Below are 144,179 nucleotides of genomic sequence, written 5' to 3'. Positions count from 1 at the left end.
ATATCCCCCTTTAAATTTTGAGCCGAACAAGTGAGGTAAATCAGAGAAAATTGGAGTTTACTACTAGCGCCAATGCATGTTACTCCAGCGGTTGTAATATAGTGCGACCAAAGATACTAAATGCATTGAGTATCTTTGGTGCGACTCTCTGATGTGTATGTCCCGTACGCTGTGTACATACTGTGTTATGTATTATGAACATCGCATACGTATTTTCCATCATAATAATAAAACGACGGTTCCTGCGTTTTATTCAAAATCTCGATTTTTGCAGAGTATCTTTGTTTACTATTACAATCGTATAAAAAAACCAGAATTTAAAATTTTTGAGGGCGTTCTCCTTAGCAAATGTTATAATATGGCTTTATGGGATGATAAAAGACAAGGGCATAAATCTGGTGGGGGACGGGGACACGTCCCCCGGGGGGAGGGGGCAATATCAAATGTTCCCTCCTCCCTCACATTTTGGTCCATTATAAAGTCACAAGCATATGTTGTTTTGTAGAATTGTGAAAAAGTACAAAATGATTGGCAGAGTTGTCTTTAATCACCAGATTTCCTCAAATTTTGCTTGAATTCATGTTAATTTTTGGACATGTTGGATGTGCAAAATGCGCTTTCTACTTTTCAAGTTTTGGTATTACAATAATAGAGTAAATGGTGCACCGAATGGGTTCAATGGGGGCTTCATTTTGACAATTTTCCCCCTCAGACACCCCTACTTTACGCAGGCGCGAAGTGCGACGCTCTCGGGCAGAAGTATATCAATGACTAATAATGGTCATTGTGCCCCCTTAACATAAAAGGATTTACGCCCTGTTGAGTGTCGTGAGGGTGCGGTATTCAGTACCTGCCGACCATGTCGCTATGTGTGGTAGTTTGAATTCTGCGTTAACACAATGCGCCAAAAATGCTTAATAGATTGTTTTTTACGGCACCATGATGCAAGGTCACGTGAGGTATCAGATATTTTTGTGACTTCAAATACTCGCTTGCATTCATTATTTTATATACCTGTCATGCATTTCTTTCGTATGTTTGATAGTAAGTTATAATTTCGACATTACTATAGCAAAAAGACATTCGCTTATCAAATTAGAAGACCTTCGTGGAAAAACAAATCACTGCTGCCTGATGGGATCATAGTAGTTGACCCCACTTCCGCCCGGTCTGACCGCGATTGAGGGCGTTTTTACTCTCTTTAACAGGTTCGATTCACTAGACTTACTCTTTTAGTGGTAACCTCAGGCACATGGGCCGAGTAAGAGTTGATGTGAATTATTCATAACCGATCAATACCTTGCCTCACTTTGTTAAGGGCTGGGGTATGAACGTTTGGACAGTATTTATTTTGGAACATTATAGCACATCAGACATATCGAATTGCATTCTGAATATGAAGAATGTCATTCCGATATCAAATAATTTTGATTTTTTGTTATTTTTTTTATTTAATACACATTTTATGGCAAATCATTAAAAATTGATATTTTTAATATTTAACAGTACTTGAAGTAAACTTTATAAATCTGATGATTTATACTTAAAGTGTATGTAGATGGGATGAAAAGCCGACGATCAATTGAAAATTTTGACCTTTCGTATTGAAAGATATGGATTTTTTTCCCAAAACACAAAAAAAAAATTAGGTCTTTTTGGGAAAAATCCATATCTTCAATATGAAAGGTCAAAATTTTCAAATGACCGTCGGCTTTTCCTCCCTGCTACATACACTTTAAGAATATATCATTAGATTTATATAATTTACTTCGAGGACTGTTATATATCAAAAATTTGAAAAATATCAATTTTTTATAATTTGTCATAAAATTTGTATTATATTGTGATTTTTAAAAATGAAAATTATTTGATATCAGAAAGACATGCTTCGTATTCAGAATGCAATTCGATAGGTCTGAGGTGCTCTCATGTCCCACAAAAAATACTGTCGAAACGCAATAAACGCTCATTTTGGATCCCTTAAGAGCAAGCCAACAAAATTCGTCATAAGTTTGCATTGCTAATACAAAAACCGTGAATTTAGTGTACCCCCTTGCTCATAACATCGCGGAATGATTTAGAATGACGTGCATGGTGATTGTGAACCACCTACGCAAAGTAGGTTTTACGTAATGCGTGACTGACGCATACGGCAAGCCATTGGGGTCATAACGTGCAGATGGCTACGCGCAGCTTATTTAAAGCTACGTGCAGCTGTTTGACCAATCAAAATAGTCAATTCAATCACGTGGTGGGGTCGTTAGCTGCCCGTGGTATAGTGCAAGCTATCCTCTTTCACAATTATTATCTTGTAATTAATTTACGGAATTAGCATAGATAACGAACGGGTAAGGAGGCCAAATCACAGCACGTGTCAAGAGAACATGTTGCTAATGCCTGGCTAAAATGACACAGCATATTTATTTAGTGTTTCCAAGTTTACACCGTGTTTAATAGCATGGTTTAATAAGTAACTTTATACAGGGGATATGAAGGTCAAACAACAACAACTACTACTGATGTAAAGCGCTGTGTAAAGATATTGTAGGGAAAGCGAGGTCACATGCCACTGTAGCTAGTGTAATATGGAGAGAGTAATGGGCTATCATTTTCTGCGGAAGGTGTGGGGGTGGGGGGGGTTTCCTAAATGTACAAAAAGTCGGCGTCAATAAAAGTGCGACCCTCACTATTTTGGCATCAAAAATGTTATGACCCCGGCTCCCACCACCGATACACCTTACCCCCTAAACAGGCTAAAATTGTATTGAAATCGGTCTTTTTGAATACAATAAACACATTATCTGTGGTCATCTTGTGACTCCCTACATTTTGTCATCACCAATTTATGACCCCCTCCCCCTTATTTTTCTTTCCAAAAAAGTATGACCCCCGTATATTTGGGACCCCTTCCGAAGAAAAAGATAGCCCCCTAAATATAGAACAATCATCATTCTGTTCAGATATTACTTGCTGATATACTATAGATATTTTCATTTACAAAAATTGACAACGTAATATTTGTGAGAGAGGGAAATTACGAAACAATGATGATTTTCAGCTCGTATGTAATATTATTGGACGAGGATGTTTACATCAGCTCCACGTGTTTAAAACCGCGAATCTGCATGGTTAATAAGCTGCACGTAACGAGAAAAAAGCTACGCGTAGCAGGCTCCACGTAATGAGCCGCTTAGCTTGCCATAGACGCACGCTTGTGTAACCTATTATTATGCATTGTCGTATATTTTGAAGTCGTAAAATTGAAACGGTATTATCTTATATGTATTTTATTTTATCTATTTGGATTTGTATTTTGATTATATATTTGTATTTGGTTGTATGTGTATGTATGTATATATAATGACTGTATGGTTGATTATATTCTCTCATACCTTTTTGAAGGTAGTTATAGAGTTTAATAAAACTTGTAAACTTGTAAACTTGTGTATTTACGGGAACTTGAGTTGGGAACTTGGTTTATTGACGCGAGCAGTCAAAACCGAATTTCAGGAATTCCACGTATGTCGCCAATTAACAGGGCGCTCGAGTCAATCTGTGCATGGGACTGTCGTTCTTCTCCGAAACCACGGTTGTTTGATGTATATAGAATTGGCTTCATTATTAAGTAAATGCAAACTATAGGTGGCGCTATTTATCATAAATCATATTTCTTCATTTGCAAGGGGTAGGTAATCAATACTGCCATTAATACAGATGGAATAGGTGAAAAAAGCAACAAAGAAATTTTATAAACATATTTCATCACAATATAAAAGTAATTATTTGTATTAAGAGCCTGAAAGAGTAATTTCCAATATCTAAATAGCGCCACCAATCTTGTCATAAAAATATACATTTTATATCCAAAAAGCTTTAAAATATGCTGTGAAAGTGAAAAATGTTGCAAATAAGGAAAAATTAAAGTTGAAAATTATTAACTGTTGCGAGCAAGGACCATATATTTTATTCTTCACAATTTAGTCAGGTAGTTCACTCTTTAGTAAGATCCAAAACACAGTCAACGGGTCTCACCTTTATGTAAACATCACGAAATGTTTATATCGCTGACCCTAATCCTTACCCTAATCCTAAACTCTAAACCCTAACACTAAACTCTAACTCTCAACCTAAAACCAAACCTTACAATTCGTGATAATGCTTACATAAAGTCAAGGGCTGTGTAAATAGAACAATAAGTGTTTTAGATGACATTGAGACGATGTATTATCGTTTGAAAACAAATAATGCCACTTACAATTGCACTCACAAATTGAGTATTAAAAAACAATCATATTATAGGCCCTTCCACAAAACAAATATGAATTGTTAAAAATACCACAAAATCGGTAAATACAATTGGAATTTAAAAATTTACAGCCACTCGCCCACCTAGACTGTTGACTTTGGTAAGAATGTTCGTTCCAAAAAATCGTACAACTATCGTACGTTGAACTGTTCGTACGTTGAGTACGATTTGAAATTACAAGTTGGTACTCTAGGTCGGTAAACATGAGTAAGATTTGATCTTCCCCTAGAGAAGTCCTTTTGTGAGGGCTAAAAAGGACTTCTCTAGGGAAATATCAAATCTTACTCATATCGTACGTTGACTTTAGTGTTATTATGATAACCCCACCCAATTGTCAATTTCTATATGTTAGCACAAAACCTACTTCTATTCGCCAGCTAAGTGTCACCGATTATCACTATTGTCAACTGGATCACGCTTTTGAGTTCTGCACCACGATCGAAATGATCGTAACACAAAGTTTATGGCATATACTACCAATTCCAAAAGGTGCGTGATCCAGTTACCGGGGAGTTATGTAACCCCTTCGCTGGCAAATTTTTACTTTGCGCGTGCGGTTGGCATATCAAATTGTAAAAATTATGTAATTGGCTGTATTGTAAGTTGGAATAATACTACACATATTTTTTTCAGGTTATCCAGAAAAACCTTTTGAAATATCGCCGCAATGCTGATAGCTGCATTGATTGGTCTGGGTCGCTTACACAAACAAATCAAACCAGTTTGAGCACGGAAGTGATATGGAAACTCGCCTGACCCATGATCGGCAAAAAATACTTTCCATGAATTAAGGGGTGGGGTATGAACGTTTGGGCAGTATTTTATGTGGGACATGGGAGCACATCAGACATATCGCGATATAATACACATTTTATGGCAAATGATTAAAAATTGATATTTTTGATATTTAACAGTCCTCGAAGTAAACTTTATAAATTTTGACCTTTCGTATTGAAGATATTGATTTTTTTTCCAAAAACACTAAAAAAAATTAGGTCTTTTGGGGAAAAAAATGTATATCTTCAATATTAAAGGTCAAAATGTTCAATTGATCGTCGGCTTTTCATCCCAGCTACATACACTTTAAGTACATATCATTAGATTGATAAAGTTTACTTCAAGGACTGTTAAATATCAAAAATGTAAAAAATATCAAATTTTAATAATTTGTCATAAAATTTGTATTATATCGCGAATTTCAAAAAATGAAAAATATTTGATATCAGAAGGACATCCCTCGTATTCAGAATGCAATTCGATATATCTGGTGTACTCTCAGCTTCCACAAAAAATACGTGAAAACGTCGCTAAACGTTAATATCAGATCTCTTAAGGGAAAGTGCATTTTAATACAAACGTTGCTCTCCGATCACCTAAAGATGATCGGATAGTAACATTTGTACCGTATTTGTTGTGGGACATGACTGCACATCAAATTGCATTATGAATACGAAGAATATCCTTCTTATATCAAGTGATTTGGATTTTTTGAAATTACATAATTTTATTATTTTTATTATAATACAAATTTCACGGCAAATTATTAAAAATTGTGCCTTGATAGATGAGCATGTTGTGGATCCTAGTGATTACCATATTTATTTATGCAACTAAAGTAGTCTATGTTGATATAATCACCAGCTACATGACTGAAGTACTCTTTGGAAAAAAATATAGATAGTGAGTGGGACTAAAACGATCCGATAAGCCATTTCCATTGATACTTTATTCCGCAAAGAGTGAACTTCACTCAAAAGGAGGGCATTCTGTGTAGGAAGACTCTTAAGAATATTTTTACTGTCAAATAATATGCTTGCACTGACTTGCTTAGCGATCGATGCATATCATACCTTTTATTATAATCGAGTGATAATGGTCTCATATCAGGGGGCGCAGTTCGTTAGTTTCATTCAATACTGAAAGCATAAAACTTGACCTTACGTGTAATGGAATAAGTGTTTTAACCAAAACGTTCAAAAAATCTTTCCATGTATCATGTACACCAACACATTCAAAAATCTTTCTATGTATGTGCAAATATATTGGCGTCGAAGAGCACGTATTGTTTCCTATCTGGGTCACTAATTCTTTAGCCTATAAGCAACCAAGGTATAGGAACCTCATAGTCAAAGGCAAGGCTCATTATTGACTGGAAATTACATGACGTATTCATTACAGTCATGAAGTGTGTGTGTGCGCTTTATTTTGTTATCAATAAGTAAACAAGCTCCTTTCGGGCAGAACGACTCGTGTGTAATTGAACTACGGAATGAGAAATTGTGGGTTCGAACCCTGGTAGAATCTTCATAATTTTCTTTACTCGTTTGTTAAATAAGAGGAAATAATATCAAGCGGGAGGAAGCGTCAGCGACGAAACCGGAGGTTTCTCATACCTGAGTCCAATGTTAGAGAAAAATGTATGTGGTTACATTAAAAAAATATCAGCATATTCTATTATCTACTCCAGAGATACCTTTATTAATTTGCCTGGACCTTTGGATGCATTGAATCAGGTGTTAGCATTTACTTTGAAAAATCAATATAACAGGGCTGCAGTACTATAGGGTCCACAACTTATACGTTCCCCCTAATACTTCTTAAAATAAGTCAAAAAATATTTTACGAAATGTAAAAATGTAAAAAACTTTTGTATAGCCATATTTTGTTTTACACATGTGGACCAATTTGTAGAGTCACACATCATTGCCTTCAATCACAATGGTTAATTGTGTGAAAAAAGGCCGTTTATAAAGATGCACCTGAGTGCATAGCAGTCAGGTTTTCTTTAACAAACACATGAATAGACCTGGTTGACTGTATTGATTGAGAGTTGAATCCTATGGACTCAAATGCAACTTTTAGCACTGTTTAAAACGGTTTCTTTTTTTACATAATGAACCATTGTGACTGAACGCAATGACGTGTGACGCTATAATTTGGTCCGTATGTGTAAAACAAATAAGGCTACCCATACCTTTTTACATGTTTGCATTTCATCAAATATTTTTCGATTTATTCTAAAAAGTATTTAGGGGGGAACTTAAAACTTGTGGACCCTATAGTTTTCATTCCGCTCCAGCATCTCCAGTGAACATGAACATTTCAATTTCATACCCAGTAAAATATGCATGAGGTGTCACGGGACTTGGAACAGATAATAATGCACATGGATAAGTACGATTTCTCAAACATTATCCCACTTTATTTTCATATGCTTAGTCTACTGGTCTAGATCCTATAAGTAAAATAAGATCTCACCATAAAAAGACTAAATCACATCTGACGTCAGGACAAACGCCCGCCGTGATTGGTTGCCGACCTGCGCAGTACGGCATATTCTGTCTAGTTGTCAGAATTTCAGACGCGAACTAATCTTTTTATCAAATTTGACCTGATTCCACTCACGATTTAGGGTCAAATATGACTAGAAATATCCAGTGAGATCCTATTCTACTTGGCATATTTTCAATGCGACTACTAGACCTTTTTAAGAGTGAACGAACAGTATAATTTTCATGATAAAACCTATTAAATACGTAATACATTATATAGATCACTCTATACTCACAATAATTTACGAGGTAATACTAATTTCCTTTCCTTTTATCTCGTAAACGTCCCGGGTTAAACGTTCACTTAATTTTAAAGAATGTATATTATTTTTGCATAATTTCCCTATATATATTTAAAGAGTACAAATACAAAGACAAATTAGTTCTTTTAACTATTAAAATATTAAAACTCATTTTGAAACCCACACAAACCACTTTTTTTTCGCATTTCATTTTTAATGTAAAACACGGAATGGTATTGTTTAACTTTCCGATAGCTCTCATCAAAGGTAAATCTAACGTCAACTCAGTGATTACACCCTACGGCCAACATCGGCCGGCCAGTCACTGGGGAATGGCAAAATCTCACGTACAACACGGAGATGATAATCATCTGTAAAGAGGCAATGCATCGGTTAACCCTTTTCATCTATATCAGTTTGCAATAGCTTTAAACTGTATTAAGTTTTTGAAAATTTTGGGAATATACTATATACTTGAAATTTATTCATATGATTGCAAATACGTTTTCTTCTTAAAGTATAGCGCTAATAGCACAACCAAGGATCAGTGGCGGCGAAACGGGGGGGGGGGGGTTGTGGCCATGGGAAAACCCGGTGGGAAAATACCCCTAGTTATCAATCTTCCCCCTAGTCCCCCCACCAAGAATTACGAAAATGTCCACTTTTGCGCTTAATTTGTTGATTTTGCCTCCCCTGAAATTCTGTTCCCCCCCTCACAAGCCCCCTCACCCTCCCGCGAAAAATTCTTGGCGCCGGCACTGCTAGGAATAACCCTACACAGATTTTGCTTAGTATGACAAAGTGGTAAAAAAGTTACTACTGCATGCGGCGTTTGAATCAACGATTAATACAATTTTGTCACTTCGCGTTAAACATGTATGAGGTGAAATTCCTGGGGGAAGCTTAATGCAAATAAATGATCAATTTGGGGCAATCAAACATAATTAGATACTTCAGTCGGTTGTCAGATTTAAATGTTTGTATAATGGTTAATTGAATTGCCTTTTAAACATTCGGGGATTTTAAAGTTCGGGCTTTTTAATATGACTTGGGATTTGTGAATTATGTTACGATTATAAATCAATCACACTTTTTTTAAAACAATGTGGGTGATTAATTGATTATAGAAACCATAAGTAAATGTTACTCTTCACTTTAAAAGTTTACCGTTTAATTTTTAAATCATCTTGCTCGGGTTTCCGTGTGGGTTTTAATTCTATTGACGCGGGTGTCGACTGCAGCTGCACGCGACAAGTTTCTTTCTTTTTAAAATTAAAAAAAATCAGAATCGTACATTATAATGGCCATAATTTGGAATCAGGATGAAAAAAGCATAAAAATGAGTGCAAACAAACCCGGTATTCGTTCGGTGGTTCTTAAGATAGCTCTTGATATTCCGAGAAAATATCTCAAAACTTGGACTTTTTTATGTTGAAGCCCATGGCGAGCACGCAGAGCTTTAATATGATAAAAATAAAAGTAGCTTCGTTCTATCGTAAATATGTATGGTATTATTGTCAGGATTTTATTATGTAATCGAAAATATCGGAATACAAATATTACGAATCGTATTTGACTCAAGGCCAAAATCACCTTTTACCCGAAGTCACAAGAATGCACAACACATATACACTGTTTGATTAAGGGCTGGGGTATGAGCGACCTTGAAGTTCCGGTATCTGGAGAGGGGAAGCAATGAGTTACCCCAAATCACAGCGGCAGGTAGTGACTGGGCCGCCGAGTGCTAATATATATTTATTTTGGAAGGTTCGTGTTTGTTTTAAATTTTGGGGTGTTTTTCCAAAATTTGATATTTTTGTTCATATTTCAAAAAGCGACATGCCAAAGACAACTCTTTGGGCACATAGTTTGTTATTGTTATTGCAGTTCTTTTCCACATACCTACGTTAACATTCGATTTCGTGATTTACTAATATTATATATTTTATGACTGCAATTTGGCGTTTTCAGTGCGTTTTACACGTATCATGAAATTAACGCAAATATCTAGTCACGCTGCTTTTAGAATTTTTACCTGATCGTCGGCTTTTGCAGGCAACAGAATGCAGATTGGCTCACGATAGATGTCGTATTCCTCTATGTGGTTCACTCATTGATAAAATGAGTTTGCATTCCTTGTAACAACACACACATTGCCGTCTGGAAACCGGGTCTGGTACTGATTTTGGGACAGCCAATAGACTTCAGCGCCGTATCAAATCTCATAAAAACCACACGACTGACGACTATGTGTTTATGTTTCCCGCACGAAAGCTTGTGTCTACATCTATTATTATACTTCTTTGGAAACGTTGACCTTTGACCATTCTTTGTATAACGCCCTGATATGACCTTGATATGTTCGCTTGATTGGGTACGTTATAGCATCCATTTCATTGAGGTGTTAGGACTTGGTCAGTATAATACTTGCAGGGATACAATAGTTTAACATGGTGTGTGAGCATGGTGAAAGACTCATTATTGATTAGGCGCGGACATATTAAAGGCACAGGTCCTTTGCGTGTATAGCAGAAAATTATAATAGAATGTGTGAATAGAATGTTTGGAATTTTGCAACTAAAATACTAACTGCCTTCTGCATTATGTATTTATTTATTTATTTAGGCCTATGCCTATTTATTTATTTATTTATATTTATTTGGAATATTAGTTAGTAGGCCTAGTTAGTAATATTCCATGATAGGCCTACGTCGGTTTATTATTGATTGTTGATAACTTGACAACTTGATTGATTGATCGATTGATAGTCATTTCACATTATATTCCTAGTTTATAGGCCAATTTGAATAGCATCGTACATTAGATAAATAGACCTATCAGTATTGATTTATTCTATTCAGCAATATCAAGGATTACTATCAAACTTCTCATAGCTGATTGTCAGTTGGCTCAGTGGTAACGCAGTAGGTTTTACAACACCGAGGTCCCGGGTTCGATTCCCACCTCTGCCTATTTTTTTGCAAGGCTGAGAAAAAAATGAAATTTCTGGACTGCAAACTTATTTGGCGCGCGGTCTGAGCTGGTCCTTTTCTGGTGGCTGTGTCTGTTACAGGCACACTCCCTCTGCATCCAAACCAGGTTCACGCTCATTACACCTCCCTTAAGCTAACAAAATCTAAGACTTTAAGGCGCGGGGTATGGGCGAACTTGAAGTACAGGTATATGAAGCAACGAGTTACCCCAAATCACAGCGGCAGGTAGTCACTGGGCCGCCGAGTGCGAATATGTATTTATTTTGGAAGGCTTAAATTTTGGGACGTGTTTCCAAAATTTGATATTTTTGGTGATATTTCCAAAAAGCGACATGCCAAAGACAACTCTTTGGCCACATAGTTTGTTATAGTTATTGCAATTCTTTTCCACATACCTACGTTACCATTTGCTTTGGTGATTTACTAATATTATATATTTTGTGACTGCAATTTAGCGTTTTCAATGCGTTTTAAGCTTATCATTAATTTAACGCAAATATCTAGTCACACTGCTTTTAGAATTTTTACCTGATCGTCGGCTTTTGCAGGCAACAGAATGCAGATTGGCTCACGATAGATGTCGTATTCCTCTATGTAGGTCACTTGATGATAATTACTTTGAATTCCTTGTAACAACATACAAATTTGCGTCTGGAAACCGGGTCTGGAACTGATTTTGGGACAGCCATATTCAGTGCCGTATCAAATCTCATAAAAAGGCCACGACTGGCGAGTATGTTTTTATGTTTCCCGCACGAAAGCTTGCGTCAACATCTATACTATACTTCTTTGGAAACGTTGACCTTTGACCATTCTTTGTAAATGCCCTGCTATGACCTTGACATGTAGACTTTATTGGGTACATGATGCAGTCATGGTCCATGGCAAAGGCGATTCGACCTTTGTGGCATTAAACCCAGTTAACAGGAAATTAATCCAGTAAATCGATTCAGTAAAGCAAATAAGCTCATGCATTCGATCACTAACGGCAACAAGCTTCGGTCGATTACCCCAGCTGCAGCGTGTGTAAACTCTAATTTGCATAGAGGCTGTACGTGAAATTATTGATTGGCTCCAAACAAAGGATTTGAACCGGTGCACGTAATCATGGCGCAGTGCAGTCCATTCAATCAAATGTTGTCATCAACCTATTTGATCGCAGTGCATTGTTATGTGTGTGAGACGAACTGTCGCGGTTGATTGCAATCAAACAAACAATGTCTTATGTATTACTTTGTTCCGTGATGAAAATCGTGATGTTTTATTCAATCACTCTTGAAAAATGTATTTCCTTTGTAGGCCTATTACTTTGTTTTGTGATGAAAATCGTGATGTTTTATTTCATCACGCTCTAAACAATAATTATAGTTACATGCATTTCAAGAAAAAAATCTTATTAAAACGGTAGGCCCTATGTTGTTTAGAAAAAAAGTAGAAAGTGATGATGATGATGATGTCGATGATGATGATGATGATGATGATGATGATGATGATGATGATGTCTCCAAAAGTATCCCGGTTTGTTTTTCTTGCCCTAAATCGTGCGTATCTATTAATAAGGCACTTCAATAATCAATAATCAGTCACGTGACGGCCTCCACTAACTAGCTACTAACTTGGGTTTATGGGCGCTGATATTTCATGTTCACTGTCACTTATTTATCAGAAAAGTGCGACCATTTGTCAATCACCTACAGTACCCAATTTCGGCATACTATATCAGAAACTCATCATGATGATTGCCAGAGAATAGTTAAAATGTAGCTTGTACCGTTTTTTGTGGCATCCTTCAGAAGTGAGCGGTCCGATACCAATATTTTCGGTCAAATCTCCATTCAATTAACACGGGGAGTTGGCTAGCTATGCCTTGCCCTCACTCATATTTTACAAAAGTGCGACTATTTCTGAACATCTAACCTAGCTGTATTTTTTAGGTCATGTTAGAGAAATATATTTGCTAGAAGTTTGGAGAATACCTAACATATTGACTGGTTATTTTTCACACAGTGATGTTAACTAGCCAAGTGCCCATTCTTCCAACGTAGATCATTTGTAGGGGTCACGCGTCAATGGTGAGAGCACTGTGTATTGTGTATAGGAAAACGGACAGTAACTGCAGTATGACAATAAAAGCATCCACTTTACTGAGTTGTTTAGCACCTGGTCAGTAGATAATCCTACAGGGATACAGTCAGCATGGTCAGCATTGGTCAGTAGTTTAACATGATGTGATCATGGTGAAAGACCCATTATTGATTAGGCGCGGATATTAAAAGCACATAGGTCCTTTGCGTGCATAGCAGAAATTTATAATGGAATGTTTGGAATTATCTAACTAAAATACTAACTGCATTCTGCATTATGTATTTATCTATTTATTTAGGCCTATGCCTATTTTATCTATTTACTGACTTACTTATTTATTTATTTGGTAGATAAGTAAGAAATTAGGAATATTCCTTGATTCATCGGTTTATTATTGATTGTTGACAATTTAAAACTTGATTGATCGATTGATAATCATTCCCCCCTACGGTCGGGGGAGCAGATACATGCTAAGATAAAGGCACTGAAAATTCTCTATCGCACCCTCCAAGATCAGATGAAAATGAAAAGTTCAGGCGCAGAAGCAATTGACAATCCTTATTGGGATAACCTACATGAGGCTGTTTCGTTGCTGTTAAATACCAAGGACTTCATTACTATTTACAACAACTGTACATTGTTAAAGTTTATTTGAGTTTTCACCACCGTCGGGTGAAATTTTCATGATGACCTTGTGTTCACTTCTGGTAGTACCTGTGAATTCATGGAGGTAGGCTTCCTCTGAAGAGTTTCCTGCCCAAATACAGTGATGCAAAAATCTAATATCTTTGCAGTAATGTTTTGAAGGAACAAGCTTTCAAATGAGACCAAATTCAATACCGAGCGACAAAGTAGCATACCGAGTTCTACGACCTTTTTGACCGGCCCTCGTACCATTAGGAATAGGGTTAGGCTAGGGTTAGGGTCAGACCTATGATTAGATTCTGGGTTAGGTTTAGCTTAGGGTTAGGTTATATTTAGAATTAGCATTAGGGTTTAAGTTATAGGTTAGGATTTTACAGTTTTAGAGGTTAGATGAAGGACCAGGGTTCATATTACTTATCAGATTTTCGGACAAATAACACTTCGAGCTAGCGACATTTAACCATATTTTATATTAATTTTATATTACTAATTTGATTGCAGTTGCTTGGCATCCGAGAATTATCTTTTTGCTAGTCCCAACGGAGGTAAACGGTCATCGTGGCTGTAAGGAGAAAAATGATATTTTTGGACGTGTCCAAACAATGATTTCGGTCTTATTACCAAAGAGAATTAATATTTGCCAATATCTTCCCCAGGGGTTTACGTTTGTCAGATCACTCATACGAAAGAAGCTGCGAAATATACACTCGAAATATTGCAGATATTTTCAGACACATTTAACGTGTACCTGGACATATTTTATTATTTTTATTGTTCAGTTCAAATAATTATGTCATTTAAAATCTACAAAAAATAATACTTTTAAAATAAATTGTACATTTTTAAAAGCTCGCTGCGCGCGGAAATGGCTAATAATTTGTCACTATTGTAAGAGTTCGTTCGTGATAAGCTGAGAGTACGACAACAATGGCGGTCTTGTAGCGTTGTACTAAAAAGTCTGTCCTATCCCCAGGGTCACATCAGGGGATGTACTAAAATAACCCTGGGAGATAGTGACCTATCCACGACCCTATACAATGTGACGGTCACTAGTAATAGCCATCTATGTATTGTTCAGGTATTATTAGCTTAGATTATTCCTGTCATATCGTCTTTTATTTTTATTCTGCATAACCCCTTCAATCCAATCAGTCGTTTTATGAAATAGTAAGTCAGCCTTATTAAAGGAGGATTTCGTGATCCTAGCATCCTCTTTTTATGACATTTTCAGTAGATATCCACGAAAAAGCTCATTTCCAAAATTTCAGTTGATTCCGATTTTGCGTTTGCGAGTTATGCATGATTATGTGTATTACACTGCTCCATAGACAATGTGTTGTAATTTCGTTCTGGTGCACCAGAACGAAATTCAAATTTGGCGATATTTTTGCTAAACGAATTAATCTGCAAGAAATATTTGGTACATAAACATTATGTAGCCAGAGGTATCCAGTGGTGTAAAAATCTCAACTTTTTTTGGGAAAAGTGGGGGGATGAGGCTGTGGATCACGAAATGCCCCTTTAAGGGTATACGATGTATTGTTGGTCGAAGCAGCAGAAGAAACAAAGTAGTTCACAGCATCTTGCGAATGGTAGTGAGCTTTAGCCAAAATTGCATTGTTCAATTCATAGCGAGCGTGTAGAAGAATTCAAATATTACAGATATACTTTTGTAGGTCATGTGGTTCTTGAGTTATGTTGTAAAGAGGGCTGAAACAACAACACTTTTGTAAAACGTACATAACTCATTCACAACAATAAATTAAGCTTGTTTTCGAAGTATATGATTTGTAGAATGAACTTTTGCAAAACACCAAAGTGTTATTTTTCAATAATATATTGATTCAGATAATGAAAATCGATTTTTTTTTTTTGGCTGCTTCGACCAACAATACCTCGTATACCCTTAAATTTGTTTGAGCATCTCATTTATTCCAAAAATATTTGACTATACTAGTAGTAGTTTTATCTTCTCTTAAGAATTTTGAAAACCCGGACGAGAAACATGTTTTTATTTTTACTTGGCCTAATGTGCCACCGGAATGTGCCAGTGCTCTTTTTTTTTAAATATTTTGATATACGAGTAGTAGTTTCATCTTCTCATAAGAATTTTGAAAACCCGGACGAGAAACATGTTTTTATTTTTACTTGGCCTATTTTGAATATACTAGTAGTAGGTTTATCTTCTCTTAAAGGAGTATTTCGTGATCCTAGCATCCTCTTTTTATGACATTTCGTCGGCTGTATTCCATAGTGGCGTATAGTGATTTTTGGTCATTTTTTGAAAATTGGCACATATGTTTTTAATGATGTTCTCTTTCATTTTTCTAAGTCTCATCAGTCATAATTAGCTAATTAATTAGTAATTAATTAATTAAATGTGGCGTATAGTTACAAAGTGACATTTTTGTATTCCATAGTGGCGTATCGACCATACGCCACTTTTTATACACATTTTATAATTATGAAATATCGGCAAAAATGAAAAACATCGTATGTCATAGTGGCGTACACGTATCGGACCTATACGCCACTATGGAATACGAACGACGAAAAGTAACGCCATAGGGATTACACGGCGACCGAGGTGGCGTACGGTTAACGTTAGGTTAGGGTATTGCGTTTTGTTCGTTTTCCATAGTGACGTATAGTTTTATTTTCAGTTTGCCAGCAATAGTATGTATTTATTTCTTTTGAAAAATATATAACAATAAAATATAATTAGTTTACTACAGAAATTTCACATCATTTACAAAATATAATGAATGTCTGATTTACACAACTCGAATTTAAATTGGCATTTCTTCAAACCCGATTTTCTCGAAAAGTTGTTTATTCGCGGCGCCACACTATACGCCACTATGGAATACGGACGACGATTTTTCAGTACATATCCACGAAAAAAGCATATTCCCAAAATTTCAGTTGATTCCGATATTGCGTTTGCGAGTTATGCATGATTATGTGTATTACACTGCTCCATAGACAATACGTTGTAATTTCGTTCTGGTGCACCAGAACGAAATTCAAATTTCACGATATCTTTGCTAAACGAATTAATCTGCAAGAAATATTTTGTACATAAACATTATGTAGCCAAAGGTTTCCAGTGATATAAAAATCTCAACTTTTTTTGAGAAAAGTGGGGGGATGAGGCTGTGGATCACGAAATGCCCCTTTAAAGGGCATATTGCTCGGACAACATCATATCATTGGCAAGCTAATATTATGAGGACAATAAAAATGACTCCTTTTTTTTGAGAAAATAAGTCGTTTAAAATTAATATGCCTCAAAAACCAACTGTAAGCGGTGAGTTCCTTCAAACGAGACAGATTTGACCTAGAAACATGATGTCATGATATGAATATTTCCAGCTTTCAGAGAATGGACTGTCAATAACGTATACTGTTGTTTTTATCAGCTACGAGCAGAGGACATGCTAAAAAAACTCACTTTTATTTTGATGGTGTCCTAAAACATAAAATACTATAAAGCCTAATTGATTATGATAAGTAACTACTGGTCCGACAAGGCCCGCAGAGCTGGCACAGTGATTGCTCGCGGGCAACTCAACCCAAACCTCCACGTGGTGTCGGATGGGTAACGCTAACTTGGGCAATGGGGAACAGGCGTGGAAGCGAAGATGTCGGCGTATCCGGAGGACCATGTTTAGTTTTGGCCACGGTTTAGTCACTTCTTCTGCTGATTCGGCCTGTGTGGCTCTGAGAGGACACCGTTTGGTTTTTGAATTGAGTGCAAGAAGAAGATAGGAAATTTACGCACAAGCATCCGAGAGGAATTAACGCACAGGCATTCGTATGGAAACACGTACAGCATAGCATGACCAAGGTGCAGTGAAGCATAAAAGTATTCACGGTTTTGTATGGAAACAAAGGTATTGTTCAGAGAGAATTGTACAGCTGGTGGTGCACATAGCCGTAGCAGCTGAAAGCACCAACCCTCTTAAAAAAAAGCAAAACAAAAAAGTAAGTAACTACTGTGCTAAGGTTTATCTTCCTATACCTTGAGGGCACGGTGGCTCAGTGGTTACGGCCTTGGACTCATAATCTGAGAGCTTGCTCGACGGGCGTGAGTTCCCCGTCCCACCACCGTGTTGCGCCCTTGCGCAAGGCGCTTTGTCTCGCTTGCCTCACCCCACCCAGGTGCAATGGGAAGCTGTTAGGGGTAGTCACAGTCGTTGTACTGATGGACCCTGCGCCACTTGTAGGCTGCAAACGTGGTTCCGACATATTCTAATGAATAAAAGTAAAGCGCTTTGAGGCTGTTTACGGCATAAAGCGCTATATAAATATCTACATTTATTTATTTTTATTTTTACCTCAAAGAGTTGTCCTACATAGTTTTACATTTGCTTGCAAAAAACATGGTAACTAGTGCTACGGTAACGCGTGCTACAGTTTGTCCGCCCAAAAAGATGTAAACGAATTAAGTAATAAATACATTAACAAGATGTAAAAATACATAAAAAAGACCATAGAATTATGTAAATTTCAATATTCCTTGAGCAATTCAAAAAATTTGAAATAAAACCTTAGTGAAGATATGCAATAAAGATCCAACGATGTATCATGATCTATTCTATGATCAATGGTACGATGCGTTTCAAGTATTGAGTTTCAGTATTGGTTTTGGTTTTGGTCACGTGGTTTCCTATTATCATGCCTAAGCTCTTGACTGACATCATTTGCGATATCTTTGTTTGTACCCTTTGTTAGAAACTTAAAACTTGTAGCAAGAAGTTTCGGTTTTCATTTCAGTTTGTTACATAATCGTGTGAACGCTTGGTTTGAAGTTACCTGATCTAAGTATACAAAAGAAATGTTTGAATTTCGCAGTGCAATATTCACGAGCAGAGAAATCGAACATGTCCATCTACATTTAAATGCGTGGTTTAGAAAATCCAATAAGCCCCAAGCTTATTTCCCTGTGAAAAAGTATAGACCATCGAAATATTTGCTCTCGAGATCACAAAAGAATAGACACTGGAGTGATATAAACAACATCTATTCATGTGCTAATCGCATGTAGGAGGATCGATAGAAAGCTATTTGACTTCCATGCATCGTTTATGTAAACAAACAAACAAAAGTTTTTATTATTTACAGAATTTGGTGATTTTTGGGGTCATTTTCAAAACAAACAAAAAAGCCGACCGACCGACCCTACTTGAAACTGCCATATCATCACTGCAGGGACGGATTTAAGCAGTGGCCCGGTGGCCCGGGGCCAGTTGATTTTGCCTCGGGCCAGTAAACTTCCAACAATACTGGCCCGGCGGGCCACTAGATTTTTGATCCTGTTATAACTCATATATGAGGCAAGATATAATCAGCGATGGACACAATTGGACACAGTTTCTGCCCCACTTGTCACCTTGTGTAATTTATATTTTTATTTAATGATTTTTTGTCCATTTCAAGTTTTTATCCTTGCGTTGCAAGCAAGTTGGAAATATACGCCCGTTTTTTTCGGCGATGTACAAGCTGTATCAAAATGATTGGTACCCATCAGTTTTCATTGATAATGGATGAATCTGACCATGGAAGTACATGATCTGACACATAAAAATTCAACATAAGATCCACATAATCTGTAGAGTAATTGTATAACAAGTCCATAAACTATACATTCTGCACATTTCAAGAGTACCCAATGTTGCATTTGCAAGAGGCAGGTTTTAGATAAACATCAAAATTGATGGGTACCAATTATTTTGAAACAGCCTGTACCTACATACTATTTCCAAGCTCTTTCATGCTCTATCTGATGGTGGTAGCGATATCGCAAATACCGCATACTTGAACCTTTTCTTTTGTGAACTTTTGGAACTGTAGATTTATTAATTAAGGAAGGACTGACTGAACTTGTGTTAGTGACTACCCAGCAAACACAAAAACGTTTTTAAAACGTTTTAAATAAGTTATATTTTGGGTTTTGGTTTTGGTAAAAACGTTTTAATAACATTAAAATGTCGGGTTATATAAAGTTCATGCGTTTTGTATGAAAACACACTATTTTTGCAAACATTTTTGGCCAAATATTTTGTCAACACTTATATAACATTATGTTAAAATATTTGCACCCAGCAAACACAGAAATGTTCTTAAAATGTACCAAGTTTTCAAAAATCTTTTTGGAATGTTATTAAAACGTTTTTATACCCTTTATATAACCCGACATTTAAATGTTTTCTGTAAAACATTTGTGTTTGCTGTGCAGTAAATTACCATCAAATGTTATTTAATGTTATGAAAACATTTTATACCATTAATGTACCCTTTATATAACCCGACATTTAAACGTTTTCTGGCAACCTTTTATAACCTTTTGCGAATGATGTCGAAAACGTTTTGTGTTTGCTGGGTAGTCTCTCTATAATTGAGTACGCTCAGTACAAAACAATTAAAAATGTTCAGGTTTGCTTGAATTAAAGTGGCATCCTGGAAAAAGATTTTTAGGGTCCATGGTGGCATAGAATAAAATAATGTTAACACACAAGTAACATGTGTCAAGTTTGGTAACTGGTAGTCTCTAACTTTAAAAATCGCATTGGAACGTGCAGGTACGTCCGTAACCAGGATTTTTAAAAAGTGGACTTTTGTTCAAAATTTGGACCTTTTTTTGACCGACAAGGACTGAAAACCTCTATTTTTTGCTTGCTACGCTCGTGAATGGGACTTTTTGGGTCAAAATAGGGGACTTTTTTTTGGCATTTGGCGAGGGGGTGTTCACCACCTGCCCCCTGGTTACGGGAATGGGAACATGCTTCTTTATTATTTTGCACTTTTTGCAGTAGAACATATTGAAAAAGTTGGGCCAGTAAATTTATTGCAGGGCCAGTAGATTTGTCGTTTCACTGGCCCGGAGGGCCAGTAGAAAACTGAAACCTAAGTCTGTCCCCGGGGTCTGTCCCTGCTTGAAAGGTCCGTCCGCCCGTAGAACAGGGTTCCATTTTTTTCGTCGCTTAATATACTATAATTTCGTGCTTCCATGCTCTGATCAAACAATACGTGCTTGTGAGTTTATGATTGAAGTTGCCAAAATGTGGGGTTTTTTTTGGGGGGGCGAGACTATTTGATATTGTTTCCCAATCTAAAAAATGGGTTATAGAGGCACGTCTTCCCTCCCGGATGTACCAACTATAGTATAAAAAAACATTAACCGTCGTTAGTTTTGCACCTCTACACTGTGAAATATTACCGTTGTTTTACGGTTATTTACCGTGAAACTGAATTAATATTTCACTGAAAATAGCCATGTTAGTACCGTCTTTAGTTGGTTATTTTTTTGTGTGTAAAATGTTGCATCTTCCAATTTTTTAAATAGTAAATAGCCGTATTGTCCTGACAGATTGTGTTTAAATGCTATTTCGTATGATGTACAGTGTATAGATACAACTGTATTTTTTTAAAGGTACAATGTCGGCAACCCAGTTGCCAGATATTTTACCGTAAAACATACAGAATTATGACCATTCTACCGTACTTTTATGGCATTATACCGTATATATGCTAATTATACGGTGGAATACGTGCGAAACCGTCGTTTTTACGATAGAATGCTGGCAACTTAGTTGCCAGGTACTCTACCGTAAAAGTTACGGTCAAATTTTTACAGTGTAGCTCTATAAAACATAACACGAAGTTAGGTTTTAAAACTTTTAATAACAGGAAAATTATTTTGTTCTGATGACCCCATGTCAATAACGCATAGAAATGCTGTTGTTGTTTTTTGTAGGGGAAAGGTCGATCTATTTGGGACATTATAAACGTGACTGGGTGATGTGTGGGTTAAACATAAATACACTCATAGTGACATTAGATATGAGTTAATTGAAGGGTTGGGTGTAATATAGTTCTAACCCTCACCTATTTTTTAACCGACTTGTTACTGGTTTCAAAACAGTTGCGTTTAAAACATATTTGTAAAGCTGGTGTTTAGTTTATTCTCAACAAAATTCATCTGATCATTGCACTTATCAACACTACGTGTTATATAATCAGGAATATCAATGATTATCTCAGATATAGCATGTACAATCAGGTTTAAACGAGTCACTTCTATTTTGATGGTTAACACTATATTGCACCAACATTTCAGTGCAGTTTCTCAGATCATCTAGAAACACTGAAAGCTGAATCTCTATTTGAAAACACTGAGAACATGTTTTTTACATCCCAAACTTTTAGATTTGTCATATTTTTATAAGAAATATTCAATTTATTTTATTTAGCGTTTCCAGGGTCTAGAAAGAAGGTACAAAAACAACAATATTAGTACATGATCTATTGTGCAACATAGTGCTAGCCTTCAAATTGCAAGTGACTGGTTTCAAATTAATAATTACACACATAATTCCAGCAACTCACATTATCTGTTGCAAAACCCATGTACTTTGTGCTTATGTACTTAATGCATTCTATGTGGTCAAAAGATGGTTTCTCTTAAAACCAGTAACATGTGTTTTTGGAGGGTTAGGACTATATTACACCCACCCCTTCAATTAGGCGATTTTAAATCATTTTACAACAATAACTTAATGTCAAGTGTATGCCTATTCTTTGCGATATATATTATCATATCAATTTGTAAGCGCTCTTTTTAGCAAAGTCATAGTTCATTGAATTTACAACCGTATGACAAAACAGGCGAAAATAGTAACTTTATGCACAAGATTTGCAATTTAAAGAGAATTGGCCAATGCTCATTCTAGTGACGCTAGTATATGAACAATATAAGTGTGCTTTTTCATTTAATGACATATAAATTTGAAAAATATTGTAAGGAACACTTGAGGGTTTGACTTTTAAAACCTACATTTTGGTCACAAAATGTGCTTGGATAGGTAGTTTTCAACACCTTACTATAACATTGAATTGCGTTATCTGTTGACCTAATGACGAAAAGTGTTTTTAGGGAGAAGTGTTAGCTTTCGTTTGATATTTAAAAAAATCTGATTGGATGAAGGGAACACTTGAGGTTTCGACAAAAACCAATCAAAGAGGCCCATTTTTCAGCTAGAAGCTCAACAGCTCTTCGATGCTATGCACTCAACCGTATAGTGTAATCAAAGACAATCACTGCTTGCTTGAGAGCTCTTGGATGAAAATGTGTGCTCATGTGTATCGAGGTGGAAACTGTGCGCATGGTGGTTTTGAGAGAATCTTATAAGTTTCAGTTGGGTGAACGATTATAAAGCGACTCGTATTACCAGAACATCTGCAACTATTATTACGAATAATTGTTGTGCCAATCACCAATCTGGAATCTTTGTAGTAGATATCAGTGATCATTTTCCCATTTTTACTAACACTAATATAAAAATAGATGGAAATAATGCTACACCTAGTAAAACTCAAACTGAATATAAAAGACAAGTTACGGATGATAATATAAAGAGGTGGATACAATGTATACTAATTTCATATCTAAATTCAATGACTTGTATGATGAATGCGTACCTAATAAAAAAATTAATCGTAAAAATAATCAAGAACCACATTCTCCATGGATAACAAAAGGACTCTTAAAATCAATTAACCATAAAAATAAATTGTATAAATCTTTTCTGAAACATCGTACGACTGCCAAGCAAGAAATTTGGACTGTTCCATTCAACGAGGCTTTGCCGAGTTGAATGGAACAGTTCATATTTCACCGAATGGAAATATTCTTTCCATTGAATGGATAAAAACATTCAATATTTGTTTTACATAAGTTCATTTCTTCCAATTGTTGAATGAATCCGTATATGGGTAATAATATTGTCCGGGGGTACTACTTAAAGTTTTTGACAATTAATTGCCATTGGTAGGGACACTTCATTGCACAATGTTATGTATTATGCTGTATTCGTAAGTAACATTTCAGTATTTGTAGGTAATAATTAGACTTTTGGTAAATATCACAATCAAATCTACATTTTATCAAGCACTTTGAATGTATTCTTTTCTTTATGTGCGTTTATTGATACTAGAGAACCTATCATGTATTAATAATGTCAGTTCACAGCGGTTGAATGATGATTGAAGTAAAAAAAAAGGCACTAAAGTGACTTTAATTTGCTTGATTGCACACAAATCGCTTACAATCGTTATTACAGACCTGTGACGTCCATCTTGGAGTAAGTTACGTCTTGTGGCCTTTCGTTTGAGGGCAACAACAAATAGATTTATACCAGGGTCCATCACGGTAATATCTAGATCGTGAGACAATGAGAACAGTCGTTTTTGTCCATGGTATTCGTAGGTAACCTTAGCGAAAACGTTAAAAGTTGCATTCGAAGGTCGGTAAACGTTTAGAATGAAGCACACATCCAAGTATTAATCCCTTCTAATCTTCCTCGAATCTGATTTTTCTTCCAAATAAACAGACCGTCATGACAGGCATGTATGTGAATTTGCAACTTTTATTGACATATGATTTGATAGCGAACGTATGGGCCTTTATTATGTACCGATATGGGCATTGGCATGAATGGCAGTGTTTCACAATACTGTCATGATGTCAAATTGTATTTGTAGGTAACATTCGGCTACCGAAAGCTACCTACGAATACTTACTTATTTTGTTAATATCTCATAAATAGTTAAATGCAGGTTTTTTAAACTTGGTAGTATTAACTAGTGAATTACCCTACACCTATTGCTTTTAAGCAATAGGTGTAGTAAATATTAGTTACTATTCTCTCAGTTTGTGGAAATTACACAGTTTTAAACATGTATTTGGAGGTAATGCATATTTTTTACCAAACCTACTTTTGTGCCAGTTAGAATTTCTGGCAGCTAAAACCAATGAGAAAGATGTCTGAATACAATGTATTTCAGTATTGGACATATCAAAGCTTCTATCAATCGTGCATTAATTTTTTTAAACAGATAATTGTATTCGTAGGTAACGTAAAAAAATACCACTCAAAAAATTATCACAAAAAAATCATAATTATGTACATGTGTGAAAAATTGAACAGGCAATTTTTGAATACGTACCTATGTTTTGGGGTCCCTGTGTCTAAGTTTTTCACAGAAGGGGGTCTTATTATATATGGCGCGAAGCGTATGATCAAGGCAAATAAACACAATACAAAAACGAAAGCCAATTGTTTAACACTTTTAAATTACGGCCCTGAACAAGCCTTGTACACCTTGTATACTTTCGTTGGATTCGCCGACCTACAGACTTGACATTTAATATGGAATATTGTTTGCAAAATTCCAAGACTGGTCTGGACGGAGTCTGCATAGACCGCACGGGCTAAATATTAACCAGGGTGTGTCGGGAGATGGTGTAAAATAAATGTTTGATAGAAAATGTGCTTTCAATATGTTTACATTATGGTGCTCATAATGTAGCGAATCTGCCTAAAATGGCGGATTTAGGGAGTCTGAATTTGAGCTTTGTGTATGACACAATTTCGGACTTTATGCAACATGGTTCTGTTATTATCAAATTTATAGGGGTTTGAGGTGATATTTCTTAAACTTCGTCAGCAACTGGCATTCATCACAGCCGAAATACGCTTACAATGTACCAAGTTTTTGTACAGGGGAGGAGCTTAAGAATAGGGTTCTTAAAAGCTGTATGTACTCAAAAAGTTTGAATGGCCCCTGGGGTCAAATGTTATACACTTACGGTACAAAAATAACTGTTCGGATTCCTGGTTGTCCAATGAACTCACACTGTTTCTTTGTGTACAGTAAGTTTATAATATCTGGCCCCAGGGGACCAATCAAACTTTCTGAGTGCGTACCACTTTTAAGAGCCATATTTTTCAAAGCTCCTCCCACTTTCAAAACTGGTAAATCACAGGTGCATTTCTGTTCTGACGAACACCTATTGGTATTTAGGTTCAGTAAAATCGCCTCAAACCTCCATAAATTTGATAATATCCGAATAATGTTGCTCAAATTCAGAAATTTTACCCCAACAAAAATCAAATTCAGTCTCCTTAAATCCGCCATTTTAGGCTAATTCACTACATTATGAGCGCCATAATGTAAACTAATGGAAAACACATTTTCTGTCCAACAATTATTTTACACCATCTCAAGACACACCCTAATTAATATTTAGCCCGTGTCGCTTATGCAGACCTCTACCAGATCAGTCTTGGAATTTGCGAAAAAGTATTCCATATTAAATGTCAAGTCTGTATTAATACCAGCATTCTGATCCGGATGTTTTTCTGTTTGCCCCAGAGAAGCTGTTTTTTGATACTTTTTTCCACCATAACATATTCCTGATTTCCGGCACGTTTCTCCAACATTAATAGGTTCACACCCTTGACAATTTGGGTGATTTTGGGATCACTTGCAAAAAAAAAAAGAAGAAAAAAACAGAAAAGACCCGACCGACCGACCCTATACTTGAAAGCTACTAGTAAGGTCCGTCCGCTCGTAAAACAGGGTTTTCTTTTTAGTCGTCTAAATATATAATAAGTGGATGGGACTAACTAGCATTGTTTTCCAATTACAGCTTTATAACTATAACTATAACAACAGCAACAATGGTGGATAAAAAAAATCCATATACTACTCATCTGTACACTCTGGTTTCTTTAACGATTCTTAATGAATGGGAAAGTATACCATTAACGTCACATTAGCTTAAAGTCAAACTTGTAACCTATATTTCAAAACGCCTGCGGGTATAGACTAACTTGATGGACGCGACGAACGGAAGGAAGGATAATTTTGATTTATGCTCATTTAATGGTTCGATGTTCTCAGCGACTGACGACCAAGGATTATCCAATGTGCTAACGACTGGTAAACGTAATTTGATTAATACGCATGCGTAAAAGTCAAAACACTTGCGATATGAACTTTAAACATATGTACATGTGTGGATCCCAAATGATGAGATGACAAAGAGAAATCAAAGCATCAACTCTCTCCACGCGAGTGTCGACTGCAGACGACAAGTTTTTTAAAAAATCAAAATTTAAAAATTTCAGAATTGTACATTTTCATGACCATATTTGGAATCAGCATAAAAATGCATCAAAATGAGTACAAACAAGCCCAGTATAATACTGGTTGGTTCAGTGGTTTTTGAGATAGCTCTTGATATTTTGAGAAAATATCCCAAAAATGGGACATTTTATGTTGAAGCCTATGGATAGCATGCAGAGCATTAAGGCTTTGATACACGATGATGTAAATATACGTTTAATGTCAATAAATTGTTGTGTTATGTAAGAAATTGGTAGAAGAAATTGACAGGAAATGTCTCTAAAGATGAAAGGCACTTCCGATGAAGAATTACAATGCAAAGGGATATAAACATTCATTGAATCATTGTATTGCTGGCTTTTATAGAGTCTTTATTCTTAAGCTGAATTTATACTACATCGCTGAGCGATAGCGATTGGGTTTTAACCAATGAGGTAGAGCGCTTTTTGTTGCGATGGGAAGAGCGAGTCACCTCATTGGTCAAAATACAAATCGCTCGTCGCTCAGCGATGAAGTGTAAATTCAGCTTTAGAGTGAAAGTTTCAAGAGAACAATTATCATTTTACACAACGAAACGAAACTTAATTAAAAAAAATAAAGCTCTTATGCTTTTTTAAAGTTTATTATTTTCGGCAATTTAAACCCTAAAGTAAAATAAAAGACAACACACTTACTATCTCAGCTGCTAAACTGCACCAGCTCTTTGGGGGATTTAATGGGATAAATAAGACTTTAATTCAAACTTGCTCCCTTTTCATGCTTTTCCTAAAAACACAATGAATTTCGCTGAATCTACACTGCTGGCAATAAGTGTTGTGGCGGTTTCGATAGGGTAATGTAAATAAGCCCCCGCTCCACCCGATCAATGTTGAATCCTACTTTTTTGGTCACACGCGCCTGGTGGCACCCAACATTGATTGGTGAGGAAGGGGGAGGGCTGGGTGTAAGAAAGGGTTTAGGCTTCACAACAAACAAACCCCCACTTTATCGCGTAAAAAATAATGGAAATAAGGCCATAATATAGTGTACGTTTTCCATAAGTGTCCCAACACATTTTGGCCATGGTTGTAGTTAGGTGTATGTTTGAACTTGTGTACAAACAATCTTTACGCCAAAACATCAGGTTTGAAAAAAAAATGACAAGATCGTACATTATAGCTTTAAGCATTGTATTTTAATATTTTATAATTGACCTTTTCGGTAAATCCCATAAGCCTTTGTGAGTACACCTGTGAACTCGTCATTTGACGTCACGTCGACTTGCAATTCGCAGTAACGGTGTTCGAATAAACGATGTTCGCATCGGCGTGACGTCAAATGATGAGTTCTCAGGTGTACTCGCAAAAGCTTGTGGGATTTACCGAAAAGGTCAATTAAGGAATGTGTAATGGGCTGGAACCTGGTTTGGATTCCAGAGGGAGTGTGCCTACAAGAGACACAGTCATCAGAAAAGGAATAGCTCAGATCGCGCGCCAAATAAGTTAGCAGTTCAGAAATTGATATTTTTCCCAGCCTTGAAAAAAAAGGTAGCCAGAGCTGGGAATCGAACCCGGGACCTCGCGGTTCTAAAACTCAATGCATTACCACTAAGCCAACTACCTATTTGCTGTGAGAAGTTTGATAGTAGTCCTTGATATTGCTGAATATAATAAATCTATACTGATATTTATCTAATGTACGATGTTATTCAAATCTGGACGTTCCACATGCACTTGGAAAATGTGAAATGGCTAGCAATCGATCAATCAATCAAGTTTTCAGTTTTCAAGTTATCAACAATCAATAATAAACCGATGAATCATGGAATATTACATGGTTATGAAGTTGAGCTACAGGGTGGGTGAACATGCAGATGTGGTTGCCCGCTTCAATCCTGACCTCTACGTCAGTACTAGAGGCCTTCCGGGGAGCAGTCTCAAATGCCATGTAAAGGCATGTTCATTTTTACTCGCACGACGACTGTCAACTTGTAAATAAAGCACCTAGCACATTGGACTTTGCACCGTGCATGAGCATGACCAGTTTCCTTGACACTACATCCTTACTTATGGATCCTGTCGAGTATCGTCGTAGAAGTAGAAGTAGAAGTATTACTAATTACTTATACTAATCTTCCAAATAAATAAATAAGTCAGTAAATAAACAAATAAATAAATAGGCAAAGGACCCGAAAATAAATAAATAAATACATAATGCAGAATGCAGTTAGTATTTTATTTCCTAAAACATTCTATTATTTATAATGTTCTCAATCTGCTATACACGCAAAGGAGCTGTGCTTTTAATATCCGCGCCTAATCAATAATGGGTATTTCACTGCATAGTCAAACTGCTGTGTGCCCTGACGGATTATGTACTGACCAGCTGCTAAACCAATCAGTCTTTTATCTGTATGCTTTATAACCATGATAACAGATTAAGTAACAAGGTCGGTCATTGGCGGCTTGCTGATAGGTTCTGGAATTATACAAAGAGATATCTCAAGCAGCGCCAATCACAGCTCATGTTTGATAATGGGCAACCTACGTATCCATATTAGTATAATATAGGCGACAGTTGTGCCCTTTTTTGAGATATTGATACGGCGCTAAAGGCTACAACTTTTCCAGACACAGCGACGAACCAATTATACGGAGGTATTAAGTTATCATCTTGTTACAAGGAATTCAAAGTACTTTTATTATCAATAGGCCCACATAGAAGAATACGACATCTATCGTGAGCCAATCTGCATTCTATTGCCTGTAAAAGCCGACGATCAGGTAAAAATTCTGAAAGCAGCGTAACTAGATATTCGCGTTAATTTCATGATCAGCTTAACACGCATTGAAAACGCCAAATTGCAGTCACAAAATATAAAATATTACTAAATCACCAAAGCGAATGGTAACGTAGGTATGTATGTGGAAAAGAACTGCAATAAGAATAACAAACTATGTGCCCAAGGAGTTGTCTTAGGCATGTCGCCTTTTTGAAATATCACCAAAAATATCAAATTTTGGGAAAAACGCCCCAAAATTAAAAACAAACACGAACCTTCCAAAATAAATACATTGGCACTCGGCGGCCCAGTAAACTACCTGCCGCTGTGATTTTGGGTAACTCGTTGCTTCCCCTCTCCAGATACCTGTACTTCAAATTCGCCCATACCCCACGCCTTACCAGATGATATAAATTAGGGTATTCCAGTTCAATACACCCCTGTGGAATTCATGGCATTAATCTTCCACACATGGAGTGCGAATTTCAAATGGGGTTATCTGAATGGTTGGTTCCATTTTATATCTACACCCCCTGTGTGGAAGATTAAGGTCACTTGTTCCATACGAGGTGTATGAATTTCAACAGGAATAACCCATTTAAAAAAGCTCGAGTTAAACTCAGTTCACAGACCTGTACTAATTATTTTAGAACACCTCATGTACTGGATCCAAATTCCAAGGTGGGTTGGCAGGGGTACGTAGAAAGATCTTAGTGTAGATTGCTATCTTCAGTAGATAGCAAATATCTGCATAAATAGGCATAATGATGTTAAGATAAACGATATCTTCAGTAGATAGCAAATCTGCAGCATAGATAACAAGATTTCTTTAAACAGTCCGGTCCGACTGCCTGATCAGGAAGTACTGCCGAATCAGGCAGCATGTTGCCGAGTTAGGCAACACAGGCTTGAGTAAACCTTCCGAATTCGACAGACTAAGGACTAAATTGTTCATGGTGATTTTATAAAAGATCGGGGGAAATTTTACACACATGAGCTACATGTAAGTTGACAATTTTTCACCAGGCGAAAAAATATTCCACCGGGAGAAAAATATTTTAAATAACAAAACAATTTCTAACGGTTTTTAAAAATTTGATTTAAATATGCAAATTAACTTTATTTTAACTAAAATTGATGAAAAATTACTACTAATTGTACATTCATTGATAATTTTATATATTTTACCTACTTCTTTACTCTAAACCAAGAAATAACGGTAGGCTATATTAAAAGATGCTCTATTTGAAATAGAGCATTGCATTGTGGGATACCATACTGCCTGACTCGGCAACATACTGCCTGATTCGGCAGTACTTCCTGATCAGGCAGTCGAACCGGACTGTTAAACTTTTTTCCTATAATAAGATCAATGTATTGATATTAAGGAGAACATGTCTCATGTCTTATCTCACTCGCCTTAATGCTCTGCATGCTAGCCATGTGCTTCAATGGAAAAAGTTCAAGTTTTGAAATATTTTCTCAAAATATCAAGAGCTATCTTAAGAACTACTGAACCAATGCTAGGCTTGTTTGTACTCATTTTAAGGCATTTTTCATGCTGATTCCAATAATGGTCATGAAAATTTACATTTCTGAATTTTTTGAATTTTTAAAATTTTTTGAAACTTGTCGTCTGCAGTCGACACCCGCGTGAAGAGATTTAACCTAGTTATAAGTTGAAAGGGCTTTTGTGGACTGACTAGCATCTGCAAGCCCTGAACTTTAAAAAAACTAAAGCCAAAACAATATAAAAAAAAGAAATTAGAATGCAAAAATCTAGACTGAATAAAAAAGGGTTTCCGGATTTTCAGAAATTAGGGTCGGTATTCATTTGTATAGTAAAAACTTTGTTCCCATTTTTCAAAATTAGGGTCGGTCGGTAGAGGCCAAACCAGGGAGGTAAATAACATGTTAACTGGGTGGGCATTTGCCCACCCAGTAAATTATTTTGCCCACCCACTCTCTAAATTCCAGGGACTTATTAGAAGGACAAAACCTTGAAAAGACTTAAAATTCAAATCTAATGGATTTAAATTTTACTCTAATAAAGATTTGAATTTTAAGTCTCTGAAAGGTTTTGTCATTCTAACAAGTCTCTTAGACTTATTTTTAAATCTTAGGAATTTAGAGAGCAGTAAATTCAACCTGCCCATTGCCCAAAAGTGCCCACCCAGTAAATTATTTTGCCCACAAAAATTGGGCACCATTTAATAATTACCATTGAATTTTACTGGTTTTTTCCTACGTAGGAGTAATGGTGAGTGATAATTAATATAAGATTTCTAAACACCCAAAGTGAAATATAATATGGTATACAATTTTTCTTGAAAGTTGATATATATATGCTAAAAATCAGCAGAAGATGCATTTAGGGGGGAGGGTTATGTCCACTTTTTACATCAAAGCCAAATTGTACGCAAAAACGGGTCTATATTTCCGAAAATCCAAACGCCTGGATGCCATTATATGTGGCTGCCCACCCAGTAAATTATTTTCCATTATTTGAGGGCAAAAATAAATTAAATTGCCCACCCAGTAAATTATCCTTATTTACCTCCCTGAGCCAAGCATAAACTTATTTTTGCCTAATGTATGGCATAATTTCAGGGGGTTAACTGTCACTTTTTTGTCTTCAACAACCTCCTTGTTTAAACCATCTACTATTTGCATGCTTTTTGGTGATACGTGACGTGATAATTACATGCATGTAAATGAATGCAAATAAGCATTTGTTTAAGTCAATATCGATATTATATATACATGTATACCAAGTAAAATAAAATGAACGTTTAAATAATCAAATAACCCTCTTAAACTATGATAGGTAAACACTCGTAATGTGTGTGGGTGAAGGATAAATGGGACGTGTCATGTCAAAAGGAGACACTTTTGGGCAGGTTATGAATTTTGAGGTTTTTACATATCTTAAATATAGAGATATTTTGCTTCACAACCATGACAACGCCGTTTTCCCCAATGAAATCGGACTTTCCTAAGCGAAGATATTGAGTTCGGAAGTTATGGTATTATAAAATTGGAAATTGAGATATCTGCCTCTAAAAATATTATTGACAATGTTGAGAGTAGGAATTAACTTGAAAAATGTCTCAAAAAATACAAGATGCCAGTTATATTCCGGTCTGAAACTATCAGACAATATTTTAAACAATAATAACATCACAAATTCGCAACAAACCTAAATTGTGAAAAAATCACCCCGGGCAGAATTTTGGCTATTTCTCCATTTACGATCCTGCCCAAAAGTGTCTCCTTCGACATGACACGTCACAAATATGTGGGTCACTTAAGGGGTTGGGTATGAACGTTTGGACAGTATTTATTGTGGGACATTAGAGCACATCAGACATATCGAATTGCATTCTGAATACGAAGAATGTCCTATATCAAATAATTTTGATTTATTGAAATTCGCAATGTAATACACATTTTATGGCAAATTATTAAAAATTGACATTTTTGATATTTAACAGTACTCGAAATAAACTTTATAAATCTGATGATTTATACTTAAAGTGTATGTAGGTGGGATGAAAAGCCGATGATCAATTGAAAATTTTGACCTTTCGTATTGAAGATATGGATTTTTTTTCCCAAAAAACCAAAAAAAAATTAGGTCTTTTTTGGAAAAAATCCATATCTTCAATATGAAAGGTCAAAATTTTCAATTGATCGTCGGCTTTTCCTCCCAGCTACATACACTTTAAGAATATGTCATTAGATTTATAAAATTTACTTCGAGGACTGTTATATATCAAAATGTGAAAAATATCAAATTTTAATCATTTGTCATAAAATTTGTATTATATCGTAATTTCAAAAATGAAAATTATTTGATATCAGAAAGACATTCTTCGTATTCAGAATGCAATTCGATATGTCTGATGTGCTCTCATGTCCCACAAAAATACTGTCGAAACGCTCAAAACGCTCATTCCAGATCCCTTAACCAATTAATAAAGGGCATGGAATTTTTTATCAAACTCTGTCCTCAAATTTGATGCAGGTAGTCACAAGGTTCACAAGGTTTCTGAAACTAAATATGGTAAGAAGATAATTCATAGTGCATCTAAAAGTAATCGTTTTATTCAAAGCCAAACCGAAACTTTTGTTGCAAGCTTTTGATTTTTTTTAGCACTCGGTCTTTTGGAAAGCTTATTATCAACGGACTTTGTATAAATTTGGATACCAGTCGACAAAACAGTGCCTCTGCCAAAATGAAATTTTCCTCCAGAGGTGCACTGTCCTTTAACCTTCTTCCTACCAGAGCCAAAAATCCGTTGCCAGCTTCGATCGATTATTTTAAATATGCTTGCAAGTAAATTTCACCTTATGATGTCCTATAGTGCAATATCACTGTTTTTATATATCATTGTTGTTTGTACGTAAATTTTATGCCTAGCTGGTCTAGTTTTTATTGTATTCCTAATTTTGTTAAATTGTGCAATCTGATATATACTTATTGTAATGTATTTTAATATCTATTGGTTATTTTTTGATGTTTTAAGTTTGAAAAACAGTGTTTACACTGAGTTTTGTTACCCAGGCAAAAGAAGTTTTAATAAATAAATAAATAAATAAATAAATAAATAAATAAATAAATAAATAAATAAATAAATAAATAAATAAATAAATAAATAAATAAATAAATAAATAAATAAATAAATAATAAAATAAACATTATATATACATGTATACCAAGTAAATAAACTTATGACCGTTTAAATGTATCAAATAATCCTCTCAAATGTTATGATAAGTAACACTCATAGTTTGTGTAGGTGAGAAATAAATATGTGGGTCACTTAACCATTTTATAAAGGGCACGGAATCTTTTATCAAACTCTAAATATGGTAAGAGGAAAATTCATAGTGCATCTAAAAAGTTATTCTGAGCCAAACTTTTGTTGCAAGCTTTTGATTTTTTTTACCACATTCAAGCACTCGGTCTTTTTTCTAATTCACCTCATTTTGGAAAGCTTATTATAAACGGATTTTGTATAAATTTTGGATACCAGTCGGAAACACATTAGTGAAATAGTGTTAGTATGCACCATGGTGATTGGCTTTAGTTTTGGTCACGTGGTTTCTTAAGCTCGAAGAATGTTATTTTAGAAGCCTGTATCTGTACCCTTTGTTGCAAACTGAAAACTTGTAGAAAGAAGTTTCGGTTTTTGATCGAATTAGACAAATGGAGTCTTAAATTTCACAGTACAATCGGGAAATAGACCAGGATAATCTGCATTTAAAAGAGAGGTTTCAAATTCAGAATTGATTGACAGCGTTGACTTCCAGAATATCGAGGGTTGAGAGCCAGAAAGCCTTATCTCAAAATGAGCTACTCCCCTAAGATGAGCATAAAGTCGCCAGCGCACAATAGAAGAAGATACAGTCCATAAAATTGACAAGTTTCAATAAAAAATAAAAAAACACTGAAGGAAATATTTTTGAAGACCAAAACAAGAAGCTATCCTAACATTTTTGGTATGTTTTTAAAGGACATAAAATAAGGATTCCAAAACTGATTATATGAGAAAGATATTTTGTCAACTTTATGCTCAGTCAAGTTAGCTCAATCGATAAGGCGTTTGACTATGGTGGGCGAGGTTGCGGGTTCGAACCCTGGTAGTGCCTAGTACGCTCTTGTGGAAAAATTGAGTTAGCTTGAAATCCCCTTGGACAAGGAACTTACTGCTTATTGTCTCGTTGTAACCCGTACAAATCTCGGGGAGCTGATCCTGGTTGTGAAGGTTATTTGTTGAATGTCTAGGGTGTGCGCTCTTGAAGCAGCAAAGTCACCCGGTACGCCACTGTGCTTAGTACAATAGGCTAATACACTTAAATGGTACTATGCTGGGGTGTGTGTACGTGTGTACTTCCAAAACAAAAGTGTCGACAAGTTTCGTCTCAACTTTTAATTCCCTAATTTTTGGTTTCTGAATAAAAGAGAAACAAAAACTCACAACTTGAAACGAGGGATTGAATATAATGCATTTTCTTTTATACGTTCGTCTGAACCTATTACATCTAACGCATAGTGTGATGGCATGCACAGGTAAGAATGAAGCCCGGGGAATGAAGAATAACTTGGCAGAAATACATTACTCATGTTACACACAAATTAATACCATTCATTTGTAGCATCTCTACATAGAGATATAAGTAGTTGTGTACATAACCTTTTAACAATTTTCACTTTGTGAAATATGTCCCTTTAAGTTTGTATTATGTTGAGAACAAAGACAGATATAATATTGATTATATTCTTTGATAATAATCAACATATTTTACTTTGGGGCTCTCCAGTGGGTCTTCAAAAATTGGAAAAACTTAAAATACGATTTTCTAAAAACTGCATTTATCGTCATAGGACAGTTTGTCAAAACAGCGACGAATTGCAAGTTTGACCCTGAAAAGATTGCTATTCAAATCAAAATTGTGTTTACCGGTTGACTTTGACATATCAATTTCCAATTTATTTAAATTTAAAATCAAGATTTGCAAATTACAGTCATGCCAACAAGTTCTTTGATTTACGTAGCAGAAAAAAAGAAAGATGTAAGTAGGTAGAGGTTTATTTTGTCAAAATACTACTAGATTTAATCTGTTTAAGGGATGGGGTATGAACCTTTGGACAGTATTTATTATGGGACATTGGAGCACATCAGACATATCGAATTGCATTCTGAATACGAAGAATGTCCTTCAAATAATTTTGATTTTTTGAAATTCGCAATGTAGTACACATTTTATGGCAAATTATTAAAAAATTATATTTTTGATATTTAACAGTACTCGAAGTAAACTTTATAAATCTGATGATTTATACTTAAAGTGTATGTAGGTGGGATGAAAAGCCGACGATCAATTGAAAATTTTGACCTTAACACCAAAAAAAAAAAAAACTTTTGGGGGAAAATCCATATCTTCAATATGAAAGGTTACAATTTTCAATTGATCGTCGGCTTTTCTTCCCAGCTACATGTACTTTAAGTATATATCATTAGATTCATAAAATTTACTTCGAGGACTGTTATATATCAAAAATGTGAAAAATATCAGATTTTAATAAGTTGTCATAAAATTTGTATTATCGTGAATTTCAAAAAATTAAAATTATTTGATATCAGAAAGACATTCTTCGTATTCAGAATGCAATTCGATATGTCTGATGTGCTCTCATGACCCACAAAAAATACTGTCGAAACGCTCAAACGCTCATTCCAAATCCCTTAAGATACTGATACCCGCATATCATTAGTTGGTTAAAGCCATAATGTGTAATTTGCTCTACAGTGACGCCCTCAATATTTCTTGAATTTCTAGTATTTGCATGATTGTAATACCCAGTGGTGTACGAAAATACACGTGACAGACAAGGCCTGAAGTGCTTTGATTACAGTAAAATTTAAGTTTTAATATTAAATCTGGAGATCTCCGGTTTATTTCCGAGTTCACCGATCGAGTTAAGCTCCACCAATAATCATGATACTAATAGTAATACGATCGGCGAGCTAATACATGCATTGTAGGCGCTGGAGTGAAATAGCAATTTTCTTTAATTTACCTCATTTGTTTGGCGCGAAATTATGAAGGGACAATGTGATCAGTGAAAACTAACATAAAAATAGGAATCTATTCTTTATGCAAATCATAGGCCTACATTATTGCTTAATAAAAGTCATATTTTTTCAAACTTTTTATAAAATGCAAATGGTTAGAAACTACTTTGTTCCATTTTAGGACATTTATTATCCATAACATAATTATTAAAAGGGTATTTTACATATTTTGCCTGACATGTATAACAAAAGAAACATAGCGCAAAACTGGTCGCCATGCACAAATTCTAATCGATAGACCTTTCCAAAACTTAAGTTTACTGAATGGTTTAAATATCTGATGAAAATTCGTTAAAATCACGTTTCCATTACCAAAATGCTATATTTCAAATCGTTGAATTGTCATGAACAATATGCTGAAAATTCAGCAAATTTACTATAAACACGCTTTGGCTCAGTAATTGATGTTTAGATTCGAGAGCTAAAGCTAAATATATACTGCGCCAAAAAAGTATCCTTACACTTGGAAAAATAATCACAATTGCAAAACTGAACCACATTGGGGTAAATTTATTTTTATAATAGATGCACTATCTAGTCCTGCACATTATGATACCACATTGAATCCAATGTGACCTCAAGAAGTAAAGTTACAAGCAATTGAATAGACGAAGGTCCAGTTTTAAAAGTGACAAATTGGCCTATACAAGGCGCAAAACGATTCCAACAAGCGCAACAAAGAGACAACACAGTTTCTTTACTGAAACTTTATTTAAAGCAGTATTTATTTCAGTTTTTACTTCTCTGTACTTTTCATAACTTCCATTTTATTTGTCAGTTTTCTTTTGTTCCTTTTGTTTTAAATTAAAGGCAAGCACAAATTAGCCATTTACCACTCTCAAACCAAAATAGTTTAGTCGTGGAGTTTTGAATAGGCCAGTTGTCACTTTTAAAACTGGACATTCGTCTAATCAAATTCTTGTAATTTGCTTCTTGAAGTCACATTGGATTCAATGTTGTGTCATAATGTGCCGGATTAAATGGTCCATCTATAATTTACCCCAATGTGGTTCAGTTTTGAAATTGTGATTATTTTTCCAAGTGGAGCAGTATATTTTCGTTTGTATATTTGTTTACTCCAGCGTGAATACCATTTAACCAAGCTGAGTCCTTTTAACTGCAATCTACGTTCGATACTTAAAAGTCCATTCATAATAATTGATAAGTGCTTTCACGACAAGATACCCCAAAGCTTTTTGCTATTAATAGCGTCTTACCATGGCAAAGTGTACCCTTAACACGTAAAGAGGGTATTTATTGTTAAATATATTCTAGTGCCCATCTCTATTCACCTTAATGTATTCTTCTCCCATGCTTGCATTATATTATTTTTACGAACTACCCGTCATAAATATAATATCTCAAACCTGCACGCTTAACAATAGATTATCCGAAACATGTACGCTAAACAATAGATTATCTGAAACCTGTACGCTAAACAATAGATTATCTGAAACATGTACGCTAAACAATAGATTATCTGAAACATGTACGCTAAACAATAGATGATCTGAAACCTGCACGCTAAACAATAGATGATCTGAAACATGTACGTTAAACAATAGATTATCTGAAACATGTACGCTAAACAATTGAATACCTGAAACATGAGTGCTAAACAATAGATGATCTGAAACATGCACGCTAAACAATAGATTATCTGAAACCTGCACGCTAAACAATAGATTATCCCAAACATGTTCGCTAAACAATAGATTATCTGAAACATGTACGCTAAACAATTGAATACCTGAAACATGAGTGCTAAACAACAGATGATCTGAAACCCTTAACACGTAAAGAGGATATTTATTGTTAAATATATTCTACACATACTTATATTCTTCTCCCGTGCATGCATTATATTAAGTACATGGTATTAGATTTACCTAGTTTACTTAGGAGACTGTTAAATGTCAAAAATGTCTTTAATAAGCTTATATTTTCAGGTGATCCGGTGTGGTACTTTATGTATACAGCTTTCAGTATTCTTTAAAAAAAAAGTTTTATAGAAAATTAATTTTCTTTTCAACTAGACATTATAACAAATGGTGCCGCCAGGAAAACAGTCGGTCTGATGATACTGTACATTCCATAAATGCACTTTGCCACTCATAAAAAAGTACGTCCAGTAGCTCAGATTATATCATTAGAGAATGAATTTGGAGAAAACCTGATGATAATTACAAACACTCGCTGAGCAGCAAGACCTTCCCTCTAAGCTTTTAATCCGATAAGCTGATTATCTATTTGTTTTCATGAATTGGAAGACATTCTTTGATGTATTACTGAGCTCACTCATCTGAAATTACTGGAGCGTGAGCCACCCAGGCTGGTGGCTCAGCATAGTATTTTATTAACAGAAGGTTTTCTCCAAATTCATTTCCTAATGACTATATCGATTGATTGATGTGAGACGCTGATAACAAAGTAAAAATGAATTTGCTTACTATTCTACTAAAAACAACCTACACAGCGTGGCTGACCAGGACACAAAAAACTATTGTCATCAATAAATGTGAGAATTGGACCCACTTTCGAAACAAACTACAAAATTCACCTTTTCGGCAAATCTCATAATGACATGGGGAAAAACAGTGGCATGATCGACGGGAATTATATAAATAAACATAATTTTTCACCAGGTTCGCCGTCGCAAATAATAAATAGGACAAGCAGAATAAGTGATGCCACCCGGGAATCGAACCCAGGACCTCAGGTTGGGCAAGTGAATCTCATATGCCTTTGACATTTGATCCATGATGACGTCATGCCGGTGTGCACATCCTTACTGTGCTCTTCATGGCATTGATATGACCAATGATAAACAATGTCATGAGAAGATCCTAATACACATGCGCATAACTACGAAATAAGTTTGAACTTTGAACCTGGGCCTCATGGAAGAACAGAGGATACCTTAAAACATCCACTGAATGATTAACCCAGGCAAAAGAAGAAATAAAACAAACAACACAAACAAACAAACTTCTGTAAATTTAAAGGACAGATAATTAATTGTGTTTTCAACTGATTGAGTGTCCCAGGTTAAAGACAAAACAAAACAAACAAATGTGTATTCTCATGATACTACCAGTTGTGGGTTTGTATTTGGCCGGTGTATTGCTCTGGTGGGATAAAATTGGTAAAACTTTTCAATTTATGTACTTGATCATTAATAGTATGTATGAGAAGATCTTAATACTCATGCGCATGACTACGAAATAATTTTGAACTTATAAATTTATTTTCTATGATTAAGCAGACTCTCGAAAAACGATACTAAAATACAGAATTTTCATGTGTGTGTACATAATATACAGCTAAATGGAGCCTTTTGCTTACCTTTTGACATTATTTGCTTAATGAAAAACACCCAATGACGAGTTTTATAATGCTTCTCTTTTAAGCCATTCCTAAAACAAATCGGGTTTTTTTCTTAATGTCTTAATGGGAATCACTGAATGTTCCTTTAGTTAGGGGAAATGAAAGATAAAGAACATTCTATTATCAATATAATGTTAGGAGTATTGGTCCAAAGCCTAGTGTTTTAAGGATAGACTATATGTGACGTGTCATGTCAAAAGGAGACACTTTTGGGCAGGTTATGAATTTTGAGGTTTTTACATCATCTTAAATATAGAGATAGTTTGCTCCACAACGCCGTTTTCCCCAATTAAATCGGACATTCCTAAGCGAAGATATTGAGTTCGGAAGTTATGGTATTATAAAATTGGAAATTGAGATATCGGCCTTTAAAAATATTATTGACAATGTTGAGAGTAGGAATTCACTTGAAAAATGTCTAAAAAAATACAAGATGCCAGTTATATTCCGGTCTGAAACTATCAGACAATATTTTTAACATTAATAACATCACAAATTCGCAACAAACCCAAATTGTGAAAAAATCACCCACCGGCAGATTTTTGGCTATTTCTCCATTTACGATCCTGCCCAAAAGTGTCTCCTTTTGACATGACACGTCACATAATTATATTGTTTTTCGAAGCGACCAAAAATCGATTCTAATTATCGAAATCAATATAATAACACTTTGATGTTTTGCAAAAGTTCATTCTACAAATTATATACTTTAAAAACTTGCTTAATTTATTGTTGTTAATGAGTTATGTACGTTTTACAAAAGTGTTGCTGTTTCAGCCCTCTTTACAACATAACTCTAGAACCATAGGACCTAAGTATATCTGTGATATTTGAATTCTTCTACACACTCGCTATGAAATGATCAATGCAATTTTTGCCAAAGCTTACTACTATTCGCAAGATGCTGCGAACTACCAGATCGCAACAATTTAAAATTTTGCAAGACTATTGAGAAAAATTTAAGCTTCCGTGTATTTTCTTTTTAATTTTACGTCATAAAATTGCAATTTTCACTGCAGTGCGCAGAGGGAAGGTTTTTTCTTCTACGCTATACCATCCACAATGAACCAAAACACAAGAGAAGATATTATCCTCTTTAGCATCCAGCCGTATAACAAGTCACCGTTGAGGGCAGCCTCACTCTTAAACAAACGTCATCATTTGGCCATTACGATACATTACATTACGTGCAATAACCCATTGTACTAAATCATATAATTTCATATTTTCACACAAAACATGCCATTTATATCATACAAATGTCACCATATACCTGTGATACGATATGAGTACATTGAATTGAAAACATATCAATAACAAAATGACTTTTCAATCATAGCAGAAATAGAATCAAATCGAATTACTTACATTTTATGACGTTCTAGAAGATCCACCAAACGAGTCCAAATGCGCACCACTCGTTTCGCGCGTAGAATAATTCCCTACAAAAAAAATCGTTAAGCAGACGTTATTTTGTCGTCACTTAAGTCACACCAACAAGACAGCTGTTATCTATCGCTCTCATCCAGCGAAATCACGTACTGCTTTCAGTATCAGCTGAAGATGCTGTTCCTAAACAACGGGGATGCTGTGGTTGACTTACGACCAATTTCCTAAAGCTTAGTTGAACGTGGATAAAACAACCTAAACGTTATTGATCACCACAAAAAAAATCTCTCGCGGTGTTTAGCGTTCAATAAATGGTGAATATCCGTATGAAGTAGGAGAAGTGACAACGCTTGCAATTCAAAAAAAAGCTGACAAATCTTGTAAAGAAGCAACGGTGTGATATCTACGTACACCCCCACTATTTCTTTGGCGTAATTTCTCCACGACGTGATGGTACACAATTGTCTATTTTACATCAGCTGAATAACCAAGAAAACGGGGTGTAAGGAACAGAGTCCGACTAATTGAATTTGATAGGTAAATGTGTACTGGATGAGTCGATGGCAAAACTTGTATAAGGGCAATGTTCTGTGGGCATTAACCCTTTCTATACGGACAAGCTTCCAAAAAAAATTTTAAATCAGAATTACTTTATAACATTGCTTTATAACATTGCTATGTATTGTATGAATATAAAACTTAAAATAAGTACGAACAAACATGCTTTGTCAATGGTGCATTTGAGATACCCATTTTAAGATCATTTTTAAAAGGATTTAGTAGGATAATACGCGCAAGTTAGAGTTAATTTGGAGGTATGAAAACAGAGATAAAACCAAGTGGAAATAATGTGTCATCTGAGATGAATAATGATTTAATTGAAGGCTAATACTATTTAATGCATGATGGTCATCATAAACAATCCTTCACATAGATACTTTAGCACAGTTAGTTCTAACTGCATAAGGCCAAATAAAAAATAAACATGTTTCACGTCCCCTCCCGCTTCCTTTTTTGAGGTTTCCTCAAATATATTTGTATTTTTTGAAATTCAGTTATAACTTTTCAAAAAATATGTCTAGAAGTTGGGATGCATTCTATAGCCTTGTTAAGATACAAGAAACACTTTAGGAAGGTTTTGTGATCATTAGAAGGGGTGTAACTCTCAGAACAACAAATAAAAAAGGGCCTCCTCCTTTTTCCAGGCATTATTGTATACGCTAAAATAGCTTTAAGTATGGGTATTTACATCAATTTTGCGAAAAAAAATAGAAAATAAAAAGCCCCTCTTCCTCCTTTTTTTCGAAAACCCGGACGTGAAACATGTTTTATTTTTTACTTGGCCTAAAACATTCTGCTGCCAAACGGTGTTTGCGAAAGATTGAGAAAGTGGCGTATGTATAGGTTTGCCATTTTGAGGGTGATCGCAATATCACTTCAAGGTTGTCACCAGGCCCGTACGCACGCCCCCCCCCAAAAAAAAAAGTTTGGAATAGTATACAAAAAGTCCCAAAATTTCAGAATTTGCGAGCGTAACGAGCAAAACAATCAGGTTTTTTACGCTTTTTTTGGACAAAAAAGGTCCAAATTTTGCCCACTTTTCACTAAATCGCCCCCACCTGGAAAAGTCCACTTTTCAAAATCAGCACACTCCCCCTCCAAAGTGAAATCCTGCGTACGGGCCTGGTTGTCACATTGTCCGTAAGGAGAATATCCTCTGCGTGCTGGCTATAAACTTCAACATAAAAAGTTCATGTTTTGAGATGCTTTTTCAAAATTCCAAGAGCTATCTTAAGAACCACCATTACTAGGCTTGCTTGTACTCATTTAAATGTATTTGTCTTGTTGGGCATGGTCATGAACATTTATAATTCTGACATTTTTGAATTTTGTCATCGAAACCCACGTGGAGAGAGTTAAATAAATGAAATATTTTAACTTACATAGACTTTAGCAAAGTTATACGGTGACTAAAGAATTACAAGTTTGAAATGATGATGGTTACGGTAATCAACGGATGACTACAAGTAAACCTCAATTAAGTTTGTATCCAACGTTTGTGGTCATTATACTTAGTGACTAAAACAAAAAAAGAACTTCAAAGTTAAAGGTTTATCATGCGTAGGTGTTGAGCCTTAGGGTGCGAACGAAGTGCTTTAATGCTCTGCATGCTAGCCATAGGCTTCAACATAAAAAGTCCAAATTTTGAGATATTTTCTGAAAATATCAAGAGCTGTCTTAAGAACTACTGAACCAATACTAGGCTTGTTTGTACTCATTTAAATGCATTTTTCATGCTGATTCCAAATATGGGCATGAAAATTTACAATTCTGAAATTTTGAATTTTGAATTTTATTTTTAAACTAGTCGTCTGCAATCGACACCCACGTGGAGAGAGTTAACCAAGACATTATAGCTTACTTAGACAGTCGGATACAACTCTATGGAATGACCAGATGAGAAGAGAAGAATCTTTTCTGATGTGACTAATTAAATTCGTTTCATGAGTTCTTTACCCGGGTCTTTACTTTATACCCCCAAAACGGAACTCGGTATAGTCCGGTGATTTAAACACTCTTAGACAAAAGGATTCGACTTTTTTTTCCGTCCTGCGGATACACATTCATTTTGAAGGCATGTTCAAAAAGATATTCCTGATAATATCTGTGAAATTTCAAGTCTGATAAACGGTTTTTAATGATTGGTTTAAACATCTTTATTATCCACAAAGAAGAAAAACATAAAAAAAACAAGAACAACTGGGATCCATACCGGTCTTAGGCAAGGGAAAACACACTTACGAATAGCACATACAAAAAACAATGAGGAATGACAATATAGCGAAAACAGTTAAATAACTAAACAGTTTAATAAATGTGACACAATTTGATCTAGTAATAATGCAATTGAGATGTAAGCAAAAACAATACAAAACGTAAGAAATTTTAAATCTTTAAAACCAAGTATACCACGGATAAGGTATCAGTTATTTTACCCCTGTATATCCTAAACAGAGACAGATACGTCATAATTAGAATCAGCATCCAATAGCGGCATCTTTTAGCTCGGATTTAAGACCTCATTCGTTGAAATCGTTCAAGAAATAAAGACACGATGATCCAAAAACCCGAGGAAGATGCAAATTCAAAACTTGCAGTTTGCTCCATTGCATGCCCTATTGATTTGTACACAAAGCGTTCTCGAACAAGGGAACTAGCGCCGTGCTTCCATTGATTAGTACATTAAAACCAACGTCGTGCTTTCATTGATTAGAAAATAAAAGTGCAACTTTTGATTTCGTTCCTTCTTCAGGTTTTAGATCACCGTTTCTTTTATTCTCAACCAATTTCATCAAATTTTGACATATGTGATGCGATCAAGCAAAATCAGTCGGAACTCGCAAATATTGATTTTGAGATATAGCCAAACAAAGGCAACATTTCCTTTTGTTTCCTCTTGTTTTCGAAACTCTTTAATTGCTCATATCTTTGGAACTGGTTGTTCGATTGCAATGGGGTTTTCTGCAAAATACAGCTGTGTAAATGCGTTTTACTATCATGTAAGAAACTGAAAATTTATTATTGCCGAGTTCCGACTGATTTTGCTTGATCGCATCACATATTTGTCTTTGTTTAGAATGTACAGGGTTGAACATAACTGGTATCTAATTCTTATATTGCACTCTATATTTCAACATCAGTACCCTTTGGTACCGAGTAAGTAAGAAATGTTACTAATAACTCAAAATATTCGACATTGGATCATGTCTCAAATGAACATGCGCAAACTGAAAAAAAATGACATTTTTTAACAAGGTATAGCTCATTCTTTTTCCAAGAATGTAGTGTTTTGGAATGAATCATTAAATTTAGTTTTACCTAAGCCAGGTATCATCCCCTAATTTGTGCGTCAGCGCATGAACGAAATGCCGAAAGGGTAACAGCATAATTGCGCGTAGTTTACTTGTGGTCATATTGCTGGAACTGATTAAGTTCAGTTCAGTACGGAGGATTTAAATCATCACAAGAACTGGACGACCAATCACAACGCAGATCCATTTACATCATGGCTAATTTTAGTAGTCCAGTTTTCTGGACGGCTTTTCCATAGACACGACGCTTGTGTTAAGGTTAGCCGAGAGTTTTTCATGCGCTTGATTTCAGAGGGGCGTAAGTTCATAACAGAAACAGCCATACAGAAAATGAACAAGCGTACTGGGACGTAGGCCTACCACCGGAGTCCTACTTACAATAGAATATTGATCCACGGTCAAGACATGAAACTTGGCTTAGCTCGTGCCCGGAGCTCGTGAGTCGGGGGCGGGCGGGGGGTTACATGAGGGGCGACATGCCGGGTCGGATGCCGGGGGAGGGGTACAAGCCATTTTCGGCAATTTTCATAAGGATTTTATACATTTTAAAATTGATTGGGGCACTTCGTCAAGCTACGCCCTGGAAAATGTGTTGATTTTGAATTTATAGCCTTCTTCTTCTTCTTCAAGTTACGGCTCAACACTCCAGGTGGAGAAAGGCGAGCCTTGATATCTTTGATGAAATAAATCAATGCTGCTATTCCCCTGATTACAATGTAACAGGGTACAACAATAACATCAACAACAATATCAAAAAGCAATTATTTGCAAATCTAATTTGGGAAGAATATTCAAAAAGACAGACTTAGCAGGCCTACAAATTTCTGAATTATATAAAGTGAAAAACAATCAATCACGATTCACTGCAGTCAGCGAATCAATCAAATAAAACTAAAAAGAAAGGAGCAAGAAAGAATAAAGAAATAGAGAAAAGAGAAAGAAAGAGAGAGAGAAAGAAAAAGAACGAAAAGAAAGTAAGAAAGAAAAGAAAGGAAGAAAGAAATGAAAAAAAATGAAAAAAGAAAAGAGGAAAGAAAGGAAGTAAAAATGAGAAAAGAGAGAAAAAAGGAAAGAAAATTCAGCCACATGGGGACTCGAACCCACAAAATTGTTCATAACAGATTCCCAGTCCAACGCTCTATCCACTGGACCATACATCAGCTTACGCAATTTCTTATTCTCGAAGCGGATATGTAACTATAATTTGATGTAATTACTTGATTACAATCGCGTCCGCACAATGGCTCTTAGAATAAACACGCATGTCGGCGCTGAAATTTTGAACGAACTAATGGAGGAAAAACCTCGTTTTTTGTAATACTAGCTTCAATTTGGAGTGAAAATCAAATGGGATAGCAATTGGCAGAATGTTGAGAACTAATGTAGGTATTCAGATGTCTAAATTAACGCCCCGTTATCAAGATATCGATAATTTCACAAAACAGTTTTTTCTCAGACAAGATTCTCGAAAATGTTCCCCAAAAACGGTCTTTTTAAATTTGATCGGTACTGTATTTGGTTCTTCCCCATGGCAACATTATTTCTTTAATCGATTTGTAGTACAATACAAAAAGGAGAAAACAATCACTCGGCGTGGTTTTATACGGAGCGAACATTTAAAAAAACTGCATGGAACGTGTTTTTGATCTTGTGAACATGGTGCGTAAAAATGATTTAAACGAAGGATTTTCAAACGGATTCTAAAATTTTTTATAAACACACAAAATAATGTAAAGATACATCCATGCACCAACATTTGACTCACTGCGATATTTGATTGCTGAGAAAACGCGGTTTTAGAGAACAACTTTATACGTCTTTTATACGTTTTTTATACGTTTCTTCGTGTAACCTTAAGACCACTTGGTGCACTACCAAATAGAATGGAGTATACGCTGGCGAAGTTACGTAATTAATCGGATTAATTGCCATAGCAATAGGTGAAAACAATTTTGAACATATCGCGTTGAACTATTAGCAGGTTACACTCATCACCTGTGTATGTCTGCAATCATAGATTGAATACAATACTGGTCTTTTCAAAGATGCTAATCTTACAGGTGCAAGTGATCAGCATGATTATGGTTCAATGCAGAGGTACCGCGTGAACGTATCAGTGCAGCGCGGTATATTCAAAAATTGTAAATCGATTTTTATTATATATTTTTGAATTCCAAGAACTGCTACACGATAGAGTCAAAAGAGACCAATGGAATGCTAGACATAATTTTTATGTAGTTACAAAAAATCAAAATGTGAAAATATTTGGTTAAATCTTGGGAAAAAACCTGTTGAATTCTGCACCTTGATGATGAATTTTTAGCAATAGATAAAATCAAGCATTAGGAATGAAGTAAAACAGTCAATTTTAAGAATGAAATTAACTTAATTGTATCAAAACTGTTAAAAAATAAAAAGGTGATTTAAATCAGTGATTTGAAAAAAAATCATTTGCTTTAAATCGTGTTTTAACTTCTAAAATGGAAAATTTAAAACAACACACAATCACTAAAGCGCAATGTAACTTCTATTCAGATGTTCAGGGTGTCCACAATTCCAGAAAAATATTAATAAAGCTGGAAATATATCATTTTAAATCGCCCTGTATGCATACAGTCATGGACAAAAGTTTGGAATATTTTTTTTTGCATAGCCCTGTTTTTAAGTGCAGATTTCTTACCATCAATGACCCGTCAGCCATGCAAAATGGATCACGTGTGTCTGGCATGGTCTTAGGTATCATTCCATATCACACAATACGTAATGTAAGACAATGGCTTCTCATGCCTGACCAATGAACCTCCTTTTCGCAGTTATTTTAGCGATGTGATTCGTAAGGTTACATTAGCTTTTGCGTTACCGTGTGAAGAAACCAACTTTACTTTGTTGCATCTGTCTGTTGTATACGACATTTCTGATCATGGGGTGCAAGTTGAGCGCAGATTTGTACGCCCGCGTCATTGACTTACGTAATCGCGTCTACAAACAGATGGATATTTGAGCCGCTTTAGGAATTCCATAAGGTGCAGTTCCTAAAATTTTGAAGAGACGTCGAGAGACCGGAACTACTACATCTAGACCACGTTCAGGTCGCCCCCGAAAGACAACCGCCAGGGAAGACCGATTTCTCCTGAGACTTTGTCACAATGGCCGCTTGAAGCCTGCATCTCGGCTACGAACAGAATGGCTGAGGGCCATAAACGCGCCTGTTACCAGGAAACTTGTGAAAATAGACTGGTTAGTGCTGGTTTTCGCGCAAGCCGACCAATAAGAAAGCCGATACTTCTGCAAAGACATCGGCATGCGCGCTTGCTTTGGTCACAGAGACATAAGAATTTGACAGTAGGCCACTGGCGTAATGTGATCTTCAGTGATGAGGCCCGATTCCTCCACTACAGACAAGATGGCCGATTCAAGGTCCGAAGACAGGTTGGTCAAGCCCTGCTCGAGGATTGTTTCCTGCCTAGAGTCCAGGGAGATGGTGGTGGAATCACAGTATGGGGAGCATTTCACAGTAGGTCGAAATTGCATATCTACCTGATAAAAGGATACGTGAACCAGGACCATTACCTGCATATTCGTGATACAGTTATGCTTCCGTTTGAAAGAAGAGACTTCGGGAACAATTTCAAGATGCAAGATAACAACACCACGGCGCACAGATATGGGCGGCCGTGAGGGCCAAAAGGGTCTCAAAACTACACAAGGGTCTCAAAAGTACAATAAGGTCTCAAAAACACACAAAGGTCTCAGAAATAAACACACAACAAGGTCTCAAAAGTATAATAAGGTCTCAAAAACACACAAAGGTCTCAGAAATAAACACACAGTGATGTCTCATTAGCACAATACGGTCTCAAAAACAGAGAAAGGTCTCAGAAACAAACACACAACAATGTCTCAATAGTATAATATGGTCTCAGAAACAGGGAAAGGTCTCAAATACAGAGAAAGGTATCAAATACAGAGAAAGGTCTCAAAAACAGAGAAAGGTCTCAAATACAGAGAAAGGTATCAAAAACAGAGAAAGGTCTCAAAAACAGAGAAAGGTCTCAAAAACAGAGAAAGGTCTCAAACACAGAGAAAGGTCTCAAAAAAAGAGAAAGGTCTCAAAAACAGAGAAAGGTCTCAAATACAGAGAAAGGTCTCAAAAACAGAGAAAGGTCTCAAAAACAGAGAAAGGTCTCAAAAACAGAGAAAGGTCTCAAAAACAGAGAAAGGTCTCAAAAACAGAAAAAGGTCTCAAAAACACGTTAAGGTCTCAAAACACGTTATGGTCTCAAAAACACGTTATGGTCTCAAAAACCTTTATGGTCTCAAAAACACGTTATGGTCTCAAAACACGTTATGGTCTCAAAAACACGTTATGGTCTCAAAAACACATTATGGTCTCAAAAACACGTTATGGTCTCAAAAACACGTTATGGTCTCAAAAACACGTTATGGTCTCAAAAACACGTTATGGTCTCAAAACACGTTATGGTCTCAAAAACACGTTATGGTCTTAAAAACACATTATGGTCTCAAAAACACGTTATGGTCTCAAAAACACGTTATGGTCTCAAAAACACGTTATAGTCTCAAAAACGCATTATGGTCTCAAAAACACGTTATGGTCTCAAAAACACGTTATGGTCTCAAAAACACATTATGGTCTCAAAAACACGTTATGGTCTCAAAAACACGTTATGGTCTCAAAAATACGTCAAGGTCTCAAACCAGGTATTACAAACGACCGTTATATGTGCAGTACCGCATGCAGTACTATACTGCACACATCAGCAGGCGAAACTATACACATTCCGTCACGCACTTCCGCATGAGGAACTACATATCCCAACTTGCATTTCCGCATGCGGTGATGCAGGTCGGAATGTGCAGTTCCGCATGGGGAACTGCAATATTTTTGGTGTATTTCCGCATGGGGAATTTCGGTATATAGGCCTATGGATGGGTCATTTTGTTTTCAAAATTTTCTTAATTTCTTTTGGAAAATAGACCAACTGTGCATCACTGCAGCCAAAATGTTTCTCAAATTGCTTGCGGTTGTAAGTTGTAAAAACTAAGACAATTTGTGTTAGACAATTTGTGTTAGATTTGGCCCCCCCGGGATTTGGCCAAAACTTTTGTCCAAATTTCTTACAAAATTACAAGTTGGACTTAAAAAGTCTTATCATATAATGCGATTGAAAAGAAATTTTGCATATTTGAACACGTTCCTAACGTTTTCCTATACACCTTTTAGGGTGTAATATAGAAACGTTGCCCAAAATGTATGTGCCAAAAATTGCTTGCTCCCCCCTCCCCCACCCTTTCGACCTGCCAAAAATTACTTGACCCGCCCTTTCGACTTGCCAAAAAATGCTTCCCCCTTTGACATGCCAAAACATCTTTGCGTCCCCCCTATAATTCACCACCCCGGCCCTGGGGTACAATTTATTGCACCACCCCTGACAAGTTCAGGCGCCTTGAGGTGTAAATGAATTGAATAGAAATTTAGTATGAAATGGGTCTATTGAGAAGATTTATCAATTTTGTCCAGGTATTTGGAACATGGGATCACTCAGGGTCCACCCCATATCCATGTTGGTATATCACTGTGGAGGATGAATCTTATTCAAAAATTGAGTTTTATTGGAATTCAGCAGCAGGCATTGCATTCACTAATTTGGACATTTTCAAAACAACTTGCACCTCCCCTCATCAAAACAAAACTTCACTGAAACCCTCAGTTTTTGGCAAAAATCAATGCCTGTTTTACACCACAGAAAAAAAGTCTTCTTTGTGCAAGGGGTAAATGTGAAAGATAAAAAGCATCACAAAGAGAATTTTTTTTTTTTTTTTTTTTTTTTTTAAATATACTTATTCATATGCATTTTCTTTAATTGTTTAATTACTTATTTACTTGATTTATTTCTTGTCATTTACTTTAACTTGTTTTAAATTTAACTGTCCATGACATTTTCTGAATCATTGTGTTCATTGGCGGGTGATTGAACCTGTTTATCTTTCCATTATCTTCGCCATTTGCTTACTTGCCTGCTATTTACACCTTGATTGCTGGAATGTCGTGATCAATTTTCCCCTTTTTGTTTGTGTATTTTCAAGTCATTTAGTACTAGGTTTCCAATCGTTGTGATCTTTTTTTTTTCTTTTTAAATAAAAATCCCTTATATTATTATTTCTGTATCTATTATTGATTTGTATTTGTTTATGCATTAGCCTTTCTTTATGGTATATTTATCAGTTACCTGGTGGTTTTCCGTGCTCGTATGATTCTGTCCTATATGCTTTTTGGCCCCTAATTTGTTTTCATCACCTACTTTAAACTTCAGTGTTTAGTGTAACCTTTTTTGTGTGTGGGGTGTGTGTGTGTGTTTTTTGTTGTTGTTGTTGTTGTGTGTGTTTGACGTTGGATCTTCATGGCAAATTGTAAAAAATGTTTGAAGAACATTGCACATGATCGTATAATGTTAACTTGTAAATACTGTAATAATTTATATCATAAAAATGTGTTTATGGCAATATTGATGATGATAACTGGATGTGTTTTAGTTGTACTGGTACTTTATTTCCATTCAATCACATCCTTGATGATAATGAATTTAAATTTAATCTTTTTTATTTCAATAACTCCATTGAATATAATAAGCTGCTGAGTCTAAAATTGAATCCTTTCTTGTATGATGATATTGTTGATAATGCTATGCCAAAGAATCTGTTTAAACCCAATTGTGTTAACTCCTGTAACTACTACTTTGATAATTTACTTGATATTGATGTATCGTTCAGTGACAATTTTTCAATTTTACATTTAAATTCTCGTAGTTTTAACAAAAACCGTGACAACATTGAAATTTTCTTATCAAATTTGAAACACACTTTTTCTGTAATTGCAATGTCAGAAACTTGGTTTAAGGAGGATCAATCTAATTTAATCGATATTACCAATTATAATTTAATTAGTGTACCACGGAAGAACAGGAAAAGTGGTGGTGCTGCTTTGTACATTCATAATTCGCTTTCTTTTAAATTAAGAAAGGATCTTGATCTAATTCAGCATGACTCTTCTGTTAATGTTATTGATCATTCTGAGTCTATCTTCGTTGAAATTATGAATTCAAAGTGTAAGAATATAATTATTGGTAATGTTTATCGTGCTCACAAAACTGACGTTGATTCATTTAATTCTGATTTAAACCGTTGTCTTGATGTTATTGCAAATGAAAACAAGCATTGCTATATTTCAGGTGATTTTAACTTAGACCTTTTACAGCACGAGAATGATTTAAAAATTCAGAATTTCCTTACAAATTTCTTTGATCATAATATGTTTCCACTTATAGATCGCCCCACCAGGATAACGTCACATTCTGCCACACTTCTTGATAATATTTTCACTAATGTTTTTGATAAGAAAATTAAGTCTGGTATATGTGTGTCTGACATCACGGATCATTACCCTATTTTTCAATTTACTGATTCTATTTCATTGAAATATAATTTTGTTGGATCCACACATGGTCGTTCATTTACTCAACGGAACATTCATTCATTTACAAATCACCTTCAATTAACTAATTGGAATCATGTTCTTAATGAGGAATCTGTTAGCCAAGCGTATAAGTTATTTATTGATAAACTGTCTGTATTATATAATCGTTGTTTTCCCGTTAAGGCTAAACGTGTGAATTTAAGTTATAAGCGTATTCCTCATAAACCATGGATTACAACTGCTATTTTAACATCCATCAATCGTAAGGATAAGCTGTACCGTAAATTTAAATCTTCTCCAACAGATGCCAATAAGCGTTTACTTGTAAATTATAGAAATACTCTTACCAGTCTGATTCGTAATTCTAAAAAATGTATTATTGTAATTTGCTCAGTGAACAAAAGCACAATCTCAAACAAACCTGGAAAATCCTTAATGATCTTTTAGGTAGGAAGCGTAAGCAACCTCTTCCAGATTGTTTTGATATAAATGGCACACCAACAACTAATCCTGAAATGATTGCAAATGGTTTTAATGATTTCTTCATCAACATTGGTCCTAAATTAGCTAAACATATTCCTCCTACACATGTTTCTTTTGATCAGTTTTTGAATAATATTCCTTCTCCCCAGAATTCACTTTTTCTTACACCAACGGACACGAATGAAGTTATCAAAACATGTGCTTCTCTTAGATCTGGTGCAAGTCCTGGATATGATGAAATTAGACCTGATATTGTAAAACATGTTAAACATCTGATTGCTTCTCCGTTGGTTCACATATTTAATTTGTCTATTTCTAATGGAATTTTTCCAGATGAGCTTAAGCACGCTAAAGTTGTTCCTATTTTTAAAGCTGGCGACTCCCATTTATGTAACAATTATCGCCCAATTTCAATCCTTCCTGTGTTTTCAAAAATATTTGAGCGTATTATTCACAAGAGACTTTATAATTTTCTTACATTTTATTCATTACTTCATCAAAGTCAATTTGGTTTTAGGACAAATTATTCATCCTACATGGCTGTTTTAGAGGCCTACAATATGATAGTTTCTAACCTTGATAAAGGTCACCATACTTTGGTATATTCCTGGACCTCTCCAAGGCTTTCGATACGATCAATCATGATATTCTCATTGAGAAACTTCACCATTATGGAGTACGTGGAAAGGCTTTGGAGTGGTTCAGGAGCTATCTTACCAACAGAAAACAATTTGTTGTGTTTAATAATTGTAAATCTTCTTTAAGTACAGTCCAATGTGGTGTTCCCCAAGGTTCTGTATTGGGTCCCCTTCTTTTTATTATTTTTCTTAATGATATTGTTTATTCTTCGAAAGATTTGTCCTTTTTTATTTATGCAGATGATACAAATGCTATTATGTCCAATCCGAACCTTGATGAACTTATTTGTTCTGTTAATAATCAATTAACTAATATTTCTGTATGGTTCAAAGCCAATAAATTGTCCCTTAATGTTCAAAAAACGAATTATATTATGTTTAAAAACCGTCATAGCAATCGCACATACCACAATACTCATATATTTATAGATGGCAATGAACTTATTAAAGTAACTCGTACTAAATTTTTGGGTGTTATTCTTGATGAATCTCTGACATGGTATGATCATACCTCTTATGTTACCAATATTGTTTCAAGATATAGTGGAATATTATTTCGTCTAAAGCACATTCTTTCGTGTGATACGTTATTTACCTTGTACAATACATTAGTTCTACCTCATCTACACTACTGTAATATAATTTGGGCAGATCCTAACAATTGTAATTTGAATTCTATCTATGTGAAACAAAAGAGAATTATCAGGTTATGTACCAATTCTAGCTGGCTGGCCCATACATCACCTTTATTTGGACAGTTAAATACTTTGAATATTTTTGATATTCATAAACTTATCAAAGCTTTATTTATGTATAATTTCAGTATTAACAACATGCCTTGTAATTTTGCCAATTATTTTGTTAAAAATATGGCCATCCACACTTATTCAACACGCTCATCCAATTTGTTTCGCCCTACAATATTCAATTATGATTTGGCCAGAAATACCATTAGAAGGCAGGGCCCATTGCTCTGGAATTCTATCCCCGATGATATCAAAATCGCCTTGTCTCCCAATTCATTCAAACGCAGCTATAAAGATTATCTGATTTCTTTATACTCATAAATTTATTGCTTCATAAATGCCCTGTATCATAACATTCTATTTTGTACTGTATAAAGTTAATGCATTTTTTTTATCAATCGACTTTTGTTTATATGCTATTGCCATTGCCAACGTCATTGTCTGTCTGCACTAGTCCTGTCAGTCTGCCGTTTTTCACCCCGTCCTTGTCTGTTGTCTGTAGGCGTCTTTTGTTTTTGCACCGAGGGCAATCATGTCTTACGAGCTTTGCTCTTGTGATTGTCCTACCATCCTTTTCTTGAATATTTTGTTATTGTATATAATATGATGGTGAAATAAACTTGAACTTGAACTTGAACTTGAACTTGAATATTTTGAGGCAATTTATGAATTGTTTTCAGCTCAAAAACATTGACATATTTTGCTTAAAATTGTTTTCCTTATAAATTTGTTTTTTTTTCTTGTTTCACCCCTTGCCATTAAAAAAGCGCAACAATTAACTTGTCTAATATTGATCAGCCCTTACACCAGTCACCATGAAAACAAACACATATAGATACATGTTAAATTGTATTCTTATTTATAGTCACTTTATTTTTCCAAACACACAAGTATTCCAACATGTGGTCAGTATACATGTATGATTCAAACAAAAATACACAAAGTTGTCAAACCTAAAGCATGTGTTACATTTTTAGAATTATTAATAAATTTGTTGTTTAAAATTATCAAATTTTACTAGCAGTGCCCGTATTATTTTGAATATGCATAATTAACATTAAAAGTTGGGTTGTTTGTCTGTCTATTTTTTATTGATTTAAGAATATCAACAAGGAATTACAAGAATCATAACAAAGCAGCCATGAAAGTGAAAATTTTAGCTCTTTTGACCTTAGGAACTCAGGCCTGTACATGGGGAGTGGGGAGGGTGCGACCACACCTTCACCCCCAAATTTGCACAAGTATACACAAAGTACCAAAATATCACATTTTTGTGAGCATAGCAAGCAAAAAAATCAGGTTTTTTACGCTTTTTTTGGTCAAAAAAGGTGAAAATTCCACTTTTCACAATATCACCCCCCCCCCCCACCTGAAAAAAGTGCACTTTCTCAAAATCAGCACCTCCAAAAAAATCCTGCGTACTTCGGGCCTGAGGGAACTGTGACAAGCCCTCTAAACTTACAGCTAAAGAGCATTACTTCTTGTCATTTAGGCCTATATAAAGCACTTATGATTTAGAGCTAATAATTCTGTTTGTACTGAATGTATTCCTACAAATCAAAGATTCTGACACAGCACCCCAAAATTGACTAAGAACACTTCTCAAACATTGTATAGACCACTTGACATCACTGTTTATCAACAAAGGCGAGGGACTCGTCTATCGATATGCTCGAACGAGCCGCTACACTGTTCAATGTACTATATGAAATGTGGCGGGCGATTTAATATGCACGTGCCCTTAGCAGACTGCGATGCGTACGCACACTGCAGGGCAAAGAACAATTGAAATTGCCATAATGCGCGCGCATACTGCCGGGCAATGACGTCAGATGCCAAGTGGTCTATTCAGCATCGAAGTGGTTACGTAATTCTCTTGGTTACCAGATCACGCTATTTTGATATGCCTTCAAGTGCCATATACTTTGTGTGGTGATTGTTTCGATCGTGGTTCATAACTCAAGCGCGTGATCCCGTTGACATAGTAACATTACGTAACTTCGATACTGAATAGCTCTCCCAGTCCGAAACCCCGTCAGCAGTCCGACACCAGCGCTTTAGACCGCTCGGCTATCAAGGCTTGATGGTGTCATGATGAAAATTTAAAAATATAATCGCAACTTCATTACTTCAACATACCACGTGACAAGGACCATATTTTGGAATTTTATTTGTTTAAAAACATTAATGTGTATTAATAGCGCTTTGTTGATAACTGCGTGTTTTATATACAGAAATAGGAATGAGGCTATACACGCACAATAGTATAATCGATTTTGATTCACACGTGCGCTACGAACTCGCCGTATACTAAAAGCATAGATTATCAATGTGGCGTGGCCTACCATTTTTCTTGTAGCTTCTTTTATACACGTCGATGTTTTCATCAATTACACAATTAATCCACATTAGACCCCTAATTTTATTTCAGGAAAGATTAGATTACCATAAAAACGAAACAGTAATCATTGGTTGGGTCTGATGTAATTTATACATGGAATTTTCAACGTTTTCTCTATCGCCATTCTCGCTAAATTAAAAAAATATTTTGGCGTATATAAAATTGAAATAAAATTCTCTGCCTCATAAAACGACATCAAATGTGCCACAATTGGGTATCACGAATCGTTATATATGATATGCAGTTAATATTCATATTTTCTTTCATACAGAGGATGCTTCAGTTTTGACAGGAAAAATATTTTCTTGAAAACCCTCTCACTCGGTTATTTTAAAAGGTAACCACGCTTCCCTAGAATGTGCAATAATTACAATTAAAATTTTTCTTATTCTAACAGCAAGCGTTTCTAAAATGCAGTATGGCGAAATGTGGTGTAGATATTAACAAACCATCTAACCCAATAAGTACGATAGGGCCTATATTGTGACGAGCTTAGTAACTTAATTTAGCATGTGATCCTAGCATCCTTTTTTATGACATTTTTCAGTAGATATCCACGAAAAAAGCTTATTCACACAATTTCAATCCGATTTTGCGTTTGCGAGTTATGCATGATTATGTGTATTACACTGCTCCATAGGCCACTGTTGTAATTTCGATCTGGTATACCGGTACCAGAACAAAATTCAAATTTTTCATGTCACGATATTTTTGCTAAATGAATTAATCTGCAAGAAATATTTAGTACATAAACATTATGTAGCCAAAAGTTTCCAATGGTATAAAAATCTCACCTTTTTTTTGAAAAAGTTGGGGGATGAGGCTTTGGATCACGAAATGCATGTCAAAACACGTAGCCATTTGACTTAAACTTTTGATTAATACATCCAATTCGGAAATGTACCAAACATTGCATTTCCCCATGCGGAAATACACCAAACATATTGCAGTTCCCCATACGGAAATACACCAAAAATATTGCAGTGCCCCATGCGGGACTGCAAGCGGATGTTGCAGTACTGTATGCGGTACTGCATATATACGGTCGGTTGTAATACCTGATTTGAGACCTAGACGTGTTTTTGAGACCAAGATGTAGTTTTGAGACCAAGACGTACTTTTGAGACCCTTTTGGCACTCACGGCGCGGCCGCCGGGGTCAAAAGGGTCAACGCCGAGGAATACTATTGGGCGGCCGTGTGTGCCAAAAAGGGTGTCAAAACACGTTCATGTCTCAAAAACACGTCTGTCTCAAATCAGGTATTACAAAGTCAACCGACCGTTATGTGCAGTCTATGTCTCTGAGGTATATGTCTCTGAGACCTTTCTCTATTTTTGAGACTTTTCTCTGTTTTTGAGACCATTCTGTGTTTGAGATCTTTCTCTGTATTTGAGACCTTTCCCTGTTTTTGAGACCTTTCTCTGTTTTTGAGACCTTTCTCTGTATTTGAGACCTTTCTCTGTTTTGGACCTTTCTCTGTTTTTGAGACCTTTTTCTGTTTTTGAGATCTTTCTCTGTTTTTGAAACCTTTCTCTGTTTTTGAGACCTTTCTCTGTTTTTGAGACCTTTCTCTGTTTTTGAGACCTTTCTCTATTTTTGAGACCTTATTGTACTATTGAGACCTTGTTGTGTGTTTGTTTCTGAGACCTTTCTCTGTTTTTGAGACCTTATTATACTTTTGAGACCTTATTGAGACCTTTCCCTGTTTTTGAGACCTTTCTCTGTTTTTGAGACCTTTCTCTGTATTTGAGACCTTTCTCTGTTTTTGATACCTTTCTCTGTTTTTGAGACCTTTCTCTGTTTTTGAGACCTTTCTCTGTTTTTGAGACCTTCCTCTGTTTTTGAAACCTTTTTCTGTTTTTGAGACCTTTCTCTGTTTTTGAGACCTTTCTCTGTATTTGAGACCTTTCTCTATTTTTGAGACCTGATTGTACTATTGAGACCTTGTTGTGTGTTTGTTTCTGAGACCTTTCTCTGTTTTTGAGACCTTATTATACTTTTGAGACCTTATTGTGTGTTTATTTCTGAGACCTTTATGTGTTTTTGAGACCTTACTATACGTTTGAGACCTTATTGTGTGTTTATTTCTGAGACCTTTGTGTGTTTTTGAGACCTTATTGTACTTTTGAGACCCGTGTGTGATTTTGAGACCCTTTTGGCCCTCATGGCCGCCCATACGTTCTAATAGCGTTGTTGCGGCTCCCGTATGCATATGTACCCAGTTAGCAGCCTGGACAACCGATTCTTTAGAAATGCTTAGTCGCGCTGAAAGTCGATCGATACATGTTAAAATCAGCACAATTCAGAGATACACCTTTTTGCTATGAAATTAATTTTCTCGGTCAAATATAAAGCAATATATTTTTTTCTTCAGTAATGTCAGTTAAAAACTTGGTGCTTGGATATACATTTTTTTTTACAAATCCTGGTGTTAAAATTAAGCATCAAATTGTGTCTTTTAGTGTGATATTTTTGATTTTTATAGGCCTTCAGTTCGCACGCGAGCTTTTTACGGAATTCATTTTTAGCGTCTCAAACTAATATAGTTTGCTAAAGAAAGATATTTCCCACCTCTGTAAAGCACATCGTGTGGGTCTATATATTATAGTTTTGTTAGAATTTCCGTTTTATTTTACCCTTTTTCCCTTCATACTCGGAAATGTCTAACTCAGTACTTTTATCTCGAGAGCAACCAACAGAAATAGTCGATATTTCCTTTGTTGTTTATCCAGGTCAATTTTCCATTGAAAGCAAATTGCCCGACCAGCGATTTGGTAGCCCAAATCCCCAATTGAGTGTTCTGGTTAAACATGATCAGTAGGAGCGCTATAGGCCTGGGAATTTCTTTGCTATATTGAAGTTCTAGCAACACTGTAGCCATGCCGGTATTCCTATTAAACCCAGGGAGATCGATCCACAATGCTAGTATTAGCCTTAGATTTCACTCGTTGATTTTGAAATATGGTCAGCCGGCAGTTAAAATAGTGAAATGAAAACGCAAATTCTGACAAAACTATGATATATCGCTCACGGTGATGTGCGTTAGAAAGTTGGGAAAAATCCTTCATTAGCGAACTATCTTACTTTGAAAAGCTAAAAGGTTGATCCAAAAAAGGCTCGCGGACAGAGTTTAAGCCTATCAAAATCGAAAATCTTACACTAAATGACTAAATTTCATGCCTAAGTTTAACACTAGAATTTGAAAAAAAAATACAGTATCAAGCACTACAATTTTTCCTGACATTTACTGAAAAAATGAAAATGATTGCTTTTCATTTGGCCATTTTGTCTTCGACATGATTTTATTCACGTGTCCTTATATTTTAGTACACAAATATATAAGTTAACAGGTTTACTATTTTAAAATTATATTTTGAGTAGGCCTATATTCTGTAGTAAATAGATCAAGTGACGATGATTGTTTAGGTATTATATGCTTGATAGAATTAAACTGTTTGACCAGCTAGTATTCTCCTCCGCCGTCAGTGTGATTCCAGTCACTCCACGTACCGTGTTGCGAAGGTGGAGGAGTCTAAAGCTGTATTGACGAACACGCATGCGTTAAAAAATATGTAGCCTAGGTCGAACAATAGCGTGACGTAGTTTCCGGCATTGTTCCTATGCACTTTCACCCTCCTGGTCCTCATTGCTCATAATAATTATTTTATTGATGGAATCGGGGCAAGTTGTTTTTTAATATAAAAAGGGTCTTTTGATGATAGTGATGAAATTGGGAACATCATCTAAATCTAATTCCACCCTTTTCCCTTCTCTCATCTCCGGCCGGGGCTTTCCCTCCCCCGCTCGCGATTATTTTTTTCGTACATCATATTTGAAAATTATTTCCGTTTTTGATAATCAAACACGGAATAAAGCAAAACTCTGAAAAATCAACTGATTTTACCACATGCGTTACAAATATATAGGCCTAATTATGATGTACGAAAAATAATCGCCCTGCTCCTATCCTGTCCTCGATTTCTTTTCTTCGCCTTTCCTCTCCTCTCCTCTCATCTCCACAGATGTGCGCATTTTTCTCAAATGTTCCTCAAAGCTTAAGTTTTTGGGTAGGCCTACACACCGTCAGTCCAACCCACTGTCAGTCCGAATTTTTAGGGTTTCTAACCCTAACCCTAACACTAACGCTAAACCTAACCCTAAACCTAACTCTAACCCGGACCATAAAAATTCGGACTGACGGTGGTTTGGTCAGCCCCCCCCCAAATGGGTTGATCCCCCTCCTGAAATTCACTTTGCCCATCTGCGGACTCTGCCATTGTAGTTGGTAACTTCAGTCAAAGGCGGTCAGCCTCCCCCCTCAGTCTAGAGGAAAAGAGGGTGTATGTGTGTGTTTCATGGAGTTGTGTGTGGAGAGAGAAGAAAGGGAGGGGGGGGTGAGAAAGGGACCGGGAGATGAGGGACAGGCGAAGAGGGAAGGAAAAATTGGATCAAGTTCCCAATAGCGGCACCACTTTCACCAAAAGACCCTTGAAGTTTTATTAACTGAACTAATAATATCGAGTTGGTTCAAATAGTGATAATAATTATTATTATTATGAGAGAGGGGGCGCCTGACCACTTCCAATGACAGTATAATAAGCCCTCTGCTGAATTCTATTTAAAAAAGATAAATTAATGAGCAAATCTTTGTTAAAGAAGCCAAGTTATAAATCAACTCACATAATCTCTTCGGTTTTCGTTTGGTAAAATACACAAACAGAAATTGAGTTAAAATAGTGATTATAATATTACATGTATTATGATGAGCGTTTGATCACTTAACGGGTTATGCCATTTTAAATCGACTTTCGAAAAGTTTTTTGATACATTCATTGATTTCTCAAAAAGTAAAAATCGCAGTTTAACAAATAACGGTTCAAATGAAAGCCATTATTGGGGACTAATTGTTGTATCACTATGATAGGCCTGACACCAATATAAACACTTGTTTCGGTGACCCAAGTTCATGGTCATTTCTGCTCACGCACTTTTTTACAGATGGCCTGGAATTTCATATTTCGGTTTCAGCGATTGCCCGAAAAAGGTGGTATATTTTTGAAAAGCGTTTCCGCTTGGAATGTAGATAGTTATTGTTGCTATTACTCTTCGCGATTTTAATTTATGCCCTCTTTAGCCGACAATTTTCAATGCATTTTACACAATAGATACGTCGCTTGCATAAATACCGCTATTTTTAACAGTATCGTTTTTGTTAACCAACATAACATCAAAAAGAGTTCTCAAGACTTTGATGAGACCATAGATACCAAGTCGGACTACATGTGATGAACAGATTTTACACTAGAATCAAAAGAACCAGCGTAGGCCCTCTGAAAATGTACTTTTTTTAAATATCGCGTTGTGATAAAAATGACTGCCTTTTCCTTGTTTTTTATAACAAGGAAAAGCTTTACTTAACTCAAACTTCAAACGTAGTGCTGTCTCAGTGTCCGTTACTGGTTAGTATTATTCCGATTAAGCGATTTTCATGATTTAGGCCTACTTAGCCTACATTTGAGCAACTATTTGCCCACACCGTGTACGAATATATTCCAAATATGGCGCTGCATTCAGTATCACACTAAACGACAAGGTTATACTAAGATGTGTAAGACTTTCTGACACTATATTCACGGTTGTTCTAATGGCTATTCAAACTTGGCTGCTTTGCGTTGTTCAATACCATTTCACCTAGTCTTGGTACCAGCCGGTTTGTGCTCCTCCGTCACTAACGGTGACGGAGGAGCACAAACCGGCTGGTACCGAGACTACATTTCACCCTGATGTGACAGTGACGTCACATCCGGGGTCACGTCAGTATAAAAGTTTTAAAGCTGGTTTCCACAGAGGAGTAAGATATCTTACTCCTCTGTGCTGGTTTCATACTACCATGCCGGTTGCAATGAGCGGCGTGGCGCACGCGCATTGCAGACAAACGGACACAATCAAGACTTGTCATTGGTTGAAACGCTCTGCCGCTTGCCGGGTGTTCGTGATCGCGCGCCATTATCGTGATGATCGGGGATTCCTTTTTGTGATGAAGGCACCAGCCGAAATGTCCGTTTTCCAGAATGCAATGAGCATAACTCTGTACTCCCCCGGGGAGATGATGTATTTTGCGATACTCATGGCGGGAAAGAGATATGAAACGAATTTTATTAGGCGCAGCATCACTCGCTGGAGTTCGATGGCGCTGGTGTAGGCCTACATACGCACGCGCTTAAAGACACCGCATAGATGCGCGAGCGAAACAGCTCTTCACAACGCGTTGACATCACTGCCACATCGGGGTGAAAAATGGTATAGGTAATAGATGACTATATCATGTCCTCTAGGCCATATAATTTATTTTTGGAAAGGAATGTCTAATCTCGGAGCCTATTCAATTGAGAAGGGACTGGATTTTGTCATAATAATATAAAAATTAATCCTTAATGCCTCGCGATTTTTTTGATATCCAGCCATAGTATTTTAATTGATTAAACTGAACATAAAGCTATATCTTTACTAGCTTCATGCACTAATTTGCAGACCCGCCCGGCCTTCTACATGTAGTGAGTACCACATTAGATTGTGTTTACAAGAAATAATAAGCGCTGCCTCCTCGAAATTTCTTATGCCATCAGCTTTGATGATTAAATATTATCTACAACTCGGCACCTGTGTTCAAGGCCTTTCTTTTATCTATTGACCTCAAAAGAAAGGATTAGAATGATCAGAATGCCGTCCCTGACCCCTTTCCACACATTAATAATGAGACGGTAAGGGAACGTGCTACCGTTATACTTCAATGAGTACGTATGGCTACTACGCAGTTCAATGGCCTTATTGTGATCTGGCGGGAGTTTTAAAAGCACGGTCCCTGACTGCGTGGGCATATTTCCGGACAAGGAACAATAGAGACCAATTGCCTGGCAATGACGTCACATGTAATCCCAGTCTATAGTGTGATTAGAACATTATAGGCTGGTGGTCACTTATAGTACGATCAGTACGAAAAGTCCAATGCGATTATTAATGTATTTTCTAAAATTAAAAGAACCACTTTTTAGCGGGAATTTTTGTAAGTTACACAGCTGAAGTTGTGAAAGGGTTGAAAGACTACAATATTACGGCTTAAACAAGAATTTCTTTGTTTGGTCGTTATTCCTATAGACTCATCCCTTAAAAGATAACTAACCTTACATAGTATATCTATCGGTATTTGGCAGCATGCTTAAGGGATCTAAAATGAGCGTTTATTGCGTTTCGACAGTATTTTTTGTGGGACATGAGAGCACCTCGGACCTATCGAATTGCATTTTGAATACGAAGCATGTCTTTCTGATATCAAATAATTTTCATTTTTGAAAATCACAATATAATACAAATTTTATGACAAATTATAAAAATTTGATATTTTTCAAATTTTGATATATAACAGTCCTCGAAGTAAATTATATAAATCTAATGATATATTCTTAAAGTGTATGTAGCAGGGGAAAAGCCGACGGTCAATTGAAAATTTTGACCTTTCATATTGAAGATATGGATTTTTTCCTCAAAAGACCTAATTTTTTTGGTGTTTTGGGGAAAAATCCATATCTTCAATACGAAAGGTCAAAATTTTCAATTGATCGTCGGCTTTTCATCCCACCTACATACACTTTAAGTATAAATCATCAGATTTATAAAGTTTACTTCAAGTACTGTTAAATATCAAAAATATCAATTTTAATGATTTGCCATAAAATGTGTATTAAATTGCGAATTTCAAAAATCAAAATTATTTGATATCAGAATGACATTCTTCGTATTCAGAATGCAATTCGATATGTCTGATGTGCTCTGATGTCCCAAAATAAATACTGTCCAAACGTTCATACCCCAGCCCTTAATTGTATTTAAAAAGATAAATTGATGTACAAATCTTGTTTAAAGAAGCCAAGTTATAAATCAACTCACATAAACCCACAATAAAGAACCAGAAATTGAGATAAAAAAGACCTTTTGCTCCAATTTTGCGCAAAATGGGTTGATTCACCACCCTGAAATTCACTTCGCCCCTCCCCACCCTTGTACCCCCGAAAAATGCCTGCCGCCGCCACTGCCCCCCCCATCCACCACCTCCCCACCACACCATGGTTGTTTGCGTAAGGGATTAGAGAGACTGCTCAACTGCACAAGCCCGCTCAGTGTTATGCTAATTCTCTTCATTGTTTTACCCGCACTTTAGGTAAAGGTTTACACCCAGTCGCCTTTGGAACAGCGGTTTTATTCAATAAAAGTCAATCAATCGTCGCGATAACGTAGCGACTGAGTTTAAACCTTTACCTAAGGTGAGTAACCTCTTCCGTAACAAACAATGAAGATAATTAGCATAACAAGCGGCCTTGCGGCGCTCTCTAATCCCTTAACAATGAAGGAACGGAGTAGTCATGGTTCCGGTCATATCCTTTATCCAGAACAATCAAATGTACGGTATCTAACAAAGGAGAATTAGCATATTAACAAAGGATGTACCTAGTAGCCATGGTACCCGTGATGCATAACAATGAAGGTACCGAGTAGTCATGGTTCCGGTCACATCCTTTATCCAGAACAATCAAACGTACGGTAACTAACAAAGGAGAATTAGCATACTAACAAAGGAGGCATATAGTAGCCATGGTACCCGTGATACATAACAATGAAGGCACGGAGTAGCCATGGTTCCGGTCATATCCTTTATCCAGAACAATCAAACGTACGGTAGAAGAATTAGCATACCAACAAAGGAGGCACCTTAGCGGTCATTCACCTAATCCCAGAGAAGTGGGTGTGTTTACGTAGGCCTACTTGTAAGTTCACTCCCGGGAGAGGAGCGAGTGGAGGTGAGAGGGAATGAGAGAAACGGGGTGGGTGGATTGGGGCCATATGTGGGAGAGAGAAGAAAGGGAGAGAGAGCAGATAAGGAAAGGGGATGGACTGGGAGAGGAGGAAGAATTAATGTTACAGGAGGGAAGCGGACTCTGCCATTGTAGTTGGTAACTTCAATCAAAGGCGGTCAGCCCCCCCCGCCCCCCCGCCTAGAGTGAAAGAGGGTGTGTGTGTGTGTATTTCATGGAGTTGTGTGTGAGAGACTGAGAAGAAAGGGAGGGTGGGGTGAGAAAGGGACCGGGAGATGAGGGACAGATGAAGAGGGGAAGGGAAAATTGGATTAAGTTCCCAATTGCGGCACCACTTTCACTAAAATACCTTTGAAGTTTTGTTAACTGAACTCATAATATCGAATTGGTTCAAATAGTGATACCCCGGTAATAATAATTATTATTATCAGGAGAGAGAGAGAGAGAGAGATCAGTGGCGTACCGTGGCCGCCCCTACCCCGGGGGCTGAAGAAAATTAAATTTTGGCGTCCCTTCCTCAAACAGCCCGAAAAGGAGGTCTGAAAAAGTGAAGAGCAAAAAAAAAAAAAAAAAAAAAGAAAAAGCGTTAGCTTTTAGCGCCCTAAAACAAATGTATAGTACCATTTTTTCCAAGTTTTTTATACTATTTAAAATTTGTTCGCCCTTTGTTTCTTTACTAATTCTTTTTGCCGCCCCTTCTTCTTTTTGTCGCCCCTTCTTCCGCCGGCCCCTTCTTTTTGGCCGCCCCTACCTTGACCCCGGGGGCTGGCGCCCCAAAAGCCGCCCCCCAATACTCGCATGGAGAGAGGAAAGAGAGGGGCGCCTGACCACTTCCAATGACAGTATAATAAGCCCTATATATCAGTATTTGGTAGCATGCTGAATTCTATTTAAAAAGATAAATTGATGTGCAAATCAATCTTGTTTAAAGAAGCCAAATTATAAATCAACTCACATAACCCCGTTTGTTTTCGTTCGGTACAATAAACAACCAGAAAGTGAGATAAGAAAAACTTTTGGCTCCAATTTTGCGCAAAATGGGTTAATTCTACCCACCCCCTGAAATTTACTTTGCCCCCTCCCCACCCTTGTACCCCCGAAAAATGCCTGTCGCCGCCACTGCCCCCCCCAACATTCCCCACCTCCCCACCCCACCACTTATATGGTTAATTTGCGTAAGAGATTAGATAGACTGCTCAGCTGCGCAAGCCCGCTCAGTGTTATGCTAATTCTCTTCATTGTTTTACCCTACAGGTTAGACACCTTAGGTAAAGGTTTACACCCAGTCGCCTTTGGAACAGCGATTTTATTCAATAAAAGTCAATCAATCGTCGCGATAGCGTAGCGACTGAGTTTAAACCTTTACCTAAGGTGAGTAACCTGTTTCGTAACAAACAATGAAGAGAATTAGCATAACAAGCGGCTTGCGCTCTCTAATCCTTTACGGAAACTAACAATGAAGGCACGGAGTAGCCATGGTTCCGGTGTTATCCTTTATCCAGAACAATCAAATGTACAGTATCTAACAAGGAGAATTAGCATATTAACAAAGGATGTACCTAGTAGCCATGGTACCCGTGATACATAACAATGAAGGTACCGAGTAGTCATGGTTCCGGTCATATCCTTTATCCAGAACAATCAAACGTACGGTAACTAATAAAGGAGAATTAGCATACTAACAAAGGAGGCACATAGTAGCCATGGTACCCGTGATACATAACAATGAAGGCACGGAGTAGTCATGGTTCCGGTCATATCCTTTATCCAGAACAATCAAACGTACGGTAACTAACAAAGGAGAATTAGCATACTAACAAAGGAGGTGTTTTAATTATGACAAGTGACTGCCTGGCAAATGGTTATTTTATAGCTGCAATTATCAAGGGATCATTGTGTGATAATGGGAGCATCACTTGATCTAAATAATTACAGAAGACGAAAAAATATAATGTTCTATATAATATGTTAAAATGGACTGCCTACGCAAATGACTATATTATTACAACAGAGGACAAAGGGATCTATTTATGACAAAGGCAAATGGCTATTTCATAGCTGCAATTATGACAATTGCGGAAATATCAAGTAAAAAAGACTAGTTCTGAAAGTATGCATGGGTGGTATTTATATATGATAATTGGAGGATCACTAACTAAATTACAGCAGAGGTAAAAAGGAATTTGTATGGCAAATGGCTATTTTATAGCTGCAATTATGACAATTGCGGAAATATCAAGTGAACAAGACTAGTTCTGAAAGTATGCATGGGTGGTAATTATATATGATAATTGGAGGATCACTAACTAAATTACAGCAGAGGTAAAAAGGAATTTGTATGGCAAATGGCTATTTTATAGCTGCAATTATGTTTTAACATAACATATTAAAATATTACAGATATCATTTTTTGCTCTTTGATGATTTTTGATATAATGTGCAATATTATAGAATGTTTTATTTTGTTTTTATTCTGGATACAGAACGATTTATACCGGTACCGGGAAAGTTGAATTTTTCTAGGTATGAAAAGCATTACTATTGGTAATATTGTTGTAATTTCTAATATCTACATTATATTTAGCTTTCTTAGGAATTTTAGATTTTAGAAATTGGGCGTTTCTAATAGAAGTTACAGGATATTGCGTAAAATTGGTGAATTCCAAGTTTTGACAAAACAGCCTATTTTGAATACCTGTAAAATTACTAACCGTTCAGCACAAAGTTATTTCGAAAATGTAATCCAGGAATATTTGTTGCGTCCTCATCTTCTACTAAAAAGTCGATATCTATCGATTATTTATGATGTTACGAAGCAATTCATAATTCATTCTGAAATTGCCGTGTGAACTTCGTTCCGTTGATTATCACTTTTGGCAAAAAGTGATAATCAACGGAATGGGCTCACTGCACCCGTTAGGAGTGAGTGATAATTTTGAAATTGGTATCAAAACATCCGCTGTGAGTCGCTGCATAATTTGCAATCACAATAAATTCATAATTCATTCAGAAATTGATGTGAAACTTCATTCCGTTGATTATCACGTTTGGCAAAAAGTGATAATCAACGGAACGGGCTCACTGCACCCGTTAGGAATGAGTGATAACTTTGAAATTGGTATCAAAACATCCGCTGATCTGCATAATTTGCAATCAAAATAAATTCATAATTCATTCAGAAATTGCCGTTAGAAATGTGTTTCTTAATCAACAATGCCTGCCAACACCTGATTGGAGTGAGTAACAACCTTGAAATTGGTATCAAAAGATGCGCTGTGACAATCTGCATAATGTCCAATAGCCGTGAAAACTTCATTTCGTTCCGTTCCGTTCCGTTCCGTTCCGCTGAATATAATAAGCTACGAATATCAATGATACAAATGCGAAATATACTGATACACTCAATGATCAAATAATGAAATTAGTTTTGAGCTTGTAGTTTGCGACTTCGATTTTTTAGGACAAATTTAAACTTTCTATTTCATGAATATGAATAACACAAGTGCGAGATACTCTGGGAAAACCTATTCGCTACTTGCACGGTTCCGCCATTATGCACTATGTGCGGGGAGAGCCTCGAACTGGCAGCATACATGAATGGGAATTGAACTAGTCATAACGTTCTGTGTAAGGTTACATAATTCTTCCTTTCATGTATGCTGCCAGTTCGAGGCTCTCCCCGCACATAGTGCATAATGGCGGAACCGTGCAAGTAGCGAATAGGGCCTATAAGAGAGTGGAAAACATAAAAAGTGCCGAATCTGAAAAAGCTAATTCTAATGTGCATGATGTATGACGGTAGTATATGTAGACCCGTTCCGACAAAACCAGGAACAAGTCGCATTTTTTTGACATTTCATGATTTGAATAAAAATGTAAGCACGGGACAAGCTTCAAAATGATACCAAAATTATATACATAGCATCAATACTTTTCAAGATATGGATAATTTTGTAAATAACACCTTGATATTTTTAGCAAATTGCTAGTCTGAGTAAAGTGCTAATTAGTTTCCTGCCTTACACAGGATTGAATAGGGATTATCATAGTTCAACTGTCAATTATTGATTAAATAAACCTTTTTTTTAATAAGTACTTTCAAGGATTTGAAAGTTCACTCAGTCCCAAGGTCAAATACCATGAAATTAAGAATTCCAAAATTTGATTTTTTTATGGGAATGTCATCTTTAAAGGCCTGTAACTCAAAAACATGCCTGGCGACTTGTTCCGGGTTTTGTTGGAGCTGGTCACATGTGTTGAAAAGTTCAAAAAGTGTCGTTTTTGAAATTGTGTAATAATTGACGAAGTAGTATATTCAGATTGTTGAAAACATCAAAAAGTCGATTTGAGTGAGCAAATTGTACTTTGTTAAATAGTATTAGTTAGAGTAAAAGTGTGGAATTTGAAAGAGATTTTGAAAGAGAAAATTGAAATTCGTCGAACTATCGTTAAGATGGGTTTTTCGCAAGCATGCAAATGAGGTCATTCTTTGTTGTACAGTTGTAGAAGGAATAAAGTGCTTATTTCATGCATGACAATATGATGACAATAATACCCCTTATTTGCATAATTTTATGACAAACCTATCAAACCGTAGCGGCTTTGGGCTTTATCTTGGTCAACCCTGGCCTGGCCTGGCAAGTCTCCCGCAGTAGCCAACTCAACATCGAACCAGCAACACCAAAGACTCAGAGAGCGAGAGCAAGCGAATTATTTTTAAATTCGAAGAATTTCCAGCCAATGTGAGTTGAAAATGCTTTTAATTATTTTGTTCCTTAATTACTTCACTTTAAAATTTAAATCTTAAAACATATATTTTCTAATGTATTTTGCTGTTGTTATTTTTGTATTTGTTTGTAAAACGCAATGTTCATATTTTTGATATAGCGCTATATTAAGGTTGGTCTGAACCATGGCATGTTTTAAAAATGCCGAATTCCAGTTTTCTTGAATTCTATATTCATTAGTCTGTGTACTTAAAGTTTGAACTGAACAATTGTAGGTTTTTAATTTTTGTCACCAAATTTCTATCATTTTTGAATAAAAATAATATAAGGCAGGTTGTTGGGGCTTTATACTCGAGAACTCTAGCCTCGAATTTGCACACGATAGTGACGCATTCGATGCTAGAGTGCTTTGCTATGGTTTTTCGGTCTGACAGCGGTGCAATTTTTCACACCGGAGGTTATTTATTCTGTTAATGTTGAAATTTGGATTAAAGTTATTTCGATGTCAGAGTCAACTGTATCTTTTGAGCACGATTTGCGTATTTTGGACAGTCTAAAATTTTGCTGATAAAAAAGGGTGATTTTAGCAACATTTTTGATGCAATCGCCTGTCGTGATCGGCTGTATTTACTTGAACTTCCATTGCTTTACACGGTGTTATGCTTCAGCGAATCCGACTAGATTTTGAATGCAATGGTCTCTAGCCTAGAATGTGAAGCTATCGGTGAGTAAATTCTTGGCTAGAGTTCTCAAGCAAGTTGGGGCTTGACTGGGTTACCGATATTTATTAATTAATTTGCAAGGTGATAAATAACCCGCTTATAAAACCCGCTTATAAAACCCGCTTATATAGCGCTTTCAGTCCAATACCTCAAAGCGCTTTACAAAACAACAAAATATTAAAAAACATCTACAGATCTCCAACATTAGAAACAGAACGAAGCAACCGGAGTCTCGGAGAGCTGGTTGATGAAGATCTGTAGACGACAACAAAACCATCTTAAACTACAACAAAGGTAACGCGAAACGAAAAGTATTTTCTGTTAGTTCGCCAATCTTCGTTTAATATGTAGCTCTTATGAGATTCGGCAGGTCTATTCAAGTACGTTTCTCTCGTTTATTTTTATATTCATAAACCAAGAATGAATATATTCATGAACCCTTTTCGGGTCGTTATGCACCCGGGGGGGCACATCAAAAATTTTTGGTGGGTATGCTCCCCCGGAATTTTGAGGTGGTGGGTCTTTGGGAGCTGACGGCGTACCGGTAAAAGGGGTCTTTCGGAGCTGCGAACCGGGCTGTGAACAAGTAAAATGGGGTCTTTTGGAGCTGCGAAAAGTCAAAATCAAGGGTCTTTCTTGACTTTTTGGTTGAAAATTGCCTGAAAAAACAAGAAATATGAGGAATGAGCAATTTTTGGGTCTTTTAGAGCTGAAATTATCAAAATCAAGGGTCTTTCGGAGCTTTATTTTGGTCAAATATAGGGGTCTTTCGGAGCTGCGAAACCCAAAAAGGGGGGTCTTTCCGGGGGAGCATACCCGTATGGTCATTTGTGTTGAGTGCCCCCCCCCCCCGGGGTTATGCATAGTCGTGCTAAAAGTCGAGCGATTATGTCAATTAAAAAACATAGTACTTGGATATACCTTCTTTAAAAAATCCTGGTGTTAATATTATAGGCATGAAATTGTGTCTTTTACGGTAAGATTTTTTTTTTTTTTACGCACCTGAACTTTGTCCATGAGCTTTTTCTGGGTTTAAATTTTTAGCGTTTCAAACTCATATTATATTAGTTCGCTAAAGAAAGATTTTTCCCAACTCTACAATGCACATCGTGTGGGTGTGTATATTATAGTTTTGTCAGAATATCCGTTTTGATTTCACCATTTTTCACTTGCAATTGCCAAAATGTCCAACTCACTATAGCACTTCATTTCGATTTCGAATACAACCAACAGAAACAACCTATATTTCTATTGTTGCATGCCAAATCATCCATCCATGGGTATATTCACGTGCTGATTTTGAAACAAAATAGCAGGGGGAACTGAACAATGGTGTAATGAAAACGGAAATTCTGACAAAACTATGATATATAGCCCGGTATGATGATCTTTAGAAAGTTGGGAAAAATCTTTCATAAGCCAACTATATTACTTTGAAAAGGTAACAAGAAATGTCTTTAAAAAAGACGGCGCAGTGAATGAAGAAAAAATGTTGGATTTCACATTCACTGAGAGGACCTTTGGCTTAAAAATGAGCTTTTAGAAACGACACTGTAAAAGGAGAACGATGTTTGTTTCCTTTATTTTATTTTGTCTTAAAAACCCACAATGAGGGCACAAATTAATTTATATGCTGAGTACTTAGTTCATTTCTTGGTATACTTAATAACATATGATGACATGAACATATTCTCAAGTTTGTACTTAACATAAATGAGTTAAAAATTTGTATGCATCTGAGCCTTTAATAAGGCCTAGGAATGATTATAAACATAATACTGTGGTATGGGGTAATAGCAATTCCTCATTGATAGCATGGATAGTGTCTAAGTCTGATGACGAGTCTTCAGGTTCATATTGTGGTTTGGATATACCATTGACTGACATCGGTATGGCCATTGTTTTCAATTTTGCGATGAATAGTTATATCATTTTATGAACCAATTACAGGTAGGCCTATTTCTGGAAAGCATTAAGAACAGAGATTAAACTGACCAAAATTCGAAATCAATATTCAGGGTGTACTAGACGATATACAGTGTGTAAAAATGAACTTTTTAAGGAACATGTGGTTTATTTTTCTTTTCAGGAATATTTTCTCAATCTGAGGACCACAAAATCAAACAGAGCTTGAATTGAAAAAGCCAACCAGAAATATACTTTATTTTGGGTGCGATGTTTGCTTCTATGTATACAGGGTGATCAAAATTTACTTCATTAACAGACCTAATTATTTATTCAAAAGGTTTAATTAGTGCTAATTAGCTGCTTAAACTGCTTTCAGTCATAAATACTCATTCCAAACCAGAGAATACAATATCTCTTTGTCACTTTTAGACTACACTTGCAATTCTGATAATTGACTGTTTTACATAGACCCCTATGAGGGGTGTAAGTATTCATTTTGAAAATATCATTATCATTTCATTTGTTCAAGAAAAATGTCACGCCGTCAGTCTTTTGGGAGTCTCAACTTATAACCGCATGGTCCTTTACACTGCGCCATTAGGCCTATCAATTTAATACCCAGACCGAATAGGCTATTTAGTAATAAATAAAGCAACTTGAAACAAAATGATGGAGAAATTATCACTTTCGTAAAAACAAAATAGTATGGTCCACAACACAGAAGTCCTAAACAAACTGTAGGCCGAAACAACGGCCGAAAATTGCATAAAAATAACTGACATGTACCGCAATATCAAAAACTGCATTTGGTACATTTTACAGGTTCACTTTACCATGCTTCCCGCCATGCTTACAGCACGGTGTGTCAATTGCGGGAAAATCCGTCAAGGTGTCCCGAAGAATAACCATTTACAGTTGAGTCACGGTCACCGGCCATCTCGTTTGCATATCCATATTAAACTACAGCGCCTCTAATGACGTGCATGCACTGTTACTGTGCGACTGAACATGGACTGAACAACCTTTTATTACTTTAGACAGATCAGCACGCTGTGATTGGATGTACTATGTAAATAAGTAAGTTGTTGTTGTAATGGTAACACACCATACTTTGGTAACACGAAACTTCACCCATCCCATCCACATGTAATGACACGTGATACAGTTTTTGAAAGCTAACTCCCCAGGCTAAATCCATATTCCTCCGCCGGCAAAAATATAGCCCATGATAAAATTAATCATAGTTATAATTATTTTCTTCAAATGTGGTTGTCGGGTTCAGTATACCACAATTAATACAACAATAAAACAATTCCCACCAGATAATTACTTGATATGTAGGCCTATACTTTCTCAATCTAAACCTGAGGTATAATATGGTTTCAGATCTAAACCAAAATCAGTACCACTGACGTCATCTCTGTCTACCAACCAAGTTATCAAAATTTGTCTATGGCATATGCAAGGTATTCTACCGGAGCAATATCACACTAGGATAAATTATTACTTGTGCTGTGATAGTTGCCATCTGCGACGTGATTGGAAATTATGCACATTTACAAAAACATAGGCCTACGTTTAAACTGTTAGAATACATCACGCATTTTGACTATAAACTCATCTATACCATTTTACTAGAAATGTACTATCTCCAAGGACGCTACGACCAACTCAACGAACTCATGCATATGCAAACGAGCCCAATCCCTATGCTAAATCAGGGGTGTGAGAGTAGAAATTGACAGGACGCATGCTCAGCTAATGCTTGTAGCTAATATTCCTCATGCAAGGAGCCCAGGTTGAGTGTGTTGTTGAAAATCATTGCATTAAAAAACACTTCTTTCAATGAAATCGCATATAAAATCAATGGATACACAACCAAAATTCTACAAAAGTCAATCTTTATATTAATAAAGCTATCGATGTGTACGAAAAACTTCAGTGGTACAAAATGCCTTTCACATTCGAAAATTTCAGTATAGTAACACCCAGCCAATTCAGAATTAATGCAGCACTGCTGCAAAAAGTTGACACCAAAAAAGCTCACGGGTGAAGTTAAGGCCTGTCAAAATCTAAAATCTTACACTAGAAGACTAATGCCACGCCTAAGTTTTACACCAGAATTTGTTTTTTTAAATACAGTAATATGCATTGTGATTTTCTGCTAATATTGACTGAAAAAATGAAAATTAATTATTGCTTTTCATTAAGTCGAGAAAATTTTAACGTGAAAAGGTGTAGCTCATAATTTTGCCCATTTCAACATCGAATTCAATCGGTTCCAGAGCCAAATTAAATGACTGAGTGAGTCTTGTATAACAATAGCAATCGAGTGACTGGCGTACTAAGTGTTAAGACCAACGGTTTGACTCACTTTTGGTGCCTGCCACGTCAGCAGGAAATATCAGATGAAACTTGTTTACCAATTCGTGAACATTCGTAGTTCCAAGCAAGTTATAAAAATCACAATTCATATTACTTAGAGATTATCTTATTTAAATTGCATATGCCATAATCCTTTCAGAAAATCTCATTATCCGATTCAACAAGACAGTCCATTGCGAGTTGATTTTGACAAAATTGGTAGTCGGAATTGAAAAATGGTGCAGTCAAAACTGAAATTCTGACAAAACTATAGCCCTATATCATGTATAAGTGATGCGATCAAGCAAAATCAGTCGGAACTCGGAAATATTAAATTTTCAGTATGTTGTTACAGGATATTAGTAAATTATTACTTTGAAAAGCAAAAACGTTAACCCTAGAGTTGAAGCCTGTGAAAATCGAAAATCTTACACTAAGCCTAAATTTCACACCTAATTTTAACACCAGGGTTTGAAAAACAGTACCAAGCATTATAGTTTTCTTCTGACATTTACCGAAGAAATGAAAATTACTGCTTTTCATTTGACCGAGAAAATTCATTATGACGTGAAAAGGTGTAACAAAAAATGTTGCTAATTTCAACACCAAATTCGATCGTTTCAAGCGCTAAGTGGGTCTTGTTAAGGGATGGGTATGAACGTTTGGACAGTATTTATTGTGGGACATTAGAGCACATCAGACATATCGAATTGCATTCTGAATATGAAGAATGTCCTTCTGATATCAAATAATTTTGATTTTTTGAAATTCGCAATGTAATACACATTTTATGGCAAATCATTAAAATTGATATTTTTGATATTTAACAGTACTCGAAGTAAACTTTATAAATCTGACGATTTATACTTGAAGTGTATGTAGGTGGGATGAAAAGCCGACGTTCACTTGAAAATGTTGACCTTTCGTATTGAAGATACGGATTTTTTTCCAAAAACACCAAAGAAAAATGTGAAAAATATCAAATTTTAATAATTTGTCATAAAATTTGTATTATATCGTGAATTTCAAAAAATGAAAATTATTTGATATCAGAAAGACATTCTGCGTATTCAGCATGCAATTCGATATGCCTGATGTGCTCGCATGTCCCACAAAAAATATTGTCGAAACGCTTAAAACGCTCATTCCAGATCCCTTAATAGCCATCGACTGACTAGCGTTCTACGTGATTGTGGGGAAATTTCAGATTTCACCGGCTGACCAAAAAAGTGGATTTGTTAAAGCGAAGCGTCTGACGACGTGGGCGGGAAGTTTTAAAGGCCCATTCATAAGGGAACAACCCAAAAGTTCGATGAAGCCCTATAAACGAAAGTCCTTTCGTTAGAAGGCTAACCCCCTCCCCCCTCCCTTCTAACGTAAGTTTTCAAATATCGAAAATTCCAACCCGGATTCATAGGATACAGGACCGTCGCTATGGTGGATGGGGATGTGGAGGAGTGCAACAATGCAATGATATTGATCACGTTTATGGAAGAAACCAATATTCTATTTTATTTTAAAATATTTTCTTCATACCTTTCTGGGCACAAAAAAATTATGACTTGCTGGATCTTCAAATAAAAAAGAATCAAGGTGCGGTACAGCTGATTAAAAATGAACTTACAAATTGCAGGTTGCGAGTACTGCACTCTAGTATATTGATTTGAAATTATTTCGAAGCAACCACTGTAAAATGTCAATATCGTACTTCAGAAAATACTAAAATTTATATATTAAATCCTTAAAAAGATCAACTTTGACCGATGTTATAACTACTTTTTTACAAACGTAATCGGACTTTTTGACCCCTTCCCTCATATGCCTCCCTAACGAAAGGACGTTCGTTTATTATACTTTATAGGGCTTCATCGAACGTTTGGGTTGTTCCCTTAAGGATGAAACTTTTCAGCCATGAAGGTTTATGTTTCCCGGTAATGTTTTTTTCAAATGCTGACGTGGGAGTCAATAATTGGGATAATCAGCTTAATCTAAATCTCCTCTCTTTTCATCTTCTCTGATTGAATGTAGGAATTGCTTGAATCTGTGGGATTATCTCACCTAACAATGACAGATATAAAATCATCAATCTGATCGCTTTCTTTATGTTAAACGTCGTCTTTCATGTAGCATTCTGACACAGATTTAGCATTATTATTATATATTGCAATTGTCATTATAATTTTGTTATCGCTGAGTCGACATTTAATGCCGCATAATAATAGAAGTTGGTAATAAAGAATATCTGAAGGCCAGTTTGCATTACCATGGACTCACTCAAAACGCTACTGACCTGCAGCTGCACTTTTTTATTGTTATGCGTAGTCGTGGTGGAAGCAGTCGTTCGATACTCCATTTTTCAGTAATGTCAGATAAAACCACATCTTTTAAACATAATTCTGGTGTTAAAATTAGAATTGTACGGAAGCATATTAGTGCCAAAAAAAATAGAAATATTATTGCGAATATTCGCAATAATATTGCGAATATTCGCAATGTTATTGCGAATATTCGCAATAATTATTGCGAATATTCGCAATAATTATTGAGTATAAAACTATCGACAGTAGATATTTTCGCTTTCAAACTGATATAATTTCGCCGATTATTTATTTTGGCACATCGTACCATGGAAATAACAGATAGTCTATTTCCATGATCGTACACAGGGGTCGCGCATCCAGGCCCTCCATTAAAAAAAATCCACTTTGCGCGTGTTACGGGTAAAAAACACAGGTTTTTATGCTTTTTCGATCAAATTTTCACTAGTGGCAAATGGTGGTCATAGACCACAAAACTAGCTGGGGCATGTTGGTGTTTTGGAGGTATCTGGCCCCTGCAAAATGTTCCAAAAATGTTCCCCTGGTCATGAAGTTTGTTGTCACCACACCGAGTTTGAGTACCATACTCCTTATAGATGCCCAGAAAATTAAATTATATGATTTGACCCAGATAACCTTTGACCTGACCCCTGAATAGCGTTCCAAAATGTTCCCCTGTTCAGTAAGCATAGGGCCTGCACTTTGGCTCGACATTTGAAAGGGGCGTGAATTCATTTTGGATACGCCCCTATTATAATTAGGTAATACTCGCACACATTTCTATTATGTATATACATGTACCAGATGTAGTAAATCTGTCTGCTTTGTCTGCATTGTGCCGTTCTTAAGCAAATAGTTAAACACGATTTCATCAAACATAACAAAAGCTCTTTTACAGTGTGCAATCATCCCGGGCAATAATTGGGCAATAATAGAGGATGTGCGTGAAATTATTGATTGGCTCCATACAAAGGATTTGAACCGGTGTCCTTCACCGTAATCATGGCGCAATGCAGTGCATTCAATCATGGAAGAAAGAGATGAGAAGGAACCACAACGACTTCAATCGGCCAAGTTTTAATCCGCTTATCTATTGACGCATGAAAAGAAAAGCTATCAATGGTACTTCCTTTCATGTATGATCCATTTACCGCGATCGATGCTTGGCGAAATCATTAATGGAAAAAATTTATAACAAACTCATCCACGAACAAACAAACGCTACCCAGAAGTAAGATTATGGAATTTCACTGATGCTCTGAACATGTATAGTAGCTTTGTTTTGGGATCTACAGTCAAACTGTTTTCTTGATCGTGTTGTGTAGAAAATGTCCTATAAAACATCGAAAAGGTCATCAAATTCGGCCGTTTTTTTGCTGAGTTTCATCTTTAGCAAATAAGGTAAGATTTTGGTGACTTTTTCGATGAAAAATAGATGTAAAATGTTCTTAAATAATGCACAATGTTCCGGTTGAGTCCGGTACATGAAACCTGTTTAATTTAATAGTTTATATGTGTATACTAGTAATCGTAACTAGCTAACTCGTTTCAGTGCCAAAGACTGCCAACTCTGAGAAAAAAGTCATCAAAGTTCGGGAAAATTGGGCAAAATGGAAGAAAAAGATGTAGGCCATCAATGACCGATGATCACGTCACCAGAGAAAATCCTATAGGGTGCTTGCACGGAAGGTCATTAGTTCAAATCATCCTTCAAATACGCTCCAGAAGACATGCAAATACATGGAATACAATACCAATCACCTATTTAACGCGGGGTATTGATCAAAGTAAATCCTCATGAATAACAATGTGAATTAGATGTCGGTAAAGGGAGTGTACAAAGTGAATGCGTTCGTTGTGGTTCCTTCTTATCTCTTTCTTCCATGATTCAATCAAACGTTGTCGTCAACCTATTTGATCGTATGGTGCATTTGTTATGTGTGTGAGACGAGCTGTCGCGGTAGATTGCAATAGCTTGTAATCATGGTTTTGTTGAATGAATTTGAGTACTCCGCCATATTTACAGAATGATACGTCATAATCTAGGTGATTATTTGCATTGGATGTCTTGAATACGCTGGCGAAGTTGTGTAATAATCGGATTAATGCTATAACAGTAGGTGAATACAAGTTTTGAATATATCGCGTTGCAAAGCCCCATTCAGTGATCCCAGCGAAAGTGGGAAAAAAATCAAATTGTTACTTTCATAAATTTTTTAATGAAAAAATTGGCAAAAACCCAAGAAAACGGCAGTATCGACGAAGTTGAAGCCCCATTCAAATACATGTAGCTAATTTATATATACTGTCAGTATATAAATTACAGATTCACGTAAATGCATTATTTTTGTCTTAAATAGGCCTACTCGGCTTTCGGCTGAACCACTAGCAGAAGATACCAAATTGATGTTTTATGACCTTTAAAATTCGTTTGTGGCGAGTGACATGGTCAGTTCAATTCACGCCGAGTGTCCTTGACAGGTTTGACTCTGCTTCAGTGGTCATGAAAGAATTCAAAAGATAACCTCTGCCCCAACAATCCCAAGCAATTATCTGAAACTGCTCTTCGGATGATGTATCATAAGAACTCAGTCGTCAAATGATAATAGTCATATAATGACCAAAAGATTATTACCGACTATATCATTGAAGACTGAGTTCCGCAGTCTAGTACAAAATCTGAATTTTGATGATTTTTACGATCGTCCGGATGAAAAAACCACTGAATGGGCCATTAGTACCCTCCTCTCCTTACCCTGGCAATATGAATAAAAGAAAAATAAAGAAAAAAAATTAAATAAAACAAGAAGAAAAAAGTCAAAGAAAAGAAACAATAAAAGAAAAACAAATATGAAAAGTTCAAACAATATTTGGTTTATAAAATTAATGTGACCGTGATGAGGCTCGAACTCACCACCTTCCGATTTAAAATTCGAAGCGCTCGTGTACCAAATTCTGATGCCTTTCCAAGTGAGCTAGATGCTCCTGAGATACGAAATAAAAATAAAATAATACACTGTATACCTGCTTGTGTCGGTAATTGATTTGCTCTAATTCCATAATGATACAGTGCAACAGAGCAAAAATGCCCAAAATTTAAAAGCTATATAATTTATGAACAATATACACTACACATAAAAGAACTAATACAAGGGAATTTCAACATAAGAATCCAAACAATTAAGTACCAACATGCACAGCTTTGTCCTTATATCACATTTGGGTTTTAACAAAATGTTATCAAACCTCTACTGTGATTGGCAGCTGCACAAGGCATCTCTTTGATAGCTGATAATGGCCATCCATTCAGCAAGTGGCTACTAACTGATCTTGACAGGCTTGAATGAGCACTGTCATCTGCTACAAAACCATCAGACTCTAGGACCTGGTCACTCCATAATGCTACAGAGAGCACAGTACTTTGACAATGGAGTGAAATTATTGATTAGGTGCGGATTTTAAAAGTACAGCTTCTATGCGTGTATAGCACCGGGTCTGATTGGGGGCACAAGCCATTTTTTGGCAATTTTCCTATGGGATTTTTAAAATTTTGCAATCGATTGGGGGTGCGGGCCGTGCCCCCCCCCATGCCCCTATGACTACGTCAATGCCCAGAACAAAATATAAATTTCTGACATGATCGTGCTCTGGGTCTGAACTGTTTCCGTTTGAAATCTTGATGGCAAATTGGACAAAAGAAGCACATGGTTCTACTTGACCTCCTGAAACTTCCGGGCATTCTGGGGAGGGGTCAATCAAGGTCACATGGGGTCAAATTTTCAGAGTGCTCCAACTATGCCAAGTAATATATCAAAATACTCGTATGGTCATGAGGATTCCAAAAATGTATAGTTTGTTATGCGTCAGACCTTTCTACAGTACGACAGCAACTTTGTGACCTCTTTTGTTCGACAGAAAATTTATATACGGGTTGGTGAACACGGGTTACGTAACACAATGTTGAAATTTTAGCCGGCAAACGCTTTTTATCAAAATAGCTCCAGAAATGGAAGACACGGGTCGTATATTGCTCCATTTATGTACTCTGACCACAGATAAGATATTAACATTTGTGTAAAGCAACAAATAACGTGTAAAAGTTGAATTAAATGGGAAAAAAGAAGCTTGAACATGTCCAAAGTAGCTCGGAAAATGAGAAAAATTGCATGTCACGAACACAAAAATGTTCATATCACCCAGCAAGAAAAAGCGCCGGAATCAAAAATGGGTGTCATGTTATAGACAGAGGATGATTTAAGGAAGCCCCATCATGCACTGTAAAAGTGTTATCACTAGAGTTTCAACTGCCACTTTACTTTTCAAATCCCATTGAACTCTGTGCAAAAGATGTTGTTTTAGAATTGCCCGTGTGTCATTATTACTTGGTCGATTTCAGATCTAAAGTGATGTATGCATGAAGGATAATTCACACCTTCTGTAGATAACATAAAATGTGAAATCGACCAACTTTTTGAAGGTGTTTTTATTGTAAATATATTTGAAGAGCTTTGTTTCAAAACCCCTTACATCCACTTGCCCATTTTTGAGAACACATTAAAAATCATCAAAAAAATCACTGATATATGGGGGTTTGCAACAAAAGCAGTTTTTGGCGCGATGCTTGGGTAGGATGAGCATCCCGCCAAAAACTGCTTTTGTTGAAAACACCTTATATCAGTGATTATTTCGATGATTTTTTGATGTGATCTCAAAATTGGGCAAGTGGATGTATTCTAAAGGGGTTTTGAAACAAAGCTCTTCATTTGTCCAAATTCAAATTTAACCATGCACGTGTGTATGCAGTGTGCGGGCAGTGGTGTCATGTTCACTCACACAGCTGTGCTAACCGCAAGACTTGCTGGGAAGTGCTTAAATCATCCTCTGTGTTATAGAATAACTAAAGTTAGCTTGCCTGAAAATTTCATCACTTTAGGTTGGGGTATGCCTATATTTCTAGTCGCATATTGAACATGTTGAAATGTTTATCTTTGTGCGTGACTACTGTCACGCCATATATGGTACGGGCGATGTTTTTCCTGCAAAGAAACTTTCATTGTCAATTGTCCATTGTTGGTTATTTAACTTGAAAATAATACTCCCAACGTTCAAACAATTTTAAAAGTCAGCATAAAGGTTTGTGTTACATTATTTGGACAGTGTTAATTCATTCCAGAAATAGAATACACGAGTGAGCCACTGAGTGGGAATAACATTGCTATTATTGTCACCGAATTAATCATATCTCTGGTATGGCTTAGTGGTAAATACATGTATTTGGAAGTTGGATCTTGGTTCGAACCCCGCAAGCACCTCTCTTTGATTTTCGATTTGATTTTAACTCATATTTTTAAATCCTAGTTTTCATATTTTTATTAAAGCCATAATATACGATTTCGGGCAAATTTGAAGTTTTGTTATTCCAAAATTATAACAATATTTATAATATTAGTAAATAACTGTCAGGAAGGTTTTCACGTTACATTTGAAGCAGAAGTAGCGAGATAAAAATGAAAAGAAAACACTTAATATCTTGACCGCTTAACTGTGGTGTTCTATGGGGGATTAGTCTTAATAAGACATCAAAGTTAGTTGCTCTACTACCTAGAAAACGAACTTGGCTGATTCCAATTAGGTGTAATCCGAGGTGTAAGTTGGACATTGTGTAAAAATTACAAATATGCCAACATATTAGGTTTGAAATTCGTGCATCTCATGATTTAATATGTATGCATAAAAGCTCATAAAATATGTTGCCGATAGGGGAGGTCTAGTCCAATAAAAAAATCGTGAAAATCTGTGTTGACGTTCCTTTATTTGATAGGCCTATATATATTCTTGAACTTTTAAAAATTACTTAAGTTTGACATGCTTTATTTGATTATTTCATATTGAAAGCTACTGAACTAAAATGCATTTTTTGTAAAAAAGATATGAACTCGAATGTAGGATTAGGCTTAAACATGCGTTTCTGTGGCATCCACATCTCTCATACCACATTATTAAAATATTATTTTGTAATATTAATATTGGTATCTCAATTGTAAATTATTTGGCTTTGCATTGTTACTAATTTATTACAAAATGTTTTTTTCTATATCATGCTATTTATAGGCCTATGTATGTGTGTTGAGATGAAAATAAAACTGAACTGAACTGAACTGAAATAAATCATGAAAAAAAGTGGGCCTTCAAGCTGACATTCATTAGGCCTATATTATTAAAGACAAAAGGGAAGGAAAAAAGAAAAGAAAAACGAACTGAAAAATTCCACATAATCGATAAAATAACACGGGAATCGAACTCACAACCTTCCGCACTGCACACCTTCGCTCTGTCCACAAGCCATCGCAACTTGTTCGGGCAAAGGGTATTCTTTTGCTATCTTATTTCTCGTTCAACATGTTCAAGAATCTCACTCAACAACAATCTTTTCAAAACTGCTTGTACTTCAGTTAAATGAGATGATACTACCTTCTTTGACGACTACAATATTTTGTTACACAATAGAGTATTTTGCATTTATAAAATATATAACAATAGACGTTTTTAATTGCTATATTAATCAATATAACATGTATAATAGACAGCGCCGGCTGGGATCCATTTCGTGAAGCATCGTGACACTTGCAACGTGCGCTTACGACACGAGGACTCAAAGAACGCAACTTTTCAACCTACGACTAGGTTATTCCACCGCTCATTTTCGCTGAAATTTTAATACAAGCTGTGGTTAATTAATGTTTATCATAACAGAAAAGCATTAGACCGGCGTTTCCTCAAAGCTGTAGATATAACCATTTTTGTTATCGTGACATGCATTTTCTCACATTTTTTAGGCTACTTCGCGCACCAAAAGCATTCATTTTTTTTCCACAATAATTCAACTTTTACACGTTATTCTTTGCCTTATACTCATGTTTCATATCTTATCTATGGGCTCAATATGGAAATGAAGGGAGAAACGACTCGTGTATTCCATTTTTTTTATGTTTTCTGAAAAACCGTATTTGCCACCTGATTTTCAACATTGCGTTACGTAACAGCAGAGGTCACGCCGGTAAAAATTACCGGAAGTGAGCGAAGTTGCTGTCGTACTGAATAGGGTGCTTGCACGGAAGATCATAAGTTCAAATCATCCTCCAGATACGCTCCAGAAGACATATGCAAATGCATGGAGTACAATATCAATCACCTGTAAACTGGTATAGATCAAAGTAAATCTTTGTACTCCATGCATTAGCATATCTTATGGAGCTTGTCTGGAGGATGATTTGAACTAATGACCATTCGTGCAAGCACTCTATTTGACATAACTTTAGAAATATTTGAATAGGGCAACATGAGTAAATAATAAGAAAACAAACATCACGCCCTCGATGCAACTCGCATGTAATCGAAGGCCATAAGGCTGAGTTCACATAGAAGTATACGGTATACGGTATTCGCTATACGAAATACGCTCATTCGTTCAGGCTGAGTTCATATAGGAGTATACTATGTGAACTCAGCCTGATCGAATGAGCGTATTTCGTATAGCGATAGCGAGTATGTCAGTTTACCCATTTTCTTCGTCTTATCAAATGCTTGTAACTTTACTTCTTGAGGTCACATTGCATTCAATGAGGTGTCATAATGTGCAGAATTAGATAGTGCATCTATTAAAAAATGAATTTGCCCACATATGGTTTAGGTTTTTAAAATTTGGACGGTATACGCTGCACTAAAATCGAACACGCGCGATTCCCACTATACTATACTATACGCAGGTATACGGCCTTTTCGAATAGCTCTTATGTGACCCGGTACTATGAAATTACCTTGCTCGATTTAATCTATACGCGTGCACCTGCAAAACGTGCATCGTATACCCGAATAGTATACTTCTATGCGATCGTAGCCTTATGTGACCCGGTATTATGAAATTGTCTTGCTCGATTGAACTATATACGTGTGCACCTGTAAAACGTGCACCGTATACCCGAATAGTATACTTCTATGTGAACGCAGCCTAAAAGATAACCTGATAACAATAGCTTGACAATAGCTATCTATAATCCGTTTCGAGTCCCTTCATACACAGTCCCTGGTCCAATGCATATACTGTGTGTATTGTTCCCGGGTATTATCAGAGAGTAGTTATTCTTGAGAGGGCACTCACCTCATTTGCATGGCAAAATTACCCGTCTCCTCTGCAGCCAATTTGGTTTCGCCTCATCGAAATCAAGCTGGTCACGGAGGAGACTACTTTCCTTTGTGTTTGTTCATTTGTGTATGGAGAGCTCTTCTTGGAGTCCGTTTGGACTCAGGCTACGCTCTCAGCTAGAGTCCGACGCTGCATTGTACTAGAAACACCTTCTCTGTGAACTCGCTAGAGCAAGGAAAATAAAAACTGGTTTCATTACTATCTGTTTTTGAGCTTTTTTGCAGGTCTGCGACCATGGTGTTACCACAACTGTCTTTGCGTCATTAACATGTGCTGGAGTCTAGCACAGGTCAACCAAAGTCCCGGATTTTAATAAGAAAATAATGATTGACACACACACCAGGAAGTTTCTCATCCAAAAGAATGAGAAAATTTAAATTCTCACCATTTTGGCCGTTTCTCATCAAAATGTCCGTTTTCTCATCCAAAACTTCCTTTAGTGTATTAAGTTAGCTTAGGCCTATTGATCCTAAATTTGCTGGTAGGGTAAAACTCTTTTTAGGGGGGTGTTCAAAAGTTGGCCACACATGCGTATAGGCCTACATTATCATACTTGAGTGCCCCTCCCCGGTGAAATTTGAGACTCATTTGGTCACCGTCCTAAGCGTCCATGCCCACACGAGTCGCCCAGGAGTAGGCCCTACCCGGCATTATTAATTATTAGTGGTTAGCCTCCCTAAATACAGTCGCGTATCATGTTGTCAATTATCGTTACTTGTGTCCATGGATATGACCCCATGTATAAGTAGGCCCCTAGTCTTCATAGAATTCACACAGTCTATGCCGTCATTTACGGATACAAAGAGGATAATAATGTTGAGGGCGCCCACAAAATCTTACACCGTCTTACACAATGTTCCAAGGCAAAGTTCAGTTTAATATTTACTCATCGTAAAAATACAGACGTTTTATTATGTGATGATGTTGTCTGGATGGGTGGACAGTTGTCACACTGTGGAAAAACAACAACCGGGAATCCGCATTCATTTACAAATAGCATTAAATTGGTATCACATAGTGGCCTCCGTGCAGTGGAAAACCTTAATTCTTTCATCAAAAAGAAATGAAAATGACAAAAAAAACCGGATCCACCTGTACGTCTATAAAATGGGCACAGAAATTTGTCTCAAATATGAATGAATTTTAAGAAACATACGGGATATGATGAACCAATGACCTGACGCCATGATAGTTGGATCTATTAGTCGTTTTATATACAATGTATATACCGTGTTGTCATAATACCAATATTTGACATAATATATAACGAGTAATATTTAGTATTGTAAATATGCAGTTCATATGCACAAACGAACACTGATCTTTATGATATTCAGGTTGTTGTACATCTCATATAACATGTCATATAGGAGGTCATATGTGTTGACCTTCTCCTATTGTATTTGTTCATCTGTGTATGGAGAGGATTAGCGCCATTAAAACTCCATCAGTATTTGGGCGTAGTTCAGTGAACTCACCAGATTGCTATTCCAAGTACTTTGATAAAATACAGATTATGTATTAATGGGTCGAGGCGATTGCATTGAAAAACTAATAAATTATTCATAACAGTTACGTAATCAATCGATAGTGCGGACACTTTTCATTTACAAACCACCAAAATTCGTAATCTTTTAGCGTTGGAAAAGAAACCACGTGAATAGAGTGTCATCCCCCTGGTATTATAATAGTCAATGCAGTCAAGCAAACATGTATTACATTTTGAAAAGGCTATAGTGTATCACCAGAGAAGATGTAATAAAGAGGAGGTTGATCAAGCTATCCTCAAACAAAATATGTGTGAGACCGTTACACTCAAAGTAAATGATGAATCACCCTATTTAGCTGCTTAACAATAGAATACCACAATAGGGTTTGAACCCAGGATGGGTGTGATACACAAGTTGCAGCTAACTGCTTTTAGGGATAGGTCAGTGTGTGCATGTCATCATGCTATACACAGCATGCATGCAGACCCTGTCATCTAGTCAGATTTCAGATAAAATATGACTGAAGTTCTATGGCAAATTATAATTTTTGCTACTTGTTGCCACTTTCAGACTCTATTATTTAAGATAAAGAATGTTATCAATTATCAGAATATCTTTATTAGGTTGGCAGGAAATGACAGGAAAATATATAAAATAATAAAATAGAAATGATCAACAATCATCACCTCTCTAAAAAAATCCTAAAAATTTCTTCTTTAGAAATTTATATATTTACAAAAACGGTGGATTTGGGGGAAATTTTACAGCACTCGATTTCTTTCTTGTATTACCCACATGTGGTATCCCATCCAAGCAGCAGGTCCTTAACACACACGTTTCATACTTTTTAACAAATTCATTATAGAAACATGGGAAATATTTTCAATTCTGAAGTGAAAATTGGTCAACCATGGGCGGTCACACACATAACATCATAGGATATTAAAAGTGGATGTCTAACTACTTGAGAATAAAGGACTATGAATAGATGCGACAGGATTACCTACGGGATTATCTCAAGGATATAATTCCGTTGACCCTCCTCTTTATTACATCTTCTCTGGTATCACAGGCATGTATTGAATGGCCAGTCATACAGGAATTAATCAACTTGCAGTGACTGGTTCCTTTGTTACCACATGTCAGTCATCTATTGGTTTTTTGACCATCGTATCACAGTGATGGTCAATCACAGGCGAAGTAATCAAATAGCAGTGACTGTTGCCTTTGTTACCACATGTCAGTCATCTTGTGATTATTAGACCATGTAAACCTGCAAAAAACGAGCCAAAGTGCAGGCCCTATGTTTATTGTCACAGAGTTTGAGCCCTGTAGGCCTACCCCTTCAGATGTTCAGAAAATGCATTTCTAAAATTTGACCTCTGCATGACCTTTGACCTGACCCCTGTAAAATGTTCCCCTGGTCATGAGATGTTGTCACTGTGTTTGAGCCCCACACCCCTTACAGATGTCGAAATAAAGCAATTGTAAGATTTTACCCCCCTTAATGACCTTAGACCCTAAGTGGGTTAGTTTGAAACCCTAAGTGGGTTCTTTTGAAAGTCCTAAACAAGGTATAGCAGTCGTTGATAGGATATGCAGCTTATAGAACACGGATACCTCATGTGGTATACCACTGTTACCCGGGGGTCACACCTTCTTGGCATTTCGAGATAGAGACGCAAAATAGGAATATTTACCAGAGTCTTATGAGGAGTAGCACCCCCGGTGGGGAATTTTTTTTTTTTAATTATATTCTGTACTTTTTATCTTTTTCATTTGACCCCACTGGGGGTCATATCTTCTTGGAATTTCAAGATATGAAAAGGATCCACAATATGAATATTGACCCAGGTCTAACGAAGAGTGTCACCCCCGGTAGGAAAATTACTAATCGGGGTGTCATAGTGTCTTGGATATTAATCACGTTTAAGAAACAATAATTCTATTTTATTTACAGCAACCACTGTAAAATGTCAATATCGTACTTCAGAAAATACTAAAATTGTACAATTATATATTTTAATATACATTATAATTGTAAAATTTTAAAAATCCTATAAAAAGATCAACTTTGACCGATGTTTTAACTACTTTTTTACAAACGTAATCGGACTTTTTGACCCCCTCCCTCCCTAACGAAAGGACTTTCCTTTATAGGGCTTCATCGAACTTTTGGGTTGTTCCCTAACCTCATTAATAAATGCGATGCGTGCGATCCAATTACATTTAGTTATTTGTGAAAACGTGAACGCAAATCGAGGTCATAATATCTCACAATTGACCGCAAAATGCGTAATTGTTCCAATGTCGCACACAATTGACCGGCGTTTGCGTATTGTTGTGCGTCGAAAAAATTGCGCGCGCGCTGGCTGCCGTATAGACCTTTTTCTCACACGTCACCAATCAATCGATATTGGGGTCCAGCATTCGAGTCATTAGCACCCAAACGCAAATACCGCGCCGGCGCGAGCGATCAACTTTGCGCCACGCTAGGCGTCCTGCGCGGAATTGCCAGCTCGCAGTACGCGTTTAGTTCGCCACGGTGTAAAAAGTAAACAAAATTGTGAAACAAAACAAAGATTGAATTTTGAATAGTATCGAGGTTTTTCCGTATCTTTTGTATTTTATGGCATCAAAACAAACTGGAACAAAGGTAACTAGTAAGCAGTTCCCGTTTTAACAACTATTTTATGGAAGCTAAAGTGAAATATGACAAAACAGAGGAGAAAAATACGCAGTATTTGGTGTTTTTACACCGTGGACACGTGAGAAACGCACGTGTTGTTTGTTTACATCTCAGACCCCAATATCGATTAGGTGACGTCATCAGAAAAAGGTCTATTTGGATTGCGCGCCACCATATTTGCACAGATTGTGATATGCACTTTTGTTATTGGTCGTCCTGTTTTAGCCTGATCGATTTTTGGAAAGGGAAGATGTAAAAATTTTGTTATTTTGTAAGGCGAAGAGATTAAAGTGACGGTTATGAATGAGGTTAATAACTTTGCATCGGTATTATTTCGGGCACTGTGAAAAATCTAAACATTTTGCTTTGGACCTCCGAATATCCATCGGGGCAACGCCCCTCGGGATATTCCTCGGTTCCAAAGGCAAAATGTTTAGATTTTTCATAATGCCCTCCAAATAACCGATGCGCAGTTATTAACCTCTAATTCAGTGATCTCAGCGCAAGTTTTAAAAATTAAAATTGTTTATAAATTGCTTAAAAGTGAAGGATAACATTCAGATTGTCATTTGGTATTTTTGAAATGAAAAATTTGGCAAAAAAGACAAAACAAAACAAACCAAATAAAACAGCAGTGTTGACGAAGTTGAAGCTCCATTCAAATACATGTAGCTAATTTATATACTGTCAGTAGGCCTTTGTATTTGTATTAAATACACGGCTTTTGGCTGAATCACTAGTAGTAGGCTATGTTAACACATCTTTGACAATGACAAAGGTACCACAATCTGAATTTTGATAATTTTTACGTTCGTCCTGATAAGCAAATTACTGAATGTGCCTTTAATTGTATAGGCCAACAAGACAAGGTGTTAATTGGTTGAAATCTCTTAGAATAATGATTAGTGGCTGTGCAATTTTTGCCCCCCCCCCTTTTGCACATGCCAAATTGCCCAATTTCCAAACCTCAAATAGGCGATACATGTTGCGAGTGCAGCGAACAGGAAACCTTGCCTATTTTAGCGATTTGTACTGTTTTCCTAAGTCTTTTTAGAGTGTTTTATTTAAATGGCGCCCCATGAATGTGTGCCAAAAATCGCTTGCCCGTTTTGTTCGCCCACCCCCCCCCCCACCCCCGCACACACACACCCCCCACACCTAAAATACTGTGTTGCCTTTACCTGACTGACCCGAAAATGGTAACATCGTGTGTCGGCATATTTTAAGAGCATTATAATTTTCTGTACACATCAAAAACGTGTAGTGTAGGCTAAATGTTTTCTGTGGAATCTATATAGTTTTGAAAATATTAATGCTTTTTTATAATTTCGTTTTCAGGATAAAACAACCTATTAACATCATGAAGATCTTGTCGGCCATATTTATTGGAGTACTTGCATTCGTCGTGGTTGCAGGTTATCAAGGTAAATATAATTTAATGTCCAATCAAAGACGCTAGACTGGACCATATTAATAATGCTATGTGAAATCCGCCATACTTGGCTGTCATGGACCAAAATAGAGTATTATTTATTTTTCAAAATCTGGTATATAGGCCTAGACTGATTTTTTTAAAGTACCCATGCTCGACAGTGTGATTTGGTTTATCACCAATACCTAATCCTTTATGAGCAGTCGGCTAGGTGCAGTGACGGCGCCACGGGGCGGGGCAATTGTGAAAATGCCCCCTTTTTGCGGCAGTTTTGCGCACAATTTGTTGATTTTGTCCCCCACCCCTGAAATTCACTTTGACCCCCATGCCCCCCTCCCCCCTCCCCCCCAAAAAAAATTAATAATGGCGCCGGCTAGGTGTCACAACATTGGACGCAAGGGGACGCCATCCACGAGCTGGACGCAAGGGGACGCTATCCACGAGCTGGACGCAAGGGGACGCTATCCACGAGCTGCGTTATATTCCATATGATATGAGTATTCACCGTTCTCAAAATAAGAGAAAAGAGGGCGTATGATATGAGTGCATGCCCAGACAAACAAGAACCTAGACCTATAACTTTGGTTTGCGTAGTGAAGTCAACACTGCTTAGCAACGATTTTGACAAGGACGCAACCCGGACGCCAACAAGCAGACATGTTCGCGTCTACAGAACATGTTGCGTTTGACGCGGGCGATAACGGCGCAGCAATCACGCAAACGATCGCGTTTTTCGTTCCAGACATGAACGCTTATTTCTCCGCGTCCGACCACCCGACCAAAATCACCTTGGATACGTGGCTTCACCTACTGCCATGGTTAGGGATGGGCAGTTACAGGTCTAGGTGGTATGTCTATGAGTGCATGGCGCAGTACCAGACAATTAGCAATGCATAACACCAGGTCCGTTGGCAGGTAGTTCATCTATCACAGAGTGTGGATTATGGTCTAGGCTGGGAAACTGACCAGAGGAGCACTTATCAATTGGGCAATTAATGGTTGACTTTTTGAATACACAGGGTGTCCCAAAAAACAGAACCCTCATTGTAGCCCTCTTTTTCTTCTTTTTCTGAATAGTTGATCCAACATATTTTTGTATGAAAAGAAACCTTTATTCGTTAGCTTGAATAAACCAAAACAATTATTTCAATTAGATATACCCTTTTTCAGAAATGTATCCGTTTTTCACTCTGTTTACGGATGAGGTTTGGCTACATAAAAGATGTCCTCTTCAGGGCTATCTTTTATCCCAAAAAGAGACATGACTTACGTTCTAAATATAAAAAAAAGTAAGAAACAACAAAGTAAGAAAGTAAGAAATATGATAAAACAAATAGGCATAAATAACCACCAAAAAAAAGTAATTGCAAGTATAGCAAGAGCAATCCCATGCCACGTCCATTTTACCGACAAGTTATATGGCACTTAACAAAAACCATAGCCCATAAGACCACCGGTAAAGCCCATTTCCTAAATAAAGTTTATTTTAATAAAGTTATCATCGAAGAATGTTTGTTCATGCATGGAACGTGTATTCCTTTTCAATCTGACAGAGTGAAAAAACGGGTAAATTTCTTTAAAAGAGCATATCTTCAAAGGTTGTGAGCCGATTAAAATATTTTTCGGCTAATTAAAGCTGACTATGATTTAAACATCACTTCCGTATAATTTCATCTGTTTCTACTTGATCCTGTAAAAAAAATTTAAACTTTTTAATGTTTGTAGCACTTTCTTGAAACTGTGATTTTTCGAAGTCCCCTTTTCGTATTGGACTATTGTCTGGCGGCGCCCACCAAATTTAATTTTGACGGGAACCAGGCTCAACCGTATTATCGTCGCGGACCACACTGCTTGCGTTGTTTCCACTGCATGATATGAGGACCGTCCATCATGGCGGAGTCCGGACTCTTTTAGTCTAATCTCTTTGATCACGCAACACGTGTATGATGCAACGTTTCGCTGTTCACAAGCAGAGGATGATTTAAGCACTTCCCACCACGCCACTGTGTTGACTTGCGGTTAGCACAGCTGTGTGAGTGAACATGACACGACTGCTCGCACACTGCATTGGCGGCCATGGTTAAATTTGAATTTGGACTGGTATATTTACAATAAAAACGCATTCACAATGCTGGTCGATTTCACATTTTATGTTACCTACAGAAGGGGTGAATTATCCTTCATGCATACATCACTTTAGATCTGAAATCGACCAACTAATAATGACACACGCACAATTCTTAAACAACGTCTTTTGCACAGAATTCAATGGGATTTGAAAAGTAAAGTGGCAGTTGAAACTCTGGTGATAACACGTTTGCAGTGCATGATGGGGCTTCCTTAAATCATCCTCTGGTTCACAAGGATGTAGTCTCCTTCTCAGCCAGTTTGGTTACGCTCCCTCTACACAAACCAAACTGGCTGCTGTAGAGACTAGCAAGGACAGTGACTTTTTGATTGCGAAATACATAGAGGTTTGGTAATCTTCAAAATTTTGATTTTTCAAACAGGGGGAGTTAAAAGTTCCCTTTCCCTTTAAAAGGGAGCAGTCACTTGCATGCAAAAGTCATTTGAAGGGTATAATGCACGTTATACACAACTTGTTACTTATAATCTATGCATTTCACGCAAGATCAATATATACCAAGGGGTTCGCTCAATATTCCTATGTGCATATAAGGGCTGCCATTATACCAATTCAGAGGCATGAGTCTTCTTTATTTGGTATGTGGATTGGATCCGGGGGCACTTGAATATGAAAATGACGTACCTGTGCCCACCAGCGAATGAAACTAGGGGTCTATCGGTGTAGAAATTTTCAGAAAAAAAGGGACCATTCGGTGTTGGCAACGTCAAAAATGGTAATTTTGTATGTGAGCGCCCAAAATTTCACATCTTTGACAATCAAAAATAGCTTTTTACCCAATTTTACAGTACAGAATAGACAAAACTCGTTCATTTTGCTGAAAATGCGCGCGTAGCGAGTTGAAATTTAAATTTTGAGGACTAATTGTTCAAAAAGGGGGTCATTCAGTGTAGGCTGCTGAAAAAACGGGGTCATTGGGTGTAGGATTTGCCAAAAATACCGGGGTCTTTTCATGGGCACATGACGTATGTCAATATATGGGAGTGACCCCCCCCCCCCCCGGGGGGATCGGATCCTGTCATGTCTTCTCATAAGAATCAACATCCGAAAAAAATCAAATCTGTTTTATTCTATTTGTAGAAACTGATCTTCGAACGTTGCTGGATGCCTTGAAACAAAGAGAAGATTCTGGTGGTAAGTTTGAGAGAGGGGGGTGAAGGGGGGGGTAGCAGAACGTCCAGCCAAACTGATGAAAGTCCAAATCAGTATTTTGTCTCTCTATCTCATAAAAGAGTGGTTCTGGTTCTGGTTCTGGTTCTTTACAGTTCAACACCCCAAGTGGGGAAAAGTGAACCGGTTGCGGTGTGTGTGCTTTTTGTTGCTTATTACTTGAACAGCTGCTGTAGTTGAGCTTTGAATGCGATTGGGTCAGATACGGTTATTGTGTCTTCTGGTAGTGAGTTCCACTCCGTAACGGATCGTGGTATGAAGGAATATTTGTAGCAGTCCTTGGATGGTTGTGGTTGAATAAATGACTTGCTGTGTGACTTGCGAGTAAAGCGTGTTACCGGGTGCAGTAGGGTTCGAACTGGGACGGCTAGGTGACCTTCGTGTGCTTTCTGGAATAGGCTTAGACGAGATATCTTCCGTCTGGTAGCAAGTAGCGGCCAGTCCAGGTCTTGTAGCATGTCGGTGACACTGCTGCGCTTGTCATAGTTGTTTTTGACAAAGCGGGCGGCTCTGCGCTGCACAGCTTCAAGATGGTAGATTTGGTCCACGGTGTAAGGGTCCCATATTGCTGCGCAGTATTCCAGCGAAGGTCTAACGAGTGATTTGTAGGCAATGTTCTTGATTTCCTCAGTACATCCCCGTAAGTTACGTTTGATAAAACCCAGCGATCTGTTAGCTTTTGCAGCTGTGCGATTGATGTGACAATTCCATTTCAAATTGCTAGCAATATCAACACCAAGGTATGTATGTGAGTTTGTTTCTTCAAGGAATGTACCGTTTAATGAGTATTTGTGTTGTTTGGGGTGTTTGGAGTTTGTGATCTTTAAAACAAAACACTTGTCAGTGTTAAACGCCATACACCATGTCTGCTCCCAGCTACAAAGTCGGTCAAGGTCACGTTGAAGTAGGTCTGCGTCTGCGTCGCTGCTGACGGGTCTGTAAATTACACAGTCGTCAGCAAAAAGTCGGACGGTGGAGGTGATCTGGTCTGGTAGGTCATTGATATATAATAAAAAGAGCAACGGACCGAGCACTGTGCCCTGCGGAACGCCTGATTGGACACGTACCCAGTCCGAAGCATCACCTCCAAGAACAACCTTTTGCTTTCTATGCATCAGGAAGTTGGTAATCCATGTGTGAGTCGGTCCCTGTATACCATAATGGGCAAGTTTCAGCAAAAGCCTTTGATGTGCTACCACATCAAATGCCTTGCTGAAATCCATTATGATAGCGTCTGTCTGTCGCCCCTTGTCGAGGGATTTGGCGAAGTCATTAATGGTCAAAATCAGTTGAGATTCGCATGATCGATTTCGGCGAAAGCCATGTTGGTGGTCATTCAATATATCATATTTGTCTAGATGGTTCATGACACTCGAATGGATGACATGTTCCATCACCTTACAACATATAGAGGTAAGCGATACCGGCCTATAGTTGGAGGGTTTAGTGCGATCTCCTTTTTGAAGATTGGAGTAACATTGGCACTCCTCCAATCTTCAGGCAAATTTCCTGTCTCAAGTGATTTCCGAAAGATGGTCGCCAGGGCTGGCGCAATCTCCTTTGCCCCCATCTTAAGGATACGTGCAGGCACGCCGTCAGGTCCTGTCGCTTTGTTTGGGTCAAGATCGGTCAGTAGCTTTGTGATACCATTTGTGGATATGTGTATGTCAGGCATGCATGGAAACTTTGGGCCTGGTATGTGTGGGAGATTATCAACTATTTCCTGTCGAAAGACCGACTCAAATTGTTGGTTTAGAATGTCAGCCTTTTGACATTCTCAGAGATAAGAGTACCATCACTTTTTAAAGTTGGGACACCAAAGGAGTCTCTTTTAGACTCTTAATGAAGGAATAGAATTTCTTCATTGACTCTGAACATGTATCTCTGACATACTGACGATAGTTCCGACGCGATTGCCGGTTCAATTCTTTGCGAAGTGATCGAAAGATCTCCCAGTCATCGGTGTTATTTGAGTGTTTGGCCTTAATAAAAGCTTTTTTCTTTTTCCTGTAGATCCGTGATACATTACGATTGAACCACGGGGGGCTTTTGTGAGGAGTAACTACCTTGGTAGGGATGTTTTTATCCATGGTACCTTTGACCCTAGAGCAGAAGTCATCCCACAAATCATCCACTGTGACCATATCTGAACAGATATCTTGAAAGTCACTGCTTATGTCTGTGAGATCTTCTTTAATGGCTGACCAATCTGCCTTGTGATAAAGGTGAATTCTCCTAGGTTTGGACCTATTTACTTTAGGACGGTTGTTAATTGTGACCAGTGGGATACCAGTATGGTCACTCATCCCAGGTAAAATCCTCACTCTGTCCATCAAGGTAGGGTTTGACATAAAGAAGAGGTCTAGTATATTAGAACCACGAGTTGGCTCTCTAACTAACTGTTCTAGACCAAAGTCATTTGCTATTTCTAGCAACTGCCTTGATAATCCCGGTTTGGGACAACCTGAGATGGTGGTCTGGTTCTCCCAATCAATATGTGAAAGATTAAAATCTCCAGCCACCCATATGTTACGATCTTTGTTAACATCAATCTTGGAAAGAGATAACTGTAGTTGGTCTAAGATATCACTTCCTGATTCCGGGGTCTATAAAAGCACCAAGGAGAATCCTTTTGGAACCGACTAGTTCCAGTTGTGCCCAGAGTATTTCACACTCAGTATCTAAATCGGCACGATGTGACATGATAATGTCATTTTTCATGCATATGAAAACACCACCGTATCTTTGGCCATGATCATTGAGAGGCCTATCCTTACGGATAACAGAGTAATTTGATGGGAAAATTTCACTGTTGCTGATGTCATCAGTCAACCATGACTCTGTTCCTATGAGAATATCGGGACTGTTTACATCCAGACAAATTGCTAATTCGGCAACTTTATTGCACACGCTCTGGAAATTTATGATCATGACTTTGACTGGTTTATTTCTGGAGGGGTACCAGTACCAAGACTACTTTTGGTAGCCGGGGTTTATCAGACCATCTAGTACGCCTACCAAAAACATTGTTAGCAGTTGGTATGTGAATTGGTGATGATGCAGCCAAGGGAGATTTTATGTCATCTTCACTACTTATAGAAGCGAGTACTCTATAACTATTATCAGTTATCGTGGACCATGATGTAAACAACGAACTTGCAAAGTTCGGTAAGCCACAACTACATACCCAGGTGACACTACTGTCCTCCAAGGCTGCATAAGTTTGAGTGCTCATATTCAAACATTTGGCATGGAACCATGCATCACACGCATCACAACCAACTGCGTAACATGACCAATCACATTCCTCATTACAAATTTTGCAAGGAAATTCAGGACCTGGGTTGGTCTCTACATCGCCAGCTTGCATAACAATTATCAAACAGAAATAAGTGAGGACCAGTTGGCGAGGACTACTACGATGGTCAGATAATCCAGATTTGGTTCTAAATCTAAGCTTACAAAGCAACAATTTGAATTTGATATCAGCAGGAAAATACTTGTAATCAAAAGTCATATTTGTAATGTCAGAATACTTTTCCAGATCATATATGTTTGTAAACATTGGTGTATAATATATATAACAATAGTAATACATGTAATTACATAATGGTACGGTATCAAAAATACAACATGTATGGTATGAATATACAATATCATCAGTATTGGATACGTGCGCATTCAGATGATGTACAGAATTTACACTGGGTTTTACATGGGTGTCAATCACTTCTTGCATACATAAGAATATAAAAATTGCAAGTAACACTATGTTGAACAAGATGACCTTCATGGTGGAGAGACGCAAGGTCACCTTCACACATCCCAGCCCTACTTTCAACCACACCCGGCGTTACGCTATGGCTAGCACTGCATGTTGGACGCCATCTTGGATTGGTATATCATCACACAATAACAACAATTTTTAGATAGAAAATACCTGACCCAGATGAAAAACGCTGGCTCAAAAAGCTCACCACTTTGTGGTTAAGATATTTATAAACCACAGTACTGATAAATAAAGTGCGGATGGCTGAAAAGATGGTAGATTTCAGCCGATTTTTGAGCAGCAGCTAGATGACGTGACTGCTCACCGCGAAGCACACACACTTCGTATCCCGTGTAACGTACCCGTAGGTTATATGGTCAATTCCAGCGAAAGCGGGACAAAATTCTCCTTTGTTAACTTTCCACTTTAAAATGTCATTAATAAAGGAAATCACGTTATTGATGGAGCATATCATGTCACGTCCAATGTGCTCTCTTTGTGCATATAGGCCTTTACTAGCAAGTCATACCAGGGGACTAGTAATGATAGCTTAAATGAATTGGCGTTACCCACGAATCCAAAGATAAAGCACCATATATGTCATTGAATGTCCTTCAATCAAAATGAAATTATTACCGTTAGAAAGACGTTTGCATGATCTCTCATCATATGTAAAACGATTGAATTCCACCAAAGTTTGTGGACTCTAGAGGCCATTAAGTCAATTTGGCTAATAATTTTGTTACCCGCTTATCAAAAATAAAATGATCGTTCTGAAAAATGTTAAGGGCTGGGGTATGAACGTTTGGACAGTATTTATTGTGGGACATTAGAGCACATAAGACATATCGAATTGCATTCTGAATGCGAAGAATGTCATTCTGATATCAAATAATTTTGATTTTTGAAATTCGCAATTTAATACACATTTTATGGCAAATCATTAAAATTGATATTTTGATATTTAACAGTACTTGAAGTAAACTTTATAAATCTGATGATTTATACTTAAAGTGTATGTAGGTGGGATGAAAAGCCGACGATCAATTGAAAATTTAGACCTTTCTTATTGAAGATATGAATTTTTTTAAAAAAAAAAAAAAAAAAAATTAGGTCTTTTTGGGAAAAAAATCCATATCTTCAATATGAAAGGTCAAAATTTTCAATTGACCGTCGGCTTTTCCTCCCTGCTACATACACTTTAAGAATATGTCATTAGATTTATATAATTTACTTCGAGGACTGTTATATATCAAAATTTGAAAAATATCAAATTTTTATAATTTGTCATAAAATTTGTATTATATTGTGATTTTCAAAAATGAAAATTATTTGATATCAGAAAGACATGCTTCGTATTCAGAATGCAATTCGATAGGTCTGAGGTGCTCTCATGTCCCACAAAAAATACTGTCGAAACGCAATAAACGCTCATTTTAGATCCCTTAAGTGAATATGCCATAAATGACTATATCATGAAACGAAGTTTCGTTCTATAATTCTGAGGTCCAAGTGATTATTTTATGCAAATACGTTTTACCCATAAAATCAAAATCAAATTTGACGTTACCCACGTATCAACCTAGTTGTCATCCTTGCGACACTAGCGCACATGCACGCTAGATTGCGTTTATACGCACCATACGCGAAATACGTGCACATACCTCTCACAAAATGGTCAAGGATGCAGCATCATAACCAAGACCCAACAAGGATGACAACTACACCTTTTTCTTTAATTTTATGAAATTAACATTTGGAATTTCTGCATGTATACGACACAAAAAGGAGAACAATATGACCGAATCTTCAAGCACATTCATCTACACCAGGCACAAAAAGAAACTCGTCAGTTATATTCATCCTTGCTGTTCAATAACTTGATACTTTTGGATTATTCTGAAATATACATTTTGTTGATTGGACTTTACTGTCTCATTTGACACCCTGTTCGTGAAAAACGAACAAGATTTGACCAAGATATGCGCCTCCAAAGCCTCAAACCCCAAAATCAAAAGTTGCATTTTCAACGATTTTCAATGGGAACGCATCGTTGTATTGCACACAAGCACCACGAGCCAATCAATAAAGCACACAGTGTAACAGGCACAATTGAATCGTTAAAATTGCAACTTTTCATTTTGGGGTTTGAGAGTTTGGAGCCCGGGGGGGGTTCTTCCTGGTTGAAGGTATACGGGGATGTGCCACGGTTTTGGGGTACCTTTTCAGCGATTTTGGTATATCAATGGGTGGGTTTTCAGTGGAGACCAATGCGCCCAATTGGGTGTATTTTGGCAAAGTGCCCTTAAAGCGCCCAATTATGGCAAATTTGGGTGCTTTTTGGGTGCTTTTTCTTGAAAATTGGTATACCGATGGGTACCAAAAACAGCAAAAAGTAGGTATAGAGAAAGTCAGCATCCGAAAGTCTGCGTGGCACACCCCCGTACAAAATTTTTCGAAGAACCCCCCCCGGGGTTTGGAGGCGCATATCTTGGTCAATACTTGTTCAATGTTCACGAACAGGGTGTCAAATGAGAAAGAAAAGTCCAATTAACAAAATGTATATTTGAAAATAATCCAAAATTATCAAGTTATTGAACAGCAAGGATGAATACAACTGACGAGTTTCTTTTTGTGCCTGGTGTATATTACTGCTTTGTACTAATGAACCGGAATATAGAGTTTTTAATGTATATAACCTACGGGTACGTTACACTCTTTTATGGGATAGAGAGGCAAAATACCGATTTGGACTTTCATCAGTTTGGCTGGACGTTCTGCTACCCCCCTTCACCCCCCTCTCTCTCATTATTATTATCATTATCATTATCATCATCATCATCATCATCATCATCATCATAATCATAATCATCATCATTAATATTGTTTGTTTTTATTTTCTCCTTAAACTTAGACGCACCAGCCATTAATACGAACAAGAAGGGATGGTAAGTAGAGCTAAGAAAAGATTTAAAAAAATAGCGGATGCTCGTATTTTGTTAGGGTCTGTGCAATAATTATAAATTTTGCTTGCCCCCCTCCCCCCAGCCTGCTAAAAATTCTTTCCTCCCCCCTTTGCACAATTGTTTGGGATCCCAATTGCAAACCTTAATCGTTATATATTGCGAGCGCAGTGACCAGGAGATTTTTTTTCCTTTTTGCTGACCACAAAATTCTTACCCATTCCCAGGGCCGGTGCAACCTATGCGACAGGTCAAGCGATCGCCGCACCAGTTTTGATCAAGGGGGGAGTATTAGAAACGAGTATTATTTCTCTTATTTAGAAGAAATTAAAAAGCAAAATAAATACTAATACTAAAAAATGTTGTTGTAGTGTTTTAAAAATATATTCCTTTTATAAACCTAGAATATCCGCAAGGGCGTCAATCCGAAGTTGATCATGGGAAGACACAATTGTTTGCAAAATATGATCCGGAAGCGGGTTTCGTCGCGTTTGCGGTACGCATGGGGTGTCTGAGGACGATGTTCCCCCCTGAGTCGTTGGAAAATTTTACAAAATGAGCCGCCAAATGAAGGCATTTGGTGGACACTTTTACACTAGTAAATTCTAGTTGGAAAAACTTGAACAATTTTCAATATAAAGGCTCAATTGAAACAGTTTGCAGTTCATTTCCAGACTCCAGTGTCGTGCCATAATCTTCAACACAGTTCAACATCTTATGTGGCCCACAGAGTCAAGAAGAATGTCCTTACTCAATAGTCAAAAAGTTGAGGTTTCTATGGAGTCTAGACATGAGCTGAATATCTGTGGTTTATTGTAAGAAAGTTATTGTGGTTTTTGGATTACGTTTACTGGAAGTGTCATGGTGTGTGATCATTCAGGGTGAGTCAGTGCCACAATTATGTCAAAATATAGTTCAAACCAAAACTGTATAATAATGTAACCTCATGCAGACCTACTAAGCACTAAGCAAGAACTTCATTTATTGCACCCTATATATTTTTGGTGTGCTGATGCATGCATCATACACCATAAATGCTATTGAAACTAGTAATATACCAGCTAGCATGGCTAGTGTAGCTCAAGATATACTATAATCAAATTAAGTATTTCTTGGCCAAACTGGAACATGCGCGTTGCGTCCATGTAGTGTACTAAGCGTGTACGCAGTGTAAGGCGCGTGTATACTTTCTTCTGTATCACGCTATATTCGCGTGTGTTTATCGCGGAGCCACTAGCGTTCACAGTGTTCCAGTTTGGCCAAGAAATACTTAATTTGATTATAGTGTTCAACAGTCGACTTCGGTTGTATATATAAATGCGCTTTTATAAATGCGCACGTATGACAGGTTACAAGGAAAATTGCTTTTGCAAAATAGTGGCATTGATTGCAAAGGGCAAAATAATTTGACCCGAAACATAAACTCTTTATTTGGATTTTCCATTACGGAAAAAAAAAATTTATGACGGAAAAGCTAGATATAGCTGATTTAAAAACTTATATTTCATTATTTCCGTGCTAAATGGGCGTGGCAATTGGCCATATTGATGACGAAATGTGATTCTTACCGGCATTAAGGTCAGAACTGGGTAGCTGCCGATGATGTTATTTGATAATGTTTGCACGTAGGGAACTTAGTAGGGGTGTCATTTTCTTCGGAAGGAAGGGGTCATGGATTTATTTATTTGGGAGTCAAGATAAGTATCCCCCCCGTAGTGCCGCCAATGAACATCAATATGCAATCTGACCCTAATTTTAACTCTAATTATAACGTAAATTGAGGAACTTAAAACTTCGGCCCTTTTCGGAATAATGACCCTCTCAAACTAATAGGCTAGATGTCCCCGCGGCGGAAGAAGAAGGGCGGCAAAAACAGGGGCGGCAAAAATGAAGGGGGCGGCAAACGAATTATCAAAGAAAAAAGGGCGTCAAAAATTGAAAAAGCATAAAAAATTTAGAAAAAGGTTGCTTTTGGGACCCTAGCGCCTAAAATCCTCTTTTTTTTTTTTTTTTTTTTTTTTTTGCTCTTCACTTTTTCAAACGACCGTGAAAAAAATTGGGTCAACCTTTTCGGGCTGTTAAGGAAGGGGCGGCAAAATTGTTTCTTCTTCAGCCCCCGGGGTTGGGGCGGCCACGGTACGACACTGTATGGGGGTGTTCACAGATTGGGGGGCAAAGTTCATTAAGGGGTCATTTAAAATAATTCAAAATTCTTTCTAAAGTTACATAGTACAGTGATGACACTTGCACATAAACATTGATATTAGTCATTCTTATTCAATGGGTGCGTCTTGTAAAGAATTCACGTAATTTGATTGGTTTTCTGGTGTATAATATCTCACAATAGTTGATAGTGATAATAGTCAGGGCGCGCGCCGCCACGCAACGGCGGCACGCTTGTTGCTCAATGATCGCGCGACAATGCGTTCGCGTAATACACGTGCGAGAACTAAGAACGCGTTTCGGCGACGTAGATGTTCGTGATGGTTTCGTTCATTTAAAACAACGGGGATGTCCTCACAAAAGTAACAATATTTTTTTCTGAAAAAAGGCATTTTAACAAGCAAAAATTACATTAAAACTGAATAAGAATGAGAATAAAAGATAGATTTTGTCTTTTGCCTATCAAATATCGTGTCATAATGGATGGGCTGGCCAATATTTTTATCGTAGTGGATACCGGCTGCGCCGGCATCCACTACTCAAAATATTGGCCAACCCATCCATTATGACACGATATTTGATAGGCAAAAGACAAAATCCTATCATTTATTCTCTAAATATCTTTTAGGTGTTAACAAATATGGAGTCAAAGGTCATTAAGGGGTCATTTTCGGTCCAAGACAAAAAATCTTCAAAATGCCTCTTTTGCCACAAACAACATAGGAGAGTGACGCCACTTGCACACATGCATTGACATTAGCCAGTGTCTATAGGATGTTCACAGATTTAGGGTCAAAGGTCATTAAGGGGTCACTTCCGGTCTATAACTAAATACCTTCGATGATTTTTATTAGCCTGGAAAAACATAGCAGAGAGCCGGTATGTTCACACATGAATTGTTATTACAAAGTGTAAATGAGACATTTTTTATTTGGGGTCAGAGGTCATTAAGGGGTTACTTCTGGTTTAAAACAAAATGCCGTCAACAATTTTTATTAGCCAGAAAAAAAAGCAGAGAGCCGGTATGCTCACACATGAATTGTTGTTACCCTGTGTATATGTGGTATTTTTTAATTTTGGGTCAAAGGTCATTAAGGGGTCACTTCCGGTCCGAGACAAAATACCTTCAAATTGCATCTTTTTCCATAAACAATAGCTGAGTGACGCTACTTACACACCTGAATTGACATTAGCCAGTGTCTATAGTATATGTTCAAAGATTGGGGTCAAAGGTCATTAAGCCGGCCGGCTTGTTCGTGTTGTATGCAACACTGCAACACTAGTTCTTTCTTCTTTCTTTCTGTCAATTTGCTTCTTCTCCAATATGCAACATCGCACATTGACGCCACTTGAACATGTGCATTGTTACTAGGCTGTGTCTTTGGGGTGTTCACAGATTTGGGGTCAAATGTCATTAAGGGGTAACTACTTCCGGTTTACGGCCAAAAACGTGGTTTTTGACTCTAAAAATGCTTCTGCTTCTACAAAGAACATAGCACAGTGACGCCACTTGCACACATGCATTGACATTAGCCAGTGTCTATAGGGTGTTCACAGATTTGGGGTCAAAGGTCATTAAGAGGGTCATTTCCGGTCTGAAATTTTGAAAAATTCAAAAATTAAATTATGTCTAAAGTTACATAGTACAGCAACGACACTTGCACAAAAGCATTGCTATTAGTCAATGTCTATTAGGTGTTAACCAATTTGAGGTCGAAGGTAATTAAGGCGTCACTTCCGGTCCAAGACAAAAAATCTTCAAAATGCCTCTTCTGCCACAAACAACATAGCAGAGTGACGCCACTTGCACACATGCATTGACATTAGCCAGTGTCTATAGGTTGTTCACAGATTTGAGGGTAAAACGTCATTAAGGGGTCACTTCCGGTCTATAACTAAATACCTTCGATAATTTTTATTAGCCTGGAAAAACATAGCAGAGAGCCGGTATGTTCACACATGAATTGTTATTACAGAGTGTAAATGAGACATTTTTTAATTTGGGGTCAGAGGTCATTAAGGGGTTACTTCCGGTTATGCCGTCAAAAATTTTTATTAGCCAGGAAAAAAAAGCAGAGAGCCGGTATGTTCACACATGAATTGTTGTTACCCTGTGTATGTGGTATTTTTTTAATTTGGGTCAAAGGTCATTAAGGGTCACTTCCGGTCCGAGACAAAATACCTTCAAATTGCATCTTCTTCCATAAACAATAGCTGAGTGACGCTACTTGCACACATGAATTGACATTAGCCAGTGTCTATAGTAGGCCTATATGTTCACAGATTGGGGTCAAAGGTCATGAAGACGGCCGGCTTGTTCGTGTTGTATGCAACACTTCAACACTAGTTTTAAATTTTTTTAAATAACCCAAAAAATCACAAAAATCTGTAAATAAATTTCAATTTGAGAAAATACACAAAAAAATTGTTCTGAAATTTCCGAAATTTGGGGTCGGCATTCATTTGTACAGGAAAAATTTGTTTCCCAATTTGTTCAAAATAGAACAGGGTTTTCGTTTTTCGTCGAATAAATAAATAAATAAATAAATAAATAAATAAATAAATAAATAAATAAATAAATAAATAAATAAATAAATAAATAAAAATAAATAAATAAATAAATAAATAAATAAAATAAATAAACATTAGTTATGTTTGTACATGGGGTGCTGTGCAATAATCATGATCCTTCGATATCCATGATTTATCCTTGCAAATTTATAGCATCGAACCTCCAGCCAATGTTCCTTGCCAGTGCTACCCACGAAACAAGGTCACAACTGTAGCCACTCCTTCAATGGTCGCTATTTCAGTGATTGACAGTGATGTAATGCAAATATGGCGCTGGCCATCTGGTCACAAGCGCATTTATATATACAACCGAAGTCGACTGTTCAAGCCAATTCAAATTTATTCAATTTCAAGATGACTTCTGTCGACTATTTGTTTCAAAATCGGTTTTCTACACATGATGACAATATAAATAGGGTAAGTTTTATTTGAAGAATCAAGACTCTTGTTTTTAACCTATTTATGTTCAGTGTTTGTCATCAGATGAGGTTTTATTTTTGAAAATTTACCCTAAAAGTATGCACCAAATCACACCATTTTAACTTCATTTTTCAAAATTTCTCAATTTCTGAGGGGGGCACATCCCCCCTAAGACACCCCCCTGCGTCGCACAAGTGCTCCGAGCGGCGCTTCGCGCCGATTTGCACCAAGTAAAAAAAATACCACCAGCCGCCACTGGGATCTTCAGCATACCTTTATTGATGTAATCAAATGTCCTCCTTATGATTCCAACCATCCTGTTGGCTCTGTTGGCAACCATATCAACATGCTTCGAAAAGGTCAACGAGGGGTCAAATTTCACTCCCAAATCATCATCCTCTTCCAGTACTTCTAAATGTCTTCTATTACCTTAAACTGACATGCTATATGTACATGGCGTTTGTTGTGAACAATAGTGCATTACTCCACACTTTGCTAGGTATCTACTCCACACTTTGCTAGGTATCTGTCCACAAACTTAGGCTGTTCCAAGTCCTCTTGAAGCTTCTCGCAATCCTCGTCTTTCTGAACATGAGTAAATACCTTTGTGTTATCAGCAGATATCTTAACATAACTTTCAACTACATCTGGTAGGTCATTGATGAATTATACAGTGGATTTTTTTCGCGATTCTCGCGTAACCTGGATTCCAAAAAAGTTAACCTGAAACCCTTTTCCTATGAGATAAGTTGTCATTCATTTGTAGCTTGACAAAATATTTTTCTGGCTTTCTTAGATACAAAAAAGAAACCCCGAAATGCTTTTAAATTGCTCCAAAACCCATAATGCGCAAACTCTACGGGAAATAAACTTGTTTTTTTTGTTGTGTGACCAGTTTAAACTTGTTTTTGTTTAATCTAACAATGAGATTTTCATCAACTTCTATAAAATTTCGTCTTGACTTTTATCTTATCTTACTATAGGACTGATGCCAGAGATGGTTGCGAGGCAAACTTAAATGTCAAAGTTTCACAACTATGCCGCCGGGAAGATATACAGCAGTTGGACACGCCAGGTAAGGCTGACATGCTTGGGCGGCAGGTTTAAAAGAATGGGCACTGAACACTGGAAAGCAGATATTGACGTAGAGCGTATAATTATGGTGAAGTCGACGTCTAAAACAATGGATGCCGACATGGTCAGATGAGATATGCCGACAGTCGACTCATTTTCAAAAGAGGGACTGTTTCAAACGATTATTATAGAGAAGGAAAAGAGAAAAACAGAATAGTGATGAATAAAAATATTGTTGAGATATAAATGTTTGCACATTTGGATTTCAAATGTGCCTAGAGACGAAGAAAAGAGAATTCTTTCCAAAAGTAGTATGACATACGAACTAATTTTTATTTGGTCATCATATTATGTTGTACGTAGGTGCACAGGTCCAGTTTGAAAGAAATGGATAATCGTATGACCTTCACTGCAAAAAAATATTTTACACAACAATTGAGTAAAAAGGTCACAACTCAACAAATGAGTAAAAAATTACTCAACATTGAGATCATGTTGAGTAATTTTTTACTCATTTGTTGAGTTGTGACCTATAATGAGCTCAATGTTTAGTAATTTGTTACTCAACTGTTGAGTTGTGACCTTTTTACTCAATGTTGAGTAAAATATTTTTGCAGTGTATCAAAGAGTGTATTAAGAGTAAATCTAGGAGAAAACTATATGGGAAGAAGGGTCAGCAAATTGAACTCATATTAGGTCTTTGGTATTTCACTGTGACTCCACCCTCACATGCTAATGAAAAAACTAGAATATAAATTAAGCAGTAACGAAAATTGACGATTTTCGTCGAAATGTGCTTAATTTGGAAATCATCAATTTACAAACATCTACAAATAACACATGGTTATAGGTACGTAACTATTTTTTCCCTTCCCATGGATACTTACTAGATATGTCTCATTGTGTATGAACAAACACGTCCATTGGGTAATACTTTATCCGGAAAAAGTAACAATTTGTGGCATTTTTTGTGTAAAAATTTTTGTATTTTATATTGCTCAACTTGGCGGCAGTCTGGATTTAAAACAATAATATTATGGATGAGCACAGACATTGGCCCACTTTCTGCAAAAATAAAATCACTGTGCTTTTACTTTTATAATATAGAAACACTGTATTCGATTTTTACATATTTCCTAAGATGTTCCTATGCCAAAAAAAAAGATTTTTGTTGTTGTTGTTAATACAAAGCTGTCCATTGGAGGAGAAAGGGGTTCGCAAATTTAACTCATATTATGTCTGCTGCAGTTATGCTACTTAAGTGGCGAGCCGGGGGGCAAAAGGGGGGGGGGTAGCTCCTCCCTGTGAAAAGTCTTGCCCTTCTTGTCCATAGCATGATGGCAGCCCCGATATTTAAGACTTTTAGGCCTTTTTGTGCTTTTTGCCCCCCCCCCCCTCTTAAAATAACTGGCAAACAACCAAGATTTTACCTTTATCCTTATAACTGTAATTTTTTATAGAACCATAAAAGGAAGCTACAAAATTTAGTTTGGTAGAGTACTGGGGGCACATTTTTGTTAACATCTTGAATGTGTTATATTGGACCATTAAAAAGGAAGCTAAAAACATGGTTTTGTAGAGTCCTGGGCAAGATGCGTGGAGCGATGCGATCTTATGCTGGTCGATTTGTGGCTGCTTTCTTATGATTTCATCATATTATTGGTTCCATCCAGCCATTCCGATTGGGCGAGGATGCGCCTAACGAGGAGGGGGAGCGGAGGTTTATTTTTGGTCATAGTAAGGCAAGTTGTTGTTTTTTAATCTGGTTGGGGAGGTGTTTGTTTTGGTTGTGTCAAGTTTTTGTGGCTCATAGTGAGTGATTTTTGTAATACCTTCCCCCACCTTGAAGTCTTCCAAACCCCCTGAAGTATAATGGCGTGTTCCATAGATACTTCCGTATAATTTACCAGAACTCGTTTTTTTTATTCATTATTAATTGCAGATGCTTTCGCTTTCCTGAAAAGAGAATTGGTGCAGCGTGACCTATACCATGAATGTTGTGTCGAGCAATGCGACGCTGAAGAAATTGAAGAAACGTGCTGAATACGAGCAAAGTAGATTTAAATTATCATGCAACACAGGCATATTGAGATATTAGGTCAATATTTAATATAACAACACATACGAGCATACACAGCATACGGCAAGTATTGTGGAATTGATTAATTCGAATTAATTCATCAATTAGCCATAGGGGCAGCCATCAGACATGTTAAAAGACCACTAGATCACAGTAATGGACTATCCTATCCATCCACACTGAAGAAAATTACACTTTTTGAAAAATTTGCATGAAATTCCTGAAAACTTACCCAACAAGTTTCGTATGTCACAGGGGACTCTAAAACTTTTATATCTTATGAAAAACTTAATTTACAGAATGTTTACCTACGAATATAAAAATCTATCGACGGACATTCTTGTTATATACTCACAAACTTGAGCAAAACCCACAAATGTTGGTCTAAAAATGGTCACGTTTACTGCTTTCCATTCCAAAAGTACAGGAAGACCACCCAAAGCTCACATTTTCCTTTCCATACTTCCCGTCTATAAGCAGTAATGGCCGCCCCAGTGTTGGCATCAATGAATTGTTTAATACGAACTAATGAATTCGGTATTACTGGCCTGTACGTCATATTGGGTGATGAGTTCAGTATTTTCTCATAAGCTCCCTTCACAACACGACAGGTGACTCCCATTACCACTTGCTCTGGCACAGCTCATTACTTGGCTGTGGCTGAATAATGTTGCAACTTGACAAATTGGTAAAAATAGGAATACTGATATTATGGAAACTTATCTTTATGTTGAAACTAACATGGCACGTAGTAAACTATAAGCAATTTATTTGGAAAATGGTATATACTAACTAAGAGTAATTGTTAGAATTAGTTATTTTATCGACCGAACTTGGTTTCTACCAGCGCATAACAAATTAATGATATAGTCTGTATGTACATGTACTGTGATTATTTTGGAGAGTGAATTCAATATTGTGTTGATGTCGTGTAGTCCTATAGTGCGTGAGCAGATGAGAATGATTAATTAGAGGTTAATAACTGCGCATCGGTTATTTGGAGGGCATTGTGAAAAATCTAAACATTTTGCCTTTGAACCGAGGAATATCCTGAGGGCGCAGCCCGAGGATATTCCGAGGTCCAAAGCAAAATGTTTAGATTTTTCACAATGCCCGACATATAACCGATGCAAAGTTATTAACCTCATTCATAACCGTCACTTTGATCTTTTAACTTTACAAAATAACACAAAATTTTCCTCAAAAGTTTGTAAAATAAACAATTCTTACATCTTCCCTTTCCCAAAATCGATCAGGCTAAAACAAAACGACCAATAACAAAAGTGCGTATCAGAATCTGTGCAAATATGGTAGCGCGCAATCCAAATACGGCAGCCAGCGCGCGCGCAGTTCGTTGGACGCACAATACGGCGCACGCAGAAGTCAATTGTGTGCGACATTGGAACAATTACGCATTTTGCGGTCAATTGTGAGATATTAATGACCTCGATTTGCGTTCGCGTTTTCACAAATAATAAAATATGATTGGATCGCATGCATCGCGTTTATTAATGAGGTTATGAATTTATAATATCATACGTAGTTGTAAATGACTTGTATAGCGTAATTGAAATGGTCTGTTCCATTTGAAATCCATACACCGTTATGAAAGACATGACTTGTGTGGAAGATTAAGGTCATGCATGGATTCCAACTGTAATGACCCAATGTGACAAGTTATTAATTGTTGCAAGTAATTTCACCCCTTACCAATTACAATGTACCATTAATCCTAATTTGTTGATCATTAATAACAAGAAGCAACATCGACGGTCGATCCAAAAATCAAATAATTTTGGTTCTGTTGCCTATAAAGATCTAGAATTTAAAGAGGTTACGATTCCCACTCAATGGTCGGTAACCCGTCCAACTATTCAAGACCACTCTCCTGTGACGAAGTGAGGTCGCTTTATTTAGCCAGTAGTATTTAAGATTCTGCACATGCGAAATGTCGAACGCAAACAACGTTAAAAATGTGTACGTCTTACAATATTTTAACTCCTTTCACGCGGGTGTCGACTGCAGACGACAAGTTTTAAAAAATTCAAAAATCAAAATTTCAGAAATGTAAATTTTATGACCATATTTGGAATCAGCACGAAAAATGCATTAAAATGAGTACAAACAAGCCTGGTATTGGTTCAGTAGTTCTTAAGATAGCTCTTGATATTTTGAGAAAATATTTCAAAACTTCAACTTTTTCCGTTGAAGCGCATGGCTAGCACGGAGAGCATTAAAGACAAATAAGTGGGAGAGTCCAACTAATATGGTCCATTAGGTTAGTAAGAAATCATTATTAGCGTATTGAAGGTGCATCATGTTATTTAGTTGGCACTTGATAGAGTTCCAAAGGCTCAGCTCTCTGAATAAGATTGCTCTAGGGAAAGATCATACCCTACTCATGTTCTACAGACTGTTGAAAGAATGAGTCGTTAATTTTGTGCTACTTATTCCAGGGATTTCATTACACTTTATAGTCCGTAGGCCTGTATACTTTCCTCGGAGCAGTAAAGTAAAATCAAATTTTGTGATTTTCTCAAAAACTGCTCATTTTTGCAGGAATCTATTATGCTAGTTGGATCCCTTGCCTCAATTCCTTTCTGAAAAAATGTATATACTTTGATATAGCTTTGTATCTTATTATTTAGAGGAAGAATGAAAAACAATAATCTAAATTACTGCTTCGGAGAAGGCTAACGGACTATAGCACGTTCGTTGTACATTTTCGTGTGACTTATCACCTATAACACAGCCGAATTTAATATTAATTCAAATTATAAAGGAATACTAGGGCCTATATATAGTTGTAGTGTTATACAATAATGCATGTGATGATGGTGATTATATTCATTAAATATTCCATGTCATTAACTTCTGCTTCGTCTTTGACCTTCATTTTGGTCTCTAGTTTATATCATCTATAATAAATAACGAGTTGCAAAACTTTTCGTGATAAAAACTCGAACGGTGGTGATGCAACTGCAATTTCACTTTGCGTGAGATTATACTACCTTGGCGTGAGACCGTGAGAAAGTGACCCAATGCGTGAGAATCACGGCCAATGCGTGAGAGTTGACAGCCCTGTTTGCAAACCTAATCATTCACCGAGTTACGCTGCATATTCACCTCATTTTTTTCAATCTTATTGATTAAAGTCTAAAAATGAGCAAAAATACCTTTAAAATGACCACAAATAGTTCTACCATCAGTATTCCTATCCGTAAATAGTACCTCTAAGCCGTAAATAGTATTTGCAATGTCCCGGATGAGCCGTAAATAGTACATCCAAGCCGTAAATATTATACAAATATATACTGCCATGAGAGGTTCTGGTTAAAACTATGGGCCCGAGGTGAGATCAATAATACTATTTTCCTGAGGGGCGCAGCCCCGAAGGAAAATAGTATCAATTGATCTCAACGAGGGACCATAGTTTTAACCAGAACTTCGAATAAAGGCAGTATATATTTGTTTTATATACTTCATTAATATGTTCTTTGTTCATTGATTGGTTAAAAGAAAATTATTTGACGTTTTGACTCTCCAGCTTCTATCCTGAGTGAACAGTACTCTATTATTAGGTAAAATAGATGGAAACAAGGCAGACGATATGCATGACAAGAATATGTTTAATGGCGGATGTTAGTCTCGTTACTATGCGTAATGAACGTTGGGGGTGCTATACAAACAGTGTGCACGTACATAATACTACATCTCCCCCTTAAGTATGAAACTGTGCATTTAAGTGTTCTTGTAAAAGTTCTCAATGAGAAGTTATTAAATACAGATTTTATACTCCATTGAACCGAGTATGATTGTTTCTTTCACTTGAGTGTCCTTCTCCTTTCAATGTTCATAACTTGTCCATTTCTGATTTAAGTGTCCTTTGCACAATGTCCTTTTTGAAAGCACTTCTTGTTCTTGCTTAACTATTTAAAACACATGCACAACTGAAACTTTGCAACTTCTTTTTTGCAAACTTTTGTAAACAACAAAGTAGAAATAGATAAAGTCCAATGCTTTTTGGCTTTTAACGATTCAAACTTTCTACCTACTGAACATTAAAAATGCTTTGGGCACTAAATTAGGTCAACTTTGTTTTGCCCAATTGAAAAGTCCATAGTTTCTTTTTCTGAAACTTAACTTGAACAAACTTGATTGTCTTTAGTTTCTTTTTCTGAAACTTTTAACTTCAACAAACTCCAAAAGGTAAACTTGATTGTCTTTAGTTTCTTTTTCTGAAACTTTTAACTTCAACAAACTTCAAAGGGTAAACTTGATTGTCTTTTAACGCACAAAGTCACTGTATTTTGGATTTGGCTTTACTACTCTGCCACTGCGAGTCTTCATCTGAGTAACTGGTTCTGGCATAGCTTGCGACGAACTGTTGTTGCTGGTTGAAGACGCTGGGACTGTTGTAGCTGTCTGAAGCTTGCTGGTTGGAGGAGCTGGGACTTGTGGCTGTTGAACTTGGCTGATACCGATGATTGGTGCTTGTCTTTGGTTGTTCTTGCTGTGTACTGACAGCTGTGTCTTTAGGTTGTGCGATGGACACCAGTGCTGATCTGTTACGGCGCACTGTGCCTTGCATAGTTTTTACTAGGTAAGATCTTGGCTCAGACCTTCGCTCTATTATCTGTCCATAACGTTTTTGGTCTCTCAGCCAAACATTGTCACCCGGCTGAAGAGTTGGCAACTCTCTAGCGTTGTGTCTGTTGTTAAAGTTACGTTGCTGATTGTCTCTGTACATTTCTTCCTTCTCGCGAACCTTCTGAAGATCTTGTTGAGATCTTGGTTGCAGTGTTGACGGGAGCACTGGAAGCTGCGTACGAAGTCTGCGGCCCATTAACAACTCGCTAGGGGACAGGCCATTCTGTAGTGGGGTTGATCTGTAGCTGAGCAGTGCTAAGTAAGGGTCACTGTTCTTTTTCAAGAGTCCTTTAATGGTGCGAACTGCTCTCTCAGCCTCACCGTTGGCTTGTGGGTATAGTGGACTACTGGTTGTGTGTGCGAATCCGTAAGTTGTTGCAAACTTGCGGAATATGTCTGGGCTAAACTGTGGACCATTGTCCGAAACCAAAAGATCTGGGATACCGTGTTGCGCAAAAAGCTCTTTGAGCGCTATTATGGTGCTTTCTGAAGTTTCGTCTTTGAGCTTTTTTATTTCAATCCATCGCGAATAATAATCAACGACGATAACATATGTTTGACCTTGGTAATGGAAAAGGTCGCTACCCAGACGCTGCCAAGGTCTGTCAGGGAGTGAGGAGGGCATGAGTGGTTCTTTAATTTCTGGTCTATGTATAGCACACGTGGTACACTTTATCACCATCTCTTCGATGGTTTTAGACATTCCCGGCCACCACACAGAAGTACGGGCACGAGAGCGACACTTACTCACACCAAGATGCCCCTGATGTATGCAAGTCAAAGTGTCAAGCATCATGGACCTTGGAATCACAATACGATCGTCATAGAGTAAAAGATCATCAATAACTGCCAAATGAGCTCTGTTTTCCCAATATTGGCGTAACAGAGGCAAGTGAGGCATATATGCTGGCCATCCAGTGGAGCAGTATTCACGGATCTTCATGCATTCCTCATCACCTTTCTGAGCGTTGATTAGTTGCTGGAGACGCTGCTCGCTTGCTGGTAGAGTATTAAACACATTCTCTGCGAAAGCTTCAACTTCAGCAATCAGTGTATTGTCAGCATCTGATGGTCTTCCTGTTGGTGCACGTGAGAGTGAATCCGCAATGATCTGCTGCTTTCCAGGTACGTACTGGACTCTGGGGCTGAATCGCATCATCCTAAGTCGGAAGCGCTGTATGCGTGGTGGCATTTTGGCAAGTTCCTTTGAACTCAGGAGTGGTACTAGTGGTTTGTGGTCAGTCTCGAGTGTGAAGTCTAACCCAAGGACGTAGTCTGAAAACTTCTCACAGGCCCATGTTGCTGCGAGAGTTTCTTTCTCGATTACTGCATACCGTTGCTCCGTCTCACTTAAGGTTCGGGAAGCATAACACACTGGACGGCGTTTACCATCGTCTTGTATTTGCAGGAGTACTGCACCGATTCCTGTTGCAGATGCATCTGCTGCAACAATGGTTGGACGCTGTGCGTCATAATGTGCAAGAACCTTGGTAGACACCAGAATGTCTTTCACTTTTTGGAATGATCTTTGCTGATCTTGTCCCCAGTACCAGGCTGTGTCCTTACGTAGTAACTGTCTCATTGTTCAGTGATCTCTGCTAATGCTGGAATGAACTTTCCCAGTTGATTCACCATCCCCATGAATCTCTGAAGTTCAGTTAGGTTGGTTGGGACTGGAAACTCAGCAATTGCATGAGTTTTCTCAGAGTCTGCATGAAGTCCTGAAGAGTCTATTATGTGGCCTAAGAACCGGATAGACTGTTTGTTGAACTCACACTTGTTGTTGAGTGTCAGCCCAGCTGTTTCTAAGCGTTGCAACACTGTACGTACCTGTTTGTTGTGTTCTTGCTGTGTTGCACTGTGTATCAAAATGTCGTCCATGTGACAGATGACTCCGTCTAGCCCTTCAAGGATATCCGACATCATCCGTTGGAAAATTTCTGGAGCACTACTGATTCCAAACGGAAGTCTATTGAAACAATACCGACCGAACGGTGTGATGAAAGTTGTAAGAAGGTGAGATTCCGCATCTAGGGGAATTTGCCAAAAGCCGCTATTGGCGTCCAATTTGGTGAAGAATTTGCTTCTACTCTGTCCCAGTTTGGCGAGTGAAGCATCAACAGACTCCATAGGGTGGATTTCCCGTTTTACGCTTTTGTTAAGCGCGGTAAGATCAACACACACCCGAACAGCACCACTTGATTTTGGGACACACACCATCCCGGAGCACCACTCCGTTGGTGTATTTACTGGTGAAATCACCTCTTGTTTTACCATATTTCCAATCTCCGTTTTTACTTTTTGGAGTAATGGATGTGGGACCTTCCTTGGTGTGTATAGGCAGACAGGTTTGCTGTTTTCACTAAGAGAGACATGGTATGTATACTTATCCTGGACTTTCCCAAGACCTTGGAAGAGGTTTGGAAATTCTTCCTGAAAGTTTGATGACTCCGAACCAATTTCATTGACACGTGCAATTAAGCCCAACAGATGACAGGCCTTCCTGCCTAGCAGGGAACATTCCTGATTTTTCAACACATACACTTCTTCAGTAAGCTTATTACTGCCATACTGTAGGGTAGCGGTGAACTTACCAACAATTGGAAGTTTCATACGGCTAGGCCCGTAGAGTATTTTAGAAGTGTGTACAAGTTTCATTTGTCTAACCCAAGGCAAGTGATTACCGACAACAGTGACTTTGGCACCAGAATCCAGTTTAAAGTGTGTACTATTGTTATATACCATAACATCCTCAGACCAATATTGATCCTCGTCCTCAGTGGACTGATCACATCTATCCCAAATTTCACCAAGGAAGGGAGTGTCGGTATCACTATCCGACGGTATATCCTCAATGACCTCATAGAAATCATGGAAATCCAGATCATCAATTTCCCGGACATAAGCACTTGTGTTGCCCCCACGACATACTGCTGAGTAATGGCCAGGTTTGCTACATTTGTTGCATATTACATTTTTGGCTGGGCAATCACGCCTGTTGTGGCGTTCCTTGCCACACCACTGACACCCTGACCCTATCCCTGACTGACTGGGATTTTGGAATTTGGACCTATATCTACTATGTGACTGCGAGGAAGTTCCTGAATTTGGTTTATTTTGAGTTGCATTCGCAGCAGCAGGGTATCCCTTTTTGGGTGGGTGCGGCGTGCCGCACCCACCCTGTATTCTCTGACTATTGACCTACTTTTTCACATGCCGCAGTGTTGAGAAAATATTCGTGCCGGTTATATCCCAAACACCCACAGAGGTGATAGTTTACGGCGAGTTTAGTAATTATTACTTGATTTTGATATGTAAGTAATACGATAAAGTCGTCATAGGCAGTAATGTGTTTGTATTAAAAGAAATAACAAAAATAATTATTTAAGTAATAGAAATACTATTTGGAAATTGCAGCAAGATTTGCCGATGTTTTTATTTGAACAGTACCAGTTCACCAGTTTTCCTAGTTTTCCTAATCTTTGGGCTAAATTAATAGCATCGTGAAGGTCATATATATCATTTTATACTGACAGCTTCGGCATGTACTTAAATACAGCTTGTATGTGCATTGTGTTCAGTGTGTACATAGGCTATTTACTTTTCAAATCTTTGATGCTTGTATAAGGTATTATAGACAAATTATTAGAATGCATGTGCACCAGTAGAAATGGCCCAGGTTGAATAAAATAAATAAACATATGAATGAATATTTTATTCCCTGGATTATTTTTGTTGGTACAAAATAATGATATAGTTTGACGCTTTGAAATACAGTTATGTTAATCATAATAAAGTTACAAAGTTAAAAAAATAAGATCGAAATATTGTAAAATCACACATTTCCCCTCATAAGTTGCAATACAACATATTGAGGAAATTGATATGACAGATTTTAAACTTTGATATGGAAAGATACCCCAGCCCTGTTGTCTCACCAGAGCAGATGAGCAGAAGTCTTTCTATCTGATGATAAAGAAAAAAAAACACTCTAGGTATGATTACGAAAATGTTTTAAATAACTATTATCTACAAAAGTTTTATAACCATGTTTTATATAAAATGTTAACATAAAACGTCTTGTGTTATGATGTGAAGGGTTAATATAAAAACAGGGAAAATCTGTTCCAACTGACCAGCAGAGAACAAAGGATAAGCAATAGATAGATTAAAATCAGGGAAAATATGACACAACCTCCAATGGGGGAATAACAAACGTATAAACGTATAAAGTTAAAAACTCTTTTAACTTTGTTTATACGTTTTGTGTTATTCCCCCATTGGAAATCGATGTTGTGTCATATTTTCCTGTTTTTAATTGTGAACTTGACTTACTCATTCTTTCATTTCTCTTGACAATTTTTCATTTGCCCACCCTATTCCTTTTAAAGGAATTTTTATTACGGACATGCACGGGCTTGCTTGCATGCTTTACATAATTTATCGTAGCAGCGCTCGAGCTTGTTGCAGCTCCACGGATCAGATCTTTATTTTGCTTTCGTGACTCAAATTGTCTACAAATCTGAACAGCTTGATCTAAAGTGAGTTTTGCTTTGCCTTGCAAACGGTCAGAAAGAGCATCACTCGCTACTCCCGCTACAATTCTGTCTCTTATTAGTTCTTCTTTCAAGCCACCGTACTCACAAAATTCTGCTAACTTGTACAGATCTTGTATGAATGTATCGACAGGTTCATGTTCTGATTGTCTCCGGGTGTTAAATTTTGCCCGTTCGATCAACAACAGTGTTCCTTCGAACTTGATAGTATTGATCCAAGGCTGTAACCACCTCCTTATACGATGATTTTTCTTCATCAATGTCCTTTAAAGTGGCCAGTATATCATCTGCCACATCGCCCATAGAGTATAGCAAAGTGCTAACTTGTTCTCGTTCGAGTTTGTTTGCCAGACCTGATGCATGTCTATACCTTTCGAAACGCCGTAGCCACTTAGTCCAAAGATCGGACTGTTTTGGCCCTGTAGCACCCTCAAATCGCTCTGGCAGAGGTAGATTTGGGCTGGTAGTGTCGGCTGGATTTCCGTCCGGTTGTGGCATGATGATAATGGGTCGAAATAACCGCTGCCACCATCTATTATTAGGTAAAATAGATGGAAACAAGGCAGACGATATGCATGACAAGAATATGTTTAATGGCGGATGTTAGTCTCGTTACTATGCGTAATGAACGTTGGGGGTGCTATACAAACAGTGTGCACGTACATAATACTACAAGCACGACCAATTTAAGCACAACCTATTATTTTGCCCTTCAAAAAATCGAATAGGCTAAAATCGGGCTAACCAATTACAGCAGCGCGAAATCACGCTATGGCAGTTTCGCGTGCGTGAACTGTCCGTCGCACCGAATGCGGGCACGCGGAAGGCATGGTCAAAAGTACTATTTACGGCTTGGAGGTACTATTTACGGCTCATCCGGGACATTGAAAATACTATTTACGGCTTAGAGGTACTATTTACGGATAGGAGTACTGATGGTAGAACTATTTTTGGTCATGTGATCCACTTTTAACCAATCAATGAACAAGAATATATTAATGAAGTATATAATTTCGTATAGTTTGGTAATGTTTTATACATGTTCAGGGGCCAAAACAAATCTTTCACAACCTTTCATGATGTTTTCACCCTGGAACATGTATTAAACATTATAAAACCCTAAGAAACTATACGTAACTTTAGTGTATACATGTTGAGGGGCCAAGTGGACTTACGATCTTCTTGCGCTCAGGTCTTCACATCTTGTTACTTATACTGAGTCTATGCATTTCACGCAACTTGACGCAAGATCAATACACCAAGGGGTTCGCTCAATATTCCGATGTGCATGATTATAAGGGCTGTCATACCAATTCAGAGCCATGAGGCTTCTTTATTTGGTATATGTGGATCGGATCCTGTCATTCTGTTTTATTCTATTTGTAGACACTGATCATCGAACGTTGCTGAATGCATTGAAACAAAGAGCCGATTCTGCTGGTAAGTTTGACAATCATTCTTTAGCTGGGTTTTAACAATAATTATGATTTTACAATGGTTGTAAACATAAGTCTGTGTTATTCCCTTCTATTGTGAAAAAATGCTATTTCATACAGACTGAGTAGGTTATCCCAAAAAGGATACATAGTCGAAAATGAATCTTATTTTGAAATGGTGCAACAAAACGATGTAACTTTTCAGATGTTATTTTATTTATCACTTCTGTAAGTGTCTGTTAAGTTTCCACAATCGTATCTTAAAGGGATATTTCGTGACCCACAGCCTCACCCCCCCCAACACCCCCCACACCCCCCCCACACCCCACACACTTTTCTCAAAAAGGTTGAGATTTTTACCACTGGAAACCTCGGACAGTATAATGTTTACTATTAATGTCTAGTTCAAGTGGTTTTTGGCAGATATTCATGGGCGCCTTTTAAAGAAAAAGCTTTAAAAAGGCTTATGAAAACAGTACGAAAACGCTTAAATAGTGCCCACAATATGTAGACCATTTTAGATTTGCAAATTGGGATCCCAAAAATTGGGCATGTGTAAAGGGACGGCAAGCGATTTTTGGCCCCGGGGTTTATAAATACTGCACAGCCACTTAATACATGACTTATGTCCTCATTCATAATCCCCGATGTTGTAAACATATGTTTTTGCTCATTTTGAACCCATACATTGTACCCTGACCTCGACCCCTGCAACAAATCTAGTAACTCCCAGAAGAGAATGACTGTCCTATATACTCTTGCTAAATGTTTAGGCCCCTACATTGATTTTTATTGTTACGTAATATTTTTAAACCTTTTTTTATTATTAGGGTGCATATGCTCATAATAGTTTGACCTACCTATGACAAATCGGTCTGGAGATATTAGCTGTATAGTGTCTTACACCCTCTGATATTCATGTATCAGGATGTCAACCGTATGTATCTAACTTAATCTAAGATAGTATGTCAACCCTGTGTGAAACGGCACTCAAGAATAAGAACATGTCTGAGTCACAATATCGTATTTGTGTGTCTGATTAACTACATTATATTGGCGACGAGTGAACGGATTCAAGATAACAAATATCAACAATGGCAACTTTCAATATTCCAGCACCTGCACAGCTGGATATGACAGCAACTAACCTTGCCGTAAGTTGGCTAAAATTCAAACAACGCTATGAAAACTTTGCACTAGCCACTGGTTGTATCAGCCAACCAGATGAAACACAAGTAGCTACACTTCTTTCAGTAATTGGACAGGAAGCAGTAGACACTTATAATACATTTGCATGGGCCAACGTCGGTGATGACAAGAAGATTGCCCCAGTATTAGCCAAATTTGAAGCGTTCTGCTCACCAAAGAAGAACGTAGTGTACGAGCGTTACATATTTAACTCGCGAATGCGCAAGGAAGGTGAGTCCATCGACTCATTTGCCACAAATCTTAAACTGTTATCTGACACTTGTGAGTTTGGTGCACTGAAGGAATCCCTGATCATGGATAGAATCATCCTTGTTGGGTTACGCGATACGCGTACATGAAGCAACGTCTAATGAACATTGACAAATTAACATTTGTACGGGGAGCTTGCTATCTACTGAAGATACCTTTATAAGGACACGTTGCTTTCTACTGAAGATAACTATACGAGAACTTAATCAAATTAAGGCGCATTTCAGTCATGGCTTTTAAACTTGTGTATACACATTTCAACATGTTATGTATCAAGTGTATCAGCGTGATTTCAGATAAAAGTCATTCAATCCACGGAGTCCATTTCTTAAAACTTTTCATCAGCATTTTGTGGTCAAATTGTTGCATGATGGGTTCTCTACAAGAATTGAACCATTTAGACTCCGACACAGTCTTTAACTCTTTGGAGTGTTCTTCCGGCTTTAAATATTTCAGCAAATCACAGAAGCGAGATGGCTGTAATTCTCGATAATTCACAGTCACTCTACCTACGTTTTTCCATTTGAAAAATTGATTATAAAGATCATCATTCTGATTTAAAAGTTCCAAATAGTCCGCGAGTTCTTTAGGACTTTTAAAATCGCTGAGATGAATAAAAGAATCAGGTGGCGCGAATTGATCCACGTTACTTTTAGGCGCACCATACACAATTGGGACAACATCATTCATAAGGCTCATGACCCAGAATTTCTCGGTGATGTAATCTCGACATTCGGAGTTTTCAAAGGCAAGATAGAACTTGTACGTTGACATGAGGTTAATGCATCGCTGTGATAATCTTGGCAGGCAATTTAGTGGTCCACATTTCCCGTATAAATCCACTTTGATATAACTAGTCAAACGATTAATATAATCCATTCTCGGCCAGAAAACTTCTTTATTACAATTGCTTCCCATCCACGCTACCAATCCGGTTTTGTTTAAACTCCGTTTTTTATGATTTCCAAATTTCTGTCCATCATAATGTTTACCATATGGTTCATAAAAGGCATAAGGCATACTGATGTTTGAGTCTCTCATGTAAGTCATGTCGACATGATAACGTAATTTACCAATGTCAGTCACCCATTTATGTACTCTAATCGGACTCTCCATACTGTAAAACACCATCAACTGTCCAGGAGACGGCTCATAATTGACTAAGTCTCGCATTATTTCACGCGTAAGAGAGAAGGGACTTAGTCCATAAACCACAACATCTTTACCATGAAAATCTACAACTTCATCAACAAGAGATAAAGTGATGTTGGTATCTTGTTTGGAGCAGTAATGAGAACATAGTCTGGTGTCGCCGCCATTTTGAAAGCATCTCAATAATGGAGTCAGTTCGATCCACGTGCTTAGAATGTTGATGTCTCCTAAAATTGCGATCTCCTTGGTGACTTTTGTTTGTAATGCCTCTTGGTGATTCTGTTTTAAAATGCATAAAAAGTTTTTGTTAATAAAATAATTATGTGTGACATTTTAGTAATTATGAATTTGTGGAAGTACGAATTCCAAAACTCTGAATGGGAATTACTTAGTAATGATTGGATACCACGAGACCACCAGGATTTGAACCTGAGACCTTCTAGACATGCATGGTTCTGAAAGCCTTAAAGAACCTTTTTTATGTCTTCTATGTGGAACTTTTTAGAAAAAAAGTTCTTTAAACGGAAAGAACCCTTTTTGATTCTTTAAGGGGTTTCGTAACCTTTTGTAGAACCATTCGTGGCCTTTATAGAAAAGTCCGTTGCAACACCGTTGGGGGGATATCCATAAGACAGATTTTAGAACTTTTTTCATAGTGTGGGTTCTTTACAAAACTGAGGTAGGAATTGACAGGAAATTTTGGTTTTGTTCTCTTTAAGATAATTCATCCCAAGAAAAAGAATATTTTTTTCCTAATCTTTCTATCAAACCAACCTTTTGGTCCCGTTCTTCTGTTATCGATGTCTTTTTACGAATTGATAGCAGTGTAATCAGACCCACAATCGTGATAATGAACACACATGTGGCCCTCTTCAAACTTAACCGTACCATCTGTATATCCTAAAAGAGAAAAAGACCAAGATTGTGCCAATAATCCTTAAAGACGAGCACCAGGGAGATTTGATTAAATTAAAGTCGAAATATCGAGGGATGAGAACCAGAAAGCCTTAACTCACGATGACCAGCTCTCAATAAATGAGCATAAAGTTGACAAAGTTCCTTTCTGAGATATTCTAGATTGGAAATTCTTATTTTATACCTTTTAAAATCATACCAAACCTGTAAGGATTGCTCCTTGCTTTGGTCTTCAAAAATCAATGTTTTCTCGATCTCCAGAATTTCTTTGATTTTCTCTTGAATTGTGTCATGTTTAATGGACTGTATCTGCGATAATTCACAGTCACTCTACCTACGTTTTTCCATTTGAAAAATTGATTATAAAGATCATCATTCTGATTTAAAAGTTCCAAATAGTCCGCGAGTTCTTTAGGACTTTTAAAATCGCTGAGATGAATAAAAGAATCAGGTGGCGCGAATTGATCCACGTTACTTTTAGGCGCACCATACACAATTGGGACAACATCATTCATAAGGCTCATGACCCAGAATTTCTCGGTGATGTAATCTCGACATTCGGAGTTTTCAAAGGCAAGATAGAACTTGTACGTTGACATGAGGTTAATGCATCGCTGTGATAATCTTGGCAGGCAATTTAGTGGTCCACATTTCCCGTATAAATCCACTTTGATATAACTAGTCAAACGATTAATATAATCCATTCTCGGCCAGAAAACTTCTTTATTACAATTGCTTCCCATCCACGCTACCAATCCGGTTTTGTTTAAACTCCGTTTTTTATGATTTCCAAATTTCTGTCCATCATAATGTTTACCATATGGTTCATAAAAGGCATAAGGCATACTGATGTTTGAGTCTCTCATGTAAGTCATGTCGACATGATAACGTAATTTACCAATGTCAGTCACCCATTTATGTACTCTAATCGGACTCTCCATACTGTAAAACACCATCAACTGTCCAGGAGACGGCTCATAATTGACTAAGTCTCGCATTATTTCACGCGTAAGAGAGAAGGGACTTAGTCCATAAACCACAACATCTTTACCATGAAAATCTACAACTTCATCAACAAGAGATAAAGTGATGTTGGTATCTTGTTTGGAGCAGTAATGAGAACATAGTCTGGTGTCGCCGCCATTTTGAAAGCATCTCAATAATGGAGTCAGTTCGATCCACGTGCTTAGAATGTTGATGTCTCCTAAAATTGCGATCTCCTTGGTGACTTTTGTTTGTAATGCCTCTTGGTGATTCTGTTTTAAAATGCATAAAAAGTTTTTGTTAATAAAATAATTATGTGTGACATTTTAGTAATTATGAATTTGTGGAAGTACGAATTCCAAAACTCTGAATGGGAATTACTTAGTAATGATTGGATACCACGAGACCACCAGGATTTGAACCTGAGACCTTCTAGACATGCATGGTTCTGAAAGCCTTAAAGAACCTTTTTTATGTCTTCTATGTGGAACTTTTAGAAAAAAGTTCTTTAAACGGAAAGAACCCTTTTTGATTCTTTAAGGGGTTTCGTAACCTTTTGTAGAACCATTCGTGGCCTTTATAGAAAAGTCCGTTGCAACACCGTTGGGGGATATCCATAAGACAGATTTTAGAACTTTTTTCATAGTGTGGGTTCTTTACAAAACTGAGGTAGGAATTGACAGGAAATTTTGGTTTTGTTCTCTTTAAGATAATTCATCCCAAGAAAAAGAATATTTTTTTCCTAATCTTTCTATCAAACCAACCTTTTGGTCCCGTTCTTCTGTTATCGATGTCTTTTTACGAATTGATAGCAGTGTAATCAGACCCACAATCGTGATAATGAACACACATGTGGCCCTCTTCAAACTTAACCGTACCATCTGTATATCCTAAAAGAGAAAAAGACCAAGATTGTGCCAATAATCCTTAAAGACGAGCACCAGGGAGACTTGATTAAATTAAAGTCGAAATATCGAGGGATGAGAACCAGAAAGCCTTAACTCACGATGACCAGCTCTCAATAAATGAGCATAAAGTTGACAAAGTTCCTTTCTGAGATATTCTAGATTGGAAATTCTTATTTTATACCTTTTAAAATCATACCAAACCTGTAAGGATTGCTCCTTGCTTTGGTCTTCAAAAATCAATGTTTTCTCGATCTCCAGAATTTCTTTGATTTTCTCTTGAATTGTGTCATGTTTAATGGACTGTATCTGCAATGGTTTGGCGACATAATGATCATTTGGTGAGATCAGGTCAGCGAGTTATAAAGGCTTTCTGGCTCTCAGCCCTCGATGTATTATGTACATATGTCTCAAATCACAAATATTTTTTATCAAATAAGTGCAAGTAGGTTAAATATGACAATTGAAAATTTTAGACAAATGATAAATAGATCTTAGCTTTATAGGATAGGCCTCTTTAATGATTTCATATTGTTTGTAAACAAAGGTAGGAAAACAAGACAGAAAATTGTTTGCTTGAAAATATCATTTTTTCTGGACATGTTTTTGAAATTAAAAAAAAGACGAAATGGCTTGAGAACAAAATAAAATGCGCGACGTACCAGAAATAAAGTGGATTGTTTTTAACCATATATATTTTATTATGTTTTCTTTTATCTGTGCCTTGGAACTTAGAGGTTGATTTACATAATATGCATGCCTAGTCTTGGGGTGTGATATTAATTCATGTATACTGGTAGTTAAGGGCTGGGGTATGAACGTTTGGACAGTATTTATTTTGGGACATGCGAGCACATCAGACGTATCGAATTGCATTCTGAATACGAAGAATGTCATTCTGATATCAAATAATTTTGATTTTTGAAATTCGCAATGTAATACACATTTTATGGCAAATCATTAAAATTGATATTTTTGATATTTAACAGTACTTGAAGTAAACTTTATAAATCTGATGATTTATACTTAAAGTGTATGTAGGTGGGATGAAAAGCCGACGATCAATTGAAAATGTTGACCTTTCGTATTGAAGATATGGATTTTTTTCCCAAAACACCAAAAAAAATTAGGTCTTTTGGGAAAAAATCCATATCTTCAACATGAAAGGTCAAAATTTTCAATTGACCGTCGGCTTTTCCTCCCTGCTACATACACTTTAAGAATATATCATTAGATTTATATAATTTACTTCGAGGACTGTTATATATCAAAAATTTGAAAAATATCAAATTTTTATAATTTGTCATAAAATTTGTATTATATTGTGATTTTCAAAAATGAAAATTATTTGATATCAGAAAGACATGCTTCGTATTCAGAATGCAATTCGATAGGTCTGAGGTGCTCTCATGTCCCACAAAAATACTGTCGAAACGCAATAAACGCTCATTTTGGAACCCTTAAAAGAAGAACGTTTCTCAAATTATCATTCCGACCTTTGCACTTTAACACAAAATCGTGCTACAAAATACGATAAATATTTTTATTGAAACAACACGTGAAACATGCAATATTTTTGATAGACATTAATTTTCAGTGGACTTTGTCCGGAGTCCGAGCAACCACTTCTCCGAATCATTGACACTATTACGTGTATAACGAACCTGTTTATAGGCGGCCATGAGGGCCAAAAGGGTCTCAAAACCACACAAGGGTCTCAAAAGTACAATAAGGTCTCAAAAACACACAAAGGTCTCGGAAATAAACACACAACAAGGTCTCAAAAGTATAATAAGGTCTCAAAAACACAGAAAGCTCTCAGAAACAAACACACAGTAATGTCTCAATAGCACAACACGGTCTCAAAAACAGAGAAAGGTCTCAAAAACAGAGAAAGGTCTCAAATACAGAGAAAGGTCTCAAAAACAGAGAAAGGTCTCAAAACAGAAAGGTCTCAAAAACAGAAAGGTCTCAAAAACAGAGAAAGGTCTCAAACACAGAGAAAGGTCTCAAATACAGAGAAAGGTCTCAAACACAGAGAAAGGTCTCAAATACAGAGAAAGGTCTCAAAAACAGAGAAAGGTCTCAAACACAGAGAAAGGTCTCAAATACAGAGAAAGGTCTCAAATACAGAGAAAGGTCTCAAACACAGAGAAAGGTCTCAAATACAGAGAAAGGTCTCAAAAACAGAGAAAGGTCTCAAACACAGAGAAAGGTCTCAAATACAGAGAAAGGTCTCAAAAACAGAGAAAGGTCTCAAATACAGAGAAAGGTCTCAAAAACGGAGAAAGGTCTCAAACACAGAGAAAGGTCTCAAACACAGAGAAAGGTCTCAAATACAGAGAAAGGTCTCAAAAACAGAGAAAGGTCTCAAAAACAGAAAGATCTCAAAAACAGAGAAAGGTCTCAAAAACAGAGAAAGGTCTCAAACACAGAGAAAGGTCTCAAATACAGAGAAAGGTGTCAAAAAACAGAAAAGGTCTCAAAAACAGAGAAAGGTCTCAAACACAGAGAAAGGTCTCAAATACAGAGAAAGGTCTCAAAAACAGAGAAAGGTCTCAAATACAGAGAAAGGTCTCAAATACAGAGAAAGGTCTCAAATACAGAGAAAGGTCTCAAAAACAGAGAAAGGTATCAAATACAGAGAAAGGTCTCAAAAACAGATAAAGGTCTCAAACACAGAGAAAGGTCTCAAACACAGAGAAAGGTCTCAAAAACACGTTATGGTCTCAAAAACACGCTATGGTCTCAAAAACACGTTATGGTCTCAAAAACACGTTATGGTCTCAAAAACACGTTATGGTCTCAAAAACACGTTATGGTCTCAAAAACACGTTATGGTCTCAAAAACACGTTATGGTCTCAAAAACACGTCAAGGTCTCAAACCAGGTATTACAACCGACCGTTATACAGGGTGTCCCATAAAAAATTACCGTGCGAATGAATTTGGACGTAAGTCGAGAAATAAACATCAGAATCCACAAATCTAAACATCAGCGTGTAGCCCATCTTATTCTGCATCTTATACGTCAATTTTACTGGAATCGGTTGACTGATCGCGAAGAAATGAGCGATTACATAACGCATGCGTCAATTGACTTCATTCCAAGTTTGAAAGAAAGATCGTTCAACACAATGCACACGATACTAGTGGTTAACTGTCAATGGGCTTAATATTTTGTTCTGTGAAATCCTTTTCGTTCTTTTCTTCAAACAATCTTTTTCTTGCAAAACATTTAATTAGGTTTTGTTCAAATTTGAAAACCTGCACGATATTGAAAATGAAAGCTTGCATGTAAGATGATGCTCGGTACTGTCTTGTAAATATATTTTTTCGTTAATGTTGATACAAATATGCATAAAGAATTCCAGCTGGCTTTAAAAATTTCTCACACACATTAATGTTTTTGGAATATTTCCAAGAAATTGTAATGCATAGTTTAAATCTTTTAAAACTTTAATGTTGCATGGTATCAAAAATCACACGTAAAGCTGTAAGCACTTGATCATTGTTATTCTTGACTCAAATGTTCTTTGGAAAGTTAAAATATAACATACTTGCACAACAAAGAATTGAGGTTGGGAAGCTTCCAATAAATTGCAGAAAATTTCTCGGACAAACTGTTATTCATCTTCAGTGAAAGCATGAATTACATAACACCGTCCGATTATAAAATAGATAATGTGGACTAAATTTAATGAGATACACAAAGCGGTGAGCGAGTATGAACAAATCGCCTAATGATCAAACTTGGAATGAACTGAATTGATGCACGCATTATGTGATCGTTCATTTCTTCACAACCAGTCAACCGAGTCAAATAAAATGTTCGTATGTGATGCACAACAAAATAAGCTTTGCGCTACATTTAAATTTTTTTATTTCTAATGTGTATTTCTCGACTTACGTTCAATTTTATTCGCTCGGTAATTTTTTCTGGGACACCCTGTATGTGCAGTACCGCATGCAGTACTGCACACATCAGCTTGCAGTTTCGAATGCGAAACTACACATTACGTCACGCACGTCCGCATGAGGAACTACATATCCCAACTTGCATTTCCGCATGCGGTGATGCAGGTCGGGATGTGCAGTTCCGCATGGGGAACTGCAATATTTTTGGTGCATTTTCGCATGAGGAATTGCAATATTTTTGGTGTATTTCCGCATGGTGAACTGCAATATTTTTGGTGTATTTCCGCATGGGGAACTGGAATATTTTTGGTGTATTTTCGCATGGGGATCTGCAATATTTTTGGTGTATTTTCGCATGGGGATCTGCAATATTTTTGGTGTATTTCCGCATGGGGAACTGCAATTTGTTTGTGGCATTTCCGCATGCAAAATTAGCTATGCGCATACTTAATATTATTTTAGAATAATGCAAATATGTGATTGAAAATGCAAAAACTAAAACAGTCAATACATTTCAACATTATATATGCCAAATTTTAACTCTGTAGGTGGTAGGGTTGAGGAGAAATGACGTCCCAAAATGTCTAATTTTCGCCCTTCCGGCGGCCATATTGGATACCTAAATTGCATAATTGAGTGAAATCGCTTAATTTTTGTCAGTCATCTAATTTGGGCCAAGAAAGAAAATAACCAGACTTAGGATAAAGAAAAAGGTTTTTAGGGTTTTCTATTACTCTTCATAATATATCATACTTATTGGTTTAGATGGTTTGTTTATCATATTTATAATAATGAAGACCGGTGGCTATTGAGACATGCTGACGATTACCACTGATTACCGTAAACATCGACCCTTTTCTGATCTCACCGGTGCTATTGATGTGCATCATTTGAGATCTGCGTGAATTGGTAATCGATAGCCGTTTGAACTATAATAGAATGTGGTCACAATGTCAAGTTGATCATTATTATAATAGTCATCATTAAAAGGGCATTTCGTGATCCACAGCCTCATCCCCCCCCACTTTTCTCAAAAAAAAGTTGAGATTTTTATATCACTGGAAACCTCTGGCTACATAATGTTTATGTACAAAATATTTCTTGCGGATTATTTCGTTTAGCAGAGATATCGTGAAATTTGAATTTCGTTCTGGTGCACCAGAACGAAATTACAATGCATTGTCTATGTAGAAGTGTAATACACATGATACATAACTCGCGAACGCAAAATCGGAATCAACTGAAATTTTGGGAATAGGTTTTTTCGTGGATATCTAATGAAAAATGACATAAATAGAGGATGCTAGGATCACGAAATACTCCTTTAAGAGGCGTGTAAAATTTATTTTAATAAAAATTAATTTCATTCAATACTAATATTATAGGCCTCTACACTAAAGCGGCCTTTCGGACAAGACTTTCCAAGATATATTTTCTTTTAATTACAACAAATGAAACGAAAAGTAAAACGATAGTAGGCCTAATATTGAATTGAATAAATTCATATCTGCATTCGGACCAGGGGTGCAAATTGTGATTTCTTCCTCAGGAGCAAGGTTTTTAGGTTCACAATTTCCTCAATCATGCCAGACATAAAATAGCTTTATTCTGCACTTCAAAAGATGAGAATAGTAAAATAGCACTTTGTTCAGATATAATTTATATGCTACATGTAAAGTCTTCGATCTTCCAAAAAAAGGGTTTTATTTGGACAATGTGTGCGCGTAGCGCGCAAAAAATTGGTATTTTACCCTAGCTTGGGGTGAATTTTGGTGGGACCCAGGCTAGTTTCCCCTTTTCTTTTCCTCCCCCAATTTTCTCTTCCATTTTTTGCCAGAGGGAGGACTTTTATCTTTCTTTTATGTTAGAGGGAGCAATGTTTTCTTTCTGTTTTGTCAGAGGGAGCACTTTTCTCTTTCTTTTCTGTAAGGGGGGAGCACTCTGCATGCATACAGAGTATTGGTCCATTGCTTTAAACTTTCAAACTTCTTCCCAAATCTGATGTCAGAAAGCACATCTGATATTACTTTATTAAACTGATAGTATTGTACTTTGTCACCATTCTTCAGTCCATCATCTTAGAAATCTTTCTCAGCCAGTTGCATGTGGTGAGTAAAATCATATCTAAAGTGAGCTTTGTGTAGATCAGTGGCGTAGATTTCTTTTTGACATTGGCGGATGGAGTTGGGAAAAAATTCTTGAAGTATAGTAGATCCAGCACCTATTGGCGACAGAATAAGTTTATGGTACAAATGCGCGCGAACAGTTTGCTATTTTGAAGCTTAAAAGTAGAATAAATGCGCGCGAAGCGCACGGAAATTTGCACTTTTGGGGTTAAAATGGGCAAATATGAGGTTAATTTGATCAGAAACACATTATCAGGCGTCAATATTGGGGGATGATTGTATGGACCATCCCCACCTGGCAAAATATGGGGGGGGGGGGGGATTTATCCCCTCCATCCCCCCGGGATCTACGCTTATGGTGTAGAATGAGTGAATCAGAGAGATATTTCTGAAAACTTATGGAAATACTGCTCAACAATGCCTCCTCAGTTCTGCAACTCATCTTTCTTTGTCAATAATTTCACCATTTTTTAGCATCTTTCTTCTTCTGAGTGTTCTTTAACAGTATCATATGAAAGGTATATACAAATATTGAATTGTTTGTGAAGCACCTATATCCCACCTGCATGCAGTATGCCCTTAGTTTTAACTTCTTCAATTTTTGCATCAACAGTTGCATCAAATTTGCATATCAAGTTCAAATATTTTGATTGATTTGGCCTTCTTCATTTGTTTCCGATTTTAATTTCCTCAAATCGTGGTGGTCAGTGGGTGCCACTCAGCTACTCGCTAATCTCCAATTCTGTTACCATCGTTGGTTACTGCCTTTTTATGATTATCTCTTAATGTTAATGGGTCCATTTCCTTCTAGATTATCCTTCTTTTTAAATTTCTTCCAAATTTTTTAGGTCGACCTCTCCTCACTGGCATTAGCATTGATACACCGAATGGACTTTTATGTTACATTGAATACCTCCACTGGTGATGAATTGTAAATTTCCTCAATAATGCATAGCTATCCATTTTCATATTCTAATACCAACACCTTCCTCTTTTAACACTCATATTTCTTGAACAATCTTGCGAATTCCTCAAACTATTGCACAAACGGCTTAAGATTTCCTATCTTCCATTTACTAGCTTCACTGCTTCACGGCCTTCACCTATTAACTTATTATATTTTGCTGAGATCTGTTTCCCTCTACGTTGTCTTATCACTCCTCCTCCTCCTCCTCTTCTTCTTCTTCTTTCCTCTTTTCCCTTTTTCTCTCTTCCTCTTTTCTTTTTCTTCTCCCTCCCTCTTTTTTCTGCTCTTTCTTTTTCTTCTCAAGGCATCATTTCCTCAATTTTGACTGTCATTTCCTAGGAGCGGTGCTCCCCACTCCCGCACAATTTGCATCTGCGACATCGCACTTCGATTAATGCGGATGTGCACGCGAAAGTGTGCAGGCGGTATGGGCGGCCGTGAGGGCCAAAAGGGTCTCAAAACTACACAAGGGTCTCAAAAGTACAATAAGGTCTCAAAAACACACAAAGGTCTCAGAAATAAACACACAGTAATGTCTCAATAGCACAATACGGTGTCAAAAACAGAGAAAAGTCTCAGAAACAAACACACAACAATGTCTCAATAGTATAATAAGGTCTCAAAAACAGGGAAAGGTCTCAAATACAGAGAAAGGTCTCAAAAACAGAGAAAGGTCTCAAAAACAGAGAGGTCTCAAATACAGAGAAAGGTCTCAAATACAGAGAAAGGTCTCAATTACAGAGAAAGGTCTCAAATACAGAGAAAGGTATCAAAAAACAGAGAAAGGTCTCACAAACAGAGAAAGGTCTCAAAAACAGAGAAAGGTCTCAAACACAGAGAAAGGTCTCAAAAACAGAGAAAGGTCTCAAATACAGAGAAAGGTCTCAAATACAGAGAAAGGTCTCAAAAACAGAAAGGTCTCAAAAACAGAGAAAGGTCTCAAATACAGAGAAAGGTCTCAAAAACAGAGAAAGGTCTCAAAAACAGAGAAAGGTCTCAAAAACAGAGAAAGGTCTCAAAAACAGAGAAAGGTCTCAAAAACAGAAAAAGGTCTCAAAAACACGTTATGGTCTCAAAAACACGTTATGGTCTCAAAAACACATTATGGTCTCAAAAACACGTTATGGTCTCAAAAACACATTATGGTCTCAAAAACACATTATGGTCTCAAAAACACGTTATGGTCTCAAAAACACGTTATGGTCTCAAAAATACGTCAAAAATACGTCAAGGTCTCAAACCAGGTATTACAACCGACCGTTATATGTGCAGTACCGCATGCAATACTATACTGCACACATCAGCAGGCGAAACTACACATTCCGTCACGCACTTCCGCATGAGGAACTACATATCCCAGTTTGCATTTCCGCATGCGGCGATGCAGGTCGGGATGTGCAGTTCCGCATGGGGAACTGCAATATTTTTGCTGTATTTCCGCATGGGGAATTTCGGTATATAGGCCTATGGATGGGTCATTTTGTTTTCAAAATTTTCTTAATTTCTTTTGGAAAATAGACCAACTTTGCATCACTGCAGCCAAAATGTTTCTCAAATTGCTTGCGGTTGTAAGTTGTAAAAACTAAGACAATTTGTGTTAGACAATTTGTGTTAGATTTGGCCAAAACTTTTGTCCAAATTTCTTACAAAATTACAAGTTGGACTTAAAAAGTCTTATCATATAATGCGATTGAAAAGAAATTCTGCATATTTGAACACGTTCCTAACGTTTTCCTACACCTTTAGGGTGTCATATAGAAACGTTGCCCAAAATATGTGTGCCAAAATTGCTTGCCCCCCCCCCCCACACTTTCGACCTGCCAAAATTACTTGACCTGCCCGTTCGACCTGCCAAAAATGCTCCCCCTTTGACATGCCAAAACAATTTTGCGTCCCCCCTATAATTCACCACCCCGGCCCCGGGGTACAATGTATTGCACCACCCCTGACAAGTTCAGGCGCCTAGAGGTGTAAATGAATTGAATAGAAATTTAGTATGAAATGGGTCTATTGAGAAGATTTATCAATTTTGTCCAGGTATTTGGAACATGGGATCACTCAGGGTCCACCCCATATCCATGTTGGTATATCACTGTGGAGGATGAATCTTATTAAAAAATTGAGTTTTATTGGAATTCAGCAGCATTGCATTCACTAATTTGGACATTTTCAAAACAACTTGCACCTCCCCTCATCAAAACAAAACTTCACTGAAACCCTCAGTTTTTGGCAAAAATCAATGCCTGTTTTACACCACAGAAAAAAAAAGTCTTCTTTGTGCAAGGGGTAAATGTGAAAGATAAAAAGCATCACAAAGATAATATTTTGAGGCAATTTATGAATTGTTTTCAGCTCAAAAACATTGACATATTTTGCTTAAAATTGTTTTCCTTATAAATTTGTTTTTTTTTCTTGTTTCACCCCTTGCCATTAAAAAAGCTCAACAATTAACTTGTCTAATATTAATCAGCCCTTACACCAGTCACCATGAAAACAAACACATAGATACATGTTAAATTGTATTCTTATTTATAGTCACTTTATTTTTCTAAACACACACAAGTATTCCAACATGTGGTCAGTATACATGTATGATTCAAACAAAAATACACAAAGTTGTAAAACCTAAAGCATGTGTTACATTTTTAGAATTATTAATACATTTGTTGTTTAAAATTATCAAATTTTACTAGCAGTGCCCGTATTATTTTGAATATGCATAATTAACATTAAAAGTTGGGTTGTTTGTCTGTCACTTTTTAATTGATTTAAGGAATATCAACAAGGAATTACAAGAATCATAACAAAGCAGCCATGAAAGTGAAAATTTAGCTCTTTTGACCTTGGGAACTCAGACCTGTACATGGGGAGTGGGGAGGGTGCGACCACACATTCACCCCAAATTTGCACAAGTATACACAAAGTACCAAAATATCACATTTTTGTGAGCATAGCAAGCAAAAAAAAATCTGGGTTTTTACGCTTTTTGGTCAAAAAGGTGAAAATTCCACTTTTCACAATATCACCCCCCCTCTGAAAAAAAAAAGTGCACTTTCTCAAAATCAGCACCTCCAAAAAATCCTGCGTACTACGGGCCTGAGGGAACTGTGACAAGCCCTCTAAACTTACAGCTAAAGAGCATTACTTCTCAGCAGGGAGTGTGAATTTCAAATGGGGTTACCTGAATTGGTGACTCCATCTACACTCCCTGTGTGGGAGATTAAGGTCATGTCTTCCACAGGGGTGTATGGATTACAAAAGCACTTATGATTTAGAGCTAATAATTCTGTTTGTACTGAATTTATTCCTAAAAATCATAGATTCTGAATCAGCACCCCAAAATTGACTAAGAACACTTCTCAAACCTTGTATAGCTCTCTGTGTAGACCCCAGTCCGAAACCCCGTCAGTCCGACACCAGCGCCTAGACCGCTCGGCTATCAAGGCTTGATGGTGTCATGATGAAAATTTAAAAATATAATCGCAACTTCATTACTTCAACATACCACGTGACAAGCAAATACAGAAAACGTACCATATTTTGGAATTTTATTTGTTTAAAAACATTAATGTGTATTAATAGCGCTCAATTGTTGATAACTGCGTGTTTTATATACAGAAATAGGAATGAGGCTATACACGCACAATAGTATAATCGATTTTGATTCACACGTGCGCTACGAACTCGCCGTATACTAAAATTTTCTTGTAGCTTCTTTTATACACGTCGATGTTTTCATCAATTACACAATTAATCCACATTAGACCCCTAATTTTATTTCAGGAAATAAAAGATTAGATTACCATAAAAACGAAACAGTCATCATTGGTTGGGTCTAATGCAATTTATACATGGAATTTTCAACGTTTTTTCTATCGCCATTCTCGCTCAATTAAAAAAATATTTTGGCGTATATAAAATTGAAATTAAATTCTCTGCCTCATAAAACGACATCAAATGTGCCACAATTGGGTATCACGAATCGTTATATATGATGTGCAGTTAATATTCATATTTTCTTTTATACAGAGGATGCTTCAGTTTTGACAGGAAAAATATTTTCTTGAAAACCCTCTCACTCGGTTATTTTAAAAGGTAACCACGCTTCCCTAGAATGTACAATAATTACAATTAAAATTTTTCTTATTCTAACAGCAAGCGTTTCTAAAATGCAGTATGGCGAAATGTGGTGTAGATATTAACAAACCATCTAACCCAATAAGTATGATAGGGCCTATATTGTGACGAGCTTAGTAACTTAATTTAGCATGTGATCCTAACATCCTTTTTTTATGATATTTTTCAGTAGATATCCACAAAAAAAGCTTATTCACAAAATTTCAATCCGATTTTGCGTTTGCGAGTTATGCATGATTATAGTAGTAAGTAACACGGCATTTATAATGCGCCTAATGCCAGAGGACACAAAGCGCAGAAACACAGAAAAAACCCAAAAACAAAACAAACAAAAAGCAACATCATGAGAAAAGGTATGTTTTCAGAAGGGATTTGAACCCGGTGACAGTTTGGGCACTGCGGATATTAAGGGGGATTGAGTTCCATTTGTAAGGAGCAACCACTGAAAAGGCCCTGTCCCCGGCACCCTTGTTCGTCCTTGGTACACGAAGATTGAGACCGTGGTCCGAACGTGTGGTGACTGAGCCCTCATGAGGACGTTTAACAGTTAGGCACTCATCTATATACCGGGGACACAGCCCATTCAGTGACTTGTATATATAAAGCAGAGTTTTGAAAGTAATGCGTTCCTTTATACGAAGCCAATGGAGTTCTTTCAACAGGGGGCTGATGGAAGTGCGTCTCGGCGACAAGAAGACTAAGCGGGCACATTTATTCTGGAGCCGTTGTAATCGATCGATATCCTTTTGCGCAATATTGTAGAACAAAACATTACAGTAGTCCAGGCGGGATAAAATCATGGCTCTGACAATATTGGCACAGGTGTCTTGATCGATATACTTCCGGATTCTGTACAGATTGCGTATTTGCCAGTTTATGGTTTGGCTCAGGTTAGTTATATGTTTGTCCATATTCAATTGGTTATCAAAAATAAAACCCAAGTTTCGCACATTGGATGATTGAGGAATGATATCATCACCAATATTGAAGGTGACATCCTGCAACCGGGATTTATGATGAGAAGATGACATACATTTTGTAACAAAAAACTCTGTTTTATCGGGATTTAACTTAAGTTTGTTTGTTATCATCCATGCGTTAATATCCCTAACACATTGAGAAATCTTAAAAATAGCACATGAAATATTACCAGGAATTGTAGGATCAACGGGTAAATATATTTGTATATCGTCAGCATAAACATGGTACATCAGATGGTGATGGCGAATGATGCGACCAACATTGTGAGTGTATAGAACAAACCCAAGTGGTCCAATAACCGACCCTTGAGGTAGGCCATGCTGAAGCAAGATGTCATTTGAATATGCACCGCTTACAGCAACACGGCAAGATCTATTCTCGAGATAGGATGAGAGCCACTGTTGTGCAACACCAGTGATACCAAACTCATCAGCGACCCTCTGCAGCAGAATTTTACGATCGACAGTGTCGAACGCTGCAGAGAGGTCGAGCATAATGAGGAGAACAGCCTGTTGACTGTCCAGGGCATGGGAAAATCATTGTGAACACGGGCAAGAGCCGTCTCAGTGCTGTGATGGGTCCTGTATGCCGATTGCATTGTCTCAGCAAGATCATGTTCATCAATATGATTTTTCAGTTGGGAAACAGCACATTTTTCAATGATCTTAGATGTTAACTGGAGATTGGCAACGGGGCGGTAATTCTTAAGTTCATTTTTATTGAGCGATGGCTTTTTCAATACAGGAGTAATGACCGCTCTGTGCAGATCTTCTGGGAGGGTTCCTGTGGACAAAGACATATTCACAATTTTTGTGAGTGTAGGGAGCAAGATATTTACATGTTGTTTTATGAGCCATGTGGGAGAACATCCAGAACACACTGTTTGTTTGGACACTTTGTTATAACCTGTAACAACTCGTCATCTGACACATGGGTAAAATGATTGAATGCAATGTTAGCACTTACACTACCAGATGAGATATTAAAAACATTCACATCATCATTAACCACAGATTTGTCAACCTCGTCCCTGATCTTGTTGACCTTGCCAATAAAATATTTACCAAAAGCATTTGCAAGATCAACAGGATTCTCTGTATCAGGGATAGTGTGTATTACACTGCTCCATAGGCCACTGTTGTAATTTCGATCTGGTATACCGGTACCAGAACAAAATTCAACATTATGTAGCCAAAAGTTCCCAATGGTATAAAAATCTCAACCTTTTTTTTGAAAAAGTGGGGGGGGGGTGAGGCTGTCGATCACGAAATGCCCTTTTAACTGCATGTCAAAGCACGTAGCCATTTGACTTAAACTTTTGATTAATACATCCAATTCGGAAATGTACCAAAAATTGCATTTCCCCATGCGAAAATACACCAAACATATTGCAGTTCCCCATACGGAAATACACCAAAAATATTGCAGTTCCCCATGCGGGACTGCAAGTAGACTATGCCATAGTCTATTTTTGATAAATAAAAGCATGTTAATCATGATGAAAGCATTCAGTTGAACTCGAAATTATACTGATATTTAATACATCAAAATACTAGTATAAAATTGTTATGAAAAAGTTAATATAATTATATTAGTGACAGTAAAAGTAAAGTGGCTTATATTATTGAATGCAACATATCATAATGTCATAATTGTATTGGCACTTCAGTACTGAAAAATTCTGATTTTAGAATCTGCCAGTTTATTAATCGCGAAATTCCAGGTTAAAATAGACTATGGACATTCAATTAAAAACGTGATTTTGAACAGGCAAAGTCCCTAACACTCACACTGTCAATCATACTTGTTTATCAATCAAATTTAACCGCAAGCAAATACAAGACGCGCTCATTGACTTACTGACGCGTTCATGCAATTACACAACACAAAGGCGGCGTAGGCCACATACTTGTGTACCATGTAGTTATTAATGGTAATGACAGGTACCCGGAGGATTTAAACCATAACGAGATCTGGGCGACCAATCACAAGCCAGATCCATTTAAAGATGCATTACATCATCGCCAATTTTAGTAGGCCAGATTTCCGACAATCTCATCCATAGAAGCTCATAGACAGCCGTGTTAAGCATGTAAACCGCAATCCAATGTCAGTAGTCCACTTGGGAAGCTAACAAACAGAGGGAGTAGGGTGACTGAAAAGATCAGATGTGAAAATCTATCAATTGTGCACACATTAATTAAATCAGAGTTTTAAGCTTAAATACAATATCCAGAGTATGCACAATGGGCAAGTGGACTACAGGGTAGTCTAGACTGCAAGCGGATGTTGCAGTACTGTATGCGGTACTGCATATATACGGTCGGTTGTAATACCTGATTTGAGACCTAGACGTGTTTTGAGACCAAGATGTGTTTTTGAGACCAAGACGTACTTTTGAGACCCTTTTGGCACTCACGGCGCGGCCGCCGGGGTCAAAAAGGTCAACGCCAAGGAATACTATGGGCGGCCGTATGTGCCAAAAAGGGTGTCAAAACACGTTCATGTCTCAAAAACACGTCTAGGTCACAAATCAGGTATTACAAAGTCAACCGACCGTTATGTGCAGTCTATGTCTCTGAGGTATATGTCTCTGAGACCTTTCTCTATTTTTGAGACCTTTCTCTGTTTTTGAGACCATTCTGTGTTTGAGACCTTTCTCTGTATTTGAGACCTTTCCTGTTTTTGAGACCTTTCTCTGTTTTTGAGACCTTTCTCTGTATTTGAGACCTTTCTCTGTTTTTGAGACCTTTCTCTGTTTTTGAGACCTTTTTCTGTTTGTGAGACCTTTCACTGTTTTTGAGACCTTTTCTGTTTTAGAGACCTTTCTCTGTTTTTGAGACCTTTCTCTGTTTTTGTGACCTTTCTTTGATTATGAGACCTTTCTCTGTTTTTGAGACCTTTCTCTGTATTTGAGACCGGTCGGTTGTAATACCTGGTTTGAGACCTTGACGTATTTTTGAGACCATGTGTTTTTGAGACCATAACGTGTTTTTGAGACCATAACGTGTTTTTGAGACCATAACGTGTTTTTGAGACCATAATGTGTTTTTGAGACCATAACGTGTTTTTGAGACCATAACGTGTTTTTGAGACCATAACGTGTTTTTGAGACCATAATGTGTTTTTGAGACCATACCGTGTTTTTGAGACCATGACGTGTTTTGAGACCATAACGTGTTTTTGAGACCATAACGTGTTTTTGAGACCATAACGTGTTTTTGAGACCTTAACGTGTTTTTGAGACCTTTTTCTGTTTTTGAGATCTTTCTCTGGTTTTGAGACCTTTCTCTGTTTTTGAGACCTTTCCTGTTTTTGAGACCTTTCTCTGTTTTTGAGACCTTTCTCTGTATTTGAGACCTTTCTCTGTTTTTGAGACCTTTCTCTGTTTTTGAGACCTTTCTCTGTTTTTGAGACCTTCCTCTGTTTTTGAAACCTTTTTCTGTTTTTGAGACCTTTCTGTTTTTGAGACCTTTTTCTGTATTTGAGACCTTTCTCTATTTTTGAGACCTTATTGTACTATTGAGACCTTGTTGTGTGTTTGTTTCTGAGACCTTTCTCTGTTTTTAAGACCTTATTATACTTTTGAGACCTTATTGTGTTTATTTCTGAGACCGTTATGTGTTTTTGAGACCTTATTATACGTTTGAGACGTTATTGTGTGTTTATTTCTGAGACCTTTGTGTGTTTTTGAGACCTTATTGTACTTTTGAGACCCGTGTGTGATTTTGAGACCCTTTTGGCCCTCATGGCCGCCCATACACAGAGCCCTACGCGTGAGGGAATTCCTTGAAAATGAGAAGGTAGATAATCTGGACTAGTCGGCTTTGAGCCCGGATATGAACCCTCTATAGAGAACTTATGGGCAGATATATCCCGCAGGTTAGGTAACATGGACAACCAAACAATCACCCTGCAGGAACTTAAACACGCCCTCATTGCTTGCTGGCGAGATATTCCACCAGGAACATTGGCAAACCTGGTCTAGGGAATGTCACGTCAAGTACATGACCTTGAGCTGGCAAGACACACCAAATATTGAGTTGTGTTTTTATAAGCAAGAGACTTATCTGAACATAACACAGTGTGAGTTCAAATTTTTGTTTAAACAATAAATTTGCTAGTGTCTTTAGTCTCATTTTGTGATATAAAGAGACTGCCAAAAAGTGTTGCAATTGTGTGATCCTCCCATTGTAATACGCTTCTTCAGGTAATTCTTTGTTTAATTGACAAACTGTGTGATGTAAACATCAAAGGACATTTGTATCTTTCAATTAAATTCAACTGAGCACTACTCCAGAACAATAAACCTGTTCCTAATATGATTGGAAATTGCATTTAATACAAAAATAAAAAATATTCCAAACTTTTGTCCATGACTGTAGTATCATCTCCTATGTGTGAGTCAGTAATGGTCCGTCTGACCACTATTTCCATGGTCTGACTGATCACCTTAGTAAATTAATGAAGAAAGAATCAAAGTAACCCCTCGTGTTAGTGCTTATGGTCATATTATGCTGGAAATAATTTCGTTTGATGGCAGTGGTCACCATGATGAGCTTTTAACGTTTTCATTGCACCAGTATATGGCTGTTTCATTTGCAATTGACGCCCCGATTTTGGAATTCCAACCAAATTAAATAATTCAGCGCATTCCGTATTCAACATATTGTTTGTTCATTCTTCACCCCCATTTTGTGATCCACTTTATAAAAAAAAAAGATTTTTATACCACTGGAAACCTCTGGCTGCATAATGTTGAGAAAGGCGCTATAACTGATAATAGCGATATTAGCGCTCTTTTTTATACTAGACGCAATTGCGCTATTTTGTCATTCGTTTGTACACATAATTGCGATAATAGCACTGCTATTATCAAAAGTGCTAATTTCGCTATTATCAGTGTATTTTTAGACTTAGAAGAAAATCAGTTTGGGGAAAATGGCTCTTATACAAAATTGCGCAATTATGCAATTTTCACTTTACCCCACCACTCAAGTGATAATAGCGCTATTTCGCTATTTTCAAAATGGCCTTTAGACAAAATTGCGCAATTATGCAATTTTCACTTTACCCCACCACTCAAGTGATAATAGCGCTATTTCGCTATTTTCAAAATGGCCTTTAGACAAAATTGCGCAATTTTGCAATTTTCACTTTACCCCACCACTCAAGTGATAATAGCGCTATTTCGCTATTTTCAAAATGGCCTTTAGACAAAATTGCGCAATTTTCACTTTACCCCACCACTCAAGTGATAATAGCGCTATTTCGCTATTTTCAAAAATGGCCTTTAGACAAAATTGCGCAATTTTGCAATTTTCACTTTACCCCACCACTCAAGTGATAATAGCGCTATTTCGCTATTTTCAAAAATGGCCTTTAGACAAAATTGCGCAATTTTGCAATTTTCACTTTACCCCACCACTCAAGTGATAATAGCGCTATTTCGCTATTTTCAAAATGGCCTTTAGACAAAATTGCGCAATTTTGCAATTTTCACTTTACCCCACCACTCAAGTGATA

At 37.0% G+C, this 144,179-nt stretch overlaps 3 protein-coding genes across 3 annotated transcripts in view; 1 reads left to right on the top strand and 2 right to left on the bottom strand.

The window, feature by feature from the left end:
* Positions 1-42,274, bottom strand: part of LOC140162690 (partner of bursicon-like) — a 77,345-nt gene extending 35,071 nt beyond the window's left edge. Inside the window, exon 1 of the mRNA XM_072185962.1 lies at positions 41,738-42,274. The gene's annotated coding sequence lies outside the window, so the exon portion shown is untranslated. The remainder of the gene's footprint in view (positions 1-41,737) is intronic.
* A 28,595-nt stretch (positions 42,275-70,869) lies between these two features.
* On the top strand, positions 70,870-111,499 carry LOC140162165 (uncharacterized). Its single transcript, XM_072185436.1, has 6 exons — positions 70,870-71,002; positions 92,020-92,105; positions 95,340-95,393; positions 102,113-102,146; positions 108,299-108,390; positions 110,332-111,499. Coding segments are annotated over exons 1-6 (369 nt in total). The 5' UTR covers positions 70,870-71,000; the 3' UTR covers positions 110,433-111,499.
* Positions 111,500-122,872: 11,373 nt separating this feature from the next.
* Positions 122,873-125,919, bottom strand: LOC140161765 (alpha-(1,3)-fucosyltransferase C-like). The gene is made up of 3 exons (XM_072185063.1): positions 124,960-125,919; positions 124,496-124,621; positions 122,873-124,000 (listed from the first exon to the last, which is right to left on the bottom strand). Exons 1-3 carry the CDS (start codon positions 125,632-125,634, stop codon positions 122,873-122,875), a joined length of 1,929 nt encoding a protein of 642 aa, XP_072041164.1. The 5' UTR covers positions 125,635-125,919.
* Positions 125,920-144,179: the final 18,260 nt, after the last annotated feature.

This window comes from Amphiura filiformis, chromosome 10 (assembly GCF_039555335.1).
Source record: "Amphiura filiformis chromosome 10, Afil_fr2py, whole genome shotgun sequence".
Lineage (NCBI taxonomy): Eukaryota > Metazoa > Echinodermata > Ophiuroidea > Amphilepidida > Amphiuridae > Amphiura > Amphiura filiformis.
Note: the sequence above shows the minus strand (reverse complement) of the source record. Positions and strands in the feature narration are given on the sequence as shown.

Excerpts from the sequence above, each read along its gene's own strand:
- LOC140161765 (XM_072185063.1), bottom strand. The coding sequence starts at position 125,634 with ATGCGAGACTTAGTCAATTATGAGCCGTCTCCTGGACAGTTGATGGTG. Across the intron at positions 124,622-124,959 it reads AAAACGTAGGTAGAGTGACT|GATATACAGATGGTACGGTT; the intron begins GTGAATTATCGC and ends TTTCTCTTTTAG. Across the intron at positions 124,001-124,495 it reads CAGAAGAACGGGACCAAAAG|AATCACCAAGAGGCATTACA; the intron begins GTTGGTTTGATA and ends ATTTTAAAACAG.
- LOC140162165 (XM_072185436.1), top strand. Across the intron at positions 92,106-95,339 it reads CGTGGTTGCAGGTTATCAAG|AAACTGATCTTCGAACGTTG; the intron begins GTAAATATAATT and ends TTCTATTTGTAG. Across the intron at positions 95,394-102,112 it reads ACAAAGAGAAGATTCTGGTG|ACGCACCAGCCATTAATACG; the intron begins GTAAGTTTGAGA and ends CCTTAAACTTAG.